Source organism: Muntiacus reevesi, chromosome 2 (assembly GCF_963930625.1).
Source record: "Muntiacus reevesi chromosome 2, mMunRee1.1, whole genome shotgun sequence".
Classification (NCBI taxonomy): domain Eukaryota; kingdom Metazoa; phylum Chordata; class Mammalia; order Artiodactyla; family Cervidae; genus Muntiacus; species Muntiacus reevesi.
The window spans coordinates 225,228,614-225,372,121 of record NC_089250.1 but is presented as its reverse complement, the minus strand read 5'-3'; the positions used below and the strand labels follow the sequence as shown (position 1 = coordinate 225,372,121).

The 143,508-nt window shown below is 50.7% G+C and overlaps 1 protein-coding gene and 1 pseudogene across 1 annotated transcript; one reads left to right on the top strand and one right to left on the bottom strand.

Annotated features, from left to right (window-relative positions):
• Positions 1-97,767: 97,767 nt before the first annotated feature.
• Positions 97,768-119,555, bottom strand: IRF8 (interferon regulatory factor 8). Its single transcript, XM_065925143.1, has 9 exons — positions 119,493-119,555; positions 115,507-115,681; positions 109,497-109,680; positions 106,909-106,997; positions 105,754-105,859; positions 104,695-104,742; positions 100,223-100,609; positions 99,476-99,591; positions 97,768-99,070 (listed from the first exon to the last, which is right to left on the bottom strand). Exons 2-9 carry the CDS (start codon positions 115,678-115,680, stop codon positions 98,894-98,896), a joined length of 1,281 nt encoding a protein of 426 aa, XP_065781215.1. The 5' UTR covers position 115,681; positions 119,493-119,555; the 3' UTR covers positions 97,768-98,893.
• A 17,394-nt stretch (positions 119,556-136,949) lies between these two features.
• Positions 136,950-137,018, top strand: LOC136161968 (U4 spliceosomal RNA; annotated as a pseudogene).
• Positions 137,019-143,508: the final 6,490 nt, after the last annotated feature.

The window sequence follows — 143,508 nt, the reverse complement described above, 5'->3', positions numbered from 1 at the left end:
AGAAGGGCAGGGTGGAGACTGAGGAGGCTGTGCTGGATCGTGGGGATCGGGGGCAGGAAGCCCAGAAACTTCCCTCCTCCCCAGGCCACCGGGAAGCCTGACTAGGGAGGGCAGGCCAGTGTGGGGAGGCCTGGACATTTTCAGAGGTCTCAGCTACCAGGTTCCTGTGACCCAGAAGTACAGCCCTTTAGATCTGGGGCCCCAGCACCCCGAAGGATGGTCTACTGGTCAACGCACCAGCTGCTATAAAAAAAAAAAATGGGCCCTGAAACTTCAGGGGCATCTGGACGTAATCCAGAGGCGAGTCCGCATGGAGCACCACTCCTCAGGGACCCAGGCCTCTTCCACCTGTGGCTCTGGGTCCCCAGGAGGGTCTAGTTTCTTCTCTCAGAGCCCCCTTTTCCCACCAGCAAACAGGGGAGGGGGAGAAGGTGGAGAAGAAAGAGCATTTTAACCCTCCTCTTTCTCTGAGAACTTATTCCTCATCCCGCAGACCTTCCTTCCAGACTCTTTGGTGACTTTAGGAAACAGTAGGTGCTAACTCTATTAGCATTGAGGGTGCAGGCAAGTGCTTTTCAATTTAAAAATGCTCTGCACATATGTTCTCTTCCCACTGAGAAATCTTAGCATTCAACTTCAGGCAAATCAGGAACGGTTCTGTTGTGTGGTCCACAGCTGCCCAGAGTGCCCAGCGACGCGTTTATAAATTCCATCAGCCTCCCAGCCCTCAAGTGGGGATGATGTGAGCTAGTCCTCTGCCCAACCAGTGGGAAGGAATCGAGGTCGTCGAATCTGGTGGTTTTGAAAGCCCCACCCCCTCAGTCTCCCTCCAGTAACCCAAATCCACTGGTCCAGCCCAACCTCCTCAATTTGGTATTGGGAACTTGAGGGTCTGATGGACCTGGGGCTTTCCCAAGGTCACAGAGCCCTGTTATTGATCAAAATCAGAGCAGCAGATAAGTTCGGACCTCCAGTTTGGCCATCTAGACCAGCACTGGCCCCACCCCCAAATATAATGTTAGCCACATGTAGAATTTTAAAACTTCTAGTTGCCTTATTTTAAAAAGTAAAAAGCAAGGGGGTGGGGAATAGGTATTAATTTTAATTATATATATATTTTTTTAACCCAATATACAGTCCATGAAATTTAGGCCAGAATAGTGGAGTGGGTAGCCTTTCCCCTTTCCAGGGGATCTTCACAACCCAGGGATGGAACCCAGGTCTCCCACATTGCAGGCAGATGCTTTACCAGCTGAGCCACAAGGGAAGCCCAGTAGTATATATTCTTTAACCCAATAACCCAAAACATCAACATGTAGTGAATATACAAAATATGACTTTACATTCTTTATTCCACAGTAAGTCTTCAGACCCCAGTGTGTATTTTACACTGTTGTGTGTATACATGCTCAGTTGTGTCTGACTCTTTGCGACCTCTCAGTCTGGCTCCTCTGTTCTTGGAATTTCTCAGGCAAGAATACTGGAGTGGGTTGCCATTTCCTACTCCAGGGGATCTTCCCAACCCAGGGATGGAACCCATGTCTCCTATGGTGGCAGGCAGATTCTTGACTACATGGGCACTACATGGGAAGCCCCACGCTACAAAATCAAGTGCAATTTCACACTTCTACATTTTAATTCAGAGGGTAAATTTTCACTGAAAATACTTGTTCCGTATTTACAGTTCATAAAACTTATAGTTGAAAATGTAGATTCATATGCCAAGTGGATGCAAACACCCTTAAGAGTTTTCTTAATCCCTGGAGTATCCGTTTTCAAGTTGAAATGAATGAAAATTGACCACAATTGAGAATGCAGCTCATGGGTCACCAGGGTCACTTCTCCAGTGCCAAGAGGACACACCAGGCTCCTGGAGACACATCCAAAGGCGCTCTGGAACTCAGGCCAGATCTGCGGTGACCCCGGGACCCTTCATTACAGGCAAATCTGTGAGAATGACTGTTTCCCCAGAAAGATGCCTTGGTGCTGGGAACGCAACCGAGGCTCAGAGATAACACATTGCTCTTGTCTTCCTGCGGTCACGCCTCTGGTTTCCCAGGACGCCTGTCTGATCTGCAGCAGCATTGCACCCACAGTGGGAGGGCAGCCTGAATCTCCAGGAGGAGGGGCCCAGCAGAGCCCGGGGCCACCCTGCACGAGGCTCAGACGTGGGTGCCTGAGGCTGGGGAGGACTGTGGGTGAACCACGTGACTCTGGAGCAGAGCCGACATCCTGAGACCCTGAAGGCCCACAGGCCATGTGGCCAGGAGGGGCCAGAATCAGGGACCGGCTCTCAGAGGGCAGGCTTCAGGTCAGCCGCCATTGAGTTTTCTGGGGCTGTGGCCCAGGTACCGCTGTGGGGCACAGAAGTCTGAAATCAGGGTGCCCGTAGGGCTGGTTGCCTTCCAGAGGCTGCAGGAGGGTACTTCCTGCCTCTTCCAGCTTCTGGCGTCATTGGGGACCCTTGGCTTGCAGATGCATCACTCTGACTTCTGCCTCTGTCGTCACACGGCCATCTTCCCTGTGTGTGTCTGCATCCAAATGTCCCTCTTCTTATAAAAACAATGGTTTTTCCAGTGATCATATATGGATGTCAGAGTTGGACCATAAAGAAGACTGAGCGCCGAACTGATGCTTTTGAACTGTGCTGTTGGAGAAGACTCTTGAGAGTCCCTTGGACTGCAAGGAGATCCAGCCAGTCCACCCTAAAGGAAACCAACCCTGAATATTCACTGGAAAGACTGATGCTGAAGCTGAAACTCCAATACTTTGGCCACCTAATGCGAAGAGCTGACTCATTGGAAAAGACCCTGAGGCTAGGAAAGATTGAAGGCAGGAGGAGAAGGGGATGACAGAGGACAAGACGGTTGGATGGCACCACCGAATCAATGGACATGGATTTGAGCAACCTCCGGGAGTTAGTGAAGGACAGGGGAGCCTGGCATGCTGTAGATCATGAGGTCACAAAGAGTCGGACACGACTTAGTGACTGAACAACTATAACCTGGATTTAGGGCCACCTGAATTCTTCTGAGCTCATCCTTTCTAAAAATATTTGTTTACTTGTGTGTTAATTTGGCTGCCCTGGGTCTTAGTTGTGGCACTCAGGATCTTTAGTTGCAGCCCCTGTGATCCTAGTTCCCTGACCAGGGATGGAACCTGGGCTCCCTGCACTGGGAGCACAGAGTTTTAGCCACTGGAGCACCAGGCAAGTCCCCCGAACTAATCTTAACTTGATCGTATCTGCGAAGACCATGGTCCTTGAAAGACTGCATTTACAGGCACCAGGGATTAGGACTTGAATATATCTTCTGGGGGGACCCGAGCCACAATAGATCTTCACAATCATCTGTTCACTGACCTCGATCTGCCCTAAGACAATGATGTCCTCAGGACCTCCATTTCACAGACGGGAAATGGAGTCCTAGGGCTGTGGGGACATTGCCCAGCTTGTCACTGGCATCCTAGGACCTGCAGCTGGCCCTTCCCCAGAGTCCATGCTCGCAGGCACTTCATGGGCCTCCAGCCCTTCCAGCTGAGAAACTAGGACACTTGTTTAGCAAAACAACTTGTAAAACCAGGGCAGGCTCCAGCCTCCCCCGCCAAATGACCCAGGAGGACAATTCTGATTGATTCCGAATGCTTGCCCAGGGACTCGTCCAGGAGTCTGCAAAAGGCAACCCGATATTTCACTGCTCCTTCCAGCTCTGCAAACTGGACCACAACATGGGAAACGCCAGACTCAACATGCGAGCGTGAAGTTTTCCTCTAACGAGCTGGCACGGGCGGTCGAGGATGGCTTGGCTCCCTCCTGCCGAGGGACATTCCCCCCTCCGGGCCCCCTTCCCCGGCCTTAGCTTGTGGCATCTAGCTGACCCAAGTGGCACAGAGGACAGGCAGGCCTTGAGATTACCCCGAGGAACAAGCCATGCCAGGGCAGGCACGTTGGAAACCAGCCAGGCACAGCACCGTCGAGGGAGGCAAGAAAATCAGGAGGGTTCTGGAAATGTCCATAGGGTCCCTCCTCAAACCTGGGCAGACAAGCTCTGGGGCCGGTAATGGTGCCAGCAGGGCCTGTCAGGAGAAACCTGGCTGCCAGCTCCTCTTCTCCCAGCAGAGAGGTCAGCCCAGGGCACAGGCTGCCTTTCGAGGTTGGTTCCCCCCTCCACCGACCCTGGGAATCCAGAGAGCTTTGAAGCCTCTCCCCAGGTGTCAGCAGGAGGGAGGCTCCTCCAAGCACACGCAGAGCTCCAGTTTGGGGGAAGTCAAGGCTTTGATCCCAGGCCTGTGTCTGCCGCTGGAGCCTGACCGTCTCCCTGCCTCTCATTAGGGATCCCCGTGCAGCCAGCGTGTAGGACAAGCTTGGCATTCTCCGTCTGACCTAATAAAGCCTCACTGAATTGCGTCGGCTCTCGTTCCTGAAGAAATGAGGCCTCTCCAATTACTCCCATAAGAAAAGGCCTCTTAGAAAAATGCCGAGTGCAAGCAAGGCAGGCCCTTCCGGACATCCCAGGCGCCTTCTGCAAACAGACCCAGAGCAGAGCCTGGTGGAGTGGAGGGTGCGCTGGGAGGAGGGGGCCCTCGAGCCTCTAAGGGCAGCACTTCCCTCCCTCAGGATAGGGAGCTCTTGTCTCACAAACAGGCAGGTGAAATTGAGCATTAAGGGAAAATTGGACTGGCCAGGTCAGGGTGGAGGCAGAAAGCGCTTCACTTTGGTAGGAAATGTAGCGAAGAACGGGAGAGAGAGAGAGAGAGAGAGAGGCTTTCACGAGGTGTGGGTTTCCCTGAATTAGCGGTGGATTAGCCCTGTGGGACTTGGCCTGAGGTTGTCCAGTCTGGCTTTGGAAAACAGGGTGGGACGGATTTAGCTGCTGCTCAGAAACCTTCCCTTCCTTCCCCACCCCACCTGCCCCCACAACTTTCTCCCTGCCTCCCCTGCCCCTCTAAGGAGGGAGAAAACCACACCTTCCCACGAGGGGCTTTAGAAAACACAGGATGGGCCCCGCTCCGGGAGGCTGACTCCTGGTCTGCAGGGGGTTTGGGAGGCTGGGCAGAGCTCTTGGGAAGGGAGAAAAAGGGGAAGAGGCAGGCCTGGGCAGGGTGGGAGCGGGGCTGGGACGCCGTTTCAGAACAGAGCTCGGTTGTCCCCACAGAGAGCAGCATGGATTCGGTGACCCTTCAGAGCTGCCCCGACTGAGCAGAAGTCCTGGGTCTTTAAACCCCCATATCCGTCAGCTGGATGGGAGTTGCCCCCACGCAGTCAGAAACTATAAAATTATGCAAAGCCAGTGTACGCACTGGTCTAAGAATTAGCTTAGGGATGCAATTACACATCAAATTTTATTAAACAGCATATTTTATTTATTTAGTTTTGGCTGTGCTGGGTCTTTGTTGCTGCACCTGGGCTGTCTCTAGTTGTGGCGAGTAGGGGCTGCTCTTCATTGCAGTGCTCGGGTGTCTCATTGCAGTGGCTTCTCTTGTTGCGGAGCACAGGCTCTAGGCACACGGGCTTCAGTAACTGTGGCACACGCGGCATGAAGGAACTTCCCAGACTAGAAATTGAACCCATATACCCTGCCTTGGCAGATTGGTTCTTAATCCACTGGACCACCAGGTAAACCCCAAACAGCATATTTTTTAATGAGTTTATTTTCGTAATTTGGGGGTTTGTGTATGTGTTTTAATATTTATTTATTTGGCTGCTCCAGGTCTTCTTGTGGCATGTGGGATCTAGGTATCAAACCCCAGCCCACAGCACTGGGGGCATGGAATCTTAGCAACTGGAACACCAGGGAAGTCCTAGGGCTTGTATTTTTGAGATAGAGGCTCAGTTGACTGAACTTTCAGTTCATCTTAAGCAGATTCACTTGTTCTGAAAATAGCATACATGCAACCACTCTGCATCCATAGCAGGCATCACTAATCAATCACCCATGGCAGGCATACTAATCAATCATAGGGCACATCAGTCTCCCTCTAATTCATAAGCACCCTTCCTGTCTCTTCCCCTGGCTGCTATTGTTGTTCAATTGCTAAGTCCTGCCTAACTCTTTGCAATTCCATGGACTGCAGCATGCCAGGCTTCCTTGTCCTCCACTATCTCCTGGAATTTGCTCAAAGTCACATCCATTGAGTTAATGATGCTACTCAACCACCTCATCCTTTGTTGTCCCCTTCTCCTTCCCTCAATATTTCCCAGCATTGGGAATCTTTCCAATGAGTCAGCTTTCCAATCTTTCCAATGAGTCGGTTCTTCACATCAGGTGGCCCAAGTATTGGAGCTTCAGCATCTGTCCTTCCAGTGAATCCAGGATTGGGCATGCAATCCATCTGGAGCCAGTGAGGCATGACAGGGAGCTTGCTAGAGGTTTCTGGGAAAGAAGAGGCCTCCCTGAAAATGAGCTCTTTCTCCTTGTTGTAAATTGAGAGTGTTTAGGTGTGATGTCTGGAACTCCTGCAGCGGTTTTGCATCCTAGAGGGAGGTCAGCTTGAGCTAACACTAATGAGCTAACACTGCAGAAATAAAGAAATTGGGTCCTGGTAATACCATCCAGTGCTAAACCAAATGAACACCGATGCTCTCCCCATCTCCAGACATTCCTTACATGGATCAATAAATCATGTGTCAGCCAGTACTACTGAACTCAACCCCTGCTTCCCCCCTCTCTGACTTGGCCACTTGTTTGAGTCACTTAGCCTCATGGTCTCGGGATCCATAGGTTCTGGCAACAGCACCAGTGCTTCCTCACTATGGGCCCTATACAGCTCACATTACCCACTTGAGCCTCCATTTCTTCAGACCAAGAATATGGTTTAAAAAGAAAGATTCCTCTGGATCGGCTGTTAGGAGTTACTTCTCCTTTGACACAGGCAGAGCCTGTGCCCTGGCAGCTGACAGTCACAAGGAAAATGGACATGCTCCAAACCCCAGGCGAAGCGCTGCACCAAGGGTCAGGGCCCCACATGGCTGGCTCTTTCTGGAACAGATGAGTATGTTTTTTCAACAAATACCAATGCAGCACTTACTCATTGCCAGGTTCTTTTCTACAAGCTTTGCAAATATTAACTTGTGTGTCATCAGTGACTCTATGAAATGGATACTGTGGCCATACCCATTTACAGGGAGAACACCAAGGCCCAGGAAGGTGAAGCGACTTGCCTGAGGTCACAGAACCAGTAGGTGGGGGAGCCTGGGTTTGAACTTCAGAGGCTGGTGGCTCCAGAATTGGAACAGTTAGTCACCCTTTCATGTCTGAATAATCACGTGTTTGCTGTGTGTAGGCACAATCATAAACTATCTCATTTGATTTCCCCAGCAGCCCCATAAAATGTGTCATGACTTTGATATTGTAATGGCACTATCTCTGTTTCTCAGAGAAATAAGAAAATGCTACAGTCATGGGTGAATGAATGATGGGGTGAGTGAATGTCCATGAGCCAGACCTGCCTGTGACCTTGGCCTGAGCCCCGTACTCCCAGCCGACAGTGGACTCAGGAAGTCCCCGTTACCCAGGGCATGCCCTGGGGACCCAGAGCTTCATCCTGTCCGCGATCCCTGGGCACTGAGTTCCCAGTAGCTTCAAAGGGAGCCGAGCCATCAAGCTCCCAGGGGGGGCGCAGACAGCAGGAAAGCCATCCCAGCCCCGCCGCCAGACGTCAGAAGCGTGAGGCGGCTTTGGTCTCCGGCTCCGGGCTGATGGAACAAGGGCAGCGTGGAGCCAGGCGCTTCTGGGAACCCTGCGCTGGCATTTCCTTGTTTTGTCAGCTCCACCGAAGGGCCCCGGAAACCACATGCAGAACAAAGTCTCCAGGCACTGTCTGGAAGGCGAGAGGATTAGAGAGGGGAAGGGGAAAGTGCCGCAGGGCCAGCCTCCCGGGGCCTGGGAACTTCTGCCTGCCGCCCGGGACATGTCAGCCCCACCAGAAAGTCCCAGGGACCTCGCCTGCATCCCCGCCACTGGCTGCAGGAGTCACCCACCTCGGTACCAAGTGCAGGTTTGTCGGCCAGGTGTGTCTCAGCCATCCTCAGGCCCTGCCTCCAGGGTAAGGACCCTCACTGTCCCCAGTTTACAAATGAGATCAACAAGGCTGAGGACAGTGAGCAGCTGGCAGGTGACAAGGATGGTTTGGAAAAGCCCATTTCATTCCCAGAGCCAAGCCTGGGAAGCTTGTTTGTTCCTGTTTGCTTGTTTTCATGGATCGAACTGAGTGAGTTGAGTGTTAAGTCAGCTTTTTCACCCTCCTCTTAGAAAGAAAGTAAAGTCGCTCAGTCGTGTCCAACTCTTTGCCACCCCATGGACTGTAGCCCACCAGGCTGCTCCATCCATGGAATTTTCCAGGCAAGAGTACTGCAGTGGGTCGCCATTTCCTTCTCCAGGGGATCTTCCTGACCCAGGGATCGAACCCAGGTCTCCTGCATTGCAGGCAGACGCTTAACCGTCTGAGCCACCAGGGAACCCCGTGTTTTCATGGATGATAAAGTTCAAAAATGAGGATGTGGAGATGTACTGATAGAGTGCCACGAGGAAAGGGGGCTCTGCTCTGGAGCCCGCCGTGACATGCGCCTGGAGGGCTGGGAGGAGGACTCGGGGGACTGTGAAGCAAGGCCGCATGAAGGAGTGCCCGGGGTTGGCATTCAGGAGGGCGGGCAGGAGTGACCAGAGTGAGTGACAGGGCGCGGGGAGGTGGGGGTCCCGCGGGGCCAGCCCCCCAATGCGGCCCAGGTCCTGCACATCCTGCCCAGCCAGTGACCTGCTGGAGGTCCTAGGAGGGGGCGGGACCTAGGAATGAGGAGTGGGGTTCCTGCAGGGAAGAGACCCCCTGGGCTGGCACACACAGGCTCACACACGTGCACCCGCCCCCCCCCCCCCCCCCGCAGTTCCAGCGGGGAACGCCCAGGCTCCTCCCTCCCTCCAGGATGGGAGGGATTGGGAGGGTCCGGTCCCAACAAGGAGCCCCTCCCCGCTCCCAGCACAGTGGGGGGTGTGTCCCCCAGTCTCCACGCTCTCCCCACTCGTCCCCTTCTCCTCCCCGTGTCCCCCTGGCGTGTCTGCGGGTGGGTTTCTTCACAGCCCTGTGCGTGCCTCTGTCTCCCCTCCTGCCTCTCAGCCCCCCTGACTCCACGGCCTCCTCCCTGAGTCTCCCCTCCGCCCTCGGCTCACTCTGTGTACTTATTTCTCTTTCTGTGCGTGTCTCTCTCTCCCTCCCCCTCCCTCCCTCTCTCTCCTCCATCCCTCTCCCCATCCAGGGTCTCTCGCTTGGACATTTCAGGGCCAATCCTCTAAAGAAGCCCACAGCTGACCCCCCAGGAGCCCTGCTGAGGCCACGTCCCTGGAACCAGGGGCAGCCAGGAGGCAGGAGTGGACCCCGGATGGGCAGCTTCTCTGGGCAGTCCTAGGAGGCAGGGAGTGGTGAACCCAGCTGGGCACCGCTCCAGCCATCCTCCACAGCAGGGCTGGGGGCTCCTGTCTGGAGGGGTTTCCATCTTATCAGAGGCACGTCCCCCTTGCCAGGGGCTCCCGGGAGCGCCTTCTCTCGAGTTCCCCTGGAATGTGTGGAGGGACATGCTAAGCTCTCCTGGAGATAAACTCTGCCAAGGGGTTGGGGGGAACAGAGTTTTCAAAGGGAGACATCCCCGAGCCTGCTCCTCTTTGCCATGCGCGGCCCTGGTCCGCTTACAAACTCTGAACCTCCTGGCGGGAAGGGCTGAGACCAGCAGGTCTCTGCTGGGTGCTGGACGGAACCTCTGACGAGTCCAGTCTGCCCCCAGCGGTGGGGATAACAAAGCCTCCGCTCGTCCTCAGGGTCCACTGTGAGAGAAGAGGTGAGTGGGACCTGACTGTGGGCCAGGGGCCCATGTGGGCAGAGAGAGACAGTGAGAAATGGTTAGACAAGAGAGACACAGAGAGAACTCTGCCAGAGACCAGTTGAGAAGCAGAAAAGACAGAGGTGGGGGTGGCCCAAGGCAGCCCGGAAGAGCCTAGAAGATAGAACACGGGTGCACACCATGGCTGGCACGGATGGGGCCACTCCCGCTGCGCGTGGCCGCCTCGGGAACACACAGGTGCAGCAAGCCAGTTGTGCATGCAGCCAAGCTTCAGCCCCCCTGTAAGCTTCAGCCCCTTACCAGCTATGTGACCTGCGGCAGTGATTCAGCCTCTCTGGGCCTTTGTTTCCTTATTCGAGAAAACGGGGGTAATCGTCCACACCCTGGGGCTCTCATGAAGGCTCTGTGAGTTCCTACGTGCAAAGTGATGAACAGCCGGCTTGGGGCACCCCCTGCCAGGCTGCCCTGGGGACCGTGGCGTCCCTGCCTGAACCTGATCAGGAAATGTCAGGTCTTCCCTGGTGGCCAGGGGTGAAGAACTGGCCTTCCAGTGTGGGGGACATGAGGCTTCGATCGTTGGTTGGGGAACTAAGATCCCACATACCACAGAGAAGATAAACCCACGTTCCTCAACCACTGCACCTGAGCGCTCTGGAGCCCGCATGCCACAACTAAGACCCAGTGCAGCCAAAGAAATAAATAAATATTAGAAGAATTTGCCTCATCAGGAAACCAAATTAAGAGGCATTCTATAAAAGTGGCCTGTGCTCCGCAAGTGAGTCAAGGGCAACTTATTGGGACGATTGGTGAGACCGGGTTGGGGCCCTCGGCCCAGACGGCAGGGGTGGGTCGCTGTTGGCTTCTGCGGGTGTGGTTCTTCAGGGGGTCGTCCTGTGTGCAAGACGTACAGGCTGATCTCCGCGGAGGGTGGTGTGTTGGGTGGGAGACAGCTGACAAGGCCCGGTTCTCCACACCGGCAGCTCTTCTGTAAGTCTGAGGTTACTTCGATTTTTTTAATACATGGAAAAGGTAAAAATAATAAAATCGGATCAGAAACAAGGAACAATAACAAGAAAACCTCAAGAGAGATTAGCAAATGGTCAGGACCTGTGGGCACATCCCGTAAATGATCAGAAGGCCTGGAAGCAGCCTGTTCCCCCCAAGTCGGGGTCTGTATTTTAGGGCTCAGCCCCAGTCCCCCCACCCCTGCATTAGGGGAGTGTTGGCATCCTAGGAAGACACCAGTCTGTACTGTCAGATCGACGTGCCGGAAACCCAGCTCTGCTTTCTAGCTGGGCAGCCTTAGGCCACTGGCTAACCCTCTCTGAGCCTCAGATTCCTCAGGACTGACACCTGATGGCTCCCCTGCAGTGACTGTAATTAAATGAGACCAGTAGTCAAAACGCAATAGAAAGGTGGCTCCAGGGAAGGGGCTTTTCACATCAGTTCTCCAAGACCAGGGCTCATGTCCCTCTTTTGCTGTCTCAGCCATGGGTCTGGAGGCCAGCAGGCTCGGGGGCCAAACACAGGCCACCTCCTGGCAGGATCAGTTGCCTCTGGAGCCACTGAGCTCCATTCAAGGCCTGGTGGAAATGGAGCCATAAACGCCCCGGCCCGACCCTCCTGTCACTGGAGATCAAACCGTTATCAGAATCAAAGGCTGATGGATGAGCCCAGGACAGGGCCCAGGCCTCCAACCCCCTCCTGGTCGTGGAGCTCAGAGCCCGCCAGCCCCTCTCCAGGAGCCCCGGCACAGTTTAATTGGGGCCAGAACGCCTTCTGCCCCTTGTCACCCCTCAGGAAAGCTGCTCATCTCCCCCTGCGGGGAGGAGGGCACGGAGGTGTCAGCAGGCCGGCTGCATGACGAGCCCGCGCCGACAGGGAGGCCTGGCTGGCAGCCGGCCCCTCTCCTCCGACAGGCCTGGAGCCCAGGTGGTTCTCCAAGCCGGGGGAGCCCTGAGATTAAGACATGGCAGCCGCCAACTGATCTGCCAGAGCCCTTTATTTCAGGAGGCTTGGCCGGGGAGAGACCGGGGCGGGGTCGCCCTGGCACCCGCTGGACGCGTGGCCTCCCAGGGGAAAGGAAGACACAATACCCAGAGGTCAGAAGATTCCAGAAGGGCCTGGCTGATCTGAGAGCTGATGCCAGCCCCCACCTCGGGGGACCCACGAAGGAATTCAAGGGGCTGTCAGAGGTGTAATCGTGACCACGTCAGCACCCTGGAAGCTTCAGACAGAACCTTGAGAAGAGAGGAACGCAGGTGCTGCTGTTGGAGGCATCAGAAGAAATCCGGGCTGCCCACCTCATGGCCACCTGAGTCCCGCTGGGTGACTCCAGCTATAAAACAAGGAGGGGTGAGAGGTCACGCTTCCAGCTGTTCTGGTCTGGACAACGTGAGCCAATGAGGTCGGTTTCAGCAGTGCCTGTCAGTCCCCAGTATATTATTGTATTATTATTATTAGGAACCAGCTGTGTCATAACACAGAATGAAGATTCAAGTGACAGTACGTGGAGTAATGAGTGAGTGGGGCCTGGAAGGAAGTCCATCAGTGTGCCGGCATTGAACTTGTGTGTGCCACAGAAGCTTTATCATTTTATTTACGTATTCTCCAAGGCCTTCTTAATAAACCTGTGTTCCCTTTTAACTGTAAAAGCTACACCTGGTAAGTTCTGTAACAGACGCCCACGCAGCCAGGCCCCATGCAGGGAGGCTGATCCTGCAGTTGCGCCTTCTTGGAGAAACCCCGAGATGCCCAGGGTCACCCTGGTCACTCTCGCCGGGTCCTCCAGGTATTTACAGCCGGTATAAGCGCCTGTCGCTGTGCGGAGGGAATTAGATGATCATAACTTTGCTGCTTCTGTGTATGAGCCATTCCCGGCTCTGCCTGTGGCATCTGGTCTGAAAAGCATGCTGTCCTTGTGCTCCAAGGCTGAGTTCTGCCTGGCGGTGCCACCAGCCTCACCAGCCTCACCAGCCCCATTGGCCACAACTGGCCCCAGCAACCCCAGCAACCCCATCAAGTCAGCCCCGCCACCCTGCAGGCCAGCTGTCTGCTCTGGGTCTGCATGGCTCCGTGTGCACAATCTGCTTTCAGCTTCATCACCCCGTGGCTTAGCAATGAGTGAATGAATGAGTGGGAACATTATTAGGTGGGATGGGATGAGGAGGGCAAGCTCGGGCATGTAGGAAAGACTGATTTTCATCGTTCTTAGGATGGGAAAGCCAGGAATTCGAGGCAGGACAGGCAAGTGGAGGGACCCTGGAGGCAGAGGGGCCTGGGTTCAAATCTGGCCTCCATCCCCCACTAACTGTGCAGCAGCCCCCCCACACAACAAAGTGTCTAATTCTGGGAGCCTTCGGTTTTTCCTCTGCAAAACTGGTTAGCAATTCATCCACGTGGGTTTTTTGTGAGGGTCAAATAAGATGACATATGAACACCACTAGGACATAGTAAATGTTCGCTAGACATAGTTGTGACCATAAGGGAAGGAATATCGACAGCCCCCTCACCCACCCCACCAGGCCAGGCCAGCGGCTCTCAACACCAGGTCCCATCACAATCATTTGGGGAGATCTTAACACCACGAGAGTCAGACCCTCAGCTCCTTGGAGAAATGGCTGATTCCAGGCTGGGCAGGAGAGCCAGGGTGAGCCTGGAACTAGCTAGTCCTTAGGGGAGGATGTTCGGGGCCGAGCGCCCGGAGGAGACGTGTTTATGGGGCTCTCTATGTGCATCACCTTCTCCATCCTTGCTCTAGCCTTACTGGTGGGAACTATTCCAACATCCATCTCACGAGATTCAGAGTGAAACAGCTTACCCAGAGCCCACAGAAGAATGTGGCAGGACCAGGGTTTGGACACAGAAATGCATAACTCAAAACCCAGTTTTTCTAACCCATGGAGATTCCATCCTTGTTTTCCCTGGGCGGGGCGGGGTGGGGGGGGTCTTTGCAGGAATCTTTAGCCGGAGCATTGTCATCCCTAAAATACCTTAGCATAAGTGTCTGCTTCCCAATTCCAAGATATCCACAATGTGTCTGTGTTTCAGGAGTCTGGTCCTCTTGGCTATGTGTCATTGGGATAGTCGCATCTCCTCTCTGGCCAGGCTAGAAGCACCTCTAGACCCAGTCACCCCTGGTGCTGCACCTGGGAAAACCAAAGCTGAGCCCAGGAGTGTGGACTGCAAGGGTTGCAATCCCAGGGTGTGTGAGGGTCCCACCTCCAGGGAAGGCAAGGAGTCCCTCAGGCTGTGCGAGCCCCGTGTTCAACAGCGACACCCTGTGGCCACCGCCAGAGCAGCAGCTCTAACGGGCGGGGCATCAAGCCTGTCCACCTGCGGTCCACAGGCAGCCTGACCCACACCCTGCACCAGGAACATTCCACAGCTCTTGGTCACCAGGGAGGTAGGGTCTGCAAGAGGTGACCCACCAGACTTGGAGCAAATAAGCACAAGTTGAACATGATCGATTACTTTTTTGAAGCGTCATGTGGTCATATTTCACCTCCAAACTGGGGGAAGCTAGGGGCAGACCACTTCTATGTCATCACAGCCCCCACAATCGTTTTGTGGGAAGCCCAGCACGAGGACTGTAATATCTAACATCTGTCAATGAGAAAAGCGTATTTGAATTGCAAACATTTGATCAACGCCAAAATTCCAAGGGTGGGCAGGGAGGTGGGTCGGCTTCTGAGGGCCACTTGCCCAGCACCACCAACTCTGACCGCTTCCTCTTATTTTCCTGTGTGCGTGAGTTCCCCAGAGGGTCTTTCCTCGCCTGACCCTGCCGTGTTCTCACATTGTTCTGTTTTTCTGACAACAGCTTGTCACCAAGGAAACCACTGTGGAGACCATAGTCAGGCCCGTGTCTTCCCTGCAGGGAAATTCAGCCCTTACTCATCTCTCCATCCACAGCCGCCTCTTGGCGTGACCTCGGAAGGAGCTGCCAAACCCCAAGCGAGGAGTCCCCTCCCTCCCGCTGGAACCTTTCCCCAGGGGGCTGAAAGAAGGAAGCAGGGCTGGGATGAGAAAGCCTGGGGCAGCAGAGCCAGCATGGCCCTAGAACCCTGTCGTTGGACCCTTCCCTGGTTCAGCGTAAACGTGTTACCAGAGTGTAACACACAGTATACAAAGCAGGAAAAGCACCCTTCACATCTCCTGCTCCCTTCCCCCGCACCCCGAAAGGTGACCACTCTCCTGACTTCTAACAGCAGACCCTTTGCTCTGCCTGCCGCTGCACTTGACATCTTAATACTTAGAATCACCCAGTGTCTGCTCTTTGAAGTCGGGGCCATGTCTTGAACATTGCATCGCCGGATGCCGCAGGCGGCCCAGCCTGGCACTCGCATGCAGCCTAGGGCTTACGCTGTCACAGGCACCAGGGCGATCCCCAGTTCTGTCTGAAAGGAGCGGCGTTGCTGTGAGCTGGCCCGTCTATGTCTTTGGGAGAACCTCTGTTTATGCATCTCTTGAGCATCCACCCAGGATGGGAGGTGCTGGGTCACGGGGGCATGGCTGTAGTAGCCATGGCCAACCGGGTCCCCAAACGCTGGTCGCAAGTGGCACTCCAACCACCTGGTGTGAGATCCGGCCGTTCCCCATCCTTGCCAGCACTTGGCATCACCTGCCCTTTGCTTTGTGGCCGTTTCCCACCCCTTTCGTGTTGTGGGTGGGGATCCTGAGTCCAAGGAGGTGGCCACTCTCAGGGTACCGGGAGCAGAGGTGCCGGCCCCACCTGGAGCTGGCTCTCCTGTCCTGCCATCCTTTCTACTGTCCCAGAGGCACCCGTTCATTTTCCACATTGAGTCTCGTCCAATGAAACCATCCTTGAAGTCAAGGCGGGCTTTCCACTGAGCAATAACAAGAAATACAATAATGACTCCCGCTTGTCGGACCCTGACTGAACGCCAGGACCCCGTGAGGGCTCTGCCTGCATTGCCTCTCGTGGTGCCTCCACGCAACCTTAGGATGGAGACACTTCTCTCTATCCCTGTGGTAAAGGTGGGGAGCCCAGAGAGGTGGAACAGCTCCCCCGAGAGCACACAGCTGGTGAGTGGGAGAGCTGGGACTCAAAGCCTCGTCCTCTGTCTCTGGAGCCTGGTTTATTGGCCCGTCTGGTGGGGTAGTGGGAGCTGAGATGCTCCCCCGGGTCTCTCCCAGGTTTCTTTCTTTCTGGGCTCAGCCTTAACAGGGAGTGTTTTTCTTTTCAGAATCTGCTAATCTGAAAATTACATTTTTTTCAAAGATTAGGTAGCCAAGTAAACTTTTCCAAAGCTGCGTGATTTTCAGGTCTCTTGATTGGCACATTAAGTTCTACGGCGAATTTGCACGTGTTCACCACATGTGCATGTGTGTGCCTGTGTGCGTCCTCGCCTCTAGTTTCATCCCGGGTCTCTCTGCACTGCATCCGAGTGTACAGGTCAAGAATCACCTGCCTGCAGGGGTCTGAGTCCACGTGGCCTGTCCCCTCCATCCACAAGACCTCTCTCCCCGCCCCCCCATCCATTCATTCCTTCACTAACCCACATGTGTGTTTCAGCCCCATAAGCCCGGCCCCAGGACACAGCGTGAACTTCTCACACAGCCAGTCTCTGTTCTCACACAAGGCAGACCCAGCACAGTGATGGGGACATTCGGGGCGTTGAGAGTGTGGCCACATCTGTTCATGGAAGACAGAGGCTTGGAGGAGGAAGCTGAGACCTGCAGGGTAGGGAGGAGGTGCCGGGAAGGATGTCCCCAGCAGAGGGAGGGCAGGTGCATCGAGGGAGCTGGTCAGGCAGCAGCCCGGAGCTGCCAGGGGGCGTTGTTTCTAATATGCTTATTTAATACACTAAAGTGTGTGGTGTGTGCGTCAACTCAGTTGTGTCCGACTCTTTGTGACCCCATGGACCGTAGCCCACCAGGCTCCTCTGTCCTTGGGATTCTCAGGCAAGAATACTGGAGTGGGTTCCCATTTCCTTCTCCAGGGGATCTTCCTGACCCAGGGATCAAACCCCGGGTCTCCTGCATTGGAGGCGGATTCTTTATCATCTGAGCCACCAGGGAAGTCCAGTACGCTAATTAGCATGCAAACTTAATATGCTAATTCACCGTGCTTAGTTTATATGCTAATTTAGAGTGCCAGTCTGCTCTCTGAGTCTCCACGAGCATTTCCCAGGCTCTTCAACCAAGGAAGACAGTTACCCAATGATAAAACCTTAAAATTCACAGAACACCTTTTTCCTGTACTGTCTCCTTTTATCTTTTAACCCCTCTGGCCTCTGCACTGGCCTCCCCTGGGAGCCGATTAGAAGTGCGAAGTCTCAGGCCCCAGCCCAGACCAACTTCATTGGGACTCTCAGCTTATCAAGATCCTAAGTGACCCGTATGCATGTGAGCGTCCAGGAGCATGGCTGCCCTCAGAGTCCAGGAAGAAGTTCGTTGTACTTATTTCACAGCAAGGAGATAGAGGGCCAGAAGGACAGAGTCTACAGTTAATAAGTAACTGGTTTCTTCAAATCTTGTTCCTCCCTCTCCGACCCAACCTGCTACGCTTATGCAGTGAGAGCAGAGGCCCAGAGAGGGCACGTGCCTCACCCAAGGTCACAAAGCAAGGCTAGCAACAACCCAAGCTGTCAGACTCCACAGGCATCCTGGTGTTCTCCCTGACCTCAAACGGCCAGGGAGCTGCGGTTCCCAGTGTGGTCAACATCACCCTGCATGCTCGTTAGAACGCATATTTCTAGGCCCTCCCCAGATCTGCTGAATCCAAACGCTTGAGGACAAGGCCCCGGAATCTGCATCTTAGCAAGCTTCTCAGTTGTTTCTTAGGCTCACTTGGGAAATTGCGGAGGACCTTGAAGGAACATCATGCAATTCTCAGATTATCCACTAGAGCGAGCCCGCACCCCAGAGACGCAGCCTTTCCGCGCCCTGAGCCCAAGTAGCAGTTTCCTGTGTTTTTCTCCTGGTGGATCCACTGTGGTTACAGTTTAGGGAAGAGCCTCAGGTCACACCATTCAAGAAGTTCAGAAAAGGAAGCATTTTTGTTAACACAGGAGGCAGGAAACCTGAGCTGATCTCATGCCATCCATCTGGACCCTCACAGCCTGTCGCAGGTGGATTCACAGATGACCTCAGCAGCATCCTTCATCTCTGAGCGTCAGCTTCCTCCTCTGCAGAGCAGGGCTGTCAGACCCAAATGTCCTGAGTCCCCAAACCCAGCCTCGATATTTTACAAGGCATCTTTAATGTCTGCAGAAAGTTAGGAAACGGAAGGCATGTTGTCATGCAGATATTCACAGGTTGTTTTTGGAAGGTTCTTGCATGATTGCATGTCCATGCAGCTCCATGAATCAGAGGCTCTCCAGTCACAGAATATGATAGAAAGTTGTGCTTGGATGTGAGAACCGGAGCTGTGGCAGCCACCTTGGGCCCCTGCAGGGAGATGTTTGGCTGCCCTCCTGAGACCATGGTTGCTTGTGACTGCAGCACAGATGCAGAACATTTTCATCACAAGTGAGTTCTACTGAACAGCAGCTTGAATAATACATACAGGTTTTTAAATGGGGTAGTTAATTAACACTGGAGCTTTAAATTCAGTTTTTTTTCCCCTGTTTGTCCTCACAAGAACCCTGTCAGATCTAGATCAATATATTGTTGTTTTCATTTTTAATGAGGAAACTGGAGCTCAAAGAGAGCCTTGCCCAAGGATGTATGGTGTATATGTGCGTGTGTTAGTCGTTCAGTCTTGTCCAACTCTTTGTGACCCCATGGACTATATCCCACCAGGCTCCGCTGTCCTTGGGATTCTCAGGCAAGAATACTGGAGCGGGTAGCCATTCCCTTCTCCAGGGCATCTTCCCAGCCCAGGGATGGAACTCAGGTCTCTGCATTGCAGGCAGATTCTTTTCTGTCTGAGCCACCAGGGAAGCTAGGATGCATGGTTGGAGGCAGCAAAGCCAGGGTTGGAACCCTGATCTTCTGGCTTCTCATTTTATGCTCATTTGCCACTGCTCCTCCAGGCTGAACCCTTCACAGTGACAGTTTCCTCATCAGCTCCATGAGGCACTCCTCAGAAGGCTCAAAGTTTTGCAATTGCTGCCCTTTCCGTGGATGAAATAGAAAGTGCTAGAATTCTGGGAACAACTCTGCTTATTTCTGAGAACAACACCCAGTAAGTCCACGGCCCTGGAGCCGTTTCTGAAGATGCCCAGGACTGAGGTTCTCTCAAAAGAGCAAGTATCTTATTGCAAAACTCTCATCAAATCTCCCCTGAAATAACGGCTTTGCTCTCCCTGAGCAGAAATGAAGGGCAATCAGGAATATGGTCAGAGGCCCCATGTTGCTCCCGACTGATCTAATTATCATTGGGGCTAGGAACTGGAATCCAAAAGATGAGTTTACCCCACCCACCCTCTAAATATCAGCCTCCCTAAGAATCTCATTACTTTTCCTCCTGCCCCACCGGCCCCTGTAAAGTCTTCAGCTGAGACTGTACACAGCTAGCCTGGAAAGGCAGAAAGCCAGGAACACTGACCACGGCCCTGAGATGCTGCTGAGGATCTGTTGGTGGTGACGATGGTGATGGTGGGGATGATGGCGATAGTCTAGGTTAATGATATAAGTCACACCTTTGCTGGTGCTTGCACCATACCATCCCCTGAACCACATGCTCGGCCACCTTATTACTTTTTCCTCGCCCTGCCCCAGGCCCTGAGGAGCGTGAGCTTGTAAACTCTGGTTGCTTCCGTGAGCTGGGACTCACAGTATTCCCCACGAGGGTGTGTGGTGGAGAGAGCACGGGTTCAAATCCTTGTCTGCTGCTTCCTAGGCATGTGACTGTGGGAAGTGACTTCCCCTCTCAGTTTCCTCATCAGTAAAATGTGGGTAGCATCGTCCCTACCCCAGGGGGTAGCCGGAGCAGTTACACAGGGTACTGGGTGCAAACAGCTGGCACAGGAGCGCCGAGCAGGCGCCCCCAGAGTCTATGTCCCTGCCCACGCTGCACACAGGATCTCGGACACTCAAGCTTGTCCTTGGGGTTGTAGGGACGCCTATTGTGGGAACTTGCCACAACTTCCACGTGTCCTCAAACTTTGATGACATAACAGTCACCCCCGCAGAGCTTTGAAAACATCACTATCTGGTCCACGCCCCAGGAGAGTTAAATCAGACCCTCTAGGGAGGGGTCAGTGGCTTCTAAAACTGCCAAGTGGTTCCAGCCTGTCGCCCGTACTCTGGACCAGGCTGCCTAATAGAAATGTAACGTGAGCCAACGTCACTTAGAAGTTTTCTGAGTCACATTGGCAGAAGTATAAAAAGAGATGAGAGAAATTAATTTTAATCAAATATTTTATTTACCCAAATAAAAGCAAGACGCTATCACTGTCACATGCAAATCCAGTACTGAAGAATTGCCGGTGAGAGACATTCCGCTTGTTTTCGGTCCCGAATCTGTGAACTCTGCTGAGTGTTTCACACTCAAGCCAGTCTCGATTCACACTCCTCTGTCTCCGGGGGCTCGCGGCTTCCACTCTGCACACCCACCTGGCAAGAAGAGCTGTCCCCACTTTACAGATGAGGAAACTGAGACTCGGAGGGTGAAGGGACCCACCCAGGGCACGCAGCTGTGGAGTGGCAAAGGCGACTCAAAGCCAGGTGTCCTGGCCTCAGCCAGGTGCCCCCCTTCCCCCGCACACGACCCTATCCAGGTGTCTTCTGGCTCCCCTGTCCCGCCCCAGACTGTGGAGGAGGAGCAGCAGAGAGCAGACCCTGGTTCCAGCACCCCAGGGCCTGAACCCCCAGACTGGGCCTGCGGGGTCCACACCCGTCCTCGGATCCGACCCCTTTACGGGAGTGATTTCACCATTGTCCACGCTCACCTCCCAGATGCACTCTCTGGGGGGGTGGGGGGTCTGGGACTTGGGGCTTTTGCATCTCACTCAGCACAGTGCCCGGGGCCCCACAGGGGCACAGGTGAGACCCCAGAAACCAGAGTTTGTCATCAGGAACCCCTGAGGGTAGCCAATCCACAGGGAAGAAACTTTCAGGGCCATGCCATACCAGAAACCCTCTCTGGTCCTGGGAAACCCTAAGAGGTGTGCTCAGCCCTCCTGCCCACTGCTTGGCTTCCACTCCCGTCTGGGGTTTGGCTTGTGTGTTAGCCGGGGTCTATCCCTGCCGCTGGAGTGGAGGCTCTGGAAGGGAGGCTCCATGCCTATTTCATCTCCTGCCGCGTCCCTGCCCTGGGGGCCTGGCAATCCACAGCTCCCTCTGCAGACGCTTGTTGAAGGAACCCGTTCATCACCTTCCAGTTCCAAGGGACCTGGAAAGCTTCCTGCAGCTTCTAAGGACTCCACACTTAGAACAGGAACAGAGGGGCCCTGGAAGAATCTGACCCCACAGGTCCAAGGGGAGACACCCCCCACATCTCTTCTGCCATCAGATGAGCAAGCTTCATTTCCATTTGCTCAGTCAAGGTGATGCGATGGGCCACCTGAGCCAACTCAGAGCTCCCGGGGGGCCTTCAGTGATGACAACACTTGGTCAGGGACTTCGTACAGTAACTAAGCATTGGGGAAATGGACCTAGCTTCCCACCAGGGCGGATCCCGCCACCAGGGCGAATCCTGGCTGGAGGGAAGCACACTGGAGCAACAAGCATCTCAGCATATCATAGATGCGTGGCCTCTGTAAGGGATTCCCTGGTGGTTCAGCAGTAAAGAATCCGTCTGTAATACAGGAGACCCGGGTTTAATCTCTGGGTGGGGAAGATCCCCTGGAGATGGGAATGGCAACCCACTCCAGTGTTCTCGCCTGGAGAATCCCATGGACAGATGAACCTGGGGGGCTACAGTCTATGGGGTCGCAGAGTCGGACACGACTGGCCTATGTAAGTCTCTGGCTATAAACTTCATCCCATCTTGGAGGACCTGCACTCCCTGGGTGGGTGGGTTTCCCTTTCCATCACCTCTGCAGCCTCCCCATGTCAGCTGAGAGCCAGGGTCCCACAGGCAGTTTCCTAAGGAAGCCCTTTGAAGCCCTGGCATCACATTTAAAATCTCAGAAGGTATCTTCTTCAGCACAAGCTGAAATCAACAGATTGATATTTCTATCAATAATCTCAGATATGCAGATGACACCACCCTTATGGCAGAAAGTAAAGAAGAACTAAAGAGCCTCTTGATGAAAGTGAAAGAGGAGAGTGAAAAAGTTGGCTTAAAGCTCAACATTCAGAAAACTAAGATCATGGCATCTGGTCCCATCACTTCATGGCAAATAGATGGGGAAACAGTGAAGCAGTGGCTGACTTTATTTTCTTGGGCTCCAAAATCACTGCAGATGGTGACTGCAGCCATGAAATTAAAAGACACTTACTCCTTGGAAGGAAAGTTATGACCAACCTAGACAGCACATTAAAAAGCAGAGACATTACTTTGTCAAAAAAAGGTCCGTCTAGTTAAGGCTATGGTTTTTCCAGTGGTCATGTATGGATGTGAGAGTTGGACTATAAAGAAAGCTGAGCACCAAAGATTTGATGTTTTTTGTTTTTTGTTTAATTTTTTTTTATTAGTTGGAGGCAAATTACTTCACAACATTTCAGTGGGTTTTGTCATACATTGACATGAATCAGCCATAGAGTTACACGTATTCCCCATCCCGATCCCCCCTCCCACCTCCCTCTCCACCCGACTCCTCTGGGTCCTCCCAGTGCACCAGGCCCGAGCACTTGTCTCATGCATCCCACCTGGGCTGGTGATCTGTTTCACCATAGATAATATACATGCTGTTCTTTCGAAACATTCCACCCTCACCTTCTCCCACAGAGTTCAAAAGTCTGTTCTGTACTTCTGTGTCTCTTTTTCTTTTTTGCATATAGGGTTATCATTACCATCTTTCTAAATTCCATATATATGTGTTAGTATGCTGTAATGTTCTTTATCTTTCTGGCTTACTTCACTCTGTATAATAGGCTCCAGTTTCATCCATCTCATTAGAACTGATTCAAATGAATTCTTTTTAACAGCTGAGTAATATTCCATGGTGTGTATGTACCACAGCTTCCTTATCCATTCGTCTGTTGATGGGCATCTAGGTTGCTTCTATGTCCTGGCTATTATAAACAGTGCTGCAATGAACATTGAGGTACACATGTCTCTTTCAGATCTGGTTTCCTCGGTGTGTATGCCCAGAAGTGGGATTGCTGGGTCATATGGCAGTTCTATTTCCAGTTTTTTAAGAAATCTCCACACTGTTCTCCATAGTGGCTGTACTAGTTTGCATTCCCACCAACAGTGTAAGAGGGTTCCCTTTTCTCCACACCCTCTCCAGCATTTATTGCTTGTAGACTTTTGGATAGCAGCCATCCTGACTGGCGTGTAATGGTACCTCATTGTGGTTTTGATTTGCATTTCTCTAATAATGAGTGATGTTGAGCATCTTTTCATATGTTTGTTAGCCATCTGTATGTCTTCTTTGGAGAAATGTCTGTTTAGTTCTTTGGCCCATTTTTTGATTGGGTCATTTATTTTTCTGGAATTGAGCTTCAGGTGTTGCTTGTATATTTTTGAGATTAATCCTTTATCTGTTTCTTCATTTGCTATTATTTTCTCCCAATCTGAGGGCTGTCTTTTCACCTTGCTTATAGTTTCCTTTGTAGTGCAGAAGCTTTTAAGTTTCATTAGGTCCCATTTGTTTAGTTTTGCTTTTATTTCCAATATTCTGGGAGGTGGGTCATAGAGGATCTTGCTGAGATTTATGTCGGAGAGTGTTTTGCCTATGTTCTCCTCTAGGAGTTTTATAGTTTCTGGTCTTACATTTAGATCTTTAATCCATTTTGAGTTTATTTTTGTGTATGGTGTTAGAAAGTGTTCTAGTTTCATTCTTTTACAAGTGGTTGACCAGTTTTCCCAGCACCACTTGTTAAAGAGGTTGTCTTTTCTCCATTGTATATCCTTGCCTCCTTTGTTAAAGATAAGGTGTCCATAGGTTCGTGGATTTATCTCTGGGTTTTCTATTCTGTTCCATTGATCTATATTTCTGTCTTTGTGCCAGTACCATACTGTCTTGATGACTGTGGATTTGTAGTAGAGTCTGAAGTCAGGCAGGTTGATTCCTCCAGTTCCATTCTTCTTTCTCAAGATTACTTTGGCTATTCAAGGTTTTTTGTATTTCCATACAAATTGTGAAATTATTTGTTCTAGTTCTGTGAAAAATACCGTTGGTAGCTTGATGTTTTTTGAACTGTGGTGTTGGAGAAGACTCTTGAGAATCCCTTGGACTGCAAGGAGATCCAACCAGTCCATCCTAAAGGAGATAAGTCCTGGGTGTTCATTGGAAGGACTGATGTTGAAGCTGAAACTCCAATACTTTAGCCACCTGAGGAGAAGAGCTGACTCATTTGAAAAGACCCTGGTGCTGGGAAAGATTGAAGGCGGGAGGAGAAGGGGACAACAGAGGATGAGATGATTGGATGGCATCACCAACTCAATGGACTTGGGTTTGGGTGGACTCCGGGAGTTGGTGATGGACAGGGAGGCCTGGCGTGCTGTGATTCATGGGGTCTCAAAGAGTCGGACACGACTGAGCAACTGAACTGAACTGAGAAAAAGAGAGAGCAGACTTGTGGTGTCAAGGGACGGGAGAGCGGGGAGGAGGGATGGACTGGGAGTTTGAGGCTGGTAGATACAAACTATCACAGGTAGAATAGATGCACAATAAGGTCCTAGTGTAGAGCACAGGGAACTATATACAATAACCTAGGATAAGCCAGAAAGGAAAAGTAACATTTAAAAAAAAAGAATATGTATGTGCATATGACTGAGTCACTTTGCTATACAGTAGAGATTGGCACGACATTGTAAACTAACTGCACTTCAATTTAAAAAACTAAAATTAAAGAGAAATAGGTGCTGGAGAGTATTTGTGTCCCCGAGCAGAAGGGGAGCGGCCCAGGTGTTCTTGGAGAAAAGGATGTTTCGCAACCACTCGCCCAGCAGAGCCCACACCCCAAACCCAAGCACATTTAAACCAACTTCTTATATAACTCAGTTCACTCTTCCTCATCCTTGTGGTTGGAGTTTTCTAGAACCCACCAGCAACCTTCTGGCTCATCTTCTGGTTTTGATGTGCTGCTCTCCACCTCTGAAGGGGGAAATGGTCCAGAGACCTGAGGTCTTGTTCTGTTTTGCTTTTTTTGATCTTTAGTCATGATGGTGGGTGGCCGTGCTCTGTCCGAATGCTCCCTGGAGAGAGAGCTGGGCCTGGCTGTTCCAGGGAGAGAGCGCAAACCCTGAGAAAAGAGAAGTAGGAGCAGCAACCCGAGGATGCGAATTTAGCCTTCCGTGGAGTTTGGGGAAGCCAGAAGGCCCTCCTTCTATTGTTCTGATTCTGTCTGCCATTTGCTGTGTTCAACACGGCCCTTAAGTCTAAGCTCAGTGCTCTGGTGAGTTTCTACACACTGATTCTTAAGGCTGCCTACTCTACGATTCCAACTGTGCGACATTCTGGCAAAGGTAAAACTAGGAAGACTATAAAAAGATCATGGTTGCCAGGGGGTCGGGCCCACCCAGATAAGCCAGCATCATCTCACTAGCTGGAGGTCCTCAACCCTAATCATATCTGCAAAAATCCCTTTTGCTGCATTTGTTGTTGTCCAGTTGCTAAGTCGCGTCCAACTCTTCGCAGCCCCATGGACTGTAGCCCACCAGGCTCCTCTCGATCCATGGGATTTCCCAGGCAAGAATACTGGAGTTGGTTGCCCTTTCCTTCTCCAAGGGAGTCTTCCCGACCCAGGTTTCAAACCCACGCCTCCTGCATTGCAGGCAGATTCTTTACCACCGAGCCACCTGGGGCACCATAATATAACTTATTTACCGATACTAGGGGAAACGGGATGAATGTTTTGGGGAGAGGGTTCAGTCTACCTACCGCAGCATCTCTTCCTGTAAATAACTCACACACAAACGTTCCCATAAACTTTGTCATCTCCAGAAACTGGAACCAGCACCCACATGGGGGTAGAAAAAGAGTAAGTGGTATACCTGCTGCAACGTAGCTGAACCTTAAAATAATCATACTGTGTGGGAGAAGCCAACCGCCCCCTATAAGCCATTCAAACTATGTCATTCCATTTGGATAAAATGCTAGAAAATGCAAACTCATCTCTAGCGGCAGGAAGCAGGGTGGGATGTGTCAGGGAAGAATAGGTGCGAGGGACAGCGGAAGGGCCTGGGGAAACCCTGGGGTGATGGGTCTGTTCACCATCTTGGGGGCAGTGGTGGTTTTATGAGTGTATATATATGTCAACACTTACCAAAGGGGTACCTTAAATATATACGATTTATTGTACATCAATTATATCTCAACACAGCTGGAATTAAAAGGCATTCCTCTGAAATGGGGTACACTTATCACAGAAAGAGAGAAAGCATAAATGTGCCAAATGTGAAAGTGCTGAAACCAGGTGGTAGCTATTCAGGTGATCACCGTATGTCAACTTCTCCAAACACTTGGCAGTTTTCATTAAAAAAAAAAAAGCGGGTCGGGGTGAGAATCCAAGCTTTGGAGTCAAACCTGCAATCAAGTCTGATTCAACTCATATCCTAGCAGTGTGAACTTGGGCAAGTGGTGGTGTGAAATGGGCCTAATCACCCACGAGTGGGGGCTTCCCTGGTGGCTCTGATGGTAAAGAATCTGCTTGCACTGTGGGAGATGCAGGTTCGATCCCTAGGTCAGGAAGATCCTCTGGAGAAGGGAATGGCTACCTGCTCCAGTATTCTCGCCTGGAGAATCCCATGGACAGAGGAGCCTGCTGGGCTACAGTCCATGGGGTCACAAAAGAGTCAGACACGACTGAGTGACTAACACACACCCATTAGCAGAAGTCACTGGACTGTGAGCATGAAATTAGATCAGTGCACAGAGCAGGCTTAGCAGGAACCTGGGATGCAGCAAAGGTTCCCTGAAGGTAGCTGTCACTATCAATTCTTATCTGAGAGACATGGAAACCAAATTAGAAAACTCAGGAGACCTAACTGAGGTCCCACGGCTCCTGCCAGGTCTGGGTCTGGCCGTGAAGAGCTGCCTCTCTGGATGCCTACTGCATTTCTTAGAACTCTGAAGTAAATAGTTTATGCAAATACAGCCAAGCCACCCCACCTGAGATGAGGTCCCCGGTCTGGCCAACAAAGGAAGCCAGGCCCAGCACCCAGAGGTATTTTTAACAGGGTGGAGATGTGCGCTTTGCATATTTTGCCTTCTTGGCAGCTTGAGGTTCAAGGTCCCAACCAAAACTAAATGTGTTTACTTGTTTGTTTAGACAGGTAAGATCTCACAATCTCACATCCCACAATCAGAACACTTTCTCTAAACTGGAGATAAAGTCTTTCCTAAAACACTCACTTGGTTTCTCAGTTTGTGCTGAAGACTTTATCCTCCAGGTCGCATGAAGGTTGGCCAGGAGCGTACTGCAAAGCCCCATGTGCAGGCCCTCGAGACGTGTGAGCCGACAGAAGCCCAGCTGAGTCTGTAAGTGAGAGGGTGTTCTGGAGCAGCAGGGAAATACGGTGGGCAGTTCTACCCCTCTCAACTTTTGGAGATGTCACCACTTGATTTGTTAAGTGGTTTTGTTAAAGGGAGCCTGAAGAGAGGAGGAAGTTGAAAGGTGATAGCTACAAAGAGGAAAACAGAGTCTGGGGGGTTGCGTTTCTCTCTTATTTGTCTCCTTACACACTGACCTACCCACTTACCTAGAACATTATTCCTATGGCTACAAGCGCTGAGGGCTCTGATCAGAGGACCTGTTGGGTTCAAAGCTGTGCTCCTGAGATCACAAGCGGCCATGTGGGCTGTTGTGGAGTTTGCAGGAGACAGAGCCAGGGAAGGGATGGGGTCTGAATGGAGACGCTGGATGTGAAAGAAGGGGTGGGAAGCACAAGGTAGCCATCAGTCTGGGGAGCCAGGGAGAAGTCGGCAATGATTTTGGGTAATGGGGGAATGAGTTGGCACCACTAGAACAGAAGGAAAAAAAAAAAAAACCAGAGGGCGGGGGATGCTGACTTCACCATGGAGGTGAAAGGTGACAGTTTTCATAATTTAAAAAAAAAAAAGGTGGGTCGGGGTGAGAATCCAAGCTTTGGAGTCAAACCTGCAGGGGGGGTCAAGTCTAATTCAAGTCATATCCTAGCAGTGTGAGCCTGGGCAAGTGCTGGTGTGAAATGGGCCTAATCACCCATAAGCAGGGACTGCCCTGGTGGCTCAGATGGTAAAGAATCTGCTTGCAATGCAGGACACACAGGTTCAATCCTCTGGAAGTTCAGGAATATCCTCTGGAGAAGGGAATGGCTACCCACTCCAGTATTCTTTTTCATTTATTTTGACTGCACTGTGCAGCATGCAAGATCTTAGTTGCCCAACCAACAGTCGAACCGGCGCCCCCTGCACTGGGAGCATGGAGTCTTGACCACTGGACCTCCAGAGAAGTCCCCACCCTGGGGGTTTTCATCCTTGCAAACAGAAGAACACACAGGTGGAGATTTCCAGCAGGCAGTAGAAACTATAGGCAGCCAAAGGAGAGGTCAAGCTCGGTGGAACCAGTGAGCCCACGAGGTGAGGCCTATAAATGTCAATGTCACTGATGCCTGAGTTCAAGGATCAGCTCTGGGAGAGAGACACCTGGCTTGCGGTGCTCCCCAGTCCCCCGCGCGGTATCCCGCCCAGCACGGCCTGTTCCACGCTGCCCTCTGACGTCACGGACAGGAGCTGAGCTGATGCTCACAAGGCTTCTCTCCAGCCTGGCCAGCTCCCCCACACCTCCTCCAGCTCCCAGGGCCGGGGCAGAGCTGGCACACCGCCCCCCACCCACCCCCCACAGCCCACACTGGAGGACGACTTTCTGGTTTTCATCTGCCCAAATGGGAGGCAGGCTTGGTTTCTCTGAAGACACGGCAAGTGGGTTTCACAGAAGGCAGTGTCTGCATTCCGGTTTCCACCTGCTGGCCACAGCACTAGTGGCTCCTGCGGTTACTCATGGGAGGCCTGCAGCCGCCTATGACTTAAAATGGGACGCCTGGGGCTCATCCCATTCCCCCAGAGACACATCACATCTCCAAGCCCCCGGGGGTGGGAGTTGCTGCCCACTGACATTGGAGGCAGAGCTGAGATTTCTTACCAGGAGGAGAGCAGAGTTCTGAAATGAGAACTCCAGAGACTGGAGTCTGCGTGGCTGGCCAGGGGCTCGAACCGATTTTCGTAATTTCCTTCTTCCCTCCCTCTTTCCCTTCTGTCTCTCCTCCCTCCCGTCTTCCCTGCCCATTCCTCTGATATGTATTCAACTCTTTCTGCCAACATTCAAGACCATGGCAGAGAGACCGGTTTCTCTGTTCCTCTGGGGCAGAAGGCCCACTTTAGACCAGGGCATCTCTCCAAGTTCCCTGTCTCCCCATGAGTTGTAGAGACAGTGGCTGCGGGCATCACATGGGTGGCTCACTGCCTCCCTCCGCGGCTGCACCCGGCTCCCAGGGGGCAGTCAGGGGGCCTGGGCGTGATCGTGGCTGTTTCTGTGTCGGGAGAGCCGCTGTGAGGCCACGGGGAGCGGTCCTCGGGTCGTTCTTTCTCACCGTGGTGCTCCTCTCTCACCAAAGCCTTAAAAGGGGGCCATAAGTGCACCCGTCATGTAGGGTTGGGTAAAGTGAAGAAGATGTGCAGAGGATGTCTTAGCGTCGTGCCTGAAGCCGGACAGGTCTTTCCGCTTTCTGTGCTACATATCCTAGAACTCGCTCCAAACAGCTGCTCCCGTGTGTGTGTGCTCCAGCCTTAACGAGGGACCCCCATCCCTCCTCCCCACATCCTGAAATTAAGCACATTGACCCACCCTCCGGCAGAAAGGCCTGGAAGCTGGCATCTCACGGAAGAGCAGCTTACAGGATTAAACAGTTAAACGCTTGCCCCCAAACAACTATCAAAGGCCAAGAGCCATTCATGAAATGATAATAATACATAACCCAGCCTTGAGTGACACGGTGAAGGTTGAGAAAACACGGGCTGATGGAGCTGTTAGGTCTGTGCTCAGACCTTCCTTCCACGTGGTGCAGGGCACACACCCCTGTGAACACGAGTGTGGCGGGTGCTCCTGAGTGCGATGGCCCCACGCCTGCCGTGACCTACGAGGGCTGTGGTGACAGCGATGAAGCAGTTTTCCTGGGACGTTTCCCACACATGGGCCCCGGGTTATGCAAGCCTCTGGCCTCTGGGACACTTCCCTTGGCTCAGTGACCGTCTGGACACCCAGCTCACACGCTCTCTGCTCACTCTCTCTCTCTCCTCCTGGGTCCATCTGTCCTTCAAGGTGAATTCCAAACCTACAGGGAATTCCAATTTTCCCTTTTCCCTGTTAATTTTCCCTTTTATGCTTTTTGTTTATCTTTTCCTTTCTCTATTTGGCTGCACTGGGTCTTAGTTTAGTCATGTGGGATCTTTAGTTTTGGCGTGCAGCATATTTAGTTGGGGCGCGCAGGCTCTACTTCCCTGACCAGGGATGGAACCTGGGCCCCTGCACTTGGAACATGGAGCCTTAGCCAGTGGACCAGCAGAGAGGTCCCTGCCCGTTTTTCCTTGGAAGAGTCAGTGATGCCCCTCGTTGTCACGGGGTCAGAAAGCTCCAAGCCAGGCTTTGTGTCCAATGTCTTGACTTCCCCTGAGCTGCTTCTCCATTTTGCTTCAGGAACGCACGGTCCCTCCCCTCTCCCCCCAGAATCCCTAACGCAGGCCTCCTCAGACCTCAGATCACAATTTCTCCTTCTCACGTGCAGCCTCAAATGCTTGCACAACGCCTGCCCCTCGGCCCTGCTGGGGCCCCCGGTCCATTCATCTCCGTCCGCCCCTCCTGCCCTGCTCAATTCCATATCCAGGGGCCCATGATTCATAACCACAGTCTCAGAGTGCAGCCCCCTGACGTCTCCAGCACCCCCAGGGCGCTGGAGAGAACTCTCATCTTGCGGGGGCCATCGACGAGTTCTTGTTGATCCAGCATTTTTTCTAGTTTAACTGCTGTCTGTGGTAGCGGGGTGATGGGAAGGGAGGACATACAAGCCACCTCCCCCCTTCCTCTAGAAAAATCAGATCAGAAATAACACTTTTTCTTTAAGAATGATGGGCAGCTTCTGAGCAGTTCAGTGTGAGGCAGCGAGAATAAAGACCACAGAGAAGACTTTCAGAATTCACTTGTTTCCTTTTCGCCTTTGTAGGAGCGAATCCCACCTAGAGAAGGAAGAATTCTGCTGGTGTGAATACATGCGGCTGGTTCCTTTGCTTATGGATGTTTTAAAAATCTTTTATGGCCTTTTGCTTGTCTAAGAGCCTTGGAAACATGTTGGATGATTAGATGAGTCACAAATGTATTATGGTGAAATGCACTCTTTAAATGCAAATTTTACTTCTTTAATTAATTTTTATGGAATCCAGTTGCTTTACCACGCTGTGTTAGTTTCTGGTGTACAGTAAAGCCATGGTTTATACGCATACAGTGGAATATTGTTGTTGCTGTCCAGTCGCTTGGTCATGTCTGACTCTTTGCCACCCCATGGACTGCCACACACGAGGCTTCCCCGTCCCTCACCATCTCCCAGAGTTGGCCCAAGTTCATGCCCATTGCATCGGTGATGGCATCCAACCATCTCATCACTGGAATATTACTCAGCCTCAAAAAGGGGAAACACTGGGTCACTTGTTACGATGCAGATGGACCCAGAAATGAACTCTTTCAGATGGCATCATTTGATGTAAAGGATCCAGCGGTGAGCTCCAAGCCCTCCCTCAGTGCAGCATGCCCTCAGAGCCTGGGTCACCACCACGTGAGCTCCCAATGTGAGGGGAGCTAATTAAGATGCAAGTAGCATGCTTTTACATTTGATTTAGTTTTCCTAAAATCCAAACACAATTTGACATTTTCTGCTGTTGGGAGGTGATCGGTCCCCTAAAGTAACAGAGGAAGACCAAGCAAAGATGGGCCACAGTGATGTCTGCTTTGGGGTCCTTAGGCATCATTTCATGACCCCCTCTGCCTAGAAATGGGAAAACTGAGGCCCACAGGACCCAGTGAATGACAGAGCCCCAAACACCCCCAGCAGTTCTTAATCCCAGTCTGAGGTATAATCTGAGATCCAGGGGACCCCCCTGGACAAATCTGGCTTCCTCTCACCTTGCAGACAGGCAGAGGGCCCTTGTCTCCAGCCCCCAGCCTCACTCCCCGCTGATGAATCAGACCCCTGAGCATCCGTTTCATTTCTCCCTGCAGCATCTCGCTTACAGTGTAAAATTAGCTCAGTCATGAGTTTCAGGAACAAATACCTGCAGCCCCTTCAGTGGCAAGAAAAAGAAACCAATGGGGACTTTCCTCTCTCCTGCTGCCAGGCCTGGGCCCTGCGGTGCAGGGGTGCAGGGGAAGCTCGGGAAGGGGGGGCCCCCACTGTTCACCTGGGATGCCCAGAGGGCAGGGGGGAAGTCTGGGCCTTTTCCCGTCTCACTCCCTACCCACCCTGGGCGGCTCCTCGCCAGCCTGAGCACAAAGCCTGCTGTCCGAGTTTTCCTGTAAACCTGCTGTTGCTTCCCAGGCCCACACTCCTGAGCACCTATGGAAGTGTGACTCAGGTACAGAAAAGTGCACACACCATGCACTCAGCACATTTGCACTCAGGGCACGTGTGTAACAGCCCCATGCAAGAAAATGGCCCATCATCAACCCCCAACGGCAACCCTGTCCTCGCCTCCAATAACATAGACCCTTCTTGCCTGGCTCTGAACTCTGTGACTTGGAATCACAGCGTGCAAACTGCTATGTTTCTGGTTTATTTTACTGAATATTCTGTCTGGGCAAAAATCCACACAGTTTCATGTGTGTAGATCATCCTTTCTCCTCACTCTATTCTGTGTAAATGCAGTGCGATTCTTAAGTCACACAGCAGGACATTCTCATTTTAGTAGATTTAAAAAAAAAAGGCAGCAAAACAGTTGGCAGTTCCCTATGATTCCCCTTTAGTATTTATCCACTCATTTATTTCTGGTAAATGCATGGTTTTGTAATGTACTCTCATTCTGCTTTGTTTTGTTGTTTAAACTTGGCAGGGTTTTTTGGTTTTGTTTTTTTATCGGAATATAGTTGCTTTACGATGTTGTGTTACTTTCCGCTGTACTGCAAACTGCATCAGCCATACATACACATGTATCCCCTCTTTTTTGAATTTCCTTCCCATTTAAGTCACCACAGGGCCCTGAGTTCCAATGCTATACAGTAGGTTCTCATTAGTTGTCGATTTTATCCATAATGTCAACAGTGTACCTATGTCAATCCTAATCTCCCAATTCATTGGCGTTTTGCTTTTAAATTCCCCGGTGCTGCTGTCTGGGGTCCGGTCTGCCCTGCACACACGCCCTCCATGTGGCCCACCCACCCTGAATAGGCTTCAGGAGGCCCCCCACCCCTGCATGTGCTGTGAGCATCCTCACTCATGACACCTGATGGACCCGGGTGGAGATTCCTTGGGGACCTTGGAGTGGAACTGCAGAATCGTTAGTATATTCTCTGTAAGAATCTTCTATCCCGTGCACGCGCTGTAGCATGCCCAGCAGCCCCAAAGGCAGAGTGTGGACCTGGCAGTGAGCGAACGTCCTCTGGTTCCAGGGAGGGGAAGGGCGAGAAGTGGGGACCAGCCAGCAGGGGGTGCTGCTTCCCAGGGGATCCCGGAGGCCCAGGGGTCCCGGGAATTGGGAGAGGCGGCCCCACGGCTGCCGGTCCAGCGGTCGGTCCCTGTGCTGGCTCAGTGACCCCAGGCGCCATCTGCGATGGGCCTGAATCTCAGGGCCGCCATCAAAGGGCCGGGGGTTGGGAGTTACAAGAGCGTGCTGAGCCGAAAGGGCCCCCACATCTCACACACCAGGGGTCCTCCTTGGCTGTCACCTGCTCATCAGGGAGAGAGAGCAGAGGACAAGGAGAGACACTGGGGACCCACCCCTGCACCGCAGGGGTCAGGACCCAAGCTCCCAGCCAGCAGCCTCCAGACGTTGTGCTAAGGACTGTGCCTTTCTGTGGCCCATGCCTCTCTGTGGCCCGGCCCTGTTGGACATCTGGACTTTTGAATTGCAAAGGAAGACCAAAAGTGAAAGCAAAAGAGAAAGTTGAACAAATATTGCCAGCGGAGGCCAGCAGCTAAGTGCCCCCAAGCCCGGGGCACAGCTGACCCTTTTCTGACCCAATAAACATTGATAACACTTGAGCTTTGGGCTTCATCTCAAGCCTGAGCATATGCCCTGGAGACCAGAAAGCCTCCTTGTCTCTGCTCCTTCTCCCATGAAGAAGATTCCCCACTCAGATCTCTGCTGTGCGCTGGGTGGGGTGTCAGCCCAGAGGCGAGCGGCCACATGGCCATAGCGTCACACGGCCGGGCGGGCAGGTGCCCCACTCACGAGACATCTGCATCTCAGACCTGTCGAGGTCTCCACGCCCACCGTCGCAGAGTTTAGAGAAGATATCCACTGTCGAACCGTCAACTTCTGTCTGTTTTCGCAACACCATTTCAGCATTTCAGGGTTTTGTTGCCACTGCGTGACCATCTTTTTTTAATCTATTTTTATTTTTAAAACTTTTGATTTTGTATTGGGGTATAACTGATTAACAATGTTGTTATAATTTCAGGTGAACGGGGGCAAAGGGACTCAGCCATATATATACATGGATCCACTCTCCCCCAAACTCCCCTCCCATCCAGGCTGCCCCATCGCTTTGAGCAGAGTTCTATGTGCTGAACAGTAGGTCTTTGTTGGTTATCCATTTTATACACAGCATTGTGTACATGTCAATCCCAAACTCCCTATCTCTACCCCCATCCTGTCCCTTCCCCCGGCAACCATGAGATTGTTCTCTAAGTCTGTGAGTCTCCTTCTGATTTGTAAGTTCATTGTACCATTTCCTTTCACATTCCACATACAAGGGATATCATACGACATTTCTCCTTCTCAATCTGACTTACTTCACTCAATGTAACAATTCTAGGTCCATCCCTGATGCTGCAAATGGCATTATTGCATTCTTTTTAATGTCTGAGTAGTGCTCCGCTGTGTGTATTTACCACATCTTCTGTATCAATTCCTTTGTTGATAGACAGGTTACTTCTGTGTCTGGGCCTTTGTAGACAGTGCTGCGATGAACATTGGGGTGCATGTATCCTTTTGGGTCTTGTTTTGCTTTGGCATCTCTTTGTCATCGGCATTTCTTTCAATGCGTCCCTGAACGAGACCAGCCGCAGGCCCTCCAGGGAAAGGCCGCTAGCCTGCTTTCACAGACCTGCCCTCACTGTGTTCCTAAAGCAACCGCTTGTTGTCATGTGAATCCTCGGGTGGCTGTGAAATCACCGTCGCCACGACCGTGGGCAGAGCCCTTCTGTCCTGAGCACAACACATTAATCCACGTAGAAGAATCCCCACGCCACAGATGAGGGAGGCAAGTCACAGGGGAGCCAGAACGCTCTTTCAAGGCCACCTCAGGAATCCATGCAGGAAGAAGAGCAGCCCAGGGCGCTGGGGCCTAAGCCCCTCGAACCCGGGCTCTGCTCCTCGGGACTCGCACACCCCAGGGGCCAGACCAGGGCCCCCACCCACACCAGTCCGCCTCGTAGGTGATGGGCATCTGGTGTGCAGGAGAAGGTTCTAAAAACAAGGATTTCCTCCAGCCAGCTCCAAGATGGCTTCTCAGAGGGCAACGTCCTTGGTGTCACGGCTCTGCAAGCTAGAGCAGGATGGTGTTCACCAGAAACGCGGTGGTTTTATGACAGGGCCCTCACTCATAAAAACGTTTGCTTGACTTTCCTTTTCACTTTCTTTTTCTTTTGAGTTTTTTCTTTTTTTGATTCCTCATCTTGTGTCTGCTGGTTGGTTTGTTTTCTTTTCCCTCCAGCGTTGTGTTTTTCCTGTGCTTTCTAGGTTTTCTGCATCAAGTCCGTGTACTGTTTGAAAATAAAAGTTACTTTATGCCAGTAGAGAAATAAACGTTTGCAGCCTCTAACCCACAGGTCAAGGGAAAAAGAAACTACTGGAGTAATTCAAGTCAACGGTCAATGTCATTTAGTTGTGTCATCTTCTCAGCATACTTCCTAGGCAGACATGGCCCCGAACAAACTTCTCTGAAAACTTTTCTCCATCTCGGGGTGGAAATGTGACCCAGGCTGGGGATGCTGAGGGGCAGTCAGGGTGATGGTGTTACAGGCGAGGAACTGAGAACCAGAGAGGTTCAGAGCTCCCCCCGTAGCAACACAACTGGCTCCCAAGAAGCAGATCCTAAGCAAACCTCTCTGTTCAGAGGAATGAGGGTCTGTCTCAGCTCCATCAGCCCTGCTAAGACCAAGTGGCCTCAGAAAGACCATTTCCTCTGCCCAGATCTCAGTTTCCCCATCTGCAAAATGAGAGGGTCAGTCAAGAGAGAAACAGCTACTCAGAGGTGTCACAGGTCGGTCATCTGCCTGGTGTAAGAGCTTTGCTGCTGTTTAGTCGCTAAGTCATGTCCGACTCTTTGTAGCCCCATGGACTAGCCCGCCAGGCTCCTCTGTCCATGGGATTCTCCAGGCAAGAACACTGGAGTGGGTTGCCATTTCCTTCTCCAGGGGATCTTCCCGACCCAGGGATCAAACTCACATCTCCTGCATTGCAGGCAGATTCTTTACCACACTGAGACACCAGGGAAGCCCGTAAGAGCTTCACCTGTAGCATTCTCACCAGATCCCCGTGCAGACAGGTAAACTGAAGAGGAAGGAGATTAAATCCCACCAGAGACAATGTCTCCGCTATGAGCAAGATCAGGCTTTGAACCAACCCAGGGCCTCTGACGCCAGAACCAGGGACCCGCTCTTCCTGGCATCTGCTCCCGGCAGGTGTTAGCCGCCCTGCTGGTTCCCCGTCCTGCTCCAGGATTCCCCTCAACAGAAAGCAGCAGGTCCCAAGACGTGTCCAGTGTGAGTGGACGTTCACGCAGCAGCTCCACCCACACCGGGGCAGGTGTTGGCCCTGAGATGCTGCTCTTGACTTCCTACAAGTGAAGTGTTTGGGGCAAACTGGCTTCCCTGATATTCAAGGGGGCAGAAGGAGAGGACAAAGTGGAATCAGTACAGAAGCCTCAGATCTGAACGTGTGAGCCTCTATTTGCCCATCTTCACAATGGGCTAACAGGGCTAACAACCACCATCAGTCCCCAGCAGGGCACAGCTCGGAGCACCGCTGCCCGTCCTCTGAGGAGGTGACGGCCCCAGCCCCCTGCAGGGAGCACTTCCCACTTGCTGCTCGGAACAAGCCTGGTGAGGTAGAAGCTACCACTTTGCCCCCACATCACTAACGTGGACACCAAGGCACCAAGACGACAGCTAGGCCCCATGGCTAGAAAGTTGGGGGGCTGGCAGATGAGCCCCACGGTGGAGTCCCCAAGACCAGGCTTAGGGCGGCCACCCCGCAGACCTCCCCCACGGCGGACACCTTTATCCCCACCTGGATCCCCCGGAGCCAGGCCACACGTGGCCTGTCCCCGCCGCACTGTGAGGCAGGTGAATGGCCCAGAAGGGGCGGCGGTGAGAACTCGGGGAGCAAGGAGTCCATCCTTCACCCTGGGCCAGGAGGGGGCAGGGACCCCAAGGGTGGCCAGGCCAGGCGCCCACGTGGCCAGCGCGGGCACAGCCCCACTCCGCGTGGGAGGAAGCGCGGCGGGGCTGGGCCGGCTCCCGGGTGGCGCAGCCAGACACCAGGAAGGAAAGCCATGTGCCCTGCTGCCCTTCCGGCCAGGCAGGAAGCCCTGGCCAGTGAGGAGCAGGGCTGCCAGGGCAGGCGTCCCCTGTGAGTCCCAAAGCTGGGGGCCTCAGCGAGACGCCCTGGAGCAGAGACAGAGGGACCAGGCCCCAGAGACAGGGGATGACTGTTTCATCCGCACCTGCGCAATTCCTAGCCAGGGGCCTCGGACCCCAACAGTGCCCAGCACCACCGCCACATGGCCCCCCTCTCTTAGGACCGTCGGTGCAGCCGCGGCCCGCTGAGGCTCCCTGCAAGGTCACCAAATGGCTTCCCAGCCTCCGGAGGGCCCGGGAGTGAGAGGAAGGGCGTCCTGCTGAGGCCACAGCTGTCCAGGCGGTTCGGGCTGGCACTCCAGGTCATGGAGTGGAGTTTTCAGGCGTCAGCCCTGGAACCAGCCTTCCTCCCGCCTTGCGCCAATGCTGTGTGACCTCAGGAAAATGACTCCACTTCTCTGGGCTTCAGTTCTGCTCCCCTCAATGGGACGAAAACTAGTTCTTATCTCACAGGTTTGTAATTTCTGTGGACTGGTGCAATGATGTGCGTGTTAGAACAGAGCCTGGCACCTAGTAAGAGCTCAGTCAGTTCCTTATCTATCACTACTGTCTGTCCCCTGGTGGACCACAGCAGCCCAGGGTCCGTGCTGGGGTCCAGCGGACGGTTCTTCTGACTGTCCTTGGAGAAGAGGTCGCCGGGACAGTCTGAGACCCCGGGGCCTCGAGGAGGGCTGTGGAGCCACTCGCTGGCGCACCCACCGGCACGCAAGGCCACGCAGGCCTACACACGCGCACACACACACACACACAGAGGCACAGTCACACACGCACCCCGGCAGCGGCCTCTCCTCGCCCTCCGTGGGAGCAGGGCAGGACGGGCGGAGGGCCCGGGGCCCCGGGCAGAGCCCTATTGCTCAATGCCAGGACCACGCTGGGTCTCAACCGTCAGGGACCCGCCGTCAGCGCCCGAGGGGCATTGTAGCCAGGCCTCTGTGGGCCACAGGCTTTTAATATTTTTAGAGAAGTTGGGTTTGTGCCGAGTTCCTCTGCCTCAGATTCTTCCTGGAGCGGGCGTGTTCCCGCCCCACTCAGTTCTCAGCCCAGCACTGCAGGGGCTGAGGAGTCTCCGAGGCCACCATGCTGCCCGGTCACCCTCCCGCCTCCACAGGGGGAGCCGGGCCAGGCCCCCCAGCACCCCATACCTCTCAACCTCAGACCAAGTCCTCTGGAGTAACTGCATTTTCTACCTGTCCTCCACCCCCAGCTTCTGGTTTTCTTTTCTTTTTTTTTTTGTCCCCTTTGCATTTTTTTTTTTTAATGTGAAAGATCCGGGTCTGACCAGCTGTGAGCCAAGAGGGACATTCATTTCACTCTTTGCGAGGAAGGCGCCTCCTCCTCTGGGCAGGAAGAGACAGTGGGGTTTGGGCCCTGGGGGACCATTTTCCTCTGTTCTGTCTGCTCAGACAGACATCTGGCAAAAGTCACTTTTCCAGTCTCCCGCTCGGTCAGAGTTCAAAGCCACCTCCCAGCTGGGCTGAGCACGGGGCCGCTTCCAGCTCAGCGCGGCCAGAACACGGCCTCATGCAGCCGTCTCAGGGGTTGAAGGGTGCCATTGGCTGGGGGTCGGTCAGCCCCATGGTGCATGGGGACACTGGGCGGCTGGCATCATGATGAGTTTGGCCCTGCTCCGAGGCAGCACTCTATTACAAAGCAGGAGATTCGGGTTGTAAAGTCACTCGTCGATTCGACTCCTTTTACTGCCATAACGTATGACCACAAATTTAGCAGCTCACAATAGAGCCGATCTGTTATCTGAGTTCTGGGAGTCGGAAGTCTGGCATGGGTCTCACTGGGCTGAAGTCGAGGTATTGGCTGGGCTTTGCTCCTTCCGGAGGCTCCAGGAGGAAATCTGTTTCCTGGCCTTCTCCAGCTTCTAGAGGCACTGCTTCCCTTGGCTCATGGCCCCCTCCTCCGCCTTCAAATCCAGCAGCATGGCAGCTGCCAGTCTCTTGACTCTTTTTCTGTCCTCACATCTTTCCATGACTTTGACCCTCCTGACTCCCTCCTTGTGGTTACCTGGAACCACCTGGATCGTCCAGAAGAATCTCACATCAAGGTCCTTAATCAGGTCTGCAAAGTCCCTTTTGCCACAGCAGGCAACATATTCTGGGGGTTTGAGGGGAGTCATTATTCTGCCAACCACACTAACTCTGGCAACTTGCTAGACACGACAATGATGATGATGTTGATATTGATGATGGTGATGATAAAGAAGTGATATGATGATGAAGATGGTGATGTTGATAATGATGGTGATGGTGATAATGGTGATGATGGTGATATGGTAACTACCCCTATGGAATTGTTGGGAGGAGTAAGTTGATTCATATTTACAGTTCACACAGAGATTAAGAATTTGCAGCTCAGTCTCCATCTTTTCCAGGAGGAGAGGTCTGTGCACAGAGCTGAGTGGAGGCCTGGGCTGGGGAAGAGGGATCAAACCCAGAAGACAGCTGGGGGTACAGATCTCTAGGACCAGCTTAAGACATCTGAGAGATAAGCTCTAAATTCAGGGGTGCACTCGAACGTGGCCGTCGGAGTCCTTGCTAAGTAACAAATCATGACTGTGTCTATTTTTACCTTATCTTCATCATTCCCAGTGGCGAAAGAGCTGTGACAATTGAGGAAGTGGTGGTGGACCTCTTTTTTTCCTTCTTAATCAAAGTGCAAAGCTTTCCTTTAAGATTCCAGCTTTTCAGAGCGTGTACTGAGCAGCCAGAAGGGCAGGCCAAGGTGTCAGTCGCTCTAGAGGGAATCCTCTGCCATCCCTCATAACTCGAGCCCTGGTCTCCACGGGACCGACATGGGGGTGGCCCTGGGAGCCGAGTATTGTGACATCTCCAGGGTGGGTCGGGCAAGCGCCTCGGCTCAACGCTGGTTTTGCAGGTTGCCCTTGAAAAGTCTCTCTCAGGGTCCTTTCATAATGTGGCTCGGCACATTCCCACAAACCGTTACAAAGTATTTTAGGCGACACATTTCTATAACTGTAATACTTTTTAAAACATTTTTTTTTCAGTTTTGCCCTTTTGCAAAATAACTGTGCTTATAGTGATGCAGAAGCTCTTTCTTCTCAGAATTATTCTTGGCCAGGATGGCTCTCGTATCTGACATGACAGGGAAGCCGAGAGGCAGGCAACATCTTCTCCACATCTAGCCAGGGTCCTGCTGTGGAGACTTGGCCCAGAGCAGCGAACTCCAGCGCCTGGGCCTCAGAATCTTCATGCCGAGTATCCAGCAGGGAAACTCACACATGCTCTCCTCTGTACCAGGAAAAGCCATCCCCATTGAAAGCAACGAAGGAAACAAGGGCTCGTGCTGGTATCTGGCCAACAGGAATCCCAGATGTAGGGCTGGGCCAACCGGGCACCTTCAGGTACACATCTTTGTTAAAAAAAAAAAAAGCGAACACTCTCCACACACAAAATCTGGACCTCGCAGGATACAGGCAATGCAGTCAGTATAATCCTATTATAAAAACCACACTTTAAAAAAAAAAAAAAAAAGGGGAGAGGGAACTTCCCTGGTGGTCCAGTGGCTAAGACTCCACACCTCCAATGCAGGGCGGGCATGGGTTCCACCCCTGGTTGGGAACTAAGGTCTCATGTGCCTGTCAGTGTCACCAAAAGAGTAAAGCTAAAAAAACAAAAACAAAACCACACACACATACACACGTATACACGTGTGCTCACCTAGCAGAGCAATAGCATCACTTACCTCTCTTTGGAGATTTGGGGATAACGATTGCTTCCATTTTTTGCTTTTCTACTTTTCTCCACTGTGTAAATTTTTGGGCAAAATGCATATACTCCTTGTGTGTACCTCATACATTTGTATATATTTTCCCTTTAAAAAAAGTGATAAAGGGTAAATACCATCATCCACCGAGTACACTCAAGACATGAAATTGGATGTTGAATGTCGGGCAAAAATGAGACGTAGCAATAAACGCCGTCATTACCGTTTTACTTAATTGAGTGTTTACTACGTGCCCTGCACTGTTATAATCACTTTGCACACAGGCTCGCCTTTGATTCTGAAGCAGTTCTTTGAAGCGGGAGCTAGTATTCTTCCCTCTCTGCAGGGAAGAAATGAAAGTTAACTCAGAGTTAAGCCATTCAGCTGAGGTCCCCTATGTGGACCTCAGCCCACGGGGCCAGGTTTGAATGAACGCAGGAGTCTCCAGTCTGAACACAATGTCTTGGCAGCGTGTGGCAGGGAAAGAAGCGGAGAACAAGGGGCGCAGATGGGGGATGGGAGCTGAGATGCAGGAGACGAAGGTGTGAGGCTGGGGGCCGTGCTGAGCCAGGAGGGGTCTTGTATTTGCAGACAGATGGAGGGAAGGAAACCCAGAGAAGAAGGAGCTGGGTTTTTTTTGCCTGGGAGGTCTCTGTTGCTGCACGCGGGCTTTTCTCTAGTTGTGGTGAGTGGGGTAGAGTCCGGGCTGCTCCTTGTAGTGGCTTCTCTTGTTGCAGCTCTAGAGCTCAGGCCCAGTAATTGTGGGACACGAGTCTAGTTGCCCTGAGGCATGTGGGATCTCCCTGGACCAGGAATTGAACCTTTGTCGCCTGCATTGGCAGACGGATTCTTAACCCCTGGCCCACCAGGGAGGTCCGAGAAGCAGCTTTTAAGCTCTGCAAAACGTTTTGATGAAGCAGGGGTGGGGGTGAGTTGGATTGTTTATCCAGAGGTGCCTTTGACAACTATGCTTTGAGATTCTTCCATTTTTATGGCCTAGTTCCATTTTCCTTAAAACCACTGCTGTTGTTCATCTGTTTACACTTCACTGGTTCATCCAAACAGACAAGGCTCAGGAAAGAGCTCCTTAAGCCTCCGGTACTTCGTGATACGGCCACACAGGAAAGCCAGACCTGGGGAAATGCATGCTGGACACAGTATCATCCGGAAATTGGATCTCAAGCCACAGAGTGTTGGAAAGAGCGTTTTAAAGTGGAGTTTGCATAACATGCCTCTCATGGGAACAACATTCCCAGAGCCATTTAGGGACAGTGAATTGGGAGGAGGCAGACTCACAGGAGCAGGTTTTTAACACACAGTTTGAGGACATTTCATTCCATGCCGTTGGTTTTCTGCATGATTTTGTCTTTCCAATTGCAGTGGAGCAGTCAGGCTGTTTTTGAGGAACTTAACTGCATGGGCAGCAAGAGATTACACCACTGAGTTTTCAAGGTCAATAGAGGTGTTCAAGACTGGGCTACCACATACAGCGGTGAGGTTTGTGGACTGCACAAAGCACCTGGCTTTCAACTGGCGCTAAAAATAAATTAAAAATAAATTTAAAAATAAAAATAAATATAAATAAATAAATAAATTCAAGGTGTGTGCTGCCCTGTCTGAAGCAAGGGGCTCCTTTTTCTTTGCACAAAAGGCATGGTAGTCTGCTTGCCAAACCCTAGGCCTGTAGGCTTGCGTTGGCCCAGAGGGCTGCCTGGCTTCCCTGATAGCTCAATTGGCAAAGAATCTGCCTGTAACGCAGGAGCCCCTGGTTCAATTCCTGGGTCGGGATCAAACTACAGCACAATTGCTAGCAAAGTAATGCTCAAAATTCTCCAAGCCAGGCTTCAACAGTAAGTGAACCGTGAACTTCCAGATGTTCAAGCTTGATTTAGAAAAGGCAGAGGAACCAAAGATCAAATTGCCAACATCTGTTGGATCATAGAAGAAGCAAGAGAGTTCCAGAAAAACATCTACTTCTGCTTTATTGACTACGCCAAAGTTTTTGACTGTGTAGATCACAACAAACGTGAAAAATTCTTAAAGAGATGGGAATACCAGACCACCTGACCTGCCTCTTAAGAAATCTGTATGCAGGTCAAGAAGCAACAGTTAGAAATGGACATGGAACAACAGACTGCTTCCAAATTGGGAAAGGAGTATGTCGAGGCTGTATATTGTCACCCTGCTTATTTAACTTACATGCACAGTACATCATGCAAAATGCCAGGCTGGATGAAGACAAGCTGGAATCAAGACTGCCAGGAGAAATATCAATAACCTCAGATATGCAGGTGACACCACCCTTATGGCAGAAAGTGAAGAAGAACTAAAGAGCCTCTTGATGAAAGTGAAAGAGGAGAGTGAAAAAGTTGACTTAACGCTCAACATTCAGAAAATTAAGATCATGGAATCTGGTCCCATTACTTCATGGCAAATAAATGGGGAAATAATGGAAACAGTGAGAGACTTTATTTTGCAGGGCTCCAAAAACACCGCAGATGGTGACTGCAGCCATGAAATTAAAAGATGCTTACTCCTTGGAAGAAAAGTTATGACCAACCTAGATAGCATATTAAAAAGCAGAGACATTACTTTGCCAACAAAGGTCCATCTAGTCAAAGCTATGGTTTGTCCAGTAGTCATATATGCATGTGAGAATTGGACTATAAAGAAAGCTGAATGCCAAAGAATTGATGCTTTTGAACTGTGGTATTGGAGAAGACTCTTAAGAGTCTTTTGGACTGCAAGGAGATCAACTAGTGAGTCCTAAAAGAAATCAGTCCTGAATATTCATTGGAAGGACTGATGTTGAAGCTGAAACTCCAATACTTTGGCCACCTGATGCGAAGAATTGACTCATTGGAAAAGACCCTGATGCTGGGAAAGATTGAAAGCGGGAGGAGAAGGGGAAGACAGCGGATGAGATGGTTGGATGGCATCACTGATTCAGTGGACATGAGTTTGAGTAAACTCCAGGAGTTGGTGATGGACAGGGAGGCCTGGCGTGCTGCAGTTCATGGGGTCGCAAAGAGTCAGACATGACTGAGTGACTGAACTGAACTGAACTGAGAGGGTTGCCATTCCCAGCCCACAGGAGAGTGCCATATAGGCCAGCTGGTCTTGACTCTGGACTGGGGGAGCTCAGGGAGTGAGGCCAGGAGCAAGGCTGGCCTGGCCAGGCCCCTCTGTTTTGGGGTCAAAAGGAGGAAGAGAAGCCCCAAGTGTGGGCTGTTGGAGGAAAAAAAGGAGGCACTTTCGTGAGTTCAGTTTACAGTGGGTATGAAACTTTCATGAGGCCTTCACCTAGAGGTTGGCCTTGAGCCCTGTTAAATGTTGACCAACACCATGGCAAAGGCAGGAGGGGCTTCTCTTCAAGGCACACTGCAGTCTTCACTTCTCCAGGGCGTGGGGGTGGGGTTAGGAACCATCCTGCATGGGCCAGGCTGGTGGTCTCCCACTGGCAGGGTTGTCATTAAACAGTCCTCGTGCCTGCTTGCCTGAAATTTTCTCATCAGGAACTGGTCAGCCCTAAAACACTGTCCAGGAACCCTCTGTAGTTGCCTTTTTTTTTTTTAATATTCATTTATTTTGGCTGCACCGGGCCTTAGTTGCAGCATGCACAGTTTTTAGTTTCAGCATGTGAACTCTTGGTTGTGGCACGTGGGAGCTAGTTCCCTGATCAGGGATGGAACCCAGGCGCCCCGCACTGGGAGTGTAGAGTCTTAGCCAATGGACTACTAGGGAAGTCCACCTGCAATTGCTTTAAAGGTTTTGCTCTGTTGATTTAAATCCCACGGAGGTGTCAGTGGTGAGGCCAGACCCCTGAGGACAGCAGGGCATTCCATGAGAGAGAGGAGGGCATGGTGGAAGAGAAGGGGGACCAGGAGAGCAGAGAGAAAGGAGGTTGTCCAGCCTTGTGATCTCAGCTCCACCCATCTCCTTGGTTTATGGCATCTCCTAGCACTGGCCGCTGCCCCACGCCATGACCTAGCCAGAGCTGGAAAGGGGAATCGAAGGCAGGGTCCCTGTCCTCAAGAGGCTTCGTCTCTAACCTCAGGATGCTGCGTCAACCCCTCCACTCAGCACTGTAGCTGCGTCATCTCGTTAATTCTCATGTTTAATCCCCAGAGGCAGGGGCCCATTTCACAAAGGAAGAAGCAGAGTCTCAGAGAGGGGAAGCGACTTAGCTGAGCTCACACAACCAGGACCGTCTAGCTCCAATGCCGGTACGCTTCCTGACTTGGTTAGGGTGTGGAGAGTTTCTGCTGAAATGAACATAATGATGGTATCCATAGCAACCACAGGAGCTGCAGTAGTTTTGGTGATAGTGATCATAGTATAATCCTAGAACTAGGAGTCACAGTAGGCAGGAGGCACTTACCACGTGCTGGGGACCATGCTACGTGTTTTTGCATACTAATTCATTTAATCCTCATGTCACTATGTGGTAGGCACCAGCCTTGTCCCCATTGTACAGATGAAGAAACTGAGGTTCGAGCATGCTAAGTAACTCACCCAAGGTCACCCAAGCATCAAAGGTCAGATGTGAACCCAGGATGTAAAGGGTCCTGTCGAGTTCTTTTTAAACGCACAACATGAGAGCTGCAAGTTACGTTTTATTCGGGGCAAAATGAGGACTGCAGCCCGAGAGACAGCACCTCAGAGAGCTCTGAGAGACTGCTCCTGAGAGGGCAGGGAGGAAGTTCAGTATATATGTGATTTTGGTGAAGGGGGAATACATTGAATCAAGCAAGCATTTTTCTAGACGTTTTCTGCTTGTCATCAGAAACAGTCATCATTATGAAGGACTTTAGTGCTTTTCTTAATATGAGGCGATTCAAGAATTGGGCTCATAAAATCAGCTCCCGAGAATATCTAACCATCTGAAGGCTTATCCTGCCAATTTTCCTGGAGCACAGAGTGCCTCAATTCTGCTCTCCACCCTGAATTCCTTTCAGCAGGTATTGAAAGTCAGCAGCTGCAGCCGCACATGATTTAATTCTCAGAGAGGTAGATGGCAAGTGCCAGTTTATAGTTGACAGTCCTAACGATGCCCACGCCTATGGGAGGAACACAAGACCTGCTTTCTTGAGGCCTGTGGGTGGCAGTACTGGTAGCCATGTGGGGGATCAGGCCATCCGTGTGGCCACCCACCGCTGGCTGGGCACCATTCAAGTCTAGAGCATCAGCCCTTGGGAAAGTGAGGAACCTCAAGGAGAGGACAAGGCACCAGGAAGGAGACGCATGGGCCGAGGGGTGAGGAGGGTGCTGATGGGTGAATGTCTCGGGTGGGCAGGGGTCAGGGCAGTCTCCCCAGGAGGGTCATCTCGGCAGAGATATGTAGCCCCCAGGGATCCAGGAAAGGAGCGTCCCGGGCTAAGGAAAGAGCTTGAGCAAACATCTGAGTAGGAAGAAGCCCACAAACTCCCTCCCTTGTCACAGCCCTGGAGAGGGAAACTTTTTCTATTAAAACTTTTTGAAAGCTATTGTAAAACCACACCAAAAATAAAAGCCTTGTTCATAATCTTGCCACTTCTAAGGCAGTGAAAATCCCCTCCTCTGTCCTGTTCCCCAGTCAAACTGGGAGGACTAATTGGCAGAGGAAGCGTGCCCATCAAAGGGCACAAAACCATATGCATCGACTTGACTGGACATATCCCAAAGGCCTGTTTTCATCACCCTCTTGAAGGCATGTTGAAAGAAAGTTACATGTCTCAAAATAGCCTGGAGTTAAAACTCCCCTCCGGGTCCCGCCCCCCCCCCCCCCATCATTCTATGCAAAACAAAGGACTCTCACCCAAAGAAACAAAAATGGACATTAAGATTGATTACGCCCAGCTCCCAGCCGGTCCAGCCTCTAGCCAATCTCCAGAATTCCTTGCCCCAGCCGTTTAAGAGATAACTACTCTGAACAACCTTGGATAAGAACAGGCCCCCTTAAGAGAGTAGCTTTCCACATACATGCCTGTACACACTCACTCTTCTTGGGTTAGTGCAACAGCTCACTAATCTGACTGCTGCCCCTTCTCACCTCATTAAGGTGATCTGTTCCTGTAAAGTGCCAGTCTCATTCTTTTTCTGAACCTCGCCTCCTCTAACTCCCTCACCCTACACATGTGACTGTCCTTTCCTCAAAAGCTCTCAGCGAGCCCAGGTCTGGCAGCCCAACAAGCTGCCATGGCCGGAGCACTCTTAAAGCAAGAACGTTAGAACTGTGCGTAAACCAAGGTTAATAGGCTCTGAGGAAGCCAGGAGGTCGTTCATCTTGACCAGAGCCAGGACTGGAAAACCTGGTCTTTGAGTCACATATGTGGACCTGAGACTTTCTGTCCTCATTTTGGTTTTCATGGCCACTTTCCGAGGGCTGGAATTTTTTGACATCTGATTTCCAAACTCACAGATTGGGATAGTGACCAGTGAGCCCAATAAGAGAAAGAACACAGCTGCTGGAGCCAGAAGGAATCATAGTAACTCAGAGCCAACCTCTCAACAAACAGGGCAAAAGATCCCAAATGACCCTCAGAAAGACTCAGGATGCCAGGATCCCCTTCCAGCCAGGCAGTCACAGCCGAAATTCACGGGAAACAGCCCCTGACATCTTTCAGAACAAGTGGAAATGGGGTGACCGTCCCAGAAAGAGAGTCAGTTCTCAGGGCTATTTTCAGCACATCGGGGACCAGATTCCAACCACAAAGGTAAATGAGAAACCAAAAGCAATGAAGTGTTCTAGCCAGAGAAAGCTGCCTTTGGACTGCAGAAAGTTTCATATTTTAGGTAATTTCTTAAAAGAGCAAAACTAATTATGGGCTTTCCCCTCTCCCAGATGTATGAAGTGTGCCGTCTTTTCTCACATTGTTATGTTTAGTCCTCTCTCTCTCTCTCTTCCCTCCTAAATAACCTTTATGATACACAACACCAAATGCTTTCTGATATCTCTTTCCTTTTGTAAAAACTCCATTAAACCTCGCTCATTCATTCTGAAAAAAATGTCTTGATACTTTATTCTGATCCCGTCTATATTGTACTGGAAACATCAACTCCTAATGGATTGCTGTTGAATATGTAATTGGAATTCAGACATTGTGTTTAAAGATGTTGTTTCCAAATCTTATTCTTTTTTCTTTTTTGCTTCTGTAAGAGAGGCATCTCTTTAAGACTCTTCCACAGTTTGTTGTGATCCACACAGTCAAAGACTTTGTCATAGACAATAAAGCAAAAGTAGATGTTTTTCTGAACCTCTCTTGCTTTTTCGATGATGCAGAGGATGTTGACAATTTGGTTTCTCTGGTTCCTCTGCTTTTTCTAAATCCAGCTTGAACATCTGGAAGTTCACAGTTCATGTACTGTTGAAACCTGGCTTAGAGAATTTTGAGCATTACTTTGCTAGTGTGTGAGATGAGTACAATTGTGCGATAGTTTGAGCGTTCTTTGGCATTGCCTTTGTTTGGAATTAGAATGAAAACTGACCTTTTCCAGTTCTGTGACCACTGCTGAGTTTTCCAAATTTGCTGGCATATTGAGTGCAGCACTTTCACAGCATCATCTTTTAGGATTTGAAATAGCTCAACTGGAATTCCACCACCTCCACTAGCTTTGTTTGTAGTGATGCTTCCTTAGGCCCACTTGGCTTCACATTCCAGGATGTCTGGCTCTAGGTGAGTGATCACACCATCGTGGTTATCTGGGTCATGAAGATCTTTTTTGTATAGTTCTTCTATGTATTCTTGCCACCTCTTCTTAATATCTTCCGCTTCTGTTAGGTCCCTACCATTTCTGTCTTTTATTGTGATCATCTTTGCACGAAATGTTCCCTTGGTATCTCTAATTTTCTTGAAGGGATCTCTAGTCTTTCCCAGTCTATTGTTTTCCTCTATTTCTTTGTATTGATACGGTGGAAGGCTTTAGCTCTCTTTGGTATTCTTTGGAAGTCTGCATTCAAATAGATATATCTTTCCTTTTCCTCCTTTGCCTTTAGCTTCTCTTCTTTTCTCAGCTATTTGTAAGGCCTCATCAGACAACCATTTTGCCTTCTTGCATTTCTTTTTCTTGGGGATGGTCTTGATCACTGCTTCCTGTACAATGTCATGAACCTCCATCCATAGTTCTTCAGGCACTCTATCAGATCTAATCCTTTGAATCTATTTGTCACTTCCACTGTATAATCATAAGGGATTTGATTTAGGTCATACCTGAATGGTCTAGAGGTTTTCCCTACTTTCTTCAATTTAAGTCTGAATTTGTGTGGATCATAACAAACTGTGGAAGCTTCTTAATGAGATGAGAATACCAGAGCACCTTACTTATCTCTTGAGAAATCTGTATGCAGGTCAAGAAGTAACAGTTAGAAATAGATATGGAACAACAAACTGGTTCTAAATCGCGAAAGGATTACATCAAGGCTGTATGTTGTCACCCTGCTTATTTAACTTATATGCAGAGTACATCATGCGAAATGCTGGGCTGAATGAAGCACAAGCTGGAATCAAGATTGCTGGGAGAAATATCAATAACCTCAGAGACACAGATGATACCATCCTTATGGCAGAAAATGAAGAAGAACTGAAGAGCCTCTTGATGAAAGTGAAAGAGAAGAGTGAAAAAGTTGGCTTAAAACTCAACATTCAGAAAACTAAGATCATGGCATCTGGTCCCATCACTTCATGGCAAATAGATGGGGAAACAATGGAAACAGTGAGAGACTTTATTTTGGGAGGCTCCAAAATCACTACAGATGGTAACTGCAGCCATGAAATTAAAAGACGCTTACTCCTTGGAAGAAAAGTTATGACCAACCTAGACATATTAAAAAGCATATTAAAACTCAGAGACATTACTTTGCCAAAAAAGGTCCATCTAGTCAAAGCTATGGTTTTTCCAGTACTCATGTATGGATGTGAGAGTTGGACTATAAAGAAAGCTGAACGCCAAAGAATTGATGCTTTTGAACTGTGATGTTGGAGAAGACTCTTGAGAGTCCCTTGGACTGCAAGGAGATCCAACCAGTCCATCCTAAAGGAAATCAGTCCTGAATATATTCATTGGAAGGACTGATGCTGAAGCTGAAACTCCAATTCTTTGGCCACCTGATGCATAGGACTGACTCATTGGAAAAGACCCTGGTGCTCGGAGATTGAAAGTGGGAGGAGAAGGGGACGACAGAGGATGAGATGGTTGGATGGCATCACCATCACAAAATAGATGGACATGTGTTGAGTAGGCTCCGGGAGTTGGTGATAGACCAGGAAGTCTGGCGTTCTGCAGTCCATGAGGTCACAAAGATTCGGACACAACTGAGTGAAATGAACTGAAGGGAGGCATGCTTATTTATTTGTATTCATGCACACATACAGACTGGCTCTATAATCTGACTCAACTTGGGTTTTATTTTTATTTATTTATTTTTAATTGAAGGATAATCACTTTACAATATTGTGTCAGTTTTTACCACATGAATATGAATCAGCCATAGGTATACATATGTCCCTTCCCTCTTGAACTTTCATCCCACCCCTCTAGAGCCCAGGTTTGAGTTCCCTGAGTCATATAGTGAATTCCCACTGGCTGTCTGTTTTGCATATGGTAATGTGTATGTTTCCATGCTACTCTCTCCATTCTCCATTGGTCCCACTCTCTCCTTCCTTCCCCCACTCCTCCCCAGGTCCATAAGTCTGCTCTCTTTGTCTGCATCTCCACTGCTGCCCTGAAAATAGGTTCATCAGTGCCATCTTTCTAGGTTCCATATATATATGTGTTAATGTATGATGTTTGTTTTTCTCTTTTTGATTTACTTCACTCTGTACATGTTTGTAGAACTGATATTGGCAGTGGCAGCATAGCAGACCCTGCCACAGGGTGAGATTAAAGCTGTGATGAGTCTCGAGTCATCATGAGGTTCCCCAGAACCACCTGCCTGTCACCCCAGTGTCTTCTTTCCCCTCTGAAGTATCTGCTTTCAATCTTTCATGCATCATGGGACCAGCCAACCTCAGGAACCATCTTTTTCTTTTTTTAAGACCCACTCAGAACTTCCCACATAATTCCCCATCAAGTACACCTTTGCTGCTGCTCAAAGTGTGGACCCCTGTGGGGCCCCCAGGGGCTGGGGAAAAACGCAGCCTCGGGCCCCACCCACCATCACTTCTTGCCTCTGTTCACTCATCCATTTGCACCACATGGTGTTTGAACCCTTTCAACTCTCAAAGCGCCTGCCTGCTTCCTGGAGAGGGTAAAAAGTATAAGATGTGCTGCTTGCTTCAGAGGTGACTCCCCAGGGGAGGGCCGAGCACCCAGCCTTGAAACCAGTACTGGTTACCCCGCCAACAGCGGCTGCATGCCACACGTCAGGAGCAAAGGTCCGGTGTCCTTAGCTTCTAGACCTCTGTAACCCAGAGGTGTGATGCCTCTGGTTTTTGTAGAAGAGAAGGCAGACACCCGTGTGATGTGACATCACCTCTTGGAGGAAGACTGTCTGTGTCTGGCCCCTCAAGACGAGATCCGGCCATGACGCCTGAAGTCTAACTGTGCATGGGCATCATCTGAGTCAACTGTCTGAAATGTGGAGGCCCAGGCCCCTCCCCTCATTAGCAGAATCAGGATTTCTGGGCTGGGGCCTCGGCAGTTCCGAGGGGGGCCTCTGCACACACCACACTCCCAGTGTCCCCAGTTTGCTCTGTCCCCTGCAGAGACGGCTCACCCCCCACCAACCCCATCCACCAGGTCAGATAAACCTCACTGATGTCCCGCAGCGTCCGGCTCTCAGCCCTTAGCTTGATTTTCTATTTCTCCACCTGCGCCCCTGGACTGCAGGCTCCCGGAGGTGAGGAGCTGTGTGTCTGCAGCATGCCCCCAGTGCCTGGCACACAGTCAGGTCTAACTAAGTGTGTGTGCTGTCAAGCCACCAGCCCAGGTGGGATCATAAGTATTTGGTTCCCTCCTACTGTTCTCCACAGCCTCGCCCAGCCCCGAGTCCTCCCTGCCGGGGTCCCAGGCCCTTTGCTCTGGTCTGCCCACAGTTGGCAACACTGGACCCCTTTGCATGGCCGGCCTCGCCTGGGCCTCCAGGGTCCCAGCAGCAGCACCTGGGCTGTCCGTCAGGTTGACCTTGGGCAGCTGAGCTTCCGTCTCCCTTGTTCTTGAGCCTTTTCTCCCCACCTCATGCTCCAGTTAATGGTGACCTGCATCTCTCTCCCACTTTTTACCTCTCGTCCCCCTGTCTGGGGCCATGATTTCTTCTCCCTCATCCCCAAAGCACAACTGTTCTCTGATGACCTAGAATCCTACACCTGCTCTCAGAGCCTCCTACACTGCCCAGAAGTGCCTGCATAGAAGTTGGGGCTCCTGTATTCCCAGCCTCCTTCCAGCTTTGCTCTGACTGTTAGGACCCTCTTCCCTGTTCCTTTGCTGGCTGTATGTTGGCCTGTGATGACCACCCCTCCATCTACCCCACGCAGACTCTGACCTCCCAGCCTCGGTTTCCCCTGCTCTCTACCATCACAGCTATACCGTGGTCCCCCGCCCTTATACGTGATAAACCTATGCTTAATACTTTTTGGAAGAGACCCTGATGCTGGGAAAGGTTGAAGGCAGAAGGAGAAGGGGACAACAGAGGATGAGAGGGTTGGATGGCATCACCAACTCAATGGACATGAATTTGAGCAAGCTCAGGGAAGCCTGGTGTGCTTCGGTCCACGGAGTCGCAAAGAGCTGGACATGGCTGAACAATGGAACAACAACAATCCTTAATATCCCATTCTTTTTCATTTATTTTATTGATGTCTAGTTGATTTACAATGTTGTGTTAATTTTTTCTGTATAGCAAAATGACTCATATATACATATATACCTTCTTTTTCATATTCTTTTCCATTATGGGTAATCACAAGATATTGAATATAGTCGCCTGAACTCTACAGTAGGACCTTGTTGTTTATCCATTCTATGTGTAATAGTTTGCCTCTTCTAATCCCGAGCTCCCACTCCATCCCTCCCCCTGACTCCCACTTGGCAACCACAAATCTTTATGTCTGTGACTCTGTTTCTGTTTTGTAGACAAGTTCATTTGTGTTGTATTTAGATTTTACATGTATGTGATATCATGTGACATATGTCTTTCTCCGTCTGACTTCATATAATAATCTCTAGGTCATCCATGTTGCTACAAACGGCAATATTTCACTCTTTTTGATGGCTGAGTAATATTCCATTGTAATGGAATGAGTAATACTCATGACTGAGTAATATATATGTACCACATCTTCTTTATCCATTCCTCTGTTGGTGGACATTTAGGTTCTTTCTATGTCTTGACTATCATGAATAGCCCAGCTGTGAACATAGAGGTATGTGTATCTTTTTGAATTTTACTTAGTCTGGCTTAATATGGCATTCTTAAGTATCCCATTCTTAAATATCACATACTGTAGCTCAATAAATATTTTTCAATAGATGAGAAGATGGATGGTTGAATGGAGGTGGGTTGGATGGATAGATGACTGGTTAGAAGAAAGGAATAAGATGGAGGATGGATAGACAGACAAGTGCACTGACAGATGGATAGATGAATGGTTGGACAGATGGAGTAGTGGATGGATAGAGAAAGAGAGAAATACAGTAAGTCGGTTGAACTATCTCAAGCCTGAATGCCCAACACCTGCAGCAGAGATGACTGGATCAGCTCAGAGAGACATCTAGAAAAGTCACCAGTGTGCTGAGACCACAGTCTACAAAGCAGGAGGGAGAGGCCCCGCTCACAAGGCCGTCCGAGCTCAGAGTGCTTGGCCCCAACCTTCAAAGGGAGCTGGATGGACAGGCCACGGACAAACTGACCATACCCCTGGTCACAGCCAGCGCTTCCCTTGCAGGTTAACATCACTGCTGGGCTGGCTTCCCTCTCTGTAAAGTGGGATGTCATTCACTGAACCTATGTATGGGACTTTCCTAGGGTCTGCTGTCACAAGTTACCTCCAACCCACTGCCTTACACTAGCAGAAGTGTATTCCCTCCCTGTTCTGGAAACCAGGAGCCAGGAATCCATTTCGAGGCCAAAATTCAGGGTCAGCACGGTCATGCTTCCTCCGGCGGCTCCAGGGAGAACCCATTTCCTCACCCTTTCCAGTGTCCCGTGGCTGCTCATTTCTTGGCTTGTGGCCCCATTACTCAATCTTTGACCACATGGCTTATACTCTTCTCTGTGTGAAATCTTCCACTGCCTCTGTCTTAGGACACTCGTGATCACATTAGGGCCCGCCCAGCTCTTCCAGCATAATCCCCTCATCTCAAGATGCTTAGCTTGGCCACATCTGTAAAGTCCTATTTGGACCATATAAGGGAACATTCGGAGGTTCCCAGGATTAGGAATTAGGACATGGTCTTCAGAGGCCATAGTCCAGTCTGCCATAGCATCCCATATGATACTCAGTCACTGCTCCATATGTATCAGCTATCTCAGTAGTAACAATTATCCAGCACTGCACTGACCATGGAGAAGGCAATGGCACCCCACTCCAGTACTCTTGCCTGGAAAATCCCATGGACGGAGGAGCCTGGTAGGCTGCAGTCCATGGGGTCGCTAGGAGTTGGACATGACTGAGCAACTTCACTTTCAATTTTCACTTTCATGCATTAGAGAAGGAAATTTTAACCCACTCCAGTATTCTTGCCTGGAGAATCCCAGGGATGGGGGAGCCTGGTGGGCTGCCGTCTATGGGATCACACAGAGTTAGACACGACTGAAGTGACTTAGCAGCAGCAGCAGCAGCAGCACTGACCATCTGAGAAGTGGGGGTAAAAAACAAATGTTGTTCTCCTCTGAATCTAGAAAAGAGAATCATGACTGTCTCACGCGTTTGTTTGGAAAACACAAACATCTGCTGTTTGTCTGACTGAGGGCCACCCCCCACCGTTTTGTGGCCATAGTCACTGCGGTCACTTCCCTCAAAGGGTCAGTCAACAGAGTGTACTGAGAAAGCTGCTTGGGGGAACTCTTTGCTGCCCCAGAGCTTGAGGACCGGCAAAGCAGAAGGCAGCCAGCCATGGCGGGATTATTCAGAGTCAAGAGAACCTGACCCAGCAAACGCTCAGGAGGAACGGAACCCACTTCCAAGCGAGCTGCTGGACGCCAGAGAGACCACAGCTCGTGCCAAGACCCCGGAGCCTTCCCAGGACACGGCCCTTGAGATGCAGATTAAAATGCCATCTGGTTTCTGCCCTATGTCTGACCTGAAAAAAAAAAAAAAAAAAACCACTTTGAGAGATGGAAGTGGGGGTAGAGAAAAGGATAAGGAACACTTCTGGGAAAATTGCATGTGTTTTTCCATGTATTTTTGGTCACTTTAGAGCAACTTCATTAACCCCTCCCAGGCATGAAGAAATTCACTTCTTTTCAGATTCAAATTAATCCCAATGACGGATGCATCACTGGGAAATCTTAATAGGGGCTGGATATTAAAGATGATATTACTTCTTTTTAAATTTTTATTGAAATATAGTTGATTTACAATGTTCTATTAGTTTCAGATGTACAGCAAAATGATTCAAAAATATATTCATTATATATATTATGTGTGTGTGTGTGTGTGTGTGTGTGCGCGCGCGCGCCAGTCACTTCAGTCGTGTCTGATTCTTTGAAACCCCATGGACTGTAGACTGCCAGGTACCTCTTTCCATGAGATTCTCCCAGCAAATATACTAGAGTGGGTTGCCATTTCCTTCTCCAGGGGATCAAACCCATGTCACCTGCATTGCAGGCAGATTCTTTACCATCTGAACCACCAGTGACGCTCATACATATGTATGTTCAGTTCAGTTCAGTTCAGTAGCTCAGTCGTGTCTGACTCTTTGAGACCCCATGAATCACAGCACGCCAGGCCTCCCTGTCCATCACCAACTCCCGGAGTTCACTCAAACCCATGTCCATCGAGTTGGTGATGCCATCCAGCCATCTCATCCTCTGTCGTCCCCTTCTCCTCCTGCCCCCTATATGTATATATGTATGTGTATATATATAGATACATATATATGTATACATGTGATGGGCTTCCCTGGTGGCTCAGACGGTAAAGAATCTGCCTGCAATACAGGAGACCTGGGTTCAATCCCTGGGTTGGGATCTCCTTCTGAAGGAGGGCATGGCAACCCACTCCAGGGTTCTTGCCTAGAGAATCCCCACAGGCAGAGGAGCCTGGTGGGCTACAGTCCAGAAGGTCTCAAAGAGTTGTACTTGACTAAGCACGCACACACACGCACACACACATTCTTTTTAAGATCCTTTTCCATTATACGTTATTACAAGATATTGAGTGTAGTTCCTTGCTCTGTACACTAGGTCCTTGTTGGTTATATGTTTTATATATACTGTAGTAATATGCTAATCCCAAACTCCTAGTTTATCCCTCCCCCCATTCCCCTTAGATTCATTTCCTATGCCTGTGAGTCTATTTCTGCTTGGTAAATAAGTTCATTTGTGTCATTTTCATATTCTACATATAAGAAAAATATTTGTCTTTCTCTGTCTGACTTCACTTAGTATGACAATCTCTAGGCCCATCCATTTCCTGCAAGTGGCGTTATTTCGTTCTTTTTTATGGCTGAGTAACATTTCATTGTGTATGTATACCACATCCTCTTTATCCATTCATCTGTCTCTGGACACTTAGGTTGCTTCCATGTCCTGGCTACTTTAAATAGTGCTGCAGTGAACATTGTGTGTGCATATATCCTTTTGAATTATAGTTTTCTCTGAATATATGCCCAGGAATGGGATTGGAGGGACATACACTAGCTCCATTTTCAGTTTTTAAGGAACCTCCATACTTCACCAACTCACATTCCTATCAACAAAAAAAAGAGGGTTCCTCTTTCTCCATATTGTCTTTGCCATTTATTATTTGCAGACTTTTTTGATGATGACCATTCTGGCCCATGTGAAGTGGCACCTCACTGTAGGTTTGATTTGCATAAAGAATGTTTCTTTGGTGTGATACTAGCATTGGGATTCTGGAGGGGAGGTCTAACGTATTTGTGTGTGGTCTGTGAACACACCTTCAAGTTTTCTTTCAAACAGATCCACAGATACATAAACACAGACCTCTGAAGCAAATATGGCACAAGGGTAACAGCTGTTGAATGTGAGTGGTGGGGAAACCCTGGTGTCCACCACTCTCAACGCCTCTGCATGTCTGAAGTCTTCATAACACCAAGCTGTGGGGTAGAGAAAGGAAAGACGGTTAAAGGAAGCAAAGAGTTCCACTGAATACTGTTCAAGGCCCAGCTGGATGAGCTGGGGCACCATTTAAGGTTGAAAGGAAACTTTCAGAGACCAGAGGCTCCTAGGAACAAAGGTATAAAATCTGGGCATCTGGGGCAAGGAATAAAAGAAGGAGATGGGACGGGGAGAGGACGCGGGGGCGAGGCGCTTTCCTGGCGTAAGGACATTGGCGGGATCCGAAGCCAGAGCACCAGTGGGGCGGTGGGGGACTGCGCGGCGCTGGCGAATTGCTGGGTGCAGCTCGGTACATCAGATGCCAGCCAAGGGCTGTGTTAAAGGTCGGTCAGTAGCAGGAAACGGGGTGGGTTCTGAGAGTTTCAAGTGCAGCTGCTCTGAGTCTGCTCTGTTGGGGGAGTTTGCTCTGTCCCTTTTAACGCAGAAGAAAACGGAGACCTGGATTTCCAGGGGAAAAGCTCCACAGGGCTCCTGCAGTCATGGGCTTTTAGGCTGTAGTAGACATTGAGGCTGACACACTCAACCCTGCTTCCCCCACTCTCCGTCTTCAGTCTAACCCAATCATCACTCCCACCCCTCCAGAGTGATTGGCTCAGGATGGGACATGTGACCAGTTCTGACCAATGAAATGGAAGATGGCGACAGCCAGGGGCCTTCTGGGAGAATCTCCTGACTTCCAGGAAAGCACCACGGAAGAGATGGTCTCTCTTCTTCCGCGATGCCCGGAACCACGGCCGCCATCTTGTGATCAGCATGAGGACAAAACCAGCGTCATGGTGGGCAAGACAGAGCGACAGGAAGGACTTGGCTCCTTGACGACACCTCTGGGCCATGGACCAGCCAAGCCTGAAGCCTCCCTGTAACTTCCTGTTACGTGACATCATACATATCCTTATTCTGGGATTCTGTCGACTTCCATGCCTGTTCCTGATACAAGACCAGGAAGCTGAAGCTGTGCTGGTGGGCATGGTGCTTTTGCCCGAGTCAGGGAAGCCTGTGGAGTGGGCTACACTTGGCTTTCAACCCCAACTGGCCCCCAACTCCAGGAACCCCCACGCAGTGGACAACCCACACAGCGGTCACAGAGAACATCTGGCAAAGTCCCCAGGTCCCCCCGCCAGACTGGTACACCTGCAGAGACCGAGAGCTCCCACCCTCCATTCCGGATAATTCTGGCCTCAGAGAAGTTCAGGTGGGGGCGGGGGTGCCAAGGGCTGAGTGCAACCCCCCTCCACCACAGCTCAGTCCGCCCTTCGTGTGTGCTTTGTTTTGAACAATTCACATTTCCTCGAGTCTTACAAAGTGCTATTTCAGTGCAACTTCAAGCCCTACCCCACTTCCTTTCCAACCAGAGTGACCCTGCATAGCCCTGATGGAAACCCTGGAGCCGACGAGGCTGGGGCCTGAGCATCTCCGACTGTGCTCCCCCTCGCATCTGCCCCAACCTGGCCCGGGGCCACTGCCCGCTCTTGGCTCAGCTGTGGAACCCATGGTGGGTGGACACAAGTTTCCCACGGAACGTCCTCAGCCCCACACAGATGTTTCCTGGGAGGATCCAAGCCTGCTCTGCTGGCCTCCCCGGGGATTCGGGCTCCCTGACCCAGGAAGTGAGAGATCGCGGGTGAGGCTGGACCAGGGGAGGTGGAGCCAGACGGAGTTCAAGGTTCAGGATGGTATTTTGGTCTTGACTCCTGGGGCTTCAAGAGAGAGGTGGCCAAGGCCCTCAACTTCTGTTTCTCACTTGAAGAGCAGACGATTCAGCCTCTTCTCCCTACACGGAGCAAATCCCCTAGTGGGGCACGCTGGGTCGGGAAGATCCTGCCCAGGCTTCTGGAAGATACAGGTGTGGACGGGGTGGCGGGGGACAACCAGAATGATACAGCTGCTTCAGCAAGCACAGTCACTGGCCACCTTCTCCAGCCATAAACCTTTGTTGTCCTTTATCCCGTTCCAGGAGCCAGGACACCATAAAGATACAGCTGTGTGCAGTAGTCAAAGATAGGAGTTTGGAGTCAGTTGGATACCAGCTCGGCCTGTTGTCAGATGTGTGACTTTCAGCAAGTGACTTCACCTCTCTGGTCCTATCTACTAAACAGGGATAACAGGAGCTTCCTCCCCAGGCTTTTGACAGAACTTATGCACAGAGCATTTGACACACTCCCTGGCACATAGGAAGCATCAGTAAACGTGCCTGGTTATGGGTAAGAGTGCTGAGCACTTCATAGTTTGCAAAGCATTTTCATGGCTGTTCTCTCATCACTCTGAAGAACTGTTGCTTTGGTTCACAAGGCAAAGTAACCCACCCTGAGCCAGGAGTTCAGCTAACTCCCAGCCCCATTTCCCTCGCCCACCCCACTTTCCCGCAGCCTCCACACAGCACCCCCAGGCTGAGTTTCAGTGTTGATCCCAACTCGTCAGATGACTGGAGGCCAATCGCTTCTTCCCCTTTCTGTTCCCAGTTTCTCCATCTGCAAAGTCAAAAGCTAGATCAACCCCAGAGTCCCGTTTCCTTCCACCTACTGAGATATCTGCTAGACATCTGCCCTAATTATGTTTTGAATATTTATTATGTGCCCTTCTCTGTCCCAGACACTATTGTTTCATCAACATATGATTTCTAACCCTCACAGCAAACTTGGGAAGTGAGCCGTTTTATCCCCATTGCACGGATGGGAAAACCGAGGCTCGAAGAGGGGACGGGACTGCCCCAATACCACAGTGTGAGTGAGGTAGAGATGGGATTTGAACCCAGGTTGGTCCGACTGCAAACTCAACCTTTAGTCAGAAGGTTGCTTCCAGTTCAATCCCTCCACAGACCCGTGAGCTTCCTGGTAAATGACCAGACGTCCCCTTGGGCGACCACATTGGACCTGGGTGGTACTGGTGGGACCAGGATGACCAGAACCCTGGATGGGGGAGCCCTTGGGCACCCAGCCCCTGACTGTGGCATGAACATCCCCGGGGCACCTGAGCCGTGCCCGTCCTGGGCCAGATGTGCAGTCACAAGCAGACCAGAGGTGCCGGAAGTCACCAGGCGGTGGCCAAGCCACGTAATCAGAGCCTGGAAAGTCCAGCAGGCTCTAGCCTCGGCTTATTTTCCATCACACCCTCCTTGAGTTGCTCCTCAAGGCCGTGAGCCCACCAGAGCCCCACCCCAAACACACATAACCCCCCAGGAGCATCCACGAATGCCTCACTCACTCCCGCAGTGCCTGAAGTAACTGGCAGGGAGTTTGTGTTCAGCAAATACTGTCTCTATTAGCTCGTGAAATAAATGAGTCTGCAGAGGAGGGAATTCATGGGTCTCACACTTGAATCTACAGCTCATTGTTTCTTTACATGCTGTGTGGTTGTAGAGCCCCTCATGTCATTTTATTCACAACATCTTTATTCGCTGCTTAAAACCTGGGAATGTGTGTGTGGACAAAGAACTCACCTACCTACAGGTTGGGAGCTGGGTTCTATTGGTGGCTTTGTTACTAGTTCCCCAAGGGACGTGTAAACAATTTTCCCATCTCTCCAGCCTCTCTAGACCTAAGATTTTAGTATTCCACAGAGAAATCTGGGTTCTGACCCTCAAGTGGCTCTGGGTTCTGAGCCGTTCCCACCAGCAGCTCCCACCCTGCCCATGAGCACCAACTGTGCACATCTCTCCCCAGCCCTGTGCTTAGAGACATCACACCGGGAGTTTGAGGGTTTACACCATGGACGTTGACAGAGGCCTCTTATGCTTCCCTAAAGAACCTGTTAAATCTCTACCAGCTTGTCACTTTAAGAGGAGCAGATATCTTATAAGCATCTGGTCTGATCTTTAAAATTACTGTGCGTTTTGCAGTAACGTCATGAAACATTATTTTTCATTTTAATGAATCATTTTAAAATATTTATTTATTTGGCTGTGAGAGTCTTAGCTGCAGCACTGAGGTTCTTTGATCTTTGTTGTATCATGTGGACTCTTTAGTCGCTATGCAAACTTCAGTTGCAGCACGTGGGATCTAGTTCTCTGACCAGGGATGGAACCCAGACCCCCTGCATTGGGAGCAGTCTTAGCCACTGGACCACCAGGAATTCCCCATGAATCATTTTGAATGACCAGTTATATTCCTTTAACCCCTCCCCCAAATAGTTTATTGAAACACAGTCTGCCATGTGTGTCCTGGGCCTTGATACATCTGGCAGCCACTGGATTTTCCAGCTTAAAAAGCAGAGTACTGGGGAGGGGAGGATGAATGGGTGGGGAAGAGAGGAATTTTAGGGCAGTAAAACTGTATGTGATGCTCTGATGGTGGATACATGTCATGGTGTGTTTGACCAAGCCCACAGAATATGCAAGATCAAGATTGAACCCAACTTAGACCATAGAATTTGGATGCCAACCGTGTGTCAGTGTAGGTTCATTGAGTGTATGGAATGCACCACTCTGGTGGGGGTCACTGTGGGGGCCATAGTAAGGCAGGGGTTTGTGAGAACCCTCTGTACTTTCCACTCTGAACCCACACTAAAAATAAAGCCAATTTTCTAAAAATCAAAATTTAAAAGGAAAAAACCTCAGGGCATTGCCTGATTTCTAAGTGTTCTTCCACATCTAAGAGTCTCTAGGGTCTTGTCTCCATTCTTTAATAAGCACCAGTGAAAGTAGGATTTCCTCGTATCAGTTGTGGGGGACATACCACGGCACTCACAGGTGCCAGCCCACCACCATCTGATGTCTTTCCCCGTGTGGTCAGAGTTTGGGGAAGATGAGCAAGGCTCGCTTCTTCTAGGGCTGTGGTTTCTCCAAGTACCGTTAGCTGCCTGCCTGGGCATCACCTGCTGAGTTTATCAAAACGCAGATCCCCAGGCCCTGGTGGTGGTAGTTGCTATTGTTTAGTCGCTGAGTCATGTGTGACTCTTTGCAACCCCATGGACTATAGTCTGCCAGACTCCTCTGTCCATGGAACTCTCCAGGCAAGAATACTAGAGTGGGTTGCCATTTGCTTCTCCAGATCTTCCCCACCCAGGGATCGAACCCACAACTCCTGCATTGGCAGGTGGGTTCTTCATCACTGAGCCATCAGGGAAGCCTCCGCAGACCCTACCGAGACCTGTTTTGAGCCCAGGAATAAGCAGTTCTCTGCTTGCAGAGGACCAGTGCACTGGCTGGAAATCCAGGCGAGCCAGGCAGAGTCATCCCAGGCGCAGCAGGACGGCCAAGCTGTGTGCACCTCATCTAATGGAGAAGGGCCGCCTCCTGACCCAGGCAGCCCCGGGGCCACACACCCCTCCACCACCTGCCTTGTAAATGTCCCCATCTCTGAGCCCCTGTGTCCTCAGCTGAAAAATGGGACTGGGACTCCCTCCCCAGAGTCGTGGGAAGAATTAAACTGGACACCCATGATCAGAAATCACTTGGCACAGGTGAGCCCTCTGAATGTGGGAGCACACCACCCGGCCCCCCAGGATGGAGACAGAGTGATGCACCAGACACCGTCCTCGTGACGCGTGCCATCAGCGGGAGGGCACCAGCCGAGCTCATGTCACATGGTGACAGGTGCCCCCAGAAAAATAAAGCCAGACCATGCCAAGGAAAGTGAGCCCTCTCTCAGAAGGTGACATCTGAGCAGACTCCAGGACAAAGGAAAGGAAAAGCCACATGAAGGACTTAAGAGAAATGTCCAGGGAGCAGTCGTGCAAAGGTCCTGAGGCAGGACCATGAATAACACGTTTCAGGACGGCAAGGAATGAATGGCCACATTTGCGGCCACAGAGGGGTGGGGGCGGTGAGGGGGCGACTTGGAGAAGTGACCGGGGGCTGGATCACATCAGCTACGCAGTACCGCCACTCCTGGACATCATCTAAGAGAACAATTAGCAAAATCACACACCCACGGGCATTCGCGGCATCCTCACCAAGGATCACAAGCTTCCAAACTACCTGCCTGGCCACCCACCCAGGGACAACTTCAGAGGGTGACACACCAGCCTGGCAGGTGCTCCCCAAACTCCCCAGACAGTTGGGAAGATCTATAGCAATGAGGACAGTGTGCATGATATAATACGCTTTAAAAAAAAAAAAAATCACAGTTCAAAATACACACTTGCGCCAGAATGAGACCGGGGGCTGAGGGGTTAGCGGTGGGCATGCAGGGGGTGGGGTGGAGAACAGTTCTTTTTTCTTTTTTCAAATTTTATATAATGCGGTTGCTGTATTATTTTTATAAATAAGGGGGGAAATGTGTTCAAACCAAACCAGTGGGGGGGTGAGGGGAGGGAACAGAGAAGCTGGTTTCCCTTCCTCATGATACCAACACCCCCCTGCACCGATGTTTCGGGTTTTCTCATTTCCATCATGTTTGGGATCCAGCCAGCCCAGGGAGCGCAGCGCTCAGCCCCCCAAAGGGCTGCATGGATTCTTAGGAGCACGAGAGTCCTGCCCTACACTCCGAGAAGTCAAAGCATCCAAAGTGATGTCCAGAGCATCACTAGGTGTTATGTCCAGAGCAGGTGGGGGGTGGGGGGGGGGTGGGCAGGGAGGGTGTTCTTACAGGACAGCTGGGAAAACCTCACCCCCAAATACCCCCTGGCTTCTGCCTGACATCCCGCCGTCTGAGACACATGTGGTCACCACCTGATGCAGGCCGACCTCCTCTCCCTCATGGCCGCTTTCAAGGCGAGGCCGGTCCCAACTCCGGCTGAGCTCCGGGCTCACTGCCTCTGGCCCAGGGGGTTAAACAGCCTTCTGGGCCTCTCGGGCCACCAGTCCCCAGGCTCCAGGCAGACCAGAGGCTACAATGCCCCGTGTGCCCGCATGCTGCCCTCACAAGGGCAGAGAGGCCCAGGACTCAGAAAACCGAGCCCTGCTCCTGCTGCTGCTTCTGTCCCCTCTCCCAGGCTGCCTCCCCACCCCCCCACCCACCCACCACCCCACCAGGGGACAGTCAACCTGCTGGCTGCTGTTTTTCAGATTCCTGAGTCCAGGGAGGCAGTGGAGGCACTGTTAATGGCCCCCAGGTACATGTTCCCAGCAAGGCCCCAGATGCCCACGAGAGGGTAGATCAGTGCCTGGGAATCCCGAGCTTCCACCTGTAAGTGTTTGCTTTCCAGCTCCTGACAGAACCTTACTTTGTGTTGCTTTTTATTTCTGGCTGCGCTGGGTCTTTGTTGCCACGTGCAGACTTTCTCTAGTTGCGGTGAGCAGGACCTTCTCTAGTTGTGCGCGGGCTTCTCATGGCGGTGGTTTCTCTGGCTTTGGAGCACAGACTCCAGGGTACCCGGGCTTCCATAGCTGCCCGAGTATAGTAGCTGTGCTCAGTAGCCGGGGCACGTGGGCTTAGTTGCTCCACGGCATGTGGGATCTTCCAGGACCAGGGATCAAACTTGTGTCCCCTGCATTGGCAGGCAGATTGTTAACCACTGGACCGCGAGAGAGTGGGAACTCCTGCCAGAATCTCTGAAAGGGAGGCAGGGCCGCAGGAAAGGAGTCCAGGGGAGCGGGTAGAGGGGAGGTGGGAGGGGGAGTTTGTGAGATGGGTCGGGAGCCTCTGCGGCCCCTGACGGGCGGCCCTGCTCCGGGAGTCAGGTCTCACTGCACCACTCCCTCTCCAGGTGGCCTGGGCGGGCAGGATCCCAGGGGACCCTATGTCCTTACCAACACACAGAGGTCCATCAGTCTGTCTTTAAAGGGCCTTCGGGCCCTGAGCTCCTGTCCCGGGTGGTGGTGTTTCGATTCCTTCCGCGTCAGGCCGACACATCACCTTTGGCAGAACCACCACCTCACTGTGGACCATGTTTCTAATTCCAGCAGCTCCCTCCAGATCTCACCACCATCCTGATGACTATGGACTCCGTAGCTTTCACTCCCAAACCCACCCCAAGGGGACCCACAGACGGAAAACCCGTCATCAAAGAGGCTTCTACTGCGTGATTCTCCAAAACTAAACCTGCAGGACACCTCACTCCAGGTGAGGTCCAGAGTCTGAATGGTTTCATATTTTTGTCACGCTCCCAGCTGCTCTCGACTCAACACGCAATGGGTCCAATTCGATGAACAGAAACTGCTTGGGAAGGGTGTGGCGGGGTGTCTGGTTGAAGCCCATCTGTGCGACGAGGAGCTGGGAGAAGGGTGGGGAGCAAGGCCCCCCCCACATCGCGTGTGGCTTCTGCAGCTGCCCCGGCCACAGGGGTGGGATGAGCCTCGGAGTCTAGGGGACGGCGATATGGAAGCCCGTAGCCCAAGACAGGCCTGCAGAGGCCGGAGAGAGAGGATCCCAGGGCCCTGGCCTCCGCACGAGGGGCCCAGGGGTCCCGCAGGAGCCCTCACTTGTTGTGTGGCCATGTGGCCAGTCTGAGCCTCCGGGTCCCCATCTCCATGATGTGGACGAGCTGGACACCCAGTGGGTCCCCCAGGTGGGTCCCACCCTGGTTCCCTGTGCCTGCGGCTGCCTCAGATCACACAACAAAGGGAAATAACTGTTGAAAACGAATTAACACAAGTTAATCAGCTGATTTAAAGACAGAGAAATTATTCTAGAGTGACCAAGGGGGGTCCATTGTCACCGTAAGGGTCCTTAGACGTGGAAGAGGCGGGTCATGGTTTGAGGAGAAGGACTTCACAGGTGGAGGGACCCGGGGCCTCTAGGATCTGGAACAGCTAAAGGGGGCGCCTCCCCTGGCACCTCTTTACCCCAAGAGCACGTCAGTCCTTCTCTTGCTCTGCTTGGAGTTGCAGGGTGTGGCCACCCTCCGCACGGGAACACTAGGACGGAGGGTGCCAGAAAGAGCCTGCTGCGGGAGAGGGCTTTGGGCAGGCGGTTTGGGTAGGGTCTGAGGATGGGGGTTCACCCTGGGCTGGCACTGTGGGAGAGGGGGGCTGGTCCTCTGATGGGGTCGGACTCTTGCACGGGAGAGGTGGCTGTAATGGATAGAGGAGCCGCAGCTCCTTGTTTGAGCCGAGCAGAGACAAGGTTTGCTGGTACGAGGTGACCTGCCTCACTTTATCAGGACCCTGTGTGAGGCTGGGCTGCTGTCCGGAGACTTGCGCCCATCAGGAGGGCAGCACAGCCCAGCTGGGAGCCAGGCCAGGGCCCAGGTGTCAGGGCGGCGCTTTGCTTCCTCCAGAGTACTTTGAGACCCCATGGTCTGTAGCCCGCCATGTTTCTCTGTCCGTGGGATTTCCCAGGCAAGAATACTGGAGTGGGTTTCCATTCCCTTCTCCAGGAGAAATCTCCCTGACCCAGAGATCGAAGCCGGGTCTCCTGCATTGCAGGCAGATTCTGTACCACATGAGCCACCAGGGAAGCCTCAACAAGAGTGAACCTTTTTCAATAGACTCTATGATTCTTGCATTTCACATTGTCCTCCCCTCTGTGCAGGCTCTGGGTGGGGTCTTGAACACTTCCTGTCTCCACACCACAGCTGGTTCATCTGCAGAATCGAACCCTGTTTCCCAAGGCATTTTCCACATAACACTAGTTTCACCAGAGTAGCGGAATAAAAGTAGCCCAGTTTCCCTGGGCTACTGAGTTTGGAAAGCACCAAGTTCCCTGCTGCAGGACTTCTCAGAGCCTTTAAGATGCTCCTGTGCATTGTGAAATGCCTGGAAAAAACTGGGGTACTCTCAAAACTTGTTTGGATAGAAAACTCTTGGGGTTTTTGTTTGGGTTTTTTCAAGGTGCAGTGAGCTACAGAACTGAGTTTATAAAATGCTGAAATAAAGGTGGTCTAAAACCTGATGTCCACCCAGGAGGCCGTGGGCTCCTGAGGAGCTGGGGACACCAATAAGGGGTCCCCACCCCTCTGTTTATCACACACACATATGTAACCCCTGGTCAGATGGACCAGAAGCTGCTGTGATTAATTAAGGACAAATCTGGTGGCTGAAGCGTGTAATAGAATTCAGCACCTCATTAGGTACTGGTGGGGGTTCCCAGTGCGTGGAGATTTAACATGAAGCCCCCTATGAGCCCCAGGTGGTCTGCTCTCACCCCGACACCCTGGAGGCCCCAGGTGACTCTCCAGCCAAGCTTCTTCCCTGCGCAGGCTTCGCCCCTGCAGCTCCCTCCGTGGGGATGTCCCCAGCTCCACCTTGCCCACAGCAGCTGCCCTCCCTGCCTCTTGGCAAAGCCAGGGCCCTGCTACATTCTCCCACTTCTCCCACTTCCCTTCCCCTATTCTTCTTCAGCATCTTCCACACTGCGATCTTCATGGATTCCTTTCGCCTCCGGGGGTGTCTGTTTTGTTCTGTCGCAGCCACCAGGCTTGGTCCACAGTAGATGCTCAGTGTTGAGTGGATAAATGAATGACCTCTTCAGGGGTTTTAACATTGAAAAGGCTCTCTGAGACTAAAAACCTGTGGATGCCACCGATCAAAAGGATGCATTCAAGTAGTAACAGTTAAAATATATATATATGTGCATCTTCAGTCACTTCAGTCGTGTCCAACCGTTTGCAACCCCATGGACTGTAGCCCACCATGCTCCTCTGTCCATGGGATTTCCCAGGCAAGAACACTGGAGTGGGTTGCCATGCCCTTCTCCAGGGGATCTTCCTCACCCAGGGATCAAACCCGAGTCTCTTATGTCTCCCACATTGGCAGGCAGGTTCTTCACCACTAGCGCCACCTGGGAAGCCCTAAATACATAGGTGAGGCGTGGCAGCCAAGGAGCGTGGGGCTGGCTGAGGAAGGGAGCAGTGAACTTGTTCTAAAATGGACTGTGGTGATGTTGCACAACCTGGGATACTCAAGGCCATGAAACGGCACACTTGGCAATGAGAGGATTGTACGACGGTGACTCAGATCTGAAAGCTGTTACAGAGAAGAGCTGAATCTAGGTGAGAAAGTAGAGTTGTCTTTGTGCTATACCTAAAGCTCTTCTGTACACTTCAGATTGTTCCCCCAATAAAATAATCTTCTAAATGGCTGTATCACGTTCCTCTGTCTTGAGAGAGCAGGGCTTTAGGGACACCCCCCCCCCACCTCCTTCAACAGGCACTGACTGCATTCAGGCTGTGCCTCGTGTGTCACAGTGAAGAGGACTCTACCTGGGCTCATTTGCTCCATCCACTGCACCTCCCTGGGACCTAGACCTAATTTGCTGACCCATTGTGCAGATGAGAAAACTGAGGCCCCTGAGGAGAATAGCTGGGGAAATTGTCAGCACCCAGTAATGAGAGGAGGAAGACCCTGACCCAGGACGTCTAACTGAGGAGTCCAGACTCCTGCCTCCTGAGCCCCTGAATGCAGCGTGGGTGTCAGTTACAGGCTGTGGGCCCAGAGACCAGCCCTGTGAAGCATTAGGCGGGCTGCTGTTTTTTCCAGGAGGGTCTAATTCGGTCTCTGGCATATGTCTTGCCCACAGCACCTGGGCCCCCTCTGACCAGAGGGGCCACAGAAACCTCAGGAGCCCGTGTCGCAAGAGCGCAGCCCCGCCACACGGCCATGCCGGCAGCTGCCCAGGAAGACACCGCCGCGGGTGGCCGGGCACAGGTGTCGCCAGGAGTCAGGCCGCCCCAGCAATGCCTGGCGGGGATGCCAGACCTCCCCCGGGGACCCTCCCTGGCCCCCCACCAGCCGGGAGGTGAGGTCCTGAAACCAAACCTCCCTGACCAGTTCCCCTTCCAAGGGCATCGAAACATGGGACTTCCACCCAGGGCTCCTTTCGGGGAGTCGCTTGTTCCTTCGGGCAGGACGTGGAGTGCTGGATTCAGGAAGTCACAGGGCGCCTACTTCGCGTTTTCGCTTTTCTTATCAGAAAGGTGTATGACTAATCCCAGGAGCCAGGCACCTTGGTGCTGTGGAACTACCTTGGTGTTTGGGGTCCTTGAAACTCTGTTCGTTTCTCATGTATGCACGTCAAGGTAGGGGCCTGAGCCGAAACGAAATTCAGAATGAGAAGAGCCGAAATAGAAAGGAGAAGAGTGGGAGACGCCCCAGGAGCCAGTCACACGCTCCAAGCCCAAGCCACCAGGGTCTCTGCACGGGTGGGCACCCCACTCCCAATGACCTGGCTGAAAATCAGCATCGGCCCAGCAATAGCTGGCTCCCGAGCCCCCGGAAACCTGGGCTCCAGCAACGGGCCGCTGCCCGACACACAGAATCACTCTTCCTAAGCCTCAGTTTCCACATCTGAAAAATGGGTAACAGTAACACCCACCCACTGGGTTGCAGAAGACCAAATCGGCATGCCCATAAATTCGTACTATTAATTCTAACTGCTTATAATTGCAGTTTATTCTATCCAACAGTGTGATCCAGCTTCAACTGTTCCACCCCCCGTGCTCTAGGCATCATGCTGAGAGTTGTCCCCTGTCCTTACACGACCATTGGAGCAATCTGGTGAGGAGGGTTCATTATTCCTAATTTTAGCAACTTACAATCAGAGGCATATTAATATGTCTTTCATTATCTGGACGTTATTGACCAGTGTGTGTCAATATTCCCTTACATAACAAATTGCTGGCCACAGGCGTAAAGTTTCTGCAAAAATTCCCTGGGCAATAATGTGTTAAAATGGGGGAACTGAGGTTATTAGGACCACGTGTCCTGTCCAGAGTGGATTGAGATTTGGGGCCTTAAGCAACTCGTTGTTCAGTCGATCGGTTGTGTCTGACTCTTTGCAACCCCATGGGCAGCTTCCCTGTCCTTCACCATCTCCCGGAGCTTGCTCAAATTCATGTCCATTGAGTTGGTGATGCCATCCAACCATCTCATCCTCTGTCACCTCCTTCTCCTCCTGCCCTCAATCTTTCCCAGCATCAGGGCAATTTAGGGTCCTCTTTAAGAGAAAGAAAACAATAAATGAACTGAATTTTTAAAATTTTAAATAAAAATAATCCAAAATTCAGCACCCAGTCCAGTAAAGGACCCATGCAAAAAAAAAGGGAGCACTAACATGTCAGCTTCACGAGCCCTATGGCGCCTCTGGCACTGAGCCAGCATCCCCCAAGGCTGGGCAAGCCCAGACCTGGGCCTCAACCTCCTCCTCGTGCAAGGAAAGTGCATGTCACCCTGGGCCCTGCGGGAGGAGTAAGGAAGGGGTGCAGAGGGAAGGCCGGCATGGAGCCATGCAGGTGCTGAGGGAACCAAAGGGCAGGGAAGGGCTGAGGGTAAGACACATGGGAGGGAGGTGGGAGGCGGCGGCCAGGCCGGTGGAGGAGGGGCAGCCAGGAACGCGAGCCATAGAGCGTGCCGCTGCCACTGATGGTTAAGCAGGGTGGGACCCGGCCACTGGCCCCCTAAGAGCCCCTAGGTCATTCTCCTTAGCTTCTGTGTGGATGACGGCGCAGAGCAGGCAACCTGGAGACCAGCTGGGAGGCTGTCATGACTCAATTATAACTAATGTAATAGCCGCTGGACCAGGGGCCACCACACGGGACAGCACAGCACCAAGTCATCATGGGATTCAGGCTAGGGACTTGAGATGGCATGATGTGTGTGGCTCATGGCCAGATGCCGGCAGGTAAACGGCTACCCTGCTAGGGTAGCAATCCAAGCGAGAGAAGGTGGGGGCCTAGAAGGAGCCAGGTGGGAAGGGTGGCACTCAGGTTTTTAGACTCCGCAGCTGTCCTTAACTGAGAAGCCAGGAGGGGAAGCAAGCTTTGGGGGTGAGGGCAGTGGTTGATGGGTTCCCCAGGTGGCTCAGCAGTAAAGAACCTGCCTGCCAACGCAGGAGATGCCAGAGACGCAGGTTCAACTCTGGGTCGAGAAAAGCCGCTGGAGGAGGAAATGCCAATGCATTCGGGTATTCTTGCCTGGGAAATCCTGTGGACCAAGGAACCTGATGGGCTACAGTCTATAGGTCACAAAGAGTTGGACACAACTGAGTGACTGAGCACACACAGCAGCGGTTGATATAAGAAACTCGGGTTAAGATAATTTGAGTTTGAGGTGATGGTGGGCCATCTTGGCAGAGAAATCAAGAAGGGGCTCATTAGACAGTTAGGGAATCTATCACACTGGTGCTAAGGATGTGGATTTGGAAGTCATCAGCCAAGGGTGGTGTCATGTGAGCCGGTGACGGTACAACCCTAAGAGGTGGCAGATGAAGTAGTGAATTCCCACCTGGACACTTCAGTTACGACAGCAGCCAACAGGCTTACGTTTCCTTGACAGAGGACTGTCAGGATAGCAACAGCCTTGTGTGTCAAGCTCTGTCACCACCAAGCCTGCTGCCAGCCCTCTGTGAATTACACATCCCTGCTGCTCCACTGCACGTTCAGGGCTGAGGCTGCCACTCCACGGGAGGAAGTTTCTCTCTTCACACACTAGAATCAGGATTTAAAAATAAAGAAAAATAAACCTTGGTTCAAAATTAGCACAAGACTCGCTACAAAGAACACAAGACACGGCTTCCTGTGTGTTTTTTTCTTCAGTTTTTTTTAAGACTTCCAGAAAAGTTTCCTCTGCAAAACTGAGACCAAAAGGGTAAAAAATGCAAATGTGATGGTCCAACTTGAACCATCATCTGTATGCACCCGGCTCGGCACAGTCACATGGAGGCCAAAGAGAGAGGTATCTGAGTCCTAAAGTCTGCAAACAGGAGCTGCCTGGAATTATGTGGGGCTGTGGGAGGGCTTCCCTGGTGACTCAGTGGTAAAGAATCTGCCTGCCAATGCAGGTGACATGCGTTCGATCCCTAGGTCGGGAAGGAGACCGAAATGGCAACTCACTCCAGTATTCTTGCCTGGGAAATCCCTTGGACAGAGGAGCCTGACGTGCTACAGTCCACAGGGTTGCAAAGAGTCAGACACACAACTTAGCAAATAAACAACAACCAAGACTGTGGGCTCCTTTGGGGCAGAGGCAACTCCTTTAACTATGTGTCCCAAGTCTGTTCTCATGTTTGACTCAGTAGATGGATAACAGATGGATGGAAGATGGATAGGTCAGTGGTGACCCATTGAGTTAATGAACAAACTAGTCCTGAAAACTCCATTACTTGATGGCTAACAAGCCCCAGTCAATCCCCTTCCCCCATCTCTACTCTGACACTAGTCATCTGCACAGCTGAACCATCGTCTTCCTTTTCTTGTAGCCAGTCAACACAGATGCAATATGGAGGGGACACCCGCCCACCAAGCTGAAGTGGATATTCATTCATCCCTGACTTGGCTCACTCTGCTTCCAGAGCCCAGCAGCTGCCAGAGGACAACCCATTCTGCAGAGGTGAGGAGAAAATGCTAGCCTCTCTTGCAGCTGGGCACAGCCATGTGATCCAGGCTCACCAATCAGACACTAGTACCCACTTCCCAGCCTCCCTTGCAGGTGGGAGCAGGTGGCAGACATGTGACCCAGGCTCACCAATCAAAGGCTAGTCCTCACTTCCCAGCTTTCCTTGCAGGTGGGGGGTGGGGGTGGTCGCAGACATGTGACCCAGGCTCACCAATCAGACACTAGTACCCACTTCCCAGCCTCCCTTGCAGGTGGGAGCAGGTGGCAGACATGTGACCCAGGCTCACCAATCAGACACTAGCACTTCCCAACCTCCCTTGCAGGTGGGGGGGGTGGCGGTAGTGGCAGACATGTGACAGAAGTTCACCAATTGGATGCTATCCCTCACTTCCCAGTCTCCCTTGATTGGGTAGCCTGTGACGCAGGCTCCACAGACGCTCCCGCCAGGTGAGTCTTACTTGGCTACCTGGCTGTGAGAAATGAAGGAGCAGCTGGCTTCCTAGCCTCCTGCCACTTATTCCACCCATTTGGCGTCCTCTCAGCAAACTCCTTTCTGGCATAACTAACCCTAACTCGACGACAGTTGGCATCTGCTGTTTACAACTAATGTTTGCACCTGATTCCCACCTGTAGGGACTCACACAAGGTGGCTCTGCCCCCAGAGAGCCTGGGATTTGGACCTGAAGGGCTGCAACGCCATCCTTGGAGGAGCGGAGGAGCACCACTGCCCCATGCGGCCTGCTCCAGCTGCCCCCAGGAGGACGGGAAAGGAGAGCCTTGCTGTATTGCTGGCTATAATCAACCACCATGAGACCCACCCCGAGCACCGAGGAGAACTGGAAAGGAAGGCCTGTCCACAGAGGTGTGACTACCCGGGGGACGAGCACGTGTGTCAGTGGCAGAGAAGGAGCTACAGGTAAGTGGAGTGATGGTTTGTGGTGCTCTGTTATGATGAGGGTTCTGTGCGTGCCTTACTTTGCCAGTGATGCTTCATTTATGTTGTGGTCCATGCACAGGTCTGGCCCAGCTGATCACGAACTCAGTTCATCTCTGTTTTTATAGCAGGGAGACAAAGGGATGAGGTAGAAATCTCGCTGTCGTCTGCTAATTACGTGTAGTATGCCTACTTACTTAAACAGAGAAGGAAAAGAACAGGATAACCTCGTATAAGACATAAAGGGACAAGACAAGCTGCCGCGGAAGGCTCAAAAATTCTGCAACATTTGCACCATGGCAGGAAGGGTGATAAGGGTCTGGTGCGATCTGTTCCTGTGTTCTGAGGCCCTTCGGGCTTATCTTGTTCTTTTGTCCTCTGGGCACTGCAGCTTACATGCTGTGAAATGGGCAGCACAAGAGAGGCCATTCTTTCCACTGAGCAAGTGGAGGGAGGTCCAGAGCAGTGATTTCTGTGAATGACCAGGCGGCGCCAAGAGCAGGATTCCAGCAGAGTCCTCGTGCTTTTCTAACAGGTAAGGGAAGGGAGGTCAAAAAGAGATGAGGAAGAGGAACCAGAGCTGTCATTGAGGTCCTACAGTTTAGGAGGCTTTGGGCAGCACGGAGCAGAAAACTCCAGGTTCAAAGGACTATCTGCCCTTGAAAACAAAAAATAACTAGACTGAGGCAGCCTGGGGCTGGCACTCCTCTGCCACACCCCCATCCAGGTGTCAGCGTCACCCGCAGGCTGGCAGTAAGGTGGCGGTGGCAGTCCCACAGGTACCCAGCAGGGAGGGACCTGCCCTCTTGTAGGAGTGAGGAGACTGCCGAGAAGCCCCTACAGGAATTGTCCTCACGGCCCACCACCGACACTCAGCCCCCAGCTCCTTCCTGAACCCTCACTGTCAGAACCACTGTCTTAGAAATCAGGAATTCTAGCTGGCTCTGAGAATGGGACCCCTCTCCCTGAATCAGGCAGAGGAGGAAATGCCTGGATAAAACCTGGGCTCAGTGAGCAGGAAGGACGTGGGGACAGGGACGTCAGCCCTCAGACAGCCATGTCCCGTCACCAGCCACCCTCGAGGCATGCTCTGGTCTGTCAGCCAGACCTGGACAGTTTGCTCAATCTGTTTCTTCATCTGGATATTGGGAATGATGCTCTTGTAAGGTTGCTGACGAGATGACAGATTCTTGACTGCTGTGAGTTCCTTCACTGTTATGAAGATGCTTTGTTGTCAGTCTCCTGGTTTCCCTACACTCTAAACCCTCCTCTGAGCCTCTGGTCACTGGTGTTCTTGGTGAGCCAAAGCCTGGCTAGCTGTTTCCTCCAGACTCAGGAAGCTTGCTCCCACCTGGGCCACAAGGAAGTGCACTATAGTCCCCATTAAGCAAGATTCAGGAACATTGGCTCCACCTGATAAACAGTTCAGAGGCAGAGCATGAGGGTCAGCTATGGAATGTCTCAGTTGCTTCAGAACGTACTGCTCCCCAGCTCACACATTCATTCATTTGGTTGTTCATTCAACAAACATCCCCTGAGCACTGACTACATTGCTGGGGAGTAAATTGGACACCTTGAACACTCAGCTGTTAGGCTGGGTCTTTTTTTTTTTTTTATTGGTGGAAAATTGTTTTAAAATGTTCTGCTTCTGCCATACAACAATGTGAATCTGTTTTATATATATATGTATGTATCCCCTCCCTCTTGAGCCTCCTTGCTCCCACATCCCATCCCACCCCTTTAAGGTCATCACAGACAGCCAGGCTGGGCTCCCTGTGTTACATAACAACTTCCCACTATCTATCTGTTTTACGCATGATAGTGTATACTTGTTGATGCTACTTTCTCCATTTGTCCCACTCTCTCCCTCCCGCACTGTGTGCACAAGTCCATTCTCTATATTTGCATCTCCATTCCAATCCTGCAAATAGGTTCACTGGTACCATCTTTCTCAATTCATCCCACCCTCACCTTCCCCTGCTGAGTCCACAAGTTCGTTCTCTACTAGGTTCATCAGTACCATTGTTCTAGATTCCATATACATGTGCTAATATCTTGTTTTTCTCTTTCTGATTTACTTCACTCTGTAACAGGCTCTAGGTTCATTCACTTCACTACAACTGACTCAAATGTGTTCCTTTTTATGGCTGAGTAGTACTCCATTGTATGTATGTACCACATCTTCTTTATACATTCATCTGTCATTGGACATCTAGGTTGATTCCATGTCCTGGCTGTTGTAAATATTGCTGCAGTGAACACTGGGGTACAGGTGTCATGTGTCTTGTAGTCTTGTGGTTTTCTCAGGGTATATACCCAGTAGTGGGATAGCTGGGTCATACGGTAGATTTATCCCTCGTATTTTAAGGAATCTCCATACTGTTGTCCATAGTGGCTGTATCAGTTTACATTCCCACCAAGAGTGCAGAAGGGTTCCCTTTTCTCCACATCCTCTCAAGCATTTATTTGTTTGTAGATTTTTTTGATGATGGACGTTCTGACCCATGTGAGGTGACATCTCATTGCAGTTTTGATTGGTGTTTCTCTAATAATGAGCAGTGTTGAGCATCTTTTCATATGTTTCTTGGCCATCTGTGTGTCCTCTTTGGAGAAATGTCTGTTCAGGTCTGCCCATTTTTTGATTTGGTTGTTTCTCTGATATTGTAGGTTGAATCTTTATGGGAAGAACAGGCTTTTTTTTTTTTTTTTTAATACCTTTGGCATTTTTGAAGCATTCCTGTCTTGAAATGAAACAGAAATTGTCTCATTTAGAAAATAATTCCTTTCCTCCCACACACCCTGAGACAAGGTGTCAGATGATGTTCAGATTTTCCAAGTGCAAATCACCTTTAGGTCAAAGCCCAGTAACTCAGTGGAAGTAAAGGGAAATTTCTTAGGGCTGTGCTCATAGTGGTTTTGAATGGAAACATCTTGACTGTAATAGCATCATGGTTTAATTTCACACTAGAGAAAGGAAGAGCCACTGTTAACCTCAAAACGAGGAAGACCATAATAGTCACCAAAAGAGAAAAAAACAAACAAAAAAAACCTGTCCTCTAAACCAGAAGCCCCTGGTCACAGGCTGGCCTGGAAACATGTCAGGAATTTTTCCAAGGACACCTGGAGGCTGACCCACCTCCCCTCACCCCAGGATGGCTGAGAGCTCGGCTTTCGGAGAACATGGGCTGAGTGGGAATGGGGCACGGGGAAATGCCAGTGAAGACGCTGGCAGAAGCGAGTCAGGAGGAAGTGGCTTTGTGAGTTGTCGACCTCACAGCAGGCCGAGCAGCAGAAACTGAACCATGCCGGGTACAGAGCTATTTTCAACCTTGGGGTTTTCACCCCCTGTCCCCACCATTCTGGGCAGCATAGCTCCCGTGTGATGCGGTCAGAGCCATGGACTCGGGACAGAAGAGAAGGCAGGCCTGCGAAGCAGAGGCAGCAGGGTTCCTTCAGTGGCGCCTCCCCACCGTGGAACCTTGGGCACCTGAGACCCACTTCCTGGGCCTCTGCTTCCTCCCCTGCTCACTAAGGACCTGAACCACTGTTCTCCTGCTGTAACACATGACCCCAAACTTAGCAGCTTAAAAGAATACACGTCTGGGACTGCCCTGGTGGTCCACTGGCTAAAACTCTGCACTCCTGATGCAGGGGGGCGGGTTCGATCCCTGGTCAGGGAACTAGATCCCACATGCCACAACTAAGACCTGGCATAGCCAAACAGGTGAGTAAATAAGTTCAAACACACACGCACACGCATTCTCTCATAGTCCTGGAGGGCAGGAGTCTGACACGGGCTCACCAGGCTAAAATGAAGGTATCCGCTGGGCTGGCTTCTCTTGGAGGCAGCAGGGAGAGTTTGTCTCCCTCCCTTCTCCAGCTTCTAGAGGTGCCACTGTCTGTGGCTCCATCTTCTGAGCCAAAAGGTAGCATCTTCTAGTCTCTGACTCTGACCCTCCCCTCTCCTCCTTTGTAAGGACCCTTGTGATGACATGGGGGACATCCAGGGAATCCATGACTATCTCCCCACCTCGAGGTCTGTAATGTCTCTTTGTAATGTCTCTTCACATCTGCAAAGTCTCTTTGGCCACGAAGGTCCCTAGGACATGGACATGCTGGGTAATCTTCCCACCTACCATAGGTTCCTTTCCTCTTGAACTTTCTAAGGCCTGGTAAGAGCTACATCCTCCATGAAACCCGTCGTCAGTTCCAGCAGTAGCTGATGTTCACGCAGGCCTTCCTCCCTGCCCCCCAGTTGCCGAGGTGCCCCATGTAATCCACAGCAGCCCCCTAGAGTGAAGGCCTGTCCACATTCATGTGGAGGTGAGCAGCAGAGCTGGGAACTGTACCCCCTCCTGCCAGAGCCTGAGCTGTCGACCACATCTGTGACTGTTGCCAGTGTCACCTCATTGAATCAACAGGAATCAGAGGTTCAGAGAACAAACTCAGCTCCAGGACCTCCCACTCGTTGCTGGTGGGAATCAGAACATGCAGCCACTTTGAAAGACGGGTGGGCAACTTTCTCACAAAGCCAGTCATAGGCTTGACCGTGTGATCCCCCAGTTGTGCTCCCAGGTGTTCACCCAGAGGAGCTGAGAGCGGGTGTCCACACAGACACCTGTGTGAAGGTGCCTCAGCAGCTTTATTCATAATTGCCGGGCAGGACTAGAGCCACAGCAGGCGGGAGACAGGGGCAGACAGAGGTCACTGAGGCGCCGCCACTGACATCACAGTGCCGTCTGAGCTCTTGACTTAGGACGGAGTCCGGAGAGAAAGGCCCACACCTGTCACCTGGTGATGGATTCGGCCACCTCTCACACCCTCTGGCTCAGCATCCCCACCCTTGCTGGTTACCACACCCCACGCTCATGTGCCCTGACCTCTGGCCTCGCCTATGCCCTCTCCCCACTTGCCATCCTGACCCCTCTGTGTTCACTATAGCCAGGACAAAGACCTCCATCTGTCTCCCCTGTGCTCCAAGAGTGGATAAGCGGACGTCCTGGGGAGGGGCATCTCTCCACCTAGCTACTAGTCCACACCACTGTCATGGTTTCCTTTTCCTAGACGGTGAGCTGGAGGTGTCGGGGTGGGGGATGAGGGGGCCAACCAGTGACGTGTCCCGGCTAGCCGGAGGTCCTAGTACCGAACCTGGACTTCCAGAGCCCTCAGTGGAACGCTGGACAGCAGTTGGGTACCTTCTCTGATCCCGCAGCCCCACACCATCTTGGGGCTTCCTGGACGCACCCCAGCCCCTGCATGCCCGGCCCGACGTAGTGACAGGCAGGTCCCCGAAAGCCCTGCTCTGAGAACCTGGGTGCACCCATCGTCTCATCTCCGCGGCAACCCTGGGAGAAGGGGGATTATGATCAAATCCACTCTGCAAGTGAGGCGCTGAGGCTCGGAAAAGCCGGTGACTCGCACACCCTCGGAGTCAGAAGGCGTCAGGGCCGGGTCCATACTCACCTCGGTACGTCCTGCGTCCTAGGCGTTGGCCTCTGATGGCGCCCGTCGTCCGTCCGGGGAGTTTGTCTAACCCGCAAACCTGGTATGGGGGCGCCGCGCTGAGGCTCCGCCCCGAGGCCTCAAGGCCACACCCTCAGCTCACCAGCCCCGCCCCCATCACCCACGCGCATGCCCCGTGCCCACCCCGCTGTTCGCCTCCTTTCCCTCGCTCCCCCTGACACCCCTCTCTGCTTTGTTCTATCTCAAGGCCCCGTCTAGGAGTTATGTGTTTCTGTGGAAACTCAGTTGCCTCGCCCGAAACAAGGGCCTGTGACGTGGGCAGCAGACGAATTGGGGCTGCGGTTAAAGCCAGATAGGGGGATGGTGGGAGGCCGAGCCTGGAGCCAACTGGACCCTTGGTCCAGGGGACGACAACGGGTAGACGTGGTGAGGGGCCCAGGGCTGGGGTCCGGAGCGCCAGGAGCCTTGAAGACCTGGGAGAGGAGCCAGGATAAAGGCTAGAGCGAGCGAGTGTCCCTGGCGGTGCCCTCCACACCCCATGTGGCACCTGCATCATTGGTGACTTCAGACCTCCCGTTGGTATCTACCCAGGGCTCACCAGGGTGAGCAAGGGGCTGAGGAGATGTTTAGCATCCTTGACATCCCGCCCGGCCCAGACACTCAGAGCCACTGCCAGGGCCACAGAACAGGCGCGGGTGCCCATGCAGAAACCGGGAGAAAAGACAGCCCGCAAAAATGGGCAAGAGCTCAAATTAATGGCCCCTCACAGAGGCTGCCCGAGAGTCAGACGATGAGCAGCCCAGTGCCAGGAGCCTCAGAAAGTTGCCAGGTGACAGCAGGCGGAGACATCAGGGCACCGCCCAACTGTTCATGACACGGACTGGCAGTGCCAAGCGTTTGTGGGGACACAGCTTTGGGAACCCTCACGACCCAGCAGGAAGGCAGCCAAGCCGGCCACGCACGCCTGCATCACAGGAATCTGAGAGGGCGTGTGTACCACACCTATGTGCAGGGCCACCGAGGATGGCCCCAGACTGGGAACAGCCCAGAGCCCCGACAGTGGGAGAAGGGAACAGTCATGACACCATTGCTCATGGATGCGATGCCACCTCGGCAATGAGCGCTCGACAGCAGATGACACTCCCCACGTGGTGCTGGGCAGGTGAAGCCAGGCCTTGGAGGTTCAATCTCCAGGTCTGTTGTGGAATATCCCCAAAGAGGCATGTGTTGAGAGGTGCTGGGAGTAGAAACGTACAGAAAGGCAGGGATGCAGTTACCCTGAAAGTCAGGACTGTGCTGTCCTTCCACCCCTGTCCCCATGGGGAGAAGAGGGTGCTGACCAGCACCGGGCAGGCCTGGCCCAGCCATGAGGGCACGTCTCCCCACTTGCTCTGCAGCCTCCAAGGCCCTTCAACAAGACACGTCACTGTAACTTTGCACCCATTTGCCAGATGAGGAAACTGAGGGTCAGACACGGCCAAGGACCCCAAGGCTGTGGGCAGGGGTCATGGGGGCAGTCAACGATGACCTCTGGTGCCAGCAGGTCTTCACGCCTGAAGAGGAGGGAAGTGATCCCGGCTCGCTCCACAATCAGGAAACGAAAGGCACAATTGAAGAAATCACCTTGAGTTTCAGGCTGACCAAATCCTACACCCTCGGCCAACACTTCCAGAAAGCAGGCTCGTGTTGAGTAAAGCTTGCAGCTTGGCTGGGCCAGACAGGAGAGCTATCTGGAGTCCTCTATTCCTCCCCTGGCTGCACAAAGGCCCTGGTTTGCCTGCAGAGACCCTTAGATGGGCCCCCATCTCCCGCCTACACTGAGCCCAGGCCCCAGCCCAGGTGCCAGTCCACAGGCCACCATGTCCTCCTCCTCCGTCTGGGGTCCACTGACCCCCTGCAGTTACCCTCTGTCTCCATCCTCTGAGCCCCAGGGCGGAGTCCCACCCTGCACAACACTCAGTACTTTAGGTCTAGGAAGCACCTTCAGCCGAGTCCCTGCTTAGTGGGTGCGAATCAAACAGAAGGGCTGAGAGATTTCCCTAAGGGCCCGTCCACGGAGGTGGTGCAGCTCTGTGTGAGGTCCTGCGAGGCTGTGTTTGCTCCTTCATCAGGAACTGTCTTGAGCATGTACTGTGGGCTAGAGATTTAATAGTGCACACGACATCTGTGTGGTCCCTCCTTCCTGGACACCCATGCCGTCTCCTGCTGGGGCCCCACGGGCTGAGCTCAGCTGGAGGCCAGAGGGCAGGGAGCCTGTTAGTGTCCATGGCGGTCAGCCTTCCAGAGATCAAGCAGGGTGGACACCAGGGCTGTCCAGCACGACGAACTCAGAACACTGTGTCCATGCGGGTCCTCACGTGGACCCGCACCACCTCCATGGATGGGCCCTTCGGGAAGATCTCTCAGCTCCTCCTGTTTGATGCCACACACGCTAAGCAGTGTCCCCAGTTGCTGCCCACACCATCTGCCTGTGAATCCTCACTTGGTGAATCCTACAACAACCTCAACAATAGGTCAGGGCAATGAATCCTCACACATCCAAGTGAAGTAGGAACGGTAGGTAATTTATAGCCAAGGACACTGAAATTCAGAGAAGGGAAGCCATCACCACAGTGTCTCACAGCTAGTTGGCAATGGAGTCAGGCTTTGAACCCGGGTCTCACTGACCTCCTGGTCATGGATGTACCCCGTGCATCCACCCATGTTAGAGCTGGGGAGGAATTTAGGCATCGTTCCCAGCCTGTTTCCCCTTTCCCCTTCTCCTCTGCAAACTCCACCCCCACTCTCCGCGAGGGAGGTCTGCTTTTGGACAACTGAGCCTGCCGCCCAGTGGTCAGCCCCCAGGGCTCCCTGCCTCCGTCCTGTGGCCCCGGCTGGCAAGTGATGCAACAGCCCCTGCCAGCCTTGCAGTTGAAACATTCTGAAATGTACAGTAGACCCGGCCATCTGCTTCCTCCATACACTGCCTTCTGCTCCATCAGGACCCGGAGCAAATGTGCAGGGACACCAAAGCAACAGTCACTTTATTTCTGGGCTCAGGATTTCTAACTGGCCTGATTGCTCAATGCGCGTTTCAGACGGAGGAGCAGGGAGGTCAGGAGGAAGGCCCTACAGACGCAGCAGGAGGGGAAATACTGATAGATAGCATCTCGGTCTGCAAAGTGCACTGTGATTTTTTTCCCCAAAAGCTCTTTCAGAAAACAGTCAGACTCTCTTCCTCTTGTGTTTCTCCAAGAGATTTTTATTTTCAAGATTCTCTGTTCTTTTTAACACGTTTTTTGTGCATGCTCAGTTGCTCCATTGTGTCCGATTCTTTGCAACCCCATGGACTGCAGCCCACCAGGCTCCTATGTCTGTGAAATTTCCCAGGCAAGAATATGGGAGTGGGTTGCCATTCCCTTCTCCAGGGGATCTTCCCCACCCAGGGATCGAACCTTTGTCTCTCGAGTCTCTTGTGTCTCCTGTTTTGGCAGGCAGATTCTTTACCACCAAACCACCTGGGAAGACCCTAACACACCCTGGTCCTTACAATGTAATACAAAGGTGAAGGAGGGGACACCTATAGGTACTGGACACTTGATGTGTGTGTATGTGACCCTTAAGGAGCCAGGAACAATAGGGCTGAGACTCAGAAATGTCACTCCACATTAGCTCACCTGCCCTGGTTTCGTGGATTGAGAACCATGAGGTCGACCCATGCCCTGAGAGGTGATGCCCTCATCACACAAGAAAGGGCTACATTCAGAAGAAGGTACACAAGCCTGTCATGCTCCCACGTTGGAGTGAGGAAGAAACTACCTGCCTGGAATTCAAGGAGCCAGGGCTTCCAGGGCAAGGGCAGAAGATTTAAAACAAAAACAAACAACAGGTGGGTGAGCAGCAAAGGAGAAGGTACTTCTGGGCTCCGAGTACAGTGGCCTGTTCCTTGACACTCAGGAGGTGGAGGTCATCAGGAGGTAGAGCTCTGCCCACTCCCCTGAACCCAGACAACCTTGTGACCACTTTAACCAAGAGAGGTGGCAGAAGTGATGCTAAAGGGTGTCTGAGGCTGGGTCATAAACAGCCCTTCAGCTTCCTCTGTGTCCCCTGGGCCCCCTGGGGCCACCAGGCTGTGAAGAAGCCCAAACCACCCACAGAGACCACATTCCAGCGACCAGTCCTGGCTGTGCCCAGCCTCCAGCGCTCCCCACCACACAAAGGACGTGGGTGAAAAGCCTCCAGATGCTGCGCCCAGCTGTCCAGCTCTTCCCAACTAAGATCCCAGATGCTACGGATACCATTGTACCCTGTCTCAGTTCTGACCCACAGAATCTGTGAGCGAAATAAAATTTCTTGATATAAGTCTGAAGGCAGTTTGCTGTCCAGCTCTTCCCTGATAGGACCCCAGACGCTGTGGACACCATTGTACCCTGTCTCAATCCTGATCCACAGAATCTGTGAGCAAAAGAAAATGTTCCTGGTACCAACAAGTCTGAGGATTGTCTGGTACACTTAGACACGTGGAGCCAGCCCCACCCTGGACAGACGCCATCTAGTCTGAAGGCAGCCCAGCCAGAACAGGAAAGAAGACAAGCTTTCCTCTCAGCGCCCGAGATCTTCAACCAGGGTGAGGCACCGCACCCCAGAGGCTCGGCCAGGTGTGACATCAGGGCAAATAAACAGAAGAAACACTGGATTGCGTGAGTTTCTCGCCGTGAGAGTGAGCTTTTGAAGCCCCAGCGTACAGTGCTGATGGCCCAGGGGAACATGCCACCTGGGAGTAGGCCAAGGCGCTTGCAGCTGCTCTCCCACGCTTGGAAAAAGCAGGCTTTCCACCGAGAAACCACCTCCCCAACTCTCAGCCCACTGGGCTGTTAAAACTAGTCATTGGTTATAGATAAGTCTTTAGTGAGAATTTCTAGAGATCTCTGAGTAGTCAAGTTTCCAGAGGTCTCTGAGGGGTCAAGTGTCTAGAGGTCTCTGAGTAGTCGAGCTGTGACACTTTCTATCATGGAGAGTCTGAATCACTCACACAAACGGTAGCCTCCTGGTTCCCACAGTCATTTCCTGGTGGAGGGCAACTGTCCCCGGGGCACACAGCCATGCCTGCCCAGGCTGTGTCTTTCAGGAGGACTTTCCCAGGTGTCCCTGGGCCAGCTGATCCTGTGGACGCTCATCCCAGGGGCCATCGTTTTAAACCATCTGGATGTTACAAAGGAAAATAAAAATTTTGCATCCCAGAGGGATTTTGCAAGTTGGTATGCTAAGTGGCAATCACAAAGCAGTTGTTGAAATGTCCTAATTTTGTTAATGTCTTTAAAACAAAAAGAGTGAAGGTTGCTGGTTTTCCAGAACATCTCATCCGCTCTTTCCCATGAGCTGCCTTTCCAGATCCCAGAAGCTAACCATACGGAGGGACCAACATCTCAAAACTTAGTACACATAAAGGACCTTAGCAATATGGTCTCAAAGCTCTGGTTTATGCTGAAGCATCTTGTCTGGAGTCCTGGCTCCAGCTCCCTGCCTCGCCCACCGAGGTTGCTGCAAGGCTTAGTGGGAAGGGTTTTTCCACTGCACAAGGGTCTTGAACTCACAAGAGAAGCAGACCTTATATGTGTCCACATCTGGCCCTGAATCCACAGGACAGAAAAGGGCTCACTTGTGAAAACAACCTTGAGCTGATGCGTGTGGGGACCTTGTGGCCCACTTCTGGCCAAGCCAGCAACTCACCCACCCACTGCCTTTCCCCGCTGTCGGCCAGCTGAAGAAGTGTACGGACGGCTGTCCCCCCAGGTTTCAGCAGAGCACGGCCCATGCCCCCATAGCCTCATCTGTAAGCTGAGGGTAGGAGCTGTCCCATCCCACTGGGCTCACCCACGCTGGAGGAAGAAGGCCCAGGACCCTGTGGACAGTGTGTCCCATAGCTTGTCTCTGCCCTGAAATCCATCTGTCTGTCCTGGGTGGTTCAGTGGGCATGCCCATGAAGCCATCTCTGTGACAGCTGGACTAGGCCCCCATGTCTGTGCTGTGTCCCCAGGACCAGCATGGTGCACATGAGCGAGTGGGAGGCGGCACCCCCATCATGCGTGGTTCTCTGATCATTTCCAGCAGCTTCCGGATGCTTCTCAGGCCAGCGTCCTCCCTGCTCCACATGCTGCACACTTGCCAGTCAGTTCACAGAAAGCCAAGCATGAAAAAATCCTCTAGTTTTATGAAAACACCACATGCCTCCACATTTTCTCCAAAAAGTTCTGTAGGATCTGCAGGTCTCCAGCTGCTGTTGCTATTTAGTTACTCACTCATGTCTGACTCTGACCCCATGGACTGTAACCCACCAGACTCCTCTGTTCCTGGGATTTTCTAGGCAAAAATACTGGAGGAGGTTGCCATTTCCTTCTCCAGGGGACCTTCCCAACCCAAGGACCAAACCCGCAGCCCCTGCCACGTCTCCTGCATTGGCAGGCAGGTTCTTTACTGCTGAGGCACCAGGGGAGCCCACATGTCTCCAGACCTTTCACCTATTGTTCTGAGTAAAGAAAAAAAAGCAAAATATCCTTAAAGTCACAGTGCAATATTGTTTTGCAATTCCCCCTTTAAAGAACCTAGAATCTGGTGAACGTGATAGAAGGGTTGACAATGACTTAAAAAAAAACAAAAGCAGAACTCACATCAGCTTTAAAAAAAAAAAAAAAACAGCACTTTATTTTAACAAAGAGTAAAAGAGATCAGTCATGCACCATGATGGAGAGTTCTGACAAAATGAGGTCCACTGGAAAAGGGAATGCCAAACCACTTTAGTATTCTTGCCGTGAGAACCCCTTGAACAGTATGAAAAGGAAAAAAGATAGGACACTGAAAGATGAGCCCCCCAGGTCAGTAGGTGTCCAATATGCTACTGGAGATCAGTAGAGAAATAATTTCAGAAAGAATGAAGAGACGGTGTCAAAGCAAAAACAATACCCAGTTGTGGATGTGACTGGTGATGGAAGTAAAGTCCGATGATGTAAAGAGCAATATTACATAGGAACCTGGAATGTTAGGTCCATGAATTAAGGCAAATTGGAAGTGGTCAAACAGGAGATGGCAAGAGTGAACATCAATATTTTAGGAATCAGTGAACTAAAATGGACTGGAATGGGCGAATTTAACACATATGACCATTATATCTACTACTGTGGGCAAGAATTCCTCAGAAGAAATGGAGTAGCCCCATAGTCAACTAAAGAGTCTGAAATGCAGTACTTGGATGCAATCTCAAAAACAACAGAATGATCTCTGTTCATTTCCAAGGCAAACCATTCAATATAATAGTAATCTAAGTCTATGCCCTGACCAATGATGCAGAAGAAGCTGAAGTTGAATGGTTTTATGAAGATCTACAAGACCTTTTAGAACTAACACCCATAAAAGATGTCCTTTTCATTATAGGGGACTGGAATGCAACAGTAGGAAGTCAAGAAATACCTGGAGTAATGGGAAAATTTGGCCTTGGAGTACAGAATGAGGCAGGGCAAAGGCTAACAGAGTTTTGCCAAGAGAACCCACTGGTCATAGCAAACACCCGCTTCCAACAACACAAGAGAAGACTCTACACATGGACATGACCAGATGGTTGACACCGAAATCAGATTGATTACATTCTTTGCAGCCAAAGATGGAGACAATCTCTACAGTCAGCAAAAACAAGACCAGGAGCTGACTGTGGCTCAGATCATGAATTCCTTATTGCCAAATTCATACTTAAATTGAAGAAAGTAGGGAAAACCACTAGACCATTCAGGTATGACCTAAATCAAATCCCTTACAACTATACAGTGGAAGTGACAAATAGATTCAAGGGATTAGATCTGATAGACAGAGTGCCTGAAGAACTATGGACAGAGGTTCATGACATTGTACAGGAGGCAGTGATCAAGACCATCCCCAAGAAACAGAAATGCAAAAAGGCAAAAAGGTTGTCTGACAAGGCCTTAAAAATAGTTGAGAAAAGAAGAGAAATTAAAGGCAAAGGAGAAAAGCAAGGATATACCCATTTGAATGCAGACTTCCAAAAAATAGCAAGGAGAGATAAGAAAGCCTTCCTCAGTGATCAATGCAAAGAAATAGAGGAAAACAATAGAATGGGAAAGACTAGAGATTGTTTCAAGAAAATTAGAGATACCAAGGGAACATTTCATGCAAAGATGAGCACAATAAAAGACAGAAATGGTATGCACCTAACAGAAGCAGATGATATTAAGAAGAGGTGGCAAGAATACACAAAAGGGCTATACAAAAAAGATCTTCATGACTCACACATTAGTGTGATCACTCACCTAGAGCCAGACATCCTGGAATGCGAAGTCAAGTGGGCCTTAGGAAGTATTACTATGAACAAAACTAGTGGAGGTGATAGAATTCCAGTTGAGCTATTTGAAATCCTAAAAGATGATGTTGTTAAAGTGCTGCACTCAATATGCCAGCAAATCTGGAAAACTCAGCAGTGGCCACAGGACTGGAAAAGGTCAGTTTTCATTCTAATCCCAAAGAAAGGCAATGCCAAAGAATGTTCAAACTACCGTACAATTGTACACATCTCAAATGCTAGTAAAATAATGCTCAAAATTCTCCAACACAGGCTTCAACAGTACATGAACATGAACTTCCAGATGTTCAAGCTGGATTCATAAAAGGCAGAAAAACCAGAGATCAAATTGCCAACATCCATTGGCTCATTGAAAAAGCAATAGAGTCCAAGAAAAACATCTACTTCTGCTTTATTGACCATGCCAAAGCCTTTGTGTGGATCACAACAAACTCTGGAAAATTCTTAAAGAGATGAGAATACCAGACCACCTGACCTGCCTCCTCAGAAATCTGTATGCAAGTCAAGAAACAACAGTTAGAACTGGACATGGGACAACAGACTGGTTCCAAATACGGAAAGGGGTATGTCACCCTGCTTATTTGACTTATATGCAGGGTACAGCATGAGAAATGCTGGGCTGGATGAAGCACAAGATGGAATCAAGATTGCCAGGAGAAATATCAATAACTTCAGATATGCAGATGACACCACCCTTATCACAGTAAGTGAAGAGGAACTAAAGAACCTCTTGATGAAAGTGAAAGAGGAGAGTGAAAAAGTTGGCTTAAAACTCAGCATTCAGAAAACTAAGATCATGGCATCTGGTCCCATCACTTCATGGCAAATAGATGGGGAAACAGTGACAGACTTTATTTTGGGGAGCTCCAAAAACACTGCAGATAGTGACTGCAGCCATGAAATTAACAGACGCTTGCTCCTTGGAGGAAAAGTTATGACCAACCTAGATAGCATATTAAAAGTTCAGTTCAGTTCAGTCACTCAGTCATGTCCGACTCTTTGCGACCCCATGAATCGCAACATGCTAGGCCTCCCTGTCCATCACAAACCCCCGGAGTTTACTCAAACTCATGCCCATCGAGTCGGTGATGCCATCCAGCCATCTCATCCTCTGTCGTCCCCTTCTCCTCCTGCCCCCAATCCCTCCCAGCATCAGGGTCTTTTCTGATGAGTCAACTCTTTGCATGAGGTGGCCAAAGTATTGGAGTTTCAGCTTCAGCATCAGTCCTTCCAATGAACACCCAGGACTTATCTCCTTCAGGATGGACTGGTTGGATCTCCTTGCAGTCCAAGGGACTCTCAAGAGTCTTCTCCAACACCACAGTTCAAAAGCATCAATTCTTCAGCGCTCAGCTTTCTTCACAGTCCAACTCTCACATCCATACATGACCACTGGAAAAACCATAGCCTTGACCAGACGGACCTTTGTTGGCAAGTAATGTCTCTGCTTTTTAATATGCTATCTAGGTTGGTCATAACTTTCCTTCCAAGGAGTAAGCGTCTTTTAATTTCATGGCTGCAGTCACCATCTGCAGTGATTTTGGAGCCCCAAAAAATAAAGTCTGACACTGCTTCCAGAGACAATACTTTGCCATCAAAGGTCTGTCTAATCAAAACTATGGTTTTTCCAGTAGTTATGTATGCATGTGAAAGTTAGACTATAAAGAAAGCTGAGCGCCAAAGAATTGATGCTTTCGAACTGTGGTGTTGGAGAAGACTCTTGAGAGTCCCTTGGACAGCAAGGAGATCCAACCAGTTCACCCTAAAGGAAATCAGTCCTGAATATTCATTGGAAGAACTGATGCGGAAGCTAAAACTCCAATACTTTGGCCACCTTATGTGTAGAGCTGACTCATTCGAAAAGACCCTGATGCTGGGAAAGATTGAAGGCGGAAGGAGAAGGGGAAGACAGACAATGAGATGGTTGGATGGCATCACCGACTCAATGGATGTGAGTTTGAGTAAACTCCAGAAGTTGGTGATGGACAGAGAGGCCTGGTGTGCTGCAGTCCACGGGGTCACAAGGAGTCGGACATGACTGAGTGACTGAAGTCAACTGAAAAGAGATCAGTAAAACTTAATGAAATCAAAAATAGTCTTTCAGCATATTAAAGATGTGTGTTTTGACAGTCATTGGAACAGAGTCTAAAACCTATTTTGATTCTGACTTCAGAAAACAGGTCTATTATCCTTAAAAATGGAGTTCTGGCTTTGTTGGCCCAAGTGGAGAAGCCAGTCCTCCCAGGGTTGTTCTGTGGGCTCATGTGCATTTCAGCACATCCAGAAACTGCGTGAAGTCTCACTCACACCACACCTCCCTCACCCCCACACAGTGGCCACAGGAAGGATTAACAGGCATTCCTTGGCTTTTCAGATTTTAAATCAGAGACTATTACAGTTGCAAGGCCACTGGGTTGGCTGAGCTGAAGCAGTCCTGTACCCAAACCCCAGTTGCTCTCACTTCTCAAAGCCAGGGTTAATATTTCCTCCTGAGATTCTCACTCAGTGAGGGGATCCAGGCTGGGAGAAAGAGTAGAGAGAGAGTAGAAAGAAAATTCTCTTCCCCACTCGGGAGAAAGTGAATGAGAAGGCAACAGACCCTCACCAACACCCCTCCCCCTGCCCGGCATCTATACCTACTGTGCGATTGACTCTGCCACAGAGGTCCGTAGTACACGCCATGTCTGTCCAGTCCTGGCTGGCCCCTGGCTACACCAATCCAGCAAAATAGTGTTAGCTTTCTTAGGAAAATGTTCACATGCTCATTTATGTACGTTTTATAATTATTATTGGAGCACAGTGACTTACAATGGAGTGTTAATGTCAGTACAGCAAAATGCTTCAGTAATACATTCATTCTTTTCCAGATTCTTTTCTCATGTGTGTTATCACACAATATTGAGTATTGCTCCCTATGCTTTAGAGTAGGTCCTTATTAGTTCTGTATTTTATATGTAACTGTATATTTTATAGGGTCTCCCCTGTAGCTCAAATGGTAAAGAGTCTGCCTGCAGTGCAGCAGACCCAGGTTCAATCCCTGGGTCAGGAAGATCCCCTGGAGAAGGAAATGGAAACCCACTCTAGTATTCTTGCCTGGGAAATCCCATGGACAGAGGAGCCTGGCGGGCTATAGTCCATGGGGTTGCAAAGAGTCAGACATGACTGAGTGATTAACACTCCACAGTGTGTATATGTTAATCCCAATCTCCTAATATATCGCTTCCCCTATGTTTCTCCTTTGGTAACCAAATCTTTGATTTTTATATCTGTGAGTCTGATTCAATTTCATTGTTGTTGCTGTTCAGTCGCTTAGTCATGTATAACTCTTTGAGACCCCGTGGACGGCAGCACGGCAGGCTTCCTGTCCTTCACTATCTCCCAGAGTTTGCTTAAACTCATGTCCGTTGAATCAGTGGTGTGATCCAACCATCTTGTCTTCTGTTGCCCCCTTTTCTTCTTGCCCTCAATCTTGTCCAGCACCAGGGTCTTTTCCAATGAGTCAGTTCTTCGCATCAGGTATCCAAAATATTGAATATTCAGGGTTGATTTCCTTCAGGATTGACTGGTTTGATCTCCTTGCAGTCCACGGGGTTCTCAAGTCTTCTCCAGAACAGTTTGAAAGCATCAATTTTTTGGTGCTCAGTCTTCTTTATAGTCACTCTCTCACATCCACACATGACTACTGGAAAAACCATAGCTTTGACTAGACGGGCCTTTGTCAGCAAAGTAATGTCTCTGCTTTTTAACATGCTGTCTAGGTTTGTCAGAGCTTTTCTTCCAAGGAGCAAGCATCTTTCAGTTTCATGGCTGCAGTCACCATCTGCAGTGTTTTTGGAGCCCAAGAAAATAAAGTCTCTCACTATTTCCATTGTTTCCTTATCTATTTGCCATGAAGTGATGGGACCAGATGCCATGATCTTAGTTTTTTGTATGTTGAGTTTTAAGCCAACTTTTTCACTCTCCTCTTTCACTTTTATCAACAGGCTCTTTAGTTCCTCTTCACTTTTTGCGATAAGGGTGGTGTCATCTGTATATCTGAGGTTATTGATATTTCTCCTGGCAGTCTTGATTCCATCTTGTGCTTCATCCAGCCTGGCATTTCACATGATGTACTCTGCATGTAAGTTAAATAGGCAGGGTGACAGTATACAGCCTTGACATACTCCTTTTCCTATTTGGAACCAGTCTGTTGTTCCATGTCCACTTCCAACTGTTGCTTCTTGATCTGCATACAGGTTTCTCAGGAGGCAGGTAAGGTGGTCTGGTATTCCCATTTCTTTCAGAATTTCCCACAGTTTGTTGTGATCCACACGGTCAAAGGCTTTAGAATAGTCAATGGAGCAGAAGTTCTTTTGGAATTTCCTTGTTTTTTCTGTCATCCAATAGATGTTGGCAATTTGATCTCTGGTTTCTCTACCTTTTCTAAATCCAGCTTGTACATATGAAAGTCCTCAGTTCACATATTGTTGAAGCCTAGCCTCAAGGATTTTGAGTGTTACCTTGCTAGCATGTGAAATGAGCCCAATTGCACAGTAGTTTGAACATTCTTTTGCATTGCCCTTCTTTGGAATTGGAATGAAAACTGATCTTTTCCAGTCCTGTGGCCACTGATGAGTTTTCCAAATTTGCTGGCATATGAATGCAACACTTTCACGGCATCATCTTTTAAGATTTGAAATGGCTCCACTGGAATTCCATCACCTCCACTAACTTTGTTCATAGTAATGCTTCCTAAGGTCCATGTGATTTCACATTCCACCATGTCTGGTTCTAGGTGAGTGACCACACCATTGTGGCTATCTGATTCATTAAGACCTTTGTGTACAATTCTGTATATTCTTGCCACCTCTTTTAATCTCTTCTGCTTCTATTAGGTCTTTGACATTTCTGTCCTTTATTGTATCTATTTTGCATTAAATGTTTCCTTGGTATCTCTAATTTCCTTGAAGAGATCTCTAGTCTTTCCTAGTCTATTTATTTACACTGTTCTCTTAAAAAGGCTTTCTTATTTCTCTTTGCTATTCTCTGGAACTCTACATTCAGATGGGTATATCTTTCCTTTTCTCCTTTGTCTGTCGCTTCTCTTCTTTTCTCAACTATTTGTAAGTGCTCCTCAGAAAACCATTTTGCCTTCTTGCATTTCTTTTTCTTGGGGATGGTTTTGGTCACTAGCTCCTGTACAATAGTGCAAACCTCCATCCATAGCTCTTGAGGCACTCTGTCTACCAGATCTAGTCCCTTGAATCTGTTCATCACCTCCACTGTATAATCATAAGGGATTTGATTTAGGTCATACCTAAGTGGCCTAGTGGTTTTCCCTTTTTTCAATTTGAGCCTAAATTTTGCAATAAGGAACTGATGATCTGAGTCACAGTCAGCTCCAAGTCTTGTTTTGCTGACTCTTTAGAGCATCTCCATCTTTGGCTACAAAGAATACAAGCAATCTGATCTCTGTATTGACCATCTGGTGATGTCCAAATGTAGAATTGCTTCTTGAGTGTTGGAAGACGGTGTTTGCTATGACCAGTGTGTTCTCCTGGCAAAATAGTTAGCGTTTTCCCTGCTTCATTTTGTACTCCCAGGCCAAATTTGCCTGTTACTCCAGGTATCTGTTGACTTCCTAATTTTGCATTCCAGTCCTCTATGATGAAAAGGACATCTTTTTTGGTTAGTTCTAGGAGGTCTTGTAGGTCTTCATAGAACCATTCAACTTCAGTTTCTTTGACTTTAGTGGTTCAGGCATAGACTTGGATTACTGTGATATTGAATGATTTGCCTTGGAAACAAACAGAATCATTCTGTCATTTTTGAGATTGCACCCAAGTACTGCATTTAGGATTACAACAAACTGTGGGGATCACAACAAACTGTGGAAAATTGTTAAAAGAGATGGGAATATCAGACCACCTGACCTGCCTCCTCAGAAATCTGTATGTAGGTCAGAAAACAACAGTTAGAACTGGACATGGAACAACAGACTGGTTCCAAATAGGGAAAGGAGTACGTCAAGGCTATATATTGTCACCCTGCTTATTTAACTTATATGCAGAGTACATCATAAGAAACACTAGGCTAGATGAATCGCAAGCTAGAATCAAGATTGCCAGGAGAAATATCAATAACCTCAGATATGCAGATGACACCACACTTATGGCAGAAAGCAAAGAGGAACTAAAGAGCCTCTTGATGAAAGTGAAAGAGGAGAGTGAAAAAGTTGGCTTAAAACTCAACATTCAAAAAACTAAGATCATGGCATCTGGTCCCATCACTTCATGGCAAACAGATGGGGAAAGAGTGAGAGACTTTATTTTGGGGAGCTCCAAAAACACTGCAGATGGTGACTGCAGCCATGAAATTAAAAGATGCTTACTCCTTGGAAGAAAAGTTATGACCAACCTAGGCAGCATATTAAAAAGCAGAGACATTACTTTGCCAACAAAGGTCCACCAAGTCAAAACTATGGTTTTTCCAGTAGTCATGTATGGATGTGAGAGTTGGACTATAAAGAAGCTGAGCACCAAATAATTGATGCTTTTGAACTGTGGTGTTGGAGAAGGCTCTTGAGAGTCCCTTGGACAGCAAGGAGATCCAACCAGTCCATCCTAAAGGAAATCAGTCCTGAATATTCAACTGAAGCTTTATGCTGAAGTGAAACTCCAATACTTTGACCACCTGATTCAAAGAATTGACTCACTGGAAAAGACCCTGATCCTGGGAAAGATTGAAGGCGGGAGAAGGGGGCAACAGACAATGAGATGGTTGTATGGCGTCACTGACTCAATGGACATGAGTTTGAGTAAACTCTGAGAGTTGGTGGTGGATAGGGAGGCCTGGCGTGCTGCAGTCCATAGGGTCGCAAAGAGTTGGACATGACTGATTGACTGAACTGGACTGAATTGCATTTCAGACTCTCTTGCTGACTATGGGGCTACTACATTCCTTCTAAGGGATTCTTTCCCACAGTAGTAGATACAGTGGTCATCTGAATTAAATTCGCCCATTCCAGTCCATTTCAGTTCACTGATTGCTAAAATGTCAATGTTCACTCTTGCCATCTCCTGTTTGACTGCTTCCAATATTCCTTGATTCATGAACCTAACATTCCAGGCTCCTATGCAATATTGCTCTTTACAGCATCAGACTTTACTTCCATCACCAGTCACATCCACAACTGGGTGTCCTTTCCACTTTGGCTTATCCTCTTCATTCTTTCTGGAGCCATTTATCAGCTTTTCCCCTGTAGCATATTGGACACCTACTGACCTGGGGGGCTCATCTTTCAGTGTCATATCCTTTTTCCTTTTCATACTGTTCATGGGGTTCTCAAGGCAAGAATACTGACGTGGTTTGCCATCCCCTTCTCCAGCAGACCATGTTTTGTCAGGCCCTGACTAGGAGGGCATGCCCTGCAGCTGCTCCCCATAGCTGGATGACATGCCTGGCGCCCTGGTTATCCCACTGCTGGTCCTCATTGAGTGTATAAACCTTCATCAAGCTGTTGGATGTTGGTCAACATACTGCCCGGGGGCCAAGGCAGAGGCCCTGCTAGAGTTGCAGGGAAGGGGGTCGGGGAAGGCTGGAGCCAATGTTGGAGGTTGCCCAGGAGCAGAGGGCACCCCAGCCTCATGGCTTCCACTGGCCACCCTGGGGCCCATCTGCCTGCCCAGTTTCTTAGGAAAGGTTCATTTGTGCCATATTTTAGGCTCCAGATAAAAGTGATATCATATTTGTTTTTCTGACTTATATCACTTAGTATGATAATCTCTAGGTCTATTCATGATGCTATAAATGGCATCATTTCATTCTTTCTTATCACTGTAATATTCTACTGTGTATGTATGTGTGTGTGTATGTATGTATATATATCACATCTTCTTTCTCCATTCCTCTGTCGATGGACACTTAGGTTGCTTCCATGTCTTGGCTATTCTGAATAGTACTGCAAGGAATATAGGTGTGCATGTTTCAACTTCTAATTTTGTCTGGATATATGCCCAGGACTGAGACTGCTGGGTCACATGGTGACTCTATTTTTAGTATTTTAAGGAGCCTCCATACTGATCTCCATAGTGGCTGCACCAACATACAAGTCCATCAACAGTGTAGGAGGGTTCCCTTGTCTCCACACCCTTTCCAGCATTTATTGTTTGTATACTTGTTGATAATGGCCTTTCTGACTGGTGTGAGGTGATACTTCATTGTAGGTTTGATTTGTGTTTCCCTAATAATTAGTGATGCTGAACACTTTTTCATATGCTTTTTGGTCATATGTCTTTGGAGTAATGTCTATTTAGATCTTCTGTCCTTTTTCTGATTGGGATTTTGTGGTTGTTGCTTTTCTGATACTGAGCTGCAGGAGCTCTTTGTAGATTTTGGAGATTAATCCCTTGTCAGTCACTTCATTTGCAAACATTTTCTCCCACTTTGTGGGTTGTCTTTTCACTGTTTATGGTTTCCTTCACTTTGCAAAAACCTTTAATTAGGTCCTATTTGTTTATTCTTGTTTATATTCTCATACATCTAGGAGATGGATCAACAAAGATACTGCTGTGATTTATATCAGAGTGTGTTAGGCCTGACTTCCCATTTTATGGTATGTGGTCTTACACTTAGGTCTTTGATCCGTTTTGAGTTTTTGTGTACACTGTTAAAGAGTGCTCTACTTTCACTCTCTTACATGGAGCTGTCCACTTTCCCCAGCCCCCCTTACTTGGAGCCTGCCTTTTCTCCATTGTATATTCTTGCCTCCTTTGTCACAGATTAGTTACCCTAAGTACCTGGGGGTCTATCTCTGGACGGTCTATCCTGTTCCACTGACCTGTACTTCTTTTTGTACCAGGACCGTATTGATTTCATTACTGTAGCTCTGTGTCGATAGTACAGCCACAAGTGAGGGAGCCAGACTCCTTGGGCTGTTTTTCTCTGGGAGGTGGGAGGGAGGTTCAAGAGGGAGGGGACATGTGTGTACCTATGACTGATTCATGTTGATGGATGGCAGAAACCAATATTGGTTTGGGTTTCGGGGATATTTTGTGTTTCCATACAAATTTTAAAACGTTTTGTTCTGGTTCTGTGAAAAATGCCATTGGTTATCGAGCGCTTTCGAATCATGAAGGTGACAAAGTGGTTGCAGACGTGTGTGTCATCTTGCAGAGAGGAAGCCATGAGTCAAGTAGGCTGCTGTCCTCAGGCTTCTGCCTGGCTTCTCATGAGCATCACAACTGAGGGTGGACATGCAGACACATTTCTGGGGAGTAGGGGCATGTTCTTTGCTAGTAAATAGGTTAAGTTCTCCCAAGGGTAGACCTGGGACATCTCCACTGGAACTATACAGTGTTGAAGAGCAGAATTTGTGTAGTGGGGTTATTGTAAAAAGTTTCGTGTATTTTACCACAATTTTTCATTATTCTTTACTAGTGTACAGTTTTCTTTTTTATAGTTTATTTTTAATTGGAGGATAATTACAATGTTGTATTGGTTTCTGCCATCTAACAACGAGTCAGCCCCAGGTTTACATGTCCCCTCCCTCTTAAACCTCCATCCCACCTCCCACCCCTCTGGGTGGTCACAGAGCACTGGATTTGAGCTTTCTGTGTCAAACAGCAAATTCTCATATGTAAAAGAGCTAGCTAGTGGGAATTTTTTTATTAGCCAATGGGACTTTTTAAATTTTGCTTAATCTTATTACAAAGTATAGCTGACTGGCATTTGTTAATTTTTGCTGTACAACAGTGCTTCAGTTATATATTTCTTCCTATTCTTATTGAATGCAGTTCCTTGTGTTATACAGCAGGACCTCGTTTGTATATTCTGTATAAAAGTTTCCGCCCACTAACCCCAAGCTCTGTCATCATCACATCTCCCCCTCGTCACTGCCAACCACAAGTCAGTGTGTCTGTGAGTCTCTTTCTGCTTTGGTGACAAGTTCATGTGTGTCACATTTTAGATTTCACATATAAGTGGTATCATATGGTATTTATCTTTCTGTACTTAGTGCAGTAATCTCTAGGCTCATCCATGTTGCTGCAAATGGCCTTCCTTCCTTCCTTTTCTGACTAATGTCCCACTGTGTGTGCATATATAAATATATATATATTATCACACCTTCTTATCCATGTAGCTGTTGATGGACACTTAGGCTGCTTCCATGTCTTGGCTGTTGTGAATACTGCTACGACTACAGGGGTACGTGGATCTCTTCAAAGTAGAGCTTTGTTTGGATACACGCCCAGGAGTGGGACTGCAGGATATTGAAAGCCCTATTTTACTGTTTACGCACTGTTCTCCATAGTGGCTGCCCTAAGGTACGTTCCCAACAGTGTAGGAGGGTTCCCTTCTCTCCATGCTGAGCAGGGTCATTGTTGATCCCAAGCAGTACTAGGGCCAGGGGACCAGCGTTGTGGTGAGAAGCGGATACATCCCATCCAGAGTCCCCGAGCTGCCCCCACACATCTCACGCCCCTGGCCCACGAATGGGTTGACTGAATCAAAGGCACAAACAAAAACTCTGTTCCATCCACAGTTATTTTTGAACTTGTGGTTTATATCTTGCCCACTTTATATAAAAAAGATTCAAGACAGTTTACAATAGGACCATTAATTTAAAAAAGATAATGAAAAGTACAAATATTTTTAAAATAGGTCAAAACCACTGAGAATGAAGGAGACATATATTGGATGATTTAATTACAGAAATGAAAAATAATTTCAGCTCTAAGCTTCCTGGCAACAAAGGCCCAAGAGGGAAGTCTTCACCGTCTGAAGATGGAAACACCAGCTCACCTGCCAGGAAGATGCACGCCTGACACCAAATTCTAGGACAAACAAGCTTTCTTCTAAAGAGCCAGGAGTTCTGCTTTCACTTTTGAAAGGCAGGCTGGTATCCAGGTGTTTTTAAATCTTATCAACATGCTTAAAAGGTAAGGAGACACTTCACTGAATCAAGCACATGGATTCCTAACTCTCTAGCTCTAACCAAAGATAAAAACAAAAGCGGTCTGCTTTTCCAGGATTTCTGTCCTGGAAACAGCTACCTGCTAGTAAAACTGAACGCTAGGTCTCTGGAAACATCAGGTAGCCCCAAATGCTGAAAGAGTCATAGCAACTAACGATGATCAGAGGGAAACGGAGGAAAGAATGTCCTAACCGCAGGGCACAGCTCAGCATCCAGAGCATCTGGTTGAGTTTCGATGCTTCTACCTGAGTGACAGAAGTGGGCACGGTGCTGTTCCCTGTCGGGTCCTCAGGACGCCCTTACCAAACAAAGAGCAGGGTGAAGCCCTCCACCCCAGGCCAGGGGGCTTCACATCCGACAGTAATTGTAATAATGAGATTCTAGCTGTGGGGGGTGGGCAGGCGGCGGTGCCCTGGAGACTTAAACTGTGATCTGTTGATTTTCTCTGAAGAAAGGTCTCTGGTGGGAGGCACAGATCTCTGGAAACATCCGGAAGACCTGGTCTGGTGGGGGCTCCTCGGGGGCCTGCATCAAGGAGCCGGGGCCACAGCCCTTCCCTGCTTCTTCTACCAGCTGCCGGACATACAGCTGCTCCACCTGGGACATAAGCGCACAAGTCAGAGATGAAGCAGGGTTGGGGGGATGCTATCTGCACATCCGGCCCAGAGCTGTCACCCAGAACCTCCAGGACCCCCACAGAGCATGCTATACCCTCCCGGCAGTGCCCCAGGCTGGCGAGCCAGGGCCCCCAATTCCACCCGTGGGGTTCACTTCTGACTAGAGCTCACCAGGGCTGGGAAAGCCCTGATCTGTCGCCTAGACTTAAGGACTCTTTCTGAAAAGGTGGTTTTGAGTTTTTTAAAAACTAAGAGTGGAAACCACGTAGATTTTGAGAGTCCTAGAATCTGAGAAGATAGTTCCGAGGTGAGGAGGATCCGCTTGCCCACTTGGGGTCTCACCCAGGCCTGCTCACACGTGAGTGCCCATCCCCGCCCCACTTACCTGGACGAGGATGAGCTTGGAGCGCAGCGGGGTCGTGTCCGGAAACTCCTCTCCGAAGCACAGCACCACCCTGCTGTCGGGCAGCCGACTCTGGCTGTTGTAGAACTGCTGCAGCTCTGTGGATGGGGCAGGGGTTGGGGGAGGCGAGGCGGTGTGGTGAAGCCAGCCACCCACCCCCTGAGCCAGATGGAGTCAGGGCTCTTGCACCTATGCCCGCCCACCCTTCCAGGTCCCGTCTCCCTTAGAAAGCTCCCTAGGAGGCGTCTGGCGGCCACTGCTGCTACAGAGAGGAGATCAGGGCTCTGGGGACCGACTGGCAGCCTCAGGACCCCAGTGAGTGATCATCCGGCCTGAGCTTCCAGGGGGAGCTCCCACAGTGGGAGCCTAACCACCCGCCTCACAGACAGCAGCAGCCCCAGGCAGCACTCCCACGCTGCATGTGCAAGGTCAGCGTGTCTCAGGATGTGGACACAGCCCCTGGGGGCCTTGTTGCCAAGATGTGGGTTCTGACCCACAGGCCCAAGGCGGGGCCTGAGACTTCCTCCCAGCTCCCCAGTGGGGGGACAGCCCACAGCAGCAGGCGAGGCACTCAGTGCCTTGATCCTCCCCTAGCGGCGCCCCCTCCAGACGTGGAGGTCGGGAAGGAGGGGCCTGGATGGCTTGGGGAGAACCGGCAGGGCTCAAAGGCAGGGGCACCCCAGCCTGCCACCCCAGATGCAGACAGGAGGGAGGTGTGTGGGCACTGACCTCGGAAGAACTGGCTGGTGTCGAAGACCCTGACCACCTCGTCACGTTCCAGCTTGTTGGGCCGGTCGCGGGCAGGCGCAGCGTTCCCGCTGTAGAACACGCGGCCCTGGCACAGCCGCTTGACCAGCACGCCCTGCCTGCTGCTATGCAGGAGGACGCCGCGCTCCAGGTGCCCGAACAGCTTCCGCGTCACCTGCCGCTGCCGCTCGCTGGGGATGGCGTCGGCCGGAGGGAAGCGCACCAGCTCCAGGCCCTCGGGCCCGTACAGCTTCCCGCCCGGAAGGCCGGGCTGGCCCAGCGACAGGCGGCAGCCCTCGGGGCACGTGGTGGTGGTCTGGCCCATCAGCTTGCCCCCGTAGTAGAAGCTGATGACCATCTGGGAGAAGGCTGTGGGGAGACGGAGACGGTCAGGGGCCGTGGGGGGCAGGGGGGTGCCATCCCTGCTGTGCCCACATGTCCCGAGTCTGCCTTCCCAGGAGGATGGGAGGGGTGACCCTCGGTGCACCTGGGGCCTCTTCACTTTCTGGGGAAGTTCACGCACCCCTTCTAGAAATAATGTTTTTATAAGCATGAATAAATACTGAGCATCACCAAGGAAGCCAGTGAGTCAAAGTAGTAATACTGTGGTACCACCCACCCTACTTCTGTCTCTTAACTGCTATAATTTACAAGTCACAGCTGAGGGTCAACCATGTTAATTTCTTAGGAAAACAGCTTCACCTCACAGACACTGCTACACCATTGATATACACAGCATGCAATGTTAGACCATAACGTGTACACATGTATATACATATATATATATAAATGTATATATGCATGTGCACACACACACAGTACTGCCCACATTCATAATGTAAGGAAATGCTAGATGTGATTTCCAGGTTAGGGAAAGCAAAGATGTAATCTGTTTCCTGACAAATTCACAGTCGCTTTGGGGTTGCCTGAATTTCCAATTAAGAATCTCAAACCTTTCATCCAAACCTATTCTTGGGAAGAAGTCTGAAAAGTACTCAATTTAAGTCAATGTTTCCCAAAAGGTGCCACAGGTAAGATTACCAGGGTGGGTTGGGGCGGGGGGAGTGGAGATAGCATTTAATAAATGAAAAGATTATCCCCACTTTCCGCATTCTCTCAGTGTCTGGTCACCTCAGGAAGAAAGCCCCAGTGCGGTGCTGAGGGATCTCAACGATGCTGCCCACCTCCCTCAGACCAGACAGGCCGTGAGCCGTGGGTGCGGACACCGCAGGGTCTGGGCTCCACTGAATCTGCTGTGGCCTCTGCCTTGCTACTTAGAGCAAGCAGAACTGGTTCCATTTTACAGGCAACGATGGATGGTCTCCACTTAAGTTTAAGCTGTAAAAGTGAGACTGACTGACAGAAAACTCAAGACATTGGTAACAGCCTAGGCAATACCCTGATGTGGAAACAGATGGCAAAGGTGGGGCCTCAAGTGACTAAGGTTGGGGCACCTCTGCGGTGGGAGTGAACAGAGCATCAGATCCTAGGGACCCCCTTCCCCAGAGGGACCTGCACGTTAAGATCCGTGTGTCAACGGGTAAGACCTGTGTATTACTATAACACCCAGTAGCACCCGGCATCCGCTACAAGGGCCACACACACACTACCCATGGGCCCGGGGCCCCAGCTCCGCCGAGGGCCGCCTGTGGAGCCACACCAGCTGCCAACGGCCCGACTCCGCTGTGCCCCCGAGTGTGCGCGGTGTACCAACCACCTGCCCCACTGTCGGGGGCGGCCCCGCGGGCGGCCACCTGCCGGGCCCGGGCGGGCCCTCGCACTGGGCTCTGCGCAAGGAACCCCTGCTCGGACGGTGAGGCTGCCCGCTGCGGCTGCAGGCGCCATCTTCCCCACGCTGGAGCTCAGCGGGGTCCAGGATCACACACTGTTGGGGTCTTCGGGTGCCCTGGTCCACCTCATTTACTTGACTTTTGGGGACACTGAGCCCCAGGGCTCCGCGCCCACGTCTCATCCCCTCCCCCCAGGCCCCGTCTGCACACCTGACACCCCCTCCCCTCCAGGGCAGTGCCGACCTTTGTCCCAAGTGAACAGAACAGTCCGGATCGACTGTCACCACTCTGCCCCTTGGCCCTGTCATCACCGCCTTATCTCACGCCAGCGCCTCTGACCGTGTGAACATCTGCCGCACAGGCGCTCCGGAGAGGCCGGGGCAGGGGGAAGGGCGTGGGGGCCCAGAAGGGCTTGAGTGAGGACGTGCACCTGCCCCCGCCCCACAGAGGGGCCCCCGAGGAGAAACACCTCAGCACGGCCCCCAAGGAGCCCACCACAGCCCTGCCCTGCTCCCGGAGGACGGCCCTGCGGGGGGACAGCCTGACCACGGCGGCGGCACCAAGACACCAGGAGCAGGGACCTGGGACCCGGCCTCCTGACGCGGGGGCCCAGCCAGGGGTTGGGGCAGGGGGTCCCCTGCTCTGTGCCCCAGGCTCCCCGTCAGCAAAGCGGAGACGACGGCCCCGCCAGGCGGCTGAGGGCCGTGAGACTGTGTGTGTGTGTCTGGCATGAGTGAGCACCGGGTCAGCGGTGGTTCCATGAACTGGATGACACGGAGCTGACAGCCAAGTCCCGTCACAGCCCTGCTCTCAGCTGCGCCAGATGCGTGCCCTAGCCTCGCTCACCGAGTCCTCGCAGCCACCTGAGGACGAGGCCATCACGCCAGCCTCCAGGCGGGAGACGGGCTCGCCCTGACCACACAACTGCCAGGTGGGGGTCTGGCCCCAGCCCTCCCCGGCAGGCCACCCCGCATCCGCCGCACCGTATGCTCCAGACGTCACCCGTGACCCCAGCCACCGCGCGGACACAGCGCACGTGGACACACAGGTGCGTGTGGACCCGCCAGCAGAGTGGGGTGCTGTGAACATGTGTGTGCTGCCCACGTTTTGTATGGAAGGTTTCACACAGAAATCCAGACCCCTCGTCTCTAGAAAATGTGGGGGAAGCAAGCCCAGCTGTGTCTGTTTCCACAGGGCCACCCAGAGGTGCGGGGCCCCCACTCTCCACTGCACCCTGCCCGCCTCGCTCGACGCCTCCTCCCTGCAGGGCTGAGGACAGGGGACCCTGACGACCTGTTTACCCAGCGGGGCGTGTGTGTGAACCCAGCAGAAGGACCGAAGTCCACCACCTCCGCAGGAGCGGGGGTGGACTTTCTTGGCTCGGCCATGGCCGTGGGTCTCCCCACATGCTGGACGGCTCCACCACCACCGGGGGCACTTCCTCCCCAGGCTGTCTTCTCGCCCCCAGGCCCCCAGCCCTGTGCCTGCGACTCCCCCGCCCAGGAAGCACCGGTCAGCAGGCTACCCTGGGTGCGGCCTCTGGTGGGCACAGATGCCCAGGTCTGAACCCCCAACCCCGCTTCCCTGGCTGTGGGACCCCTGGCGGAAGACTGAACCTCTAAGCCTGGTTCCTCCTGTGAAGCTGAGTCCCGACCGCCCCCAACTCGCAGGCTGCTGGCAACGGCGACGAGCTCTGAGGACAGGGGATCGTTTCCCTTATCCTCCTGCCTGGGGAGACCCAGCTCCACTCCCCCAAATATACCCGTCTGGTGAGGGCCATGGTCAAGACTCCGCCCTCCAAGCCCCGTTCCCTCCGCTGCACCGGAAGCCCGAGACCCGCAGCCCTGACGTCCCGTGGTTCGTCTGGAGGAGCCAGTCTGCTTGCTTCTCACAGAGCCAGGCAGCTGCTGGGGAAGACAGCGCCTTCCTCCACCCTGAAGATGCCACCACTGAGCCTGAGTGTGAATCCTGGAGGCCAGAGTCCACAACCCCAGCACAACTAAACAACTACGAGGCACAGGCCACCTCTGCCCACGGGGATGGGAGCAGTCGGGACGGCCCAGCGCTGCAGCCCGACTGGGGTACCTGGAGTCTCCAAGCCTGTGCTGGGGGAGCAGTAGCAGCACCTGCCCAGAGGTGGCGCAGTGGTGAGCGGCGTGGATTCCAGCGCCTAGCTGGACACCGCATGCGGTGACATCCACCACCGCCATTTCCAGTGTCATCATCATAAGTGTAGGAGACGGTGTGTCGGTACAGGAGCCTGACACCAGCGACGGGCCAGAAAGCTGCAGTAACACACCAGCCCTCAAGGCGCTGCTGAAGGGGCTGTCATGACTGTTCCTACTTCACGGAGGAGGAGCCCGAGGCGTCGACGCTTTGCTCAGTCCACCTGGGCTCACCGAGTCCCCACACCCTTCCTCCTGCAGGATCTCGCCTGTCGCGAGCTCTGTGGTTCTGTCTGTGGGTCCAACCCCAAGAACAGGCCCTGAGAGGCCGGTCACTCACTCCCCAACAGTGAGGAAGAGGAGCCAGGCTCCCCACCTCTGATACCAGATCGCGCTCATTCACAACCCTGGGGGCCCCCACTGGTCCTGAGAGCTCTGTCTTCAAAGAACGCGCAGCCCCATCCCCCCCATGCCCCCACCCTGCCCCGAGCCCCCCTACCTGAGTGGTGGGCATCATAGGTGCTGTACCCCGGCACCAGCGGCAGGCCTGGCGAACAAAGCAAGCAGCATCAGACGCAGCCCCATGTTCCTCCAGGTTCCTCTAGGGGCCCCGCGCGCACCCCGGGTCCTGCCATGGGTCTCTGCTGTGCTGAGTGTTCTCCCGTCCAGCACAGTGACCAGGTTTCAGAAAACCGGACCGTAACCTGCCCAGCGTGGAGGAGACTCCCTCTGTCCTGTGGGACTGTGGACCGGTGACACGGTGGGGCCACACTTCCTTCCCACCCGGGGGGTCTGCTGCGAAATCACTGCTGGACTGCGGCCCCCACCCCAGCCTGATCTCGGAGGGGAGCCCGGGGCTCGAGGGTTCCCTGGGCATGCTGCTGCAGCTCAGGCCCCAAAGCCTGGCCACCTCAGGCCGCTGGGCCAGCGGTCACCTCCAGGTCTACCACCGGGGATGGGGGACAGAAAAGTGAGGGAGGAGGCAGATGGGCCCGTACCCGTGGGAGGAGGGTCACTTCAAGGAGCAGGACGGGGCAACAGGAGCTAACGAGAGGGCAGAGGCCACAGTCCAGCCTCACAACCCTGGGAGCGGGTCCCGGTGTCTCTGCTTTATATCCAGTAAAAGGGGGCTCAAGGCAGGCGTGCAGCCCCCCGCACAGGCTTCAAACCCAGGCTCTGTGCTCTCTCCGTCTCAGACACGCTGGGTCATCCCCTACCCCGAGGCCTCAATGTCACAAGAGACTGACCTGACGGACCTACCGCCCCCACAGCCGAGAGCCACGACCTCCTTGTGGCCTCCTGCTCTTCCGGCCACTCTCCCCAGGAGCCCAGTGGGGAGCGCCACCTCCTACAGGAAGGACAGAGTGCCTTCCAGGGAACGGTGGCAAGTGGGGGCCTAGTTGTGGCCAGGCTCTGCCTGTGGGGTCTGAAGCCACAACAGTTCTCTGGGCGCAGTCACCTTCAGGAAAACAGGAATCACGGCTACCCCACTGCCCGCCCGCCCCCAACAGCAAAGCATGAAGACCGATGACTGTCAGGGCGGGGCTCCCGCCCTCACCTGCACTGGGTTGCTGCATCCACCAGTCTGGGAGGAGCTGGCTCCGGCAGGCCTCAGGCGGCGAGGGGCTCCTCTTGACCATCCCCATGTAGTCATCCACGGGAGGCTGCGAGAGGAGAGCGCGGCTGTCACTGGGCTTCCAGTCTTAACTAGACCCACACCATCACCTCCATCGCACGAGATGAAGGGAAGACCCAAGACAATAAACCCACCAGGCTGAGCGATCACAGCACGTGACCAAACCACTAGCCTCTGCGGGGCCCTCACCTGCTCACGGGCCTTTTACAAGGAACTGCCTGCTGCAACAGCCATAAGCCTAGTCACCCGGCTGCCCTGATGCTCCAGGGAGAGCCCGCAGTGATGCTGGACAGTCTGCCACACTCCAGCTGCCCCCCAGAGACGTGATGGCTGTCACCTCCAGGAAGGACAGCCCAGAGGAGGCTGCACTTGGTTACCTGCCTCCTCTGCCTTCAAGCTTCTCCAGAAGGTTCTGTCACTGCCCTGTGGGTTCTGAGAACTCCTAGACCACCTACACCACCTTCTACAAAAGCTGCGTGGGATTACTTTAGCTAGGCAGTGTCGGCCTTGCAATGGCCATAGAGAGCGAGCTAAGGAGCTAAAGGCAGCTATAATTAGTATTCAAAACCCATGTGTTTTGCTTAAGGAGACCCCGGGAAGCCTTTCCTTACAGCCTGTGAACTGCGATCTTACGCACAATCCTAATGAGCCTGGTTAGATGGCTCTGCAGCTTCTTGAAGACTAAGACCTGCACTCACACAACAGGGACCAAGCCGTGTGAGGGCTGGCGGGTAATCCATGTCATGAACCCAGCCCACAGCAGCAAAGGAAGCTTATTATTTTTTTTTCCCCCCACTGCAGCCTGCCTAAAAAAGGCCAGGTGATATATGGTGCCACCCAAAATGTTCAAGACTTGACGAGTCTTAAGCTAGGGTTGGGGGTGGGGGGGACTCGGTGGATGCGCAAAGGCAGCTGGGCCCCAGCCCTCGGGACAAAGGACGGAATATGAGGTGCAGGCACTGACAAGCGGGCGAGGCCAGGCCCTCCCGTCCCATCCTGGCTGGAGTGACAGCCTGAGCAGGGCACTCGGGAGGTGCCGCTCTCCCCCCGATGCCCTGGACACGCCGCCCTGCTCACCTCCTTGATCAGCTCGTCGATCTCGGAGCGCCCACACTCCATCTCCACGGCCTCGCTCACACAGCCCGGGGCCGCCACACCTAATTTGCCTAGGGAAAAACGGACAAGCGCGTGATAGACGGCACTGAGGCGTCACAGCCGTCACCAAGGCCACAGGCAGCGGTTTCCTAAGGCTAGGCTGCAAGAAACAGAAGTCAGCCTGTGTCTTTCTCTGGTTGGGGAAAGGCCAAGCGCGGGTCTTCCCATGCTGCTCTGGTCATCTGACCAGCAGGCTCTAAGAGCAGCTGGCCGCTGCTGTGCCCAGCACCCAGAGGGCCGAGGCAGGGCTTCCGTCTCTTCCTTCTGTCTGCCGAGATCTAAAGTGAGTTCATATCCGGTTTGCTCCAGACCCAGCAGGGCTCATAGTTACAAGCTGGGGCATCTGAAGACACGCAGATTTCCTGGCAAATGTGTGTGCAGGTTGGAGTCTTTTTTTAACGTCAATGGGCAGGAAATCCCTTTTTGGCTTTTCCAAATATACACGTGTGCATCTGTGTGCACACACGCAGAGCACCATAGGCTCAAGGGTGCCCAGGCTGGAACCCGCCAGCAGTAGGGACCTTCTACAGGCGCACCAGTGTTCCCACGACAACCACTCTGGATCGGGCTAGTTTCTCCCTCCATCACCAGGCCGCTTCCTGGGTCAGAAACTCGCCTCATTACACCCGTCCATGTGAAACGTATTATGACCAACAAACACTGGTTTGCTGGAATTCGGTGGTCCTAGTCATCTGGAGAATCAACCCATTGTTTCACCAGGGCTGAAGTTTTTTGATTCCATTTGACAGATTCAGGAATTCACTTGGAAGCTGCTGACGGAGGAAGTAGGGGGCAGGTGGGGCACCCCTAGGGCAACCAGCAAACCACTGGGGTAGAGAGGAGAGCGCGCCCACCTAGACATTATGCAAATGCACGGCTCCCCGGCCCCTGAGAACCCTGCTTCTTTAACATCCACCCTGCAGGTGATGCTGGCTGCACTCTGGGCTATAAACACACCAGGGTCACCTGCCCAGTCGAGCCTGGCTGACCCCGGGGGCGGGGGATTAGAGAAACTTCCCTATTCCTTCAAGTCACAGTTTACTCCGTGATGATGAAAAATGATCCCAAACTGGTAAGTAAACTGGAAAGAGAGCCTCCCAGAGTCTTCGCTGAGAGGTGTCCCCCTGAGGGGAGGCCAGCGGATCCCCCAGGGGAAGGTCAGTCTGTCTGATTTACTGCTGATTATAGATGAGGGTTCAGACTCAGTAGAGCTGGGTGTTAATTTACAGACAATAAGCTACAAATGATCAGTAGAAGAGATCACCCCCAACCAGGGCCCGGCAGGATACGCAGTTTCAGCTCCACCTCCTGCCTGTCACTGACTGTGGGCCGCAGCATCGCGTGTTGTCCAGCAAGACTTCTGGCCACGTGCGCGCCCTCGTTAACTGGCTCAGCACCTCTCTGACCCAGGCTCCCCAGATACTGGGTTGGCCAAAACGTTCGTTTGGGCTTTTCCATAGAATCTCGTGGGGAAACCCGAAAGAACTTCTTGCTCAACCCGGTATTTTTGACAGTCTCAATTTTTAACTTTGTAAAAACTACACATCAACATTTCCAACCTCCCTGCAATGCTAAGAGCTCCCTCAGAAATTCTGAATTTCTGCCTTGCCCTAGGTAGTTTGAGGGTTCAACTTCTTCCCAGCTGGCATGACTGGATGACTAAGTAAGTGGCTAAGGACAAAAGGATGCTGTGCCAAGACTAACTGCAATGTCAGAGGCTAAGAAAATCGGTGTTAGAAGAATGTTTTAAACCCGGGATGGTAATGAGGCTTCATCCTGCTGGGCCAGCTCTGACCTGGAGCGGCCACAGGGCACAGCACAGTGGAAACAACTGAGGCCGGACTGGAGAGACCCTGATGGATTAGTGACGTCTGCCCGGAGCAGCGCATGGGAAGCAGGGCCGTGCTGTAAGGCTGGCTTTGGCTATTCTGCTGCAATCGCCTCACAGTTGCTTTCCTGGGGCTTTACAGGGGAGGAGACTGTAGGAATTATCACATCCTGCGGTTCCCGTCGGCCATCAGGACCCAGCATCTAGAAGCCTGTCCAGTCTCCAGCCCTGAAGCCAGCAGTGTGCCATGTGCAAATTCATTCCAGAACCTTGCCCTCAACCCCTATCAGCCATCCCTTCTCTGCCCAGCTTCCTCTCTCCCAGCCTGCTCTGCGAGCTGCTAAACAGCTCTGCAAAACAGAAGGGATCCCTCATCCACACATCGGGCGAGTCTTGTTCCCATCCAGGATGGTTGCTGGACCCCAGGGAGGCCCCAGCACGTGCTCCTGGTCCTATGGTCAGCCAGCCCCTCACCAGAGGCCGCCCCATCTCCCCACCTCACCCACCAGAGGCTGCCCCGTCAGTCGGCAGATGGTGGGTGAGGTCAGCGGAAAGAGACCTCCGCCTCTACTGACACAAGGGGGCGAGCTATTTGTTTAGCTGGACCCCGTGGGCGGCCACTCGGATCCCAGACCCAGGCGGCCTCTGTCGGGCCAAGTGCCCATAAAGAAAGGACACTTACATTTCTGCTCCTCCTCGGGGACGATGCGGTAAACTTTATATGGCTCAGAGATGTCCAGCTGGGACCGGTCTGTCACTTCCTCAAAATCTGGACTCTTGTTCAAAGCGCAGCGTAGCCTCGTCTTCCACGTGGCTGGCTCGGCCTTGTCCCCTTCCTTAAACTTCCCTTTAAAAACGGCCCAGGCCTGAAGGAAGAAAAGAAACACATGAAACACATAGCTGGCCCTGGGACGTCACACCCAGAACTGACCACAGGCAGGACCTGCTCTGCCCACCCCCCCAAGTCCTCCTGCACCAGCCACACTCAGCCAAGGAATTTCAGGGTTCGGAGACCCCAGAGACGCCAGTCACACCACCTGCTTTGACAGAAGTGAGAAGACACACACACACACACACACACGCGCGCGCGGCGTGGCTCTGCCTCCCGCATACCCTCTCCTGGACCCGAGGAACCCAAGGTTAGGGGCACACTGAGGAAGCGGCAGTTGCCTGGGGTTCCACTAGAATGTTCAAAACAAAAAAGAATTTAGTTGCTTTTTCAAATCACCCTCGAGCTAAAACTCAGCCTGAAAAGGGAACATCTGCAAAAAGTCTCAATGTGCCCTGCTACTTGTGACAGAAATGTGGTTCTGCATTTTGGCGTTCAGTCTAACCCTCCCCGCCCCCTCTCTCCCCTTCCACTCCCCAGGGTACTCTTTAAGATGCAAAGAAGTGTTTTCCCTCTCTGTGGGTTTCTTCACAGCTCTGTCTTCTGACCTCTCCAAACCTTAGAATCTCAAGTGAGACCAGAAATTCGAAGGTGGAAACTTTAAGTCAACATGTAAACTGGAGAAGTATTTAAAAACAAAATTAACATGTGGATGGGCATGTTTTTAGATCTCAAAATTGGATACAGACACACTGACTGGGAGGTCACTACTCTCAGGTGAAAGTAACACTTGGCATCAGGTAAAATCAGATATCCTTCCTGCCTGAAGGGACAAATCGGAGAGGATTCTCAGCCCCCACTCAGGAGAACGCAATCCTGAAAGCTCGCTTTCCCAAGGTGATCCGGTCTGGAATTAGAAACCAGCGGTTTTGACTTCCAAGGAATTTCACTCCAGCAAGCAGCAGGTGTTTCTGACCTCAATGCACACCCAGTCCCCAGGGAAGCTCGTTCCGATGCGGATTCCAGGGCCTTCACCTCCAGAGTTTCCTTCGCTGTGTGGGTTACCTCTGGGAACCTGCACCTTTAGCCAGCGTCCTGGGGATTCTGACTTAGGCGGCTAGGAGGCCACACTTCCAAAAACCTCTTAACACCCTTGAGTCACATCCCCATTTAAAACAGTCCTAGATTTTCCCCTGGTGGTCAGTGCCTGCACTGTCTCCCTGCCGATGCCCTGAGTGTGGGGTCTACAGCCCCGCCCCAGGGGAGAGACCGAACACGCACCCCGCATCCTACTACAGACCGTGCGCAGTCCCTCCCTCCTCTCAGAGACACAGGGCTCCCCTCTGTGAAAGTAAACGGTTTCCAATCCTTTTCGTTTATTAACTGCATCACAATGCATTTTTTTTTCATAGAAATTGAAAAGTAAACTCTGTACATGCGGAACAGTAACTTTAAATTCACACTGTGTTACATCCGAGTCTCTCCACCTGGCGCTACTGACACTGGGGCTGGATCACTCTTCGTGGTGGGGCGTCCTGGGCTTGCAGGGACTTCCCGCAGCATCCCTGGCCTCCTCCACGCCAGCAGCACCTCCGCTGCCCGCTGTGACACGCAAACGTCTCCGGACACTGCCGCGCGTCCCCCAGGGAAATAACATCACGCCTCACACACAGCCTCATTTGAGAACCACTGAGCTGGTTAATCCACATCACAGATGGGGCTGGAGGAGCGTGGATTTGGGGGCCGTATCGGGACAGCTGGGGTGTATCCAGAGCCTGCAGGGCGCCGCCGTGGGCGCTCGTCCCCACGGGAAATCCAGGGCACCCACGGAACAGAGCACAAGCACTAGGCTGGCGCCGGGCGCCTGCAGGCCAGCCTGCCCTGAGCCCTCTCTGCCTGGAAAATGCCACCCACCTCAGCTGGGTGACCTCTCAGGACACTAGACAGAACGGTGAGCTGAGGTCTGCGGAGCCGAGGCCTCCCCCCGGGCTGCTGTGTGCTCATCGGCAGCCAGCGCTAAATCCAGCACCTCCGGCACCCCCAGCGCTAAACCCAGCACCTCCAGCCCCCCCAGCGCTAAACCCAGCACCTCCAGCTCCCCCAGCGCTAAACCCAGCACCTCCAGCCCCCCCAGCTTAACACACTGTCTCAGGGAACAACATGTGGGTGCCAAGTGGGACGGGATGGAGCAGGTGACTGGGAGGCTGCGCTGAGCAGATGCGAACTACGACAGACAGGACGGATAAACAAAGTCCTACTGTAGAGCGCAGGGACCTACTCAACATCCCAAGACAGGCCTTAACGGGAGAGAATGTGAAGAGTGTATATACACATGTAACTCAGTCACCTCACTGTGCAATAGAAACTGACGAAACACTGTCAATCAACCACACTTTAACAAAATTTAAAAGAACAACAACATCGTCGTCTCATCTTGTGCTTTAAAAATCAAACGTGATTTTTTTTTTTTTCTCAAAGGCCTACTGAATTTGAAATACTTGCTACTACATAAGTTCTAACTTATTCAGGCCTGTCACAAAGCCTGGTCAATGGCAGAAGAATTAGTGAATCACGACCCTCAGTTCTGGACATGAGTTTGAGCAAACTCCAGGAGATGGTGAAGGACAGGGAAGCCTGGTGTGCTGCAGTCCATGGGGTCACAGACTCAGACGTGACTGAGCAACTAAACGACCACCACCCTCAGTTAACTAGATCTTCCCCCTCAACTTTATGCAAAAGAAGCAAAAATACTTTTTTAAAGATAAGTGTGACCTGCTACCAGGGCCTCATCAGTACAGTCAAGGATGGCAGAGAATGAGCTGATGTGGTTCATGATTCACTCTCCTATCTCTGGTCCACACCACGAGGCTGACCTCAGAACGACACCTGCAGACAATGAGGGGTCCTCTGGTATAAGTGGCTTCTTATGACCCATGACTAAGGCCAGAACACAGGCTCATTTTTCCTCTTAACTCATAATAAATGTTTGAAACAAAAAGCTCTCTACTTAACCAGAAAACTCCCAGGACGGCTCAAGGCCTGACTGTTGGCATCTTCCAACAGCCAAGTTCTGCTCGTGGACCTGGCAGAGAAGCACCCCTTGGAGGATGAACTGAGTGCAAGTCAGGGACGGGCCAGACAGGTCCCTCCACCATCTTGCACCCACCAGCCTGGGCCATCATCCTCCAGGGGGCCGCCCAACTCTGGGTGGGCACCCAACTCCCTCCCGCCCCCACTCCTGCCGAGATTGTAGACTCATCTCAGATTGCCACACTAAGCGACTGCGTAATCAACGGAAACATTGGGAATCTTACACATTTTTCTCAACGCTGTTGAAACGGCCATGAAGAGCATTGCATAAGACGTATAAATCTGGGGCTCGATTTCATTACCCCCCCCGGAGCAGCGCTCATGCAGGGAGCAGGGGGAAGCCAGAGGCCTGCATCCCCGCGACAAGCCACAAGCCGGGCTGTGCAGCCACTGGTCCCGACCCTGCTGGCCTCCCGAGGTGGTCTGATGGTCAGCTGGCAACTCTGCCCTCAGCCCCCCACGCCTGCACTTCAACCTGTTTGTCCTGGTCTCGGCCAGCTCATAGAGGGGTTCTCCATGGGAAGCCAGAGTGTGCCCACTGGGGGCACCTGGCATTTTCAGGGGCCTGTCTGGCTGTCATGGTGGGGTGGGGAAGCTACTGGCATCCGGCCGGGGAAGACCAGGGTGCTGCTGACACCCTTAGGTGCACAAGACAAACCCACACAAGCAACGCACCAGCCCCAGGTGCCCACAGTACCAAAGCCCTGGCTCGTGGCCAGCTGTGATCTAGAACTCCCACCACACTGGCTAGACCAGGGACAGTGGACAGTATTAAAATTCAGACGGAGCCATTCCCAAGGGTGTTCGCTGTGACACCAAAGCCGAAAGCTTCTCCGAGAAAAGCACCCACACCACCACCAAGAAGACTGGAGGCAGGAGCGGCACCCAGGCTCCCGACCTGGGACCCCAGGGAAGATACCTGCCAGAGGTTCAAACTGCGAGGGGCCCTGAAGGTAAGCGCAGAATGCCCGCACGCACCCACTTTTCTTGGAGGGACCAGCAACTGGCATCAGACCACCAAAGAGCTCTGACCTGGAAGAGAACCACTAAGACGCACAGCGCACCCCCCCCCCCCCAAGACACCAAGCGAAACCGTGAAGGACTGAAATGCCTCCTGAGCCCGCGATGACCCACTGGCGCTCTGCTTTGGGCCTGAGGCATGATCTCTTATTTTGGTTGTGTTGGGGACACTCATTCCCGGTAAAAGTCTGGGGCTGCCCTGGGGTCCTACAGTCCTTTGCTCCCATCATTCATGCCCATGGGGGTCTGGCTCTGGCCCTCCCCACTCCTCTGCACTCACTCAACCTCCCCTCCCCGAACTCCCCCAAATGTCCACAACCACACATGGCAGCAAGTTTGTAACCTTGATTTCGAGTCAGATCAGCTATAAGTCTCTTTGCAAACAGGAAGGCCTGGGTGCACCTTGACCTGGGCTCCAAAACTCCTGGTGTTCAGGGAGGATGAAGCTCGCACTTCTGGAGTCTCAGAGGAGCCCACAGGTGACCCTGACGACCTGGCTGGGCTACAGAGATGGGCAGCTCCAGCTCCTCTGCCTGGATCTAGGTGACGGATATGGCTGGGGGTTGGGAATCTGGATTCAAATGCTGCCTCCATCACCTAGGAGTGGGAAGGCCTTGGACAAGTCACTCCTCCTCGTGGAGCCTCCACAGAGCAAGGACAGGAACAGCGCCAACTGCACAGGAGTATTTGACGGGAAACAGCACCAGAGCCGTGCCTGGTGCAGGACAAAGGCTCAGCCTGATGCTGCCGCCACGATGCGCACTGTGGAACTAACCAGCAGGTCGTCCCAGGCTCAGGGGAATAGACAATTCTCAAGGGAAGTGGGCTATTTTTAGACATCTGCTGCAGGTTCAGGACACCCACATGACCTGCCCCAGAAGTCATGACAGATGGTGTCTCTCATCTAAGTTGACCCTCCACTGCCAAACAGAAGTAGAAACTATGAAAGAATGAAGAATTAAACCTTTCCGAGAACTGTAAGTGGAATTTAGGTGGCAGACCACGGGGGAAAGGTCTTAGTCTGAAAGAAGTATGTTCCCTCTGAGTTTGCTAAACCTCATGCAAAAGTTTCCCTAGTGGCTCAATCGGTAAAGAACCCGCCTGCAGTTCAGGAGACCCAGGTTCAATCCCTGAGTCAGGAAGCCCCTGGAATGAGAAACACCAACCCACTCCTGCCTGGGAAATCTCACAGACGGAGGAGCCTGGTGGGCTACAGTCCATGGGGTCGCAAGAGTCGGACACGACTTTCGCGACTAAACCACCATGCAAAGACAATGGCAGCGCAGAAGAAAAGTGCCCTTGGTTTCTTATAGGAAAATGCCAGCTATAGAGAACTGACCTTGAAAGTGGTTAAATCATTCAACAGACGTGAAGTCACCTACTGTGTTTTTTTCTGAGACGTGTTCAGCAACATTTCAATATGTTCAATCAACATTTGTTTTAAGAAACTGGAGCAAGACTTCCCTTGTGGTCCAGTGGTTAAGAATCTGCCTTGCAATTCGGGGAACATGGGTTCGATCCCTGGTTGGGGAACTCGGACCTCACCTGCTGCAGGGAATAAGTCCGCAGGGATGACCAGAGTCAGTGTGCCAAAATCAAAGACCTTGCCTGCCGCAACTAAGACCTGATGCAGCCAAATTAGTATCTTTTTAAAAAAAAAAAAAAGAAAAACAACTGGGTTCATTTTCAAGGAAAGAAGAAAGACATCAATCGCTTGACAGCTCTGTGGGGTCCCTGGGGGCCAGGTCTCTACCTTGAAGATGGAGGCATCCACTTCCTGGTTGTAGTCCTGCTTGCCGGCATGTTTCCAGGGGATCCGGAACATGGTCTTCTCGTCGTTCTCCCAGATCAGTCCCGGGTACATGGTGCTGTCGATCTGCTCAATCAGCCACTGCCGCAGCCGCCGGCCGCCGTTCCGGTCACACATCCTTGGGAAAAGAAAACACATCCTGTGAAACTTACAAGCACGCTCTTGTTATTCACAGCGCTCCAGGTACTCAACAGCCAGAAACCACTAACAGGAAAAGTCAGAGGATCCCAACACAGGTGCGGGCTCGGGGAAACCCAGGGATCCAGGAACTCAGGCCACGTGCAATGAGAAGACAACGCGCCTGCCTCCAGGACCTCCGATCCCAGTGGAAACCGAAAGCTCCCTGGGAAGTCTGCAGCCGTGCCTCGGCCAGATGTTGGTCCAAGCAAGGCTATGGCTGCGCTCGCCCCAGCTCTCACCCTGCTCCGTTTCACGCAAACAGCTGCACCTGAGGGCATCACTCATCACTCCATTTTTAGCACATGGTGGGGGAAGTCACTTTCACCTTTTCAGGCTCCCTCAACGAGCAGTCCGTCACTCTGAGAGCCAATTCTATTAATGCTCAGCTGGAACAAGGTGCGTGAGCAAATGTGACATTTGTGCTCTCGGAGAAAGAGAAGTCCATAAAGCTGACTGTCCCATCTAGAGTGCCTTCACGGCTGCTCTGGGAATGGGACAGGGCTGAGGCCCCATTTGAGTCCCACCACCTGTCAGCTAGGTGACCCTGGATCGTCACCAATGCTCTCTGACACACCAGGGTAACCTCAGGCACCTGGCGTCATCGTGGTGGGGTCTCAGGGGACCCGTGGACAGCAGCCCACACAGCACCTGGACCTCAGAAGAATGTCACTGAATAGGACATCTTGTATCACTGCTCCAACTTTCTTTACTGGAACTCATGACCAACCGGGGCCTCGCCACCCAGGGCACCCAGAGACGTGGTGGAGAGGAAGATTCCTGCAAAGTGGGCAGCTTCCTGATGGCACAGAGAGAAAGCAGCGCTGCCGTGCCGACTCACAGCCCACAGTTACAAGAACAGGCTGGAAATCCCCCAGGCTGTTGGACAGACGCCCACCCAAAAAAAAAAAAAAAAAAAGTCCAGCATTTCAATTCTTCCGATTAAAATGTGACCTCTTCAGGCCAACCAGTTTGAAAACAATCAGCAGTGACAAGACATACTGTCCCTAAGAACATGGTCACATCCAGAGCCACTTGGGCCAGTAAAGCAAGAAGCATGTGTTTTAGACACTCCAGCCACCCCACAGGTGGCTCTGCGGTTGGAGATGGGGTCCCGGGTAGGAGGGGGTGCAGGCCCCTGAGTGCCACCTGAAACCTTTTCATCCAGTAAACTCCAGCTGCCTACTTGTGGATTTACAGGAGTGAAGCAAGCGACATGGGAAGCGGACTTCAATTTTGAAACCCTAGACCCCAGTGAAGGCTCTTCTCTAACTAGACCTCAGGAAAGCCACTTGGCCATCTCTCTCTGAAGCTCTCCTCATCTGCAGAGACAATGGATCTCAAAGTCCCAGAATCTGATTACAGCCCCTCGTGCTTGTAAGCAAACAGGGAGAGACCTGGGAGGGACACCTGGTGAGAGAAACAAAAGGCCACCACCGCGCACCCCAGAAAATAACCTAGCCAGGCAGAGGTTCCCCAGAGTTTTCCCAGAAGAGAGATGGAACAGCTCCCCTCGCCCCAGGAAGGAGCTGGGTGAAGGCCGAGAGGGGCTCAAACACGAGAGAAGCAGGGGTCTGCGTTAACTCGCTAATCTCTCGATTAAATGAGATGGTCCCGCTTGGCAGCATTTTGCTCACCCCCTTAGTACAAAGTTCATAAACTGGAGTCCATGCTCCAGGAGTCTCCTGAAACAAAACGCAAAGCTTTGTTTTTGTGCGGGCATTTTTCTAAAAAGTGGCTCAACACCTTCCCATCGGGATTTCTAATGGATCCATAACCCCCAAACCTATTAAAAAACAAACTCGTGGTGATCTAGGAGAAAAAGAAAAAAGAAAGTAGAGAATGGCACTGAGAGGAAGAGTGAGTCATAGAACATCAAATACTCTAGAAATCATCTAATCCAGCTCCCCTTCCTTCAAAAGAGGAAAAACTGAGGCCCAGGCCCCCAGACCCCCCAGCAGGGTCTGGTTTCACTCACCTAGAGGCGAAAAACCATGGTTACAAGTGAGAACCTCTGCACGTGGACAGCTCACCTCAATCGTCACTGACATACCCCACCCCCACCCCAAGATTAGAACCCTGCATTCAAAGCCTATGATTCTCTTACACTGTGATCTGTAACGATTTACTGAACACTAACCAATTAATTCCACCAAATGCTGAGCCAGGAGACATTTATAGGTGCAGTCACATGTTGATGACTCCCTCTTCCTCGATTTTTAGGTAATAATTCTCTTTACAGGCCAAGACCTATCTGAAGCTAATCTGCATCTCTGCAAATCAGCCAGGGGCCAGGCTTCCCAGGCGGGAGGTGATAAAGAGGCTGCCCTGGGCCCACCCCACGTGGACTCCAGGAATGGTCTGGAGGTGGTAGAGGTGCAGGACACTTGCCTTCCCCACGCCTCTCAGGGAGCCTGGTCTTTTGCCCTGGATGCCAGGAAGACCAGACCCATTAAAGCCATTTCTCCTTCTAGCCTCAATCTTGCTGAAATGCCTGTGTGTGAGCGTGTGTAGTCACTCAGTCGTGTCCTACTCTTTGTGACCCCATGGACTGTTGCCCACCAGGCTCCTCTGTCCATGAGATTCTCCAGACAAGAATACTAGAGTGGCTTACCATTCCCTTGTCCATGGGATCCCCCTCCCACCCCCACCCCAGGGATCGAACCCAGGTCTCCAGCACTATAGGCAGATTCTTTACCATCTGAGCCACTGGGGAAACCCACTGAAATGCCTAAGCTCCTCCAATTCAAGTGGGAACCTGGCATAATCCAAAAGAATTGTCTCCAAAAAGACTGTCTCCTAACGTGGGTTTCAAAAAAAAAAGTGTTACATCCTTCATAAATTTGGGGGTGGGGGTAGCTGAAAACTCTGGAAAATTCAATTTCTAGCTTTCATCCACGCTCTGAGCAAGGAGCACACCTCACCTTAGAGAGCCTGCCCTTTGCCCTGTAGCTCAAGTTACACCACAGAGCTCTTTCAGTTGTGACCCCTTAGCAGACTTTCTTGCTAGGGACGACTGGGATACGGTAGAAGCAAAAGCCGCACTCAGACGTCTTAACCGTCATCAATCTGAATTAAAAACTCCTGTCCGCCCCGCTTCACACTCTAACCCCACTCGCGCGGCTGCTCGGCGCGGAGGGCAGTTTCACTGTCAGAACTCCAGCCCTGTTTCAAGAGCAGGATTTGAGCGGGAAAAGGAGCAAGTCTTATGATAATCGGTCAATATTCCCCCTCTCTGTATGCGCCATTCTAAAGTTTTCCAAAAGAAAACCAAATTTTGAGAAAAACGAGGCTATTTTAAAGCACCGGCCAATCTCTGGAAGCAGCCGCACCTGGACGGTCAGTTTGTATTCGGAAGAAAACAGGCCGCGAGAGCACGCGGGCGGCCTCGGCGTCAGGTGCCGTCCGCGCCCCGCGCCCGCCATCCACCTGCGCCGCCGGCCACGCTCCCGACCTCTGGCCTCCCCGGCCTCCGGCCGCGCCCGCCACCCACTTGCGCCTCCGGCGGCTCTCCCGGCAGCCCGCTGCCGTCGGTGCCCCGGGCCCCTGCTCCCGAACCCCGGCCCCCATGCCCGCCGCCCGCCCGCGCCCCCCGGTCGCCGTCCGCAACCCCAGCCCGGAGCCCGCCAGCCCGTCCGCGCCCCGGGCCCCCAACACGCAGCCCAACTGCGCCGCGGGCCGCACCCCCAGCCGGGAGCCTGCCAGTGGCGCCGACCCCGTCCGCGCCCCAGGCCCCCCGGCACGCAGCCCACCTGCGCCACGGGCCGCCGCCGCCGCCGCCCCGTTCCCACGTTCGCTGCGGAGCTCCGGAGATGCGCTTCTGCTCCCGGCGCCCGCGCACATTTAAGGCCGGGGGCGGGCCCGGCGCGCGGAGCGACGGCCGCGACGGCCAACGGGCGCTGGAGGGCGGGACGGGCCGCCCCCGGGGCGCGGCGCACCGGGCCCGCCTTCTTCGAAGCGCTCGGCTTTCCGAGAAATCACTTTGCGCGGAGGCGTCGGCGGTCCGTGGTCCCGGCGTCTTCCGGGGTTCGCTCCGGGGGTCCCGGGAGTGTCCGCAGGAATTCCCGAGGGCCGCGGGGGCGTCCGACGGCCCAGGTCAAGGTCAGGGCGGGTGGTGGGTACCAGATGGCGGAAGTCAAGCCAGTTAGGACAGAGGCGGGAAGTCAGATGGCGGAGGTCAGGGCTGTTGGGGGATGGAGGGAGGGTGTCAAACGGCGAGATCGAGGCCGAAGTGGAGATCAGATAGCGCAGGTCAAGGCTAGGGTGGCGGGGGTCCAGAGGTAAGTGCTGCAGACGGCCAGTGGGCCCCGCAGATCCCCCACCCAGGCCGAGTTATCTCAGCCAGTGTGGCCGGAGAGCCTGGGGCTGCGTGGGAGGATCGCCCCCATCCTGACGAAACCCCTCGGAACGTGTCTAGACAGTCATGACCGTCCACCTGAGATGTGGTTGAGGAAAGAACCAGCGACTTACAGATCCGATCCTAGAGAACCAGTCACTTGCAATTCACTGGAGGTGTCAGAAAAGGAAAAAAGAAAATAAATAAAAATAAAAAAATAGCCAGCTGAAGGTTTGTCTGAAACCGCTGCCTCTGAACATCGGAAGTAAAAGCGGCAGTGTCTAGCTGTTAATGCTACAATGTCCAATTAGGGAAATTTTCATCATAAATTCTTTTCCCCAGAAAAGATCGGTCTAGAAGGGTCCCTTGCATGTCTGTCCTGCTAGTATCAGCTAGCACTTATTGTAAATATGGGGGGTGGGGGGACCGAAATAAGAAAGTTCTGGAAACAAAAGGAGAAAAAGAGTTATTTTTCCATGTTCTGTCCTGGGATAGCCTTAGAATAGAGAAAATGAGCTTTTTCATTGACTTTTGCACCTCATTGGTCAGTGATCCACAAGCAGCAGCGTTCACTGGGCTATTTTATTCATTAGACTTTTCAAGAACCTATGAAAAGATTTGGGACTGAAAAAATTTTATTAGCCCCAAAATGCAAGAAAAAAAAAATACACTACAAATTTGAAGTGAATCAATGTTCAAAGAAAGATACCCAAAATATAACATGTCAACTTCATAATTTATCTGTTGATAAACATGTCATTATTATTTGAAAACCACATGTAAGAATTTCCTAACAACATGATTCCCAGGAAGTCATAGCAATCATAAATGAGTTCCCCATTGCCAAACAATTTCCAGTGAAAACTATTTTGAAGCTTCAATTGTTTAAGACTATTTAATGTGGGAGTATTTTAATATGTTTGTTAGGATGTGGGATGAGTGTCCAGAACTCAGAGCACCTAGGACCTTAGAAGTTCTTACAACAGCCTGTATGTGTGTTTACACTCACATCTTTTCACAAGTGTGTCGCTTAAACCTACCCAGGCTTACTTACCTATAAACGCTGTTCACTGCACAATGACGTGTGATCAAGTTTCAGCTGAACACTGCACTTAAATAAAAAGATAAGAATGACAAATATAGAGAAGTTGGTGGAAGGGTCCCAGCCTATATTATTGGCAGTAGGTGTCACTATATACATGACAGGAATTGTTCACAGTGCATGGGCTTGCATCAAAGCTGCTCCTGAAACCCCGTATTTTCAGTGTGGTAATTCCTCGCTGCTAGGAACAATTGCTGGGCTTCCCTGGTGCCTCAGATGGTAAAGACTCGCCTGCAATGTGGGAGATCTGGATTCGATCTCTGGGTTGGAAAGATCTCCTGGAGGAGGGCGTGGCAACCCACTTCAGTCTTCTTGCCTGAGGAACCCCCGTTGTCAGAAGAGCCTGGCGGGCTACACTCCATGGGGTGACAAAGAGTTGGACATGACTGAACAACTAAGCACCTGGACAATTGCTAACCTTATCTGCTTAGTTCTGCTCTTATTTAATGCACATTTATTGAGCAAGTGCTATGCACTAGAGGTGATGCCAAGGAAGGATACCCACAAAGCCTTCACCGTAGATCACCTCCAGCATCTCCCAGTCGTGGTAAAGTTCACCCTGATCTCCATGGCAACCTACCCACCTTCCTTCCTCCATCACGTACCCCTGTTTATCCTACTCTCTGCTCCCTCAGCTTAAGCCTTTCTGTCTATGCTGGCTTCCCCGTGGCTGCCATGGCAGGTCTAGACACTCCTCCTGGCATCTAAAAACTGTACTCTTCAAACCTTCTTTCTCCCCAGCATCCAGCAGGAGCACCTTCCGGAGACAGCAGCCTGTCACTGCGCTTAGAATGGCAGGATCTGGAGTCAAGCCCCTGTCAAGTCAGTTTGCTGACTCACTAAATGTGTGGCCTTGAGCAAATGAATTGACCTTCTTAAACCTTAGTTTCCTCATCCGTGTAGTGGTATTGATGATATTACTATGTTAAATGATATGAGATTGTCTGTTGGACTATTTTTCGATCTAAGGGAAGGATAGTTTCCTAGGGTTGAACCTAATCATTCCTGCCTCTAGTATTAGTGGGATCCAGTGAGCTAGGGTGGGTTGGGGAGGTTGGCCAGGAGATGAGGGAGAGAGATGGGAGATGGGAGACAGCGTTTCCATTTTTGAGTCCCTGCCTTCCCTGCACCTTTTCCAAGCCTGAGTGTAGGGAGGGGGGTTCAGGAGAGCTCTGAAGTGTGTTTGCTGAAAGGACAGGTGTCAGTGCTCCTGAGAAAACCAAAGTCACCAAGAGCAGGGTTCTGACTCTGCCCTGGAAATCTTCAGGACAAGGGAGGCACTTGGTGGTGGCATCACAACCATGCCCGTGTGCCATCTTCCACACTCAAGCCCCTGTGATTACACATCCCATCTGCACAGTCCAGCACCTGCTCCCCATGTTAAGGTCAGCTGATTAGCAACTTTAATTCCATCAGCAACCATGTTCCCTTTGCCCTGCAAGGTGATATATTCCCAGGCAACGTAGATTAGGGTGTGGGTGTCTCTGGGGCCACTGTTCCGCCAGCCACCCTGCCCTTAAGATCCACGTCAGGTCATCTGTTTCCTACCTCAGCCTTCAATGACTCTCATTTTAAAAACACGAGACACCACTTTCTGACGTAACTTGGGACTTAGCGCATACATTTGTGAATTATTTCATTTCACTGAATGCTTCTTTAGATAAAAGGTAAAATCTTATTCTGGTTCAGTATCCCTGATTAGCACAGCACTAAATGAGGGGCACCTTAAGTAGCAATGGTAAGTTCATTGCAGGACCTCAGGGGAGCAGCCGGAAAGGAGCCAGAAGCATAGCCATAGTCTCTGTGCTCCTGGGCGTTAGTTGGCGGTCTCCAAGAACACATCCGGGATCAGTGATTCCTGGGAGGAGGTGGGTACTCAGCACAGAGCTGTCATCACAGCTGACCTATTACAGCGAGAGGTCAGCCCAGGGGCCAGGAGGTGGGTGGTGAAGTCCTGGGGACCAGCCTCCAGCGTCCTCTCCAGTGGAGTCACACAGGACGCGCTAAATTCCCCAGCTGCGAGCCGAGGCGGCGCTGCGCAGTGCTGTCCAGCAGGGACGCCTTAGAGAGTCAGCGCCCAGGGTTTTTACTGGGGGGGCCAGTCCCTTGAGCACCCTCTGCCCGACACCCACCCACACCCCAGGCTCGCAGGAGGACAGCAGGAGCCCAGTGCTGGCCCCGCTGTCTGTACAGGTTTAGGACAGGGAGCCGCTTGCCACTCCTGGGCGTTGGGGGGACCCTCCCCAGGTCCAAGCTCCCAGACGCCAGTCGAGGGCCCACCTTGGAAGCAGGCTTTCTGGGGCCCCGTGTCTAAAGCCCCTGTGTTGACTCTTCTGCACATACTCCTAATCCTGAGGGGGACTTGACATGCAAACCTGCTGCACTCACTCCAGAGGTGATGTACCCCTTGGCAGCGCCGCCACAGCTGTCCTCCCCTCCTCCACCAGCCCCTTCCCTCGCCAGCTCTGCAGCGCCTGCTGGCTCCCAGCTCTGTCAGCCGCACGGATCTCAACAGGTCTCAGGTTTTCCCCTCTTATTCAGTTTGTCTCCACTGTCTTCCAAGTACAGCTCAGCACAGGAAACACAAATTAGGGGAATTCTTCCTGATTGCATATTTCCACAAGACGCTAACATTAAAAGATGACTCTAATGAAATTGATCCCCTTCGACGTATCATGCTGACTCTAAGTTGAATTTCCTGCTTAAGAACACAGTGATACAACGCAGCAACAGCCTTCCTCCAAGAAGGGCGGCACCAAATCAGACAAATGATCGTTCACTACGAGAGGTGGCATTAGTGTTGGAGCTGTGAACAGGCAGACCAAAGAACACTGGACGGACAGGTCCAAGACACAGGAAGTGTGAGAGGTCTATCAGGCAACAGATAAGAGAGGCTTTGGTAAATATTGGTATGACAGTGTCAGGGCAGCCGGTAGGTCGGGAATTCAGAGCAGATGAAACAGGATGTTTGCCCAGAAATAAGCCCACAGTCAAGAAAACAGAGTTGGAAGATTTCTTAAACAGGACAGAGAATGTACCGACCAGAAAAGAAAAGCTAGATAGATTGGGCTTTATTATAATTAAGAGCTTGTGTTCATTGAAAGACAGCATGCAGATAGAGGCAAGCCAAGGCCAGGAGGAGAAGACACTAATACTTCCAAGAAAAAGCTTGTACCCAGACATACAAAGAAATGCTATGAATCAATAAGAAGAAAGTTTCTATCCTGAATTCTCAGGCGGAAGCTGTTTACTGCATGGATCTTTGCATATGCTTTAACTTAGAAAACGCAATAGGGACTGTGACTATTACAGGATTGCACTTTGCTCAGTCATATTTGAATAGCTGCAGTGTTTAATTATCCACTAGGTTGTTATGGAAGAATTCTCAGCTGTAATTGGTGGTTGCACCAGAATAGTATATCGCCTGTATACTTCTCTCTCCAGTGGATTTTTTATGGGCCAAGTTTTCATAGTTTTGAGCCTGGGCAAACGCTTACACTTTTTAAAAGACATGTGATTGAACTGCACAAAGTTGATCCGTTTTGAGAGATCCTTAATGTCCTTGAGGTGGTTTTCGTGGGTATAAAACAAATGGTAAATTTGAATTCGTCCCTTTTGTAAGAGTTTTGAAATCAAGTCTGCTGAACGAAGTTATACCCTTGCTCTAATTTTATATACTTACGTCTATCAATAGATATTGTGATACCTGAATTAAAAAAAGAAAATAGAAAGACTGAATAGCCACTACACTAACCAAATAGCCAAGCATGTGAAAATATGATCAAAACGATTAGTCAGGAAAACGCAAATTAAAAATAACAAGATGTCACTACATAACCACCAAAATGGCTAAAATTAAAAAGATTAGAACTTGCCTACACAGGTGGTGGCTAGTGGTAAAGAATGCACCTGCCAGTGCAGGAGCCCTAAGAGACAAGGGTTCGATCCCTGCGTCAGGAAGATCCCCTGGAGGAGGGCATGGCAACCTGCTCCAGTATTCTTGCCTGAAGAATCCCAAGTCCAGGGGGTCACAGAGAGCTGGACAATACTGCAAGGACTTAGCACGCACACACAGTGCTCGTGGGAATGAAAACTGGTACAGTCACTTTGGAAAATGTCTATCCTAAGCCCAAGAAGAAGGAGGACATGAGGTACACAAAGACACATACAGGGAACTTAATTTTAGCTTTATTCCTAGTAAGTCCAAATAGCAATCAGCTGGAGACCAGGTAAGCCGAAAGAAAGGCTGCATAACAATTAGAGAGAACAAAGCATTGATCACGACACTTGGCAGCAAAGATGAAACTCACAGACATTATGCTGGGTGCAAGAATCCAGGGTAAAAAATACTTTTTACAAAGTTCAAATACAGGCAAAACTAAGATGACAGAGGTCAGACAGGTCACTTCTGGGCAGGAGAGGAGGGTTGAATGGGAATTGACTGCGATAAGCCACCAGAGAGCCTTTCCGGGGCTGGAACATGCCACATGTTGCTCTGCGGGGGACGGGGGGAGGGGCAGGTGCACACATGGGAAATTCATCCCGCCGTACGACTGTGGTTTGTACAAAACATGAACACACTGGCAACTGACAACTTTAGGGCAAATGACGGAGACATTGACTCAAGCAAAGATTCCTGATACGCCTTTGCTAGGTCAGGAGCCGAGCCCCGATTCCACACATAGGCAGCCTGGGCCCCCAGGTGCTAGAAGGTACATGATTCATCCAGGAAAACCAAGGAGTACTTGAAAGCTTTCAGTTTATCCCAGCAGATGAGGAAAAGATTCATTTGTTAGTTTATCCAACATAGAAAAATGGCTACCATGTATCAGGCAATTAAACATACAGGGTGTGTGTGTGTGTATGTGCGCGCGCGCACGCGTGTGCCCATGCATATATGTGTATGTGCACAAATGGTTCGATTTTTCATACAAGAGGTTATTCTCCAGTAAAAGTGGGATTTCAATTAAACATACAGTGTGTGTGTGTGTGTGTGTGTATGTGTGTGTGTGCGCGCGCGCGCGTGTGTGCCCATGCATATATGTGTATGTGCACAAATGGTCCGATTTTTCATACAAGAGGTTATTCTCCAGTAAAAGTGGGATTTCTTCACGGTGGAGAATCGGAACTGACTGAAGTGCCTTGGGAAGTGAAATACTCAGAAACTTGGTAAAACTTGCCTGCTCTGAAGATAAGACCTTTACTCCCACTTGCTTAGGTGTAGTTTCTCTTTTAACTGAATCAGTCACTTTATTTGTTCAAGGTGGATTTATGGTAATTTATGATTGCTAGGGCTTCCCTGATAGCTCAGTTGGTAAAGAATTTGCCTGCAATGCAGGAGACCCTGGTTCGATTTCTGGGTGGGGAAGATCCGCTGGAGAAGGGATAGGCTACCCACTCCAGTATTTTTGGGCTTCCCTGGTGGCTCAGCTGGTAAAGAATCTGCCTGCAAAGTGGGAGACCTGGGTTCGATCCCTAAGTTGGGAAGATCCCCTGGAGAAGGGAAAGGCTACCCACTCCAGTGTTCTGGCCTGGAGAATTCCATGAACTGTATAGTCCATTGGGTCACAAAGAGTCGGAGACGACTGAATGACTTTCACATTCACTTTATAGCTGCTGATACTGCCCCGATCTATTTCTTTACTCTGAAAGCATAATCTGAGATAAGTCTATGTTTGTTTATATCCTGAAATTCATTACTTTAAAAGGCACTGTGCATTCATTTATTGGATGTTTATTAAATTCCTGCTCTGTGTTATGTATCTAATTCACAACCAAACTCCAAGGGGGGAGGGGGGTCAAAGCATATACAACTGTAATGTAAAAAGAAAGAATTATGTCAAGACTTTGATAACTTTTTTGCCTCACAAATGTAAATTTTATTCACATTAATTACTAGTAAAAGAGCTTGAAACTGTCCTGGAAAAGAACAGCTCTTCAAAGTAAAAAGATATTAAGCATAAGGAGTTTGAGCACGCTCCAGGAGATGGTGAAGGACATGGAAGCCTGGCGTGCTGCAGTCCACAGGCTCACAAAGAGATGGACGTGACTGAACAACTGAACAACAAAGCATAGTTCAAAAACATCTGTTGTTGTTTAGTCACTCAGTTGTGTCTGACTCTGGAACCCCATGGACTGTAGCCCACCAGGATCTATCAATTAAATTAGGGTTATTACCAGGAGATACTGGTTTACCAAAAATATACCTTTTTTTTTTTTTGGCCGTACTTCGCACCTTGTGGAATCTTAGTTCCCCAGCCAGGAATTCAACCCAGGCCCTTGGCAGTGAAAGTATAGAGTCCAAGCCACTGGATTGTAGGGAATTCTCAGATTTACCAAAAATATAAATTCTGACTCGAAGCATGTTGTTGTCGCTGTTTTAGTCGCTAAGTCTTGTCCGACCCTTTGCAATCCCATGGACAGGAGCCTGGTGGGCTACAGACTGTATGTAGCCCATGATTAAAGCACAACTCATTATGAGTAAATCGTTGTTGTGCTATTTTTACAGTCTGTAGCCCTCCAGGCTCCTCTGTCCATGGAATTCTACAGGCAAGAATACCAGAGTGGGTAGCCATTTCCTCCTTCATGGAATCTTCCAGACCCAGGGATTGAATCCACATTTCCTGCATTGATAGGCGGATTCTTTACTGCTGAGCCACCAGAAAAGCCTGACTTGCAGCATATATGAGTGTTTTTCAATTTTAATCTGCATATGTAACACGGGGCACTTAGTACATTTGGGGTAAGTGTATAAGTGTTAGTCGCTCAGTCATGTCCAACTTTGCAACCCCATGGACTGTAGCCCATCAGGTTCCTCAGTCCGTGGGAGTCTCCAGGCAAGAATAATGATGTGGGTTGCCATGCCCTCCTCCAGGGGATCTTCCCGACCCAGGGATCGAATCCACAGCTCTTATGTCTCCTGCATTGGCAGGCGAGTTCTTTATCACTAGCCTCACCTGAGAAGCCAAATAATCCAGATGAGCTTATCCATATACATCTCCAGGTTATCCTCCCACACACATAACAAATAGATCTCCAATAAATGTCTGGCTTAGTCCCAGGAAAAAAAAAAAACATAAAAACAATGATTTACCTTGAGACAAGAATCACAAATTCCGGGAATTCTAAGAAACTTTTAAAATAGTGCACTAGAACTCTACCCTATGCTGTTCCTAAGGTGCGAGACTGAAGATTCTGTAATGGTCTTTATTTGTAAACAATCTTAACGTCAAACTTATGTGCCATGTGTGGCTTTCAGCCTTATGTGGCTTGTGGCAATTGTGTGTCGGTGGGCAGAATTCCTCTTGCGTTCCCTCAGTCCACCTGATACTGAGCTGTTCTTTAGTCATCTTTCTAAAAATGGCACAAAGTGCCTGGAGAGGTGGGGACCCACCCTCCCCGGAAGCATGAAAGGCCAAGTGCTTGGTCACCTGTGAGTGATTTCTGCAGAACGTGTTCCTGGGTTACTTGGGAGAGTGCACTGCTTAGCCCACAATGTCCAGTCCCTTCTAACTTTAAGATTCTGTGATTCCAGTTCCACTTCTCTGTCACCTACTGGTTCTTTGGTAAATAACTCCTGAACAGAGGCAGTTAAACTCATTCCAGGCAGTGATTTCTTTCATCACTGATGACCACTGTCATCACATGGTCAGCTGTGATGTTCCCATAACCCGCTACAGAAGAAGGATGCAGAGAAGAGATCAAAGGTGGCACTGGCTCTCCAGGCCAAGGCAAGAAGCGAGACACTTTGGTTCCTAGAATTGTGTTGCAGAACTTAGAAGAGAAGGTGAAGGGGAAGGACTAGTTAGCTGTGCAGATCTGGGTGAGACTGGCTATAGCAACTTCAACCTGCAGTTGCTTTCTCTTCTACAAAACACTTGATCTCAAATTGTCTCATCTGGTTCTCATAACAACCTGGAGGCAGGACAGGTATGACTGTCCCCATTTGACAGATGGGAACCAAGGCTCAGGGAAGCTGAAGCCGCTAAACTTCAAGCCTGAGGTTCCTTCCAGGCTTCCAAGCTGCTCTGCTCAGGGGATGGAGGTGCAGCTGAAGCAGAGGTGTGCAATTTACACCTGTTTCCTCCTCTGAAAAATTAAAGGGCTGAGCTAGACAGGTGCTTTGGTTTCTTTTAGACCTAAACTCCTCATTTCTCCAGGCAGGGTTGTGCCAAACCAGAAAACGAAACAACTGGGAAGTCTTGGAGGGAGAGGCACTGGGGAGAGGACACCAACAGTCAAAATTTCTTTACAAGTTAGTCATTTCCTCCTGGACATCTTTCTTGTTCTGACCTCTTCATCTTTACCTCTGTCACCCACTCATGCCAATAAATGCGTCATCACCTGCGAGTCCAGCTAGAGATGTGTGCAAATAACAATTCTTTCGTGTCCTGCTCCCAGGACGAGATAAAAGTCATATTCATATGAGGGTCAGTTTGCATGAGGGTCACGTATGTTCACACCAAGACTTGGAGGCGTTCAGTTCTCTTTCCTCTGTCAGCTCCAGTTCTTTGGGTTGCCCTTAGGGCCGCCAAGAGTTTGGGACCCTCCTTTTGTACAATAATAGCCAGAGACTCTCTTTAAGATTTGTCTGTTTCATCCCAGGATGCAGGATTCCAGATGCTGCTTCCGACCCCTGAAACCCCCCACAGTGAACAGGCAGAGCTACTCTTTCAAGCTACACAAGTCAGATTTCTTTTCCCCAATGACTATTCTTATGCTGTTATTTCCTCATTTGCTGCTTGTGTTAGATTATTGTTTCTACACTTAAGCTTCCCTGAACGATACTATGGTGTGAATGTTTGTGTCCTCCCAAAATCCATATGTGGAAATCTAATGCCCGGTGCGATGGTTTTAGGAGGTGGTGCCTTTGGGAGGTGATTGGCAAGAGGGTGGAGCCCTTATGAGTGGGATCAGTGCCCACACACAAGGCAGACCATTTGCCCTCCCCACTATGTGGAGGTCACAGCTAGAAGGCACCATCTATGAACGAGAAATCACCCTGTCACTGGATGTTACAAAAGAAAACATGACTGAATATAGACTACACCATGTTCATGGATTAGAAAATACATACCATAGACAAAAGCCAAGACAAGCTGAAAGGACGATATGGAGGACTTACCCTCCCAGATGTCCAGTCTTATCATAAATGTGTTGGAACTAAGAGGATATGATAGTGACACAGGTTAGAGCCTGAAACTAGTGAATCCACAGGGTTAATCCAGCAACTGTCTCCCTATATATATACCTCGACATGTGATAAAGGGAGCCTTAGAAATCATTGGGGAAGGATGGAAAAGAAAATGAAGTGTCAGTTGCTCAGTCCTGTCTGACTCTTTGCAACCCCATGGAGCCCACCAAGCTCCTCTGTCCTTGGGATTCTCCAAGCAAGAATACTGGGATGGGTTGCCATTCCCTTCTCCGGGGGATTTTCCCAACCCAGAGATAGAACTCGGGTCTCCCACATTGCAGGTAGATTCTTTACTCTCTGAGCCAGCAGGGAAGCCCAAAGAAAGGCAGACTTATTAATAAATGGTGAAGGACACTGACTATCCATAGGGAAATAAAAGAAAATTAGTTTTCACATTGCACAACAAATGTTCAGGCAGGTTAAAGGTCTAATTATAAAAGGCAACCTATAGAAACCCTTAGAAGAAGATAAACAGAAATAACTTCATAGCCTCAGAGTAGAGAGGATTTTTCAGACCAGACACAAAGAAGTACAAACCATACAGGAAATAAAAAATATATTTAGGTTTTCTACACCACCAAAAAAGAATAAGTGAATAAGACCACAGCCTGGAAGATATGTGCAACAAAGAATACAGAGACTTTTAGCCAGAAAGTGTAAGAATTCCGACCAAACAGGGTGGAGGGGTGGGGATGAGGAGGAAGCAAGCCAACAACTAAAAGAAAAATATTCAAAAGCTACAAGTAAAGTTTAGAATTACCATGTGACTCAGCAACTCCACTCTTAGGTGTGACCCAGCAACTCCACTCCTAGAAATGAAAACGTACATCCATACAAGACCTTATACACAAAAGTTCACAGCAGCCATCAACCGTGATAACCAAAAAAGTAGAAACAAACCAAATACCCATTACCTGATTGCTAAACAAAATGTGACACATCCTTACAATGGACTATTATTGAATCTTGAAAGCATCATGCTAACTAAAAGAATCAGCTACAGAGGACCACATACTATATGACTCCATTTCTATGATAGCTCCAGAATGAGCAAATCTATAGAGACAGGCAATAGACTGGTGGCTGGCAGGGGAGTTTGGAGGAGCGCGGGTAAGGGTTTCCTTTTACCCATGCTATACACTGATTGAGGTGATGTTTACACAATTCCGTGAATACACTAAAAGCCACCAAGTTGTACACTTTAAATGGGTGAATTGTACGGTATGTGAATTATACCTAAAAAAAGCTGTTCTTGGTGTTCTTAGGTGGCTCAGTGGTAAAGAAACCGCTAGTCAATGCAGGAGATTCGGGTTAGTTCCCTGGGTGGGGAAGATCCCCTAGAGGAGGAAATGGCAACCTACTCCAATATTCTTGCCGGGATAATCCCGTGGACAGAGGAGCAAGCCATGCAGGCTACAGTCCACGGGGTCACAAAGAGTCAGACACAACTCACGCAACTGAGCATGCATGCACACAAAGCTGTTCTTAAATATGCCTTATCTAAATGGGTAATTCACAGAAGAGAAAACCCCAATAAACACTTGAAAGATGGTCACCTGCAACACTAATGAGGAAAAAGCAAGTGAAACAATAAGGCAGATTTTCACGCTCATCACACCAGTAAAAATCTCCAAGTCGAGCAGTGCCAAGCATGGACAAGAGAGTAGAGAAACAGGGAGCTTCAAACACGCTGCTGGACGGAAGTTGATGTCCCCCTCATCAAAAAGCTCTGGGGGTGTCCAAAAAGGATGAAGATGCTCACACTCTCCAAGTCAACAATTCCACTTGCAGACAGAGACCCTGGAGAGAGCCTCACACGGGAGCTCCAGAAGACACAGCAAAAGGATCTGGGGCAAAGTCTGCTACCCTGAAACGTGGGGACGCCGATGTCAGTCCAGCGGTGGGCAGGTAAGTTGTGGCGTGGGAATACGGGAGAGCACGACCCCACAGGTCCTGTGGCAAACCTCACAAATATAATCTTGAATCAAAACCACAAGTTGCAGACTAAGCATACACACTATCATGTCATTTATATAAAGTTTGAAAGCATGCACAACAGAACTATGGGTTGTGTATGGAATGGTACATACACAAAAATAAACTTAATCTCCTCTAAATTCATGTGAGTTGCTCCCCCTGAAAGGGAAGAAGTAAGATGAGCTCCTGAGTGTCCAGCCAGGCTAGGCTGGATCTATTACGGTTTGTGCAATAAAAACAGGCAGGTGTGGGTATCATGTTACATGAAGACGAGTCAAATTGGAGGTGGGTGATTACTGCGTTGTTCTTTTCTATATCTTTCGAATCTTCAGCATTTTTGAGAAAAAGCATTGGTATCCATTGCCATCCTAAAGGAAATCAGTCCTGAATATTCATTGGAAGGACTGATGCTGAAGTTGAAACTCCAATACTTTGGTCACCTGATGTGAAGAACTGACTCATTTGAAAAGACCCTGATGCTGGCAAAGATTGAAGGTGGGAGGAGAAAGGGGCAGCAGAGGATGAGATGGTTGGATGGTATCACCTACTCAATGGACATGAGTTTGAGTAAACTCCAGGAGATGGTGATGGACAGGGAAGCCTGGCATGCTACAGTCCATGGGGTCGCAAGGAGTCAGACACGACTGACCAACTGAACTGAACTGATTCATTGCTACCCTGCAATGTTCCCATGAACACATACGTGTTAATGTAGAGACCCCCAGGCAGCTCCCTGTGGTGGGTGGTGTCCAGAGAGACCAGAAATCTGGCTGCCAAAGACCAGGGTCCTGATGGGGTGGGATGAGGGTCAGGGAGAGTGGAAGTTGGGAACTCAGCAGTCAGAACAATGGATACCGGGTGCCCCGGCAGGTAGACCTCAGGTAGGAGCGGTTCTGAGAGCAACCACCAGCAGCCAGAAGGGCTTCAACTAAAAGCAGAAATCGGAAGAAGGACACATCCAAAGGTGAGCATCACACAGCAAGAGAGAGAGGCAGGCGAGAATCCGTGTGCTCACAGTGAAACAGAGGATGAGGAGCGGGTTCTGGGCCTGGGGCCACTGTTTAGAAAATGTACACACACAACATATGCTGAGTAACCGGGAAGGACGGGCAAGAAGAACCACGTCTCCTCTCTCAGGAAATCTGGGGTCTGCCTGGGGAGGATGGGCCAGGTGCGCAGATCATGGTAATTCAAAGCAAAGTGTTCATGTAGTCGGAGGCTCTCCCGTGGGGCCAGAGAGACAAAGAGAGAATGCTGCAGTGACGTGGAGACCACCATCACCCAGCAGGACCCGATGAAGCCTTCCCAGAACAGACCCCCGCTGCACCCTCCGCTGCCTTTTGTCTGTAGAAAAACTTCAGTCAAGGCATAAATTTAATCAGAGAAGTGAGAAAATACAGGAAGAAAGGAAAACAGTCAAGCAAGATAAAAAACACTTTAGCCATTAAACAAAGTTAAGGATCCGAGTTCTTCCTCAAGGATGACAGATAATATTTGGAGCCATGTCCCTTGAGCTGTTGAGCAGGTACTGAAACCCCCACCAGGTGGGAGAAGTCAACTGCAACCTGCCCACAAGCATGTTGGATGTCAGACGGGTTGGAAGCAGACCGTCGGTGATGCTGACGCCCCATTACCTCACCACCAGCCAATCAGAAGAGTGTTCACCAGCTGACCACGCCCTGCTCCTTGACTCCGGGTGGGACACACAGTCTTGAGGGCATTTGCCTGCTGTGGCCGGCTTTGCCTGGCAAATTTCTACTTCACCCAAACTCTGTCTCCGAGATTTCATCCAGCATGGGTGAACAAAGGCCAAATTTCACCAACAACATCCACAAAGTTCCTCCCCAGGCTGCTTGCCCAGCTTCCTGACCATCAGGGAAGGCAGACAGCTGCCCAGCAGCATCCCGCCCCAATGAACACACGCAGAAACTAAGAGGCAGTGAGGCCCCAAGAGTCGACCGACCAGGAGCAGACGAGGAGGAAATCCAGATTCTCCGATGTGAAGGAAGGGGGCTTGCTCCCTGCACGGAATTCACCCCCAGTCGGAACATTCAAGAAAGGCTTCCTGGGGGAAGCAGGATTTGGTGAAAAAGACTTTTCACAGGTGGAGGAAGAGAAGACCAAAGCAGGAGAGAGATTCGTGCCAGGGACCCCTGGGGTGGGGGTGAAGTGACAAGGGGTAGAAAGCCCAGTTTCATTCTTGGAACCAACGGTGCCTCCTGCGTGTAAGAGCAGTGTCGTCACGAACACGCTGAGTGTGCCAGGGGGCAGGTGTGTCCCCACGGGTGGTGTCCAGGTTACAGCTTGGAGAGTAAGGGGCGCACCGGGAGGGGTCGGGGGTGGCGCTGGGTGGACTCCTGAGCGGGTCTGGACATGGGCGAGGAGTCCCTTAGGAAGGTCCCCACGACAGATCACAGGGAGTCTCCAGGGGCGTCTTCACTTCAGGTTGTCGATAGATTGAAAGGGCGCCTTGTGTCACTGAGAAGAGTTTTCTGTGGGTGGTGGGTCTCCCTGACCATGACCCTGGGGGTTTCCAGAGTGGCAGTTCTCCTTCCTGGACTCCCTCCTCCCACCCTTGTCTTGTCCCAAACACAACACACTCAGTGCAGAAAACATTAATTTTTCATATCCTCAATTTTTTAGATGTGATTTTAATTCTGTGTCCCTTAATAAACACTACGCAAATCCCATATTCATAAAAAGTTTACAACTATCTGCCTCTGCAGAAGCGTCCCAACACCACTCGGGTCCACCTTGTGAATGTCCTAAAATCCACTGAACTGCACACTTTGAAATGGTGCATTTTTATGGCGTGTGGAATCTAACTCAAAAAAAAGAAATGAAGAGAAACCAGCATAAAACAGCAGTCGTGGGTCTGCGAATGGAAGCATTTCAAGCTGAGTGTAATGGTCGATTTTTAGCTACTGTGCTATTTCAGAAAAATTATAAGTGAACATTCAAACTAAAATCGCCAAAATTTTATTCTACCTAAGCTGTCGAGCGACATGGTTTTCACCCAAGATTTCCCACTTCTCTCTTCTGGTTTTGACTGGAGGAAATTTAAAAATTATGTCATCCCAAGACATTGAGGTTGCCCGTCTGCCTGCTGTGTAGATATCATCAGGAAAGAGCGATGGAGGAAAAAGAGAAGAGAAAACACAAGGGGCCTTGGGGCAGAGGTGGTGATCAGGCAGCCTCGAGGGGGTGACGCTTAAGGTGGGACCTGAGAGAAGTCAGCTGGCTTCTGAAGTCGGGTGGGTGAGAGTGGTCTGGAAACACCAAGGCTCCCAGTCCCTCGGATCCAGTGGATGGAGGCTGCCAGTGTCTCAGGAGAAGTGGCAGGGAATGTGGGTGTTGAACTTGAGACTGAACTACATGAAACCAACTGCTGTCCGAAGCCCCGAGGGAGTTTCCTCCTCCCAAAAAGCATTTAGGAAGTTTCACGCCATAGGAAGGATGGGGGTTTTGACTCATGTCCACTCAGTGCTTTCCCGATTAGATAATTTTGGGGAGTTTAAAAAAAAAAAAGGTCAGTCCTCACCATAACTTAATCCTGTTCAGAAGCTCTTTAACGAAGGGGTTAGGGTGGAGGGAGGTGGTAAAGGGAATGAATTGTTATTTTCAAATTGCAAGACAAGAATGCAGACAAGTTACAGCAGCAAAAACCAGAAAACTGAGATTTTTGTCAGGAAAAACTGGGACTCCTTTAGGAAAGTGGGGAGGCCTCTTAGCCTTTCTTTGTGCCGGGGGCACCCTGGTGAGTTCAATGGTGATCGCTCCAGACACATGGCCACGTGCTAAGCCCCAGGGCCTGGGAATGTGACCTTATTGGAAAAGGGGCCTTTGCAAATAAAATTAAGGATCTCGATGTGAGGTCATCCTGGATTTAGGGTGTCCTTATAAAAAGACAGGACTCAGCCACATGCAGAGGGAGGCAGAGATGGGAGTGAGGCAGCCACAAGACAAAGACCACCAGGGTGGCCAGCGCCCCCCAGAGAGCAGGCGCAGAAAGTACAGAGTCCCTTCCCCTTCAAAGCCAGCCAGCACCTTGACTTCAGACTTCTGCCTCCAGAGCTGTGAAGAAACACAGCTTCTGTTGTCTTAAACCCGCCCCCCAAGCCCCCCTACCTCCACCGCCACCTTTTAGCAATTCATTACAGCATCCACAGGAAACTCGTAGGGCTTCCATAGCAGCCTGGTGAAGCTTAATGGGCCCCTTGTCAAGAATGTTTCTGAAATGTGAATATGATGAAATGCACAGGATTGGGAAAAAACAAAACAAAAACAGTTGTACTAAAGTACACGTCTCTCTCTGATAACTGAAGACACCCCCCGGAACCCTGACAACTGGTGACTTCCATGTATCAGAAACACTTAAGAATAGCCACTTGGCCAGGGGACGGGTCACCTGTCGCTGGCGGCTGTGTATGAATTCCGCCATAAACACAGCGCGGGATCCCGAGGCTTCCTCTCCCAGACGTTCAGACTAAAATGCAATGCAAAGTTTCAGTGCCAATGTGAAACCCCAAACAATGGCTTTGAACAGGGATAAGGGGATACAAACCATTTCTGGCAAACATTGTCTATTGAACTTCCTGGTGAGCTTTGCGCAGTGGCAGTATCATAGCCAATGAGGTTTATCCGAGGCGTGATTATTGCTAATTGAACTTCCTGGTGAAAGCCACAAGAGCAGTGCACACCTTTACCTCCGGGAATGGGGGCACAGTCGACTCGTCAAGGGGCCCAGGTGGCCTCCAGCACAGGACCTGCTCAAGTCCTAGCTGTGCCCAGAGCAAATGTGCATGGCCTGCTGTGGATCAGGGTTCCTTACCCTGAAATGGGATCCAATATTCATAACCAGGTGGGTAAAGGGATTGTGATGACCAACCTCTCAACAAATACTGTTTTGCTTTCAAAGTATTCAGGACACTCTCGCCCTAAAATCACCACTGCACTCAGAAACCCCGAAGGAGCAACAGTGTCAGCATCAGATCACTGTGTCCCCTGGCCTGTGGACTCAGCAGGGAGACAGCACCAGTCGGCTGTGGTCAAACACTGGGAAGATGGTTAGCTTGGAGAAAAAGAGAGAACTCCCAGAAACAATCACCAGAATCAGCACGACATCAACTACAGATGCCTCAGCCCCTGCAGCACTTCCCCTTCCCCTCCTCCAGGGAGCCGCAGCCTCAGAACACCCAGTAAACCTTACTGTGACATCCAGACAGGTAGTGCGAGGGCCTGCCACACACTGAGCCTCACTTGTAGTAATGGGGTGAACAGAACCCAAAACTAGCCCGCAAGCTTTCCCATCCTGATCCCTGGATTATGAAGGGATGAGACACCACATCTTGACTTTGTTATTTTATGGGGCAGAAGGAGTTCAGCAGGTGTAATTAGGGTTACTCATCTGTTGACCTTGAGTGAATCGAATGGGAGATGATCTGCGTGAGCCTAATCAAATTACATGCACCCTTAAAAGGCAGAGAATTTTCTCCAGCTGGTGGCAAAAGGGGAAGTAGAAGGGTCAAAGCATGAAGGGGCCCCGTGGAAAGCATGAGAAGGGATGTGCGTGGCATCTGGGAGCAGAGACTGATCCCGGATGACCTCCAGCAAGAAAACAGAGACCCTCAGTCCTACAGCCACAAGGACCCAAAGTCTGCCAACAAGCTGGGTGATCTTTCCCCAGCCGAGCCTCCAGATGAGAATGCAGCCCAGTCGACACCTTGGCTACAGCCTGTGAGACCCTCAGCAGAGAACACAGTTGGGTCCCTATGAGCTTCTGACCTACAGAATCAAGATGCCAAATGGGTGTTGTTGAAAGTGACTAAGTTTGTGGCAACTTGTTATCCAGCAGTAGGAAACAGACACAAGTAACATTCCATCAGGAGCATGCCAGCTGCTTTACCAGCTAGAACAGCTCAATTCACATAGGAAGGATGCAGCAAGGAGTCCACACGGCACCTGTTACTGATGGTCCCGTCTACTCCTTCTCCATCCAACAGGGCAGCCACCAGCCACATGTGGACAGCACATATTTGAAACATGACTGGTATACAATACACCAGATTTTGGAGACTCAGTATAAGAAAAAAGAATGTAAACTATCTCTTTAACACCTTTTATACTGATTACATGTTGAATTGATAATACTATGACTCTACTGGGATAAATGAATCTATATCATTAATGTTGCTGTTGTTTAGTCAATAAATCATGTCCAACTGTTTGCAACCTCATGAACTGCAGCATGCCAGGCTTCCCTGGCCTTCACTATTTCCCGGAGCTTGCTCAAACTTATGTCCACTGAATCAATGATGCCATCCAGCCATTTCATCCTCTGTTGTTCCCCTTCTCCTCCTGTCTTCAATCTTTCCCAGCATCAGGGTCTTTTCAAATGAGTCAGTTCTTTGCATCAGGTGGCCAAAGTATTGGAGCTTCAGTTTCAGCATCAGTTTTTCCAATGAATGTTCAGGGATGACTTCCTTTCAGATTGACTGGTTTGATCTCCTTGCTGTCCAAGGACTCTCCAGAGTCTTCTCCAGCACGCCAGTTTGAAAGCATCAGTTCTTTGGCACTCAGCCTTCTTTATGGTCCAACTCTAACATCCATACATGACTCTGGAAAAACCATAGCTTTGACTATATGGACCTTTGTTGGCAAAGTGAAGTGTCTGCTTTTTAAAACTCTGTATAGGTTTGTCAGAGCTTCTCTTCAAAGGAGCAAGCATCTTTTAATTTCACAGCTGCAGTCACCATCCAGTGATTTCAGAGCCCAAGAAAATAAAATCTGCCACTGTTTCCATTTTTCCCTCAGCTTATGCCATGAAGTGATGGAACTGTATGCCATAGCTTTTTTAATGTTGAGTTTTAAGCCTGCTTTTTCATTCTCCTCTTTCACCTTCATCAAGAGGCACTTTAGTTCCTCTTTACTTTCTGCCATTAGGGTAGTATCATCTGCATATTCAAGATTGTTGATATTTCTCTCAGCAATCTTGATTCCAGCTTGTGAATTATCCAACCTAGTGTTTCACATCATGTACTCTGGATATAAGCTAAATAAGCAGGGTGGTAATATACAGCCTTGATGTTATATTAGCATTGATTTTACCTATTTCTTTTTAGTTTTTAAATGTGTCTTCTAGAAAATGTTAAATTAGGCCTATGGGTCACCTCATATTTCCACTGGACAGAGCTGATCTAGGTATTATCTCCTGTTATCTTCCCAGCTCCCCTGTGAGGTGGGTGCTACCCAGTGGTCCAGAGGAGAAAACTGAGACTTTACAGCATAAGTTGATCAACATCAGAGGGTGAGGGAGTGAACCAGAGATGGGAACCAGGTTCGCCAGAGTCCAAATCCCACTCTCTCCCAGGTTGGCAGATTACCCTCTCAAGTGACTGCAAAGGCCTGCATTCTCAACAGAGGCTGCTCGTGCCTTAAATCAAACAAATGGCTGCAGATGGGGACAAAGCCACAAGCAGATCAGCTTAGGGAAGGATTTTGGGGTCAGGCGAGAACTTTCACCACCCTTCAAATTTTGCTCTAAGAACTCACTCTGATAAGCCCAAGGAAATAGATCTTAGAAATGAGAGATGAAGCAGTCATTAGGGAAATTTGGGGGTTCTTGATCTCCTTTTCTAATGATATCCAAAGACATGTTATAGGAAAAAAAAATGCTAGGGAATTCCCTGGTGATCTAGTGATTAGGACTCCACATTTTCACTGCCAAGGGCACGAATTTGATCCTTAGTCAGGGAACTAGGATCCCACAAGCTGAGCAGCACAGCCAAAAAAACAATTTTTAATTAAAAACAAAAGGTAAGAAAGGTTATTAAATGTCCATTGCCAGATGAATAGATAATGAAGATGTAGTGCATATATACAATGGACTACTACTTAGCAATAAAAAAAAGAATGAAATAATGCCATTTGCAGCATGGATGCAACTAGAAATTATCATGCTGTGTGAAGTAAGACAGAAAGACAAATATCATCTGATATCACTTTTATGTGGAATCTAAAATATGGCATAAACAAGCCTATCTACAAAACAGAAACAGACTCAGACATAAGAGAACAGACTTGTGGTTTTCAAAGGGGAGGGAGGTAGGAGACAGAAGGACTAGTAGTTTGGGACTAGCAAATACAAACTATTGTATTGATATTTAGGATGGATAAACAACAAGCTCCTACTATAGAGCACAGGGAACTATATTCAACGTCTTGTCATAAACCAGAATGGAAAAGAAAATGGAAAGAATGTACACATATAACTGAATCACTTTGCTCTACAGCAGAAACTAACACAGCTCAGTAAATCAACCATTGTGTGTGTGTTAGTTGCTCAGTCTTGTCCAACTCTTTGCAACCCCATGGACAGTAGCCACCTAGATTCCTCTGTTCATGGAGTTCTCCAGGCAAGAATACTGGGGTGGGTGGCCATTTCCTTCTCCAAGGGATCTTCCCGAACCAGGGATCAAACTGGGTCTTATGCACTGCAGGCAGATTCTTTACCACCTGACCCACCAGGGAAGCCCAAGTCAACCACATTTCAATTGTGCAAAAGAAAGAAAAAGAGAGGTTATAATCCATCTTTATCAATGCCTTTCATAAACCCTAGCATTTCAATTACTAATATATGGGTAAATGTGTTGGTTATTTTGATGTAAGTTCCACCCAATATCCTTTCAATTACCCAAAACAAGGCTGCAGAGGAGCTGGCCCATTGGGCTTGTCCCGCTATGGACACAGTCTGGGAAAAGAATGGGCCCAGCAGGACACAATCCCTCCACCTCCCTGAAGGCCAGCCCCTCAGGAGATTAGGGGCCAGGGTCACCCTTGACACCAGGAGAAACTGAGGGTTACTTTAGGAAGTGGTGGCTTACGGAGGTGGCCCAGTCCCTCATGATCACTCACTGTTTATCTGTTTTCAGTCTATCCATTGATCTTAGCAATATTTTATGCTGCTAGTATCCCATTTCAATTCATATTCAATTTGCACTCCTTCATAGCAAATGTTGAGCCACTTACAATTCAGTGATCATTGTGTCAAGGATGTTGAGTTCCAAATTTCTTTCTTAGAAAAGCTGTTATTGTAATTGCCATGCCTATCATCAAGGACTCAAAGATCTGCCAGGCATGCCGCCTCCCAGGAGGCCTCCTGGGACTGTCCTTGGGGTGGAGATCGAGGGAGGTGGGATGCTATTGGTAGGGGGATCTCCAAGGTCATGTTTTGAAATTCGCTGTAGACTTGTTTTTGCTAATAACATGTGATACTCTTGGTTACTTCTCAAAAAATCTTGCTTCAAAGATGCTGACCTTGCTCACATGGACTGTGGCTCCAGCAAGGAACTAGGGTCCTTCCTGCACATCCCGGGATAGGCTGAGCATGACCCGGGAGACTGTGCTTCCTTCTGAGTCACACGACCATGCCGGGGTGACTGTGGGTCGGGAAAGACAAACACCCAACTCAAGCCCCAAGAGCTCCACAAGCTGATTATTATTTACATTGGAGATGAACTGAAATTCTTTGTTTATGAAATTATGGCTCTGCCCTTGAGCCTTTGTATATTTTAATTTTTATCAAGGGTTTTAACCTGCTGGCATCTCATATGGGCTAACTTTGGATGCATTAGCCTGAGTCTATCCTCGGCTTAGAATTAGAAGGGGAATGCTGGAATTCTCTAGACCCTCTCCTTCCCCCAGTGGTCCACTGATGACCTGATCTGTACACATATATTCCTAGCAGCAAGATCCCTAGTAAGCAAAAGGCTGAAACAACCCAAATGTTCACTGATGGACAAAGGAATAAACAGATGCAGTCTGTCCATACAACTATTATTGTCTTAAGAAGGAAGGGAATGCTGATACACACCACCTCACGGATGAGCCACAAGGACACTGTGCTAAATGAAAGGAACCAGACACAGGGCAAATACTGTGTGGTTTTGCTTACATGAGGTATAATCAACAGGCAAATGTACAGGGGCAGAAAGCAGGGGCTGGGGGAGGAAGTAAGGGGAGTCGGTGTTTAACGGCGAGCGTTTCAGTTCAGGAAGATGAGAAAGTTGAGGTAGATGGCAGTGATGGTTGTACAACAACGTAAATGCACTTGATGTCACTCAGCTGAGTGCATAAAAGTAGCTAAAATGATATGCTTTATGTTATGTATATTTTACTACAATTTTTAAAATTTTAACACTTCAGCAACAGGAAAACAAATCAGATGTAATCTTCAACTGATAAATATTAATCTCAAGAGAATGAAAACTTTCCAATTGTGAAATACGGAATCAGTAGCTAGCCAGGGAATGCAGCATGGTGGAAAAAAAAAAAATGAAACTGCTATTTTCTTGAACTTGAGTAGGATATAAAAACATATTTTGGATGTAAAAATATATCTCAAAATATGTGTAAAAATTTTTGAGGAGTTGAAAGAGAATATAAAGATCAATTTCCATGTGAGTCTGTAAACTGCTTGTTTTCACTTTCTAGTACTTTTGTTTCCCTGTTCTTCACTATGGATTTCACTTAGGGCAGTCCCCTTCTAAAATGTTTTTTTTTTTTTTAATAAAGATACTTCTAGGAAATGTCCACACTGTAGAAAAGCATAGGAAAAAAATTAAAATTCCCCCAAGTTAGATCACTCAGTATAAACACCATCAACATTTGGATAACATTTTTCCAAATCCCTAGCTATTCTCAGGGTTGAAAGTAGGTACTAGTTGGATAGATTAGTAGAATAGACAAATGATTGATAGATGGGTAGATAGATAGATAATGGATAGATGATGGAGTGATGATGATAAACAGATAAAATTTACATAAATAGAATCATTATATTTGCTCTTTATTTTCTCAGAAAAACACTGTTTAGATCATTCCATGTTAAGGTATATACATCTATCTTCAGAATATATGATGATAAAATTCACCCAGAAGATGAAACAATCTAAATGTGTAGGCACCTAGCAACAGAGAATAAAAATAAGTGAAAAAACAAATTGAAATGAAAGGAGAAATAATCAGATTCTAAAATTATACTTTAGGGAATTCCCTGGCAGTCCACTGATTAGGACTTGGCATTCTCCCTGCCAGAGCAGGTTTGCCGATCCCTGGTTGGGGAACTAAGATCCCAGAAGCTGTGTGGCACAACAAAAACAA

Bases quoted from the DNA above. Each gene is read 5' to 3' on its own strand.
- IRF8 (XM_065925143.1), bottom strand. From the start codon at position 115,680: ATGTGTGACCGGAACGGCGGCCGGCGGCTGCGGCAGTGGCTGATTGAG. The intron at 105,860-106,908 runs GTGAGCAGGGCG...CTCCTCTCGCAG, and splicing joins TCGACGAGCTGATCAAGGAG to CCTCCCGTGGATGACTACAT. The intron at 104,743-105,753 runs GTGAGGGCGGGA...TTTGTTCGCCAG, and splicing joins GATGCAGCAACCCAGTGCAG to GCCTGCCGCTGGTGCCGGGG.